The 138,167-nt window shown below is 38.3% G+C and overlaps 4 protein-coding genes and 1 long non-coding RNA gene across 7 annotated transcripts; 3 read left to right on the top strand and 2 right to left on the bottom strand.

Annotated features, from left to right (window-relative positions):
- The first annotated feature begins 24,016 nt into the window (after window positions 1-24,016).
- On the top strand, window positions 24,017-28,973 carry LOC137253592 (myb-like protein F). Of its 2 annotated transcripts, XM_067790845.1 has the most exons (4): window positions 24,017-25,977; window positions 27,886-28,058; window positions 28,128-28,279; window positions 28,486-28,973. In XM_067790845.1, exons 1-3 carry the CDS (start codon window positions 24,354-24,356, stop codon window positions 28,251-28,253), a joined length of 1,923 nt encoding a protein of 640 aa, XP_067646946.1. In that variant the 5' UTR covers window positions 24,017-24,353; the 3' UTR covers window positions 28,254-28,279; window positions 28,486-28,973. The 2 variants fall into 2 exon arrangements, with proteins under 2 accessions (XP_067646946.1, XP_067646936.1); XM_067790835.1 differs by lacking the exon at window positions 28,486-28,973 and having other exon boundaries at window positions 28,128-28,453.
- Window positions 28,974-31,662: 2,689 nt separating this feature from the next.
- On the bottom strand, window positions 31,663-33,294 carry LOC137253603 (serine-rich adhesin for platelets). The gene is made up of 3 exons (XM_067790857.1): window positions 33,036-33,294; window positions 32,549-32,968; window positions 31,663-32,479 (listed from the first exon to the last, which is right to left on the bottom strand). The coding sequence occupies exons 1-3, from the start codon at window positions 33,175-33,177 to the stop codon at window positions 31,788-31,790; spliced, it is 1,254 nt and encodes a 417-aa protein (XP_067646958.1). The 5' UTR covers window positions 33,178-33,294; the 3' UTR covers window positions 31,663-31,787.
- A 7,068-nt stretch (window positions 33,295-40,362) lies between these two features.
- On the top strand, window positions 40,363-137,827 carry slmb (beta-transducin repeat containing E3 ubiquitin protein ligase slmb). The gene is made up of 8 exons (XM_067790821.1): window positions 40,363-41,143; window positions 75,929-76,151; window positions 112,436-112,707; window positions 116,602-116,781; window positions 116,848-117,302; window positions 117,377-117,566; window positions 131,816-131,936; window positions 137,543-137,827. The coding sequence occupies exons 1-8, from the start codon at window positions 41,087-41,089 to the stop codon at window positions 137,566-137,568; spliced, it is 1,524 nt and encodes a 507-aa protein (XP_067646922.1). The 5' UTR covers window positions 40,363-41,086; the 3' UTR covers window positions 137,569-137,827.
- On the top strand, window positions 42,929-45,694 carry LOC137240491 (uncharacterized). The gene is made up of 3 exons (XR_010949755.1): window positions 42,929-44,573; window positions 44,643-44,762; window positions 44,816-45,694. It is a non-coding gene; the product is annotated as an uncharacterized lncRNA (long non-coding RNA).
- LOC137253582 (uncharacterized) lies at window positions 119,230-126,235 on the bottom strand. Of its 2 annotated transcripts, XR_010953840.1 has the most exons (3): window positions 126,172-126,235; window positions 119,342-126,088; window positions 119,230-119,258 (listed from the first exon to the last, which is right to left on the bottom strand). XR_010953840.1 is itself a non-coding variant. In XM_067790806.1 (2 exons), exon 2 carries the CDS (start codon window positions 125,488-125,490, stop codon window positions 124,288-124,290), a length of 1,203 nt encoding a protein of 400 aa, XP_067646907.1. In that variant the 5' UTR covers window positions 125,491-126,088; window positions 126,172-126,235; the 3' UTR covers window positions 119,230-124,287. The 2 variants fall into 2 exon arrangements, 1 of the variants encoding a protein (XP_067646907.1); XM_067790806.1 differs by having other exon boundaries at window positions 119,230-126,088.
- Window positions 137,828-138,167: the final 340 nt, after the last annotated feature.

Here is a 138,167-nt window from a genome sequence, read left to right as displayed (position 1 = left end):
GCTGTTTTAAGAGAAGCTCGGCCCAAATCTCTTCCAAGTATTTATTAGGTATTTATTTTTGTATGCAAGAAAATCGGAAACACCCTGCGGAAAAAAACATTTTCGTACACAATTCATGGAAGCTTTTGCAAAATCTAACGAATATAAACAAGAAAATAATTGATAAAAGTGTTGGCATCTGTGAATATTGTAACGAATTTAGTGCAATTCCGCTTATTTGCAACCTTCTACTAACGTTCGAATCACTAAACTGTTGAATAAATAACTCCATTATTCAATAATACAAAATGGCCTTTATTAAAATACTTCTCAATAACACTTATACTTCGCAACTCATAGCTTGCTTAAATCAAACTGATTGATGTATTGATGTGCATACAAGTCACTGCTTAGCATCGGCTTAGAGATGAGAGTATCCTTAATGTTGCTAATATTCGTCACACTGCCCTCCACCTAAGTCTGATCGTCCCGATCAGACAAATCTCTCGATCTAAACGCTGCCAGCCTTTCCAAATGAACCTCTTTCATCTTAGTTCGTGGTTTGCCAATGGTTTGTATGCGGCACACTACATCGTTGATCCGTTTTACAACTTTGTATGGGCCTTCCCAATTACACTGCAATTTCGGGCAGAAACCTTTTTTTCGTTGTGAGTTGTATAACAGTGTATCTCTCTAAACTCTTCTTCCAAGACACCAGTGGAATTCTTGACATTTCTCTCCGCATCGGCATCTATCCCAAGCTTCAAATCAGCTGGCAGTCGAAGGTCATTGCCAAAAATTACCTTTGCGGGGGTTTGGTCCGTTGTCTCATGGACTGCCGATCGGTAAGCCATCAAGAATAATGATATTGGGGTATCCCACTCCTTATGGTACTGAAACGTTCCACCATACCATCGGACTGAGGATGCAATGCAGTCGTCCGTGTTTTTCGAATGTCCAACTTCTTACACATTTCTTGGAACACAGGTGATTCAAAATTCCTGCCTTGGTCAGAACGTGACTTCATTGGTACACCATACCTTGCAACCCAATCGTTTGTAACCACTTCTGCTACTGTTTCCGCTTCTTGGTTTGGGATTGGGTATACCTCTGGCCATTTACTGAAATAATCCATAACCACCAGTACGTATTTGTTTTCGCGGTTGCTAGTAGGAAATGGACCTGCGACATCCATTGCGATCCTTTCAAATGGTGCACCCGAAATATACTACTTCATCTGGCCATGACTTCGTGTTTTGGGCTCTTTCGCTCTGCTGCAAACCTCTCAGCTGGCAATCCACTCGGTACCGACTGACGGCAACCAACCCAATAGAATCTCTGCTTAATTTTCTCGAGCGTCTTCGTGATTCCAAGATGACCTCCAGTTGGACCATTATGCAGCTCGCTGAGCACGTCAGGAATCCTCTTTCTGGGAACAACTATCAGTTTCTTCTTGCATTGACCATCCTCACTCTCCCATACTCGATGCAAGCAACCTGATATCAATTCTAAACTGTTCCACTGTGCCCAATATGACTTCGCAATGGGTCTCTTTGCTGACATCTCTCTGTTTGGTCTTTCGTTTCGTTCGAGCCCTTGCATAACATGTGACAGATCTGTATCTTCTAGCTGACACTTTCTTAGTTGTTCCTTGTCCCATTCATCCGTACACGTTATATTATTATTAGCCGGACATCTATAATGTCTTCTTTAGCCTCGGTCTTTGAACAGTGCTTGCATTCCAAACTACATGGTCTTCGTGACATTGCATCAGCATTTCCATGGGTACTACCTTTTCGATGCTCAATGGAAAAGTCATAGCTTTGTAGTCGCTCGATCCGCCGTGCCAATTGTCCTTCCGGATTACGGAACTGCAGAAGCTATTTCAACGCTGCGTGATCTGTCCTGGCGCGGAATCGCTGACTGTAGAGGTATTTGTAAAAATGTTTAATGCACTCTACCAATGCCAACAGCTCTCTCCATGTAACGCAGTAGTTCTTCTCTGGTTTTCCAATTGAACGGCTGTAATATGCAACTACCTTCTCCTGTCCATCGACCAGTTGTGATAAAACGCCTCCTATAGCATATCCACTCGCATCTGTATCTAGAATAAATGTTGCTCCTGGAATCGGATATGCCAACATTGGGGCAGTGCACAAACGCTCCTTCAATGTTTGGAAAGTCACTTCTTGCTCCTTCTTCCATTCAAAAGCTTTATTTTTTCTTGTATGGGCTACGCTGGAAAAGTTTGGTACAAATCGGCGGTAATATGTGCACAGCCCAAAGAAACTTCTCAATTCATGCAGGTTCAGTGGTCTTAGCCAATCCTTTACTGCCTCTATTCATTCGCAGTACAGATGCCTTCTGTCGTTACCTTGTGACCCAAATAATTTACTTCCTTTTTAAACAGCAAACACTTTTTGGGACTTAGTTTCAGACCAACGCCAGCTATTCTCTGGAAAACTTCCTCTAAGTTTTTAAGATGTTCATCAAAGTTCTTGCCCAATACGATGATTTCGTCCAGGTACACCAGCATGTTTTCCAATGTAGTCCTTTCAATACCTGATCCATGAGTCTCTCGAAAGTAGCTGGTACATTACATAGTCCAAAGGACATTACTGTAAATTGCCAAAGACCATCTCCGACGATGAAGGCTGTTTTCTCTTTGTCTTCCGCCCTCACCTCCACTTGCCAGTAGCCACTTTTCAAGTGCAGAGTGGAAAACTATTTCGTACCAGAGAGCGAGTCCAGAGTGTCGTCAATTCTTGGCAATGGGTAGCTACCCCTTTTCGTAACGCCATTCAAATTCCGGTAGTCCACGCAAAACCTCATTTTTCCATCCTTCTTCTTTACAAGTACTACCGGTGAGCTCCATGGACTAGCTGATGGTTCGATGACGCCGCTGTCGCTCATTTCCTGTATGTTTTGACTCACAACTTCCCGCTTCGCCAGTGGAACACTACGTGGAGCTTGACGGATCGGCCTCGCATCTCCAGTGCCAATTTGATGGTTCACAACGTTTGTATGGCCTGGTTTGGAACCATCCTGGTCAAGTATGTTCGTGTACTTTAGGAGCAGTTGTTTTGCCTTCCCTGATAGGCTTCCTCTATCCCCTCCGTCCATGCCGTGATGGCATTTGAAAGATCAGTATTACTAGATGAAACGTGTTCATGGAGCTGTTCACAGTTAATAACTACTTCAGCCTCTTGGCATCTTCCCAAAATAGCTCCTTTGGTCAGTTTGAGTGGTGACTTGAACTCATTGAGTAGTCGTACCGGAATACGTCCATCTTATTTTGTCATAGCCAGGGTTTTTCCTACAAGTATGTTCGGTGCTGATTTGTTTGCTGCTTCGACAACCCACTATTTGTTTGTCTCACAATCTCCATCAACCTTTGCCCAGATGACTGCTTCGGATTTTGGTCGTATTTGCTGACTCTCTTCCACCAGCACTCGTTTACTGCTGTAGCCTCTCTCGTAGCCAAAATTAAGTGGCACATCCATGTTCTTATATCGCAACGTCTTGCTTTGCATATCGATCTTGATGCATTGGTCGATTAAGAAGTCCACTCCAATTATGATTTCATCAACAATCTCTGCCACTATAAAATTGTGTAGTACCGTGACGTTCCCAATTGCTACTTCACATGCTACTTCTCCAATGACCTGGGTGTCCTCTCCCGTGGCTGTACGTAATCTTGCTCCAAGCAATGGTCTTATCTTCTTGTTGACTAAATCTGATCGAAAGATGGAATGGGATACACCCGTATCTACAGTCAGTAAACGTTGCTTTCCATCCACATGTCCTCCGACAGTAAGATTGCTTGACCTTCTTCCAATTTGCGAGATAGAGATTATGGGGCATTCAATTGAGGGAGCCGGCTGACGCCCCTTGCGGCTGACTCGCTTTAGTTTAACGATTGAGTGGATTTGGAGATTTGCTCATCTCATTCAGCTCTGCGTTTACGTCCACCCACATTGTTGGAACTATTAGGACCGGTGCTGCAATGACGTGCAATGTGGCCTGGGTTGCCGCACTTGAAACATTTCATAAATCCAGAGTTTTTCTGTAGTGATCCCTTCAGTGCTTCCAAAATTGTGTTCACCCAATCTGGCCTTTCTACTTCCACACGATGGGCTTTGTACGCTGGCTTACTCAAAAGTGAGGCAGTTTCCTGAGTCAGTGCATGGGATACCGTTTCAGCAAATGTTGGCTTTGGGTTCGCATACGTAGCTCGTTCATCCCGTATTCTATTTATAAAACTCTGGATTTTTACCCTCTCGGCGTATTCCACGGGTGCGTCGGCATTTGCTAGATGGGCCAGCCTTTCGACATCCGATGCGAACTCCTGCAAAGGGGAGCGTGCTTTCCGTAAGGTCATTGAATCCGCCTCGGCTCGTTTCATTCCCGCCGGTAGAATTCCAGAAATTCGGCCCCACTTCCCGGCGGAGGCCGCAAGTTTAGCGAGAGAACGTGACCTTATAAGACAACTCGATCCCGGCGACCCCCAAATAAGGGATATAAACCAACGCATCAGATTGCTTGTGGATGAACACAAGCGGGCGAAATGGGAGGAGCACCTAAGCGGTTGTAACCTCTCTGCCGGTGTAGGTAAACTTTGGTCCACTGTAAAGTCCCTATCGAATCCGTCTAGGCACAATGACAAAGTTTCCATCGCCTTTGGCGGCAAAGTGCTGTCGGATGCGAAAAAATGCCCGACCGCTTTTTGCCGACAATACATAACGCATTCTACGGTCGACAAAAATAGACGGAGGGCCAACAGACACGCACGTAAACATAAGTTCAGCACGTCACCAATTACCATCACCGCCAAAGAGGTTGAGGATGCCATCGGTCATGGTAAACCAACCAAAGCAGTGGGCCCAGACGGCATAGCCATGCCGATGCTTAAAAGCCTAGGGAAAGAGGGTTTCAAATATTTAGCACATGTCTTCAACCTGTCTCTTTCCACCTTTGTCATACCCGAAAAATGGAAAATGGCCAAGCCTGGGAAACCAGCTAACATAGAGTCATATCGCCCGATATCTCTCCTATCTCCAGTAGCCAAGACGCTTGAAGCCATATTGCTCCCCCACTTCAAAGCAAATTTGCAGCTAGCCTGTCATCAGCATGGCTTTAGAAAACTCCATAGCACCACCACCGCGCTAAATGCCATTAGCACCCAAATAAATTGTGGTTTAAATCAGAAGCCCCACCATAGAACAGTACTCGTAGCGCTAGACCTATCAAAAGCTTTTGATACGGTCAACCACGGCACGTTACTGCAAGACTTGGAAGGGTCTACCCTTCCCCCATGTCTTAAAAGGTGGACCGCAAATTATCTGTGTGGTCGGCAGGCATCGGCGCAATTCAGAAACCAAATATCAAAGCCAAGAAGAATTAAACAAGGGTTGCCTCAGGGTGGTGTCCTATTCCCACTTTTGTTTAATTTTTACATATCAAAACTACCCTCGCCACCAGAAGGAGTTACTATCGTTTCTTACGCCGATGACTGCACAATAATGGCCACAGGCCCGGGCCCAAAGATCGATAAGCTTTGCTACAAAATAAACGGCTACCTCCCTGATCTCTCCAGTTTTTTCGCCTCGCGAAACCTGGCATTATCACCGACTAAATCATCCGCGACCCTATTTACAACCTGGATGTCCCAAATGTCGACCATTTTGAACATCCACGTCGATGGCACTACGCTACCGACTGTCCTACACCCCAAAATCTTGGGTGTGACGTTTTATCAGGATCTACATTTTGGTGAGCATGCAGCCGCAATTGTTCTGAAAATCCAGAGTCGTAATAAAATCCTCAAATCCCTTGCTGGCAGTTCTTGGGGAAAAGACAAAGAAACGCTCATTACCACATACAAAGCAATTGGCCAGCCGTTTGCGTGCTACGCGTCCCCTATATGGTCACCAAGCCTAAAAACTACCCACTGGAAGAAGCTACAGGCCTGCCAAAATACTGCGCTCAGAACCGCCACGCGCTGTCTTCTTATGTCCCCAGAACACCATCTACATAATGAGGCAAGAATACTCCCCATCAGGGAGAGAAATGAGTTGCTAACCAAACAGTTCCTGTTGAATACCCAGAAACCTGGGCATCCCAACAGACATCTGATTGATGAACCAGCACCGCCTAGGGACTTAAGGAGTTGTTGTTGTTGTTGTTGTAGCAATGCTCGCCCCACCTAATAGCCGCGACCGATCACAAATTGTCATCAATATCCTCTAACGGGAGCCCAAGGAAACTTGCCGTTTCAACAGGGGTGGACCATAAGGAAAGGGGTGTTAGAGGCGTTGGTTCCACATTACAATTGAAGAGATGGTTGGTGTCATGTGGGGACACATTGCAAGCGGGGCATACATTTTGTATGTCAGGGTTGATTCTGGATAGGTAAGAGTTTAACCTGTTACAGTATCCAGAACGAAGTTGAGCAAGAGTGACACGCATTTCCCTGGGGAGTATGCGTTCCTCTTCCGCGAGTTCTGGATATTTTTCTTCAAGTACTGGATTCACCGGGCAATTCGCGACATAAAGGTCCGACGCCTGTCTATGGAGTTCACCAAGGACCTGCTTGTGTTTTTCGCTTCATACGGCTGGGTTCTCAGGTGCCGTATTTCCTCAAAATGCTTACGGAGATGACTGCTTAGGCTCCTAGGCGGTGCTGGTTCGTCAATCAGATGTCTGTTGGGATGCCCAGGTTTCTGGGTATTCAACAGGAACTGTTTGGTTAGCAACTCATTTCTCTCCCTGATGGGGAGTATTCTCGCCTCATTATGCAGGTGGTGTTCTGGGGACATAAGAAGACAGCCCGTGGCGATTCTGAGAGCAGTATTTTGGCAGGCCTGTAGTTTCTTCCAGTGGGTAGTTTTTAGGCTTGGCGACCATATGGGTGACGCGTAGCACGTAATCGGCTGGCTAATTGCTTTGTATGTAGTCATGAGCGTTTCTTTATCTTTTCCCCAAGTACTGCCAACGAGGGATTTGAGGATTTTGTTACGGCTCTGAATTCTCGGAACAATTGCGGCTGCGTGCTCACCAAAATGTAGATCCTGATCAAACGTCACACCCAAGATTTTGGAAATTGTCGACATTTGGGACGTCCATGTTGTAAGCAAGGTCGCGGAAGATTTAGTCGGTGATAATGCCAGGTTTCGCGAGGCGAAAAAACTGGAGAGATCAGGGAGGTAGCCGTTTATTTTATTGCATAGCGCATCGATCTTTGGGCCTGGGCCTGTGGCCATTATTGTGCAGTCATCGGCGTAGGAAACGATTGTGACTCCTTCCGGTGGTGAAGGTAGCTTAGATATGTAGAAATTAAACAAAAGTGGGGATAGGACACCACCCTGTGGCACCCCCTGTTTAATTCTCCTTGGTTTTGATGTTTCGTTTCTAAGTTGCACCGAAGCCTGCCGACCACCCAGATAATTTGCGGTCCACCTTTTAAGACATGGGGGAAGGGTAGACCCTTCCAGGTCCTGCAGTAACGAGCTATGGTTGGCCGTATCAAAAGCTTTTGATAGGTCTAGCGCTACGAGTACTGTTCTATGGTGGGGGTATTGATTTAAACCGCAATTTATCTGGGTGCTAATGGCATTCAGCGCGGTGGTAGTGCTATGGAGTTTTCTGAAGCCAAGCTGATGAGGGGCTAGCTGCAAATTTGCTTGGAAATAAGGGAGCAGAATGGCTTCAAGCGTCTTTGCCACTGGCGATAGGAGAGATATCGGACGATACGACTCACCTATGTTAGCTGGTTTCCCAGGCTTTAGTAGCGGGACCACCTTGGCCATTTTCCATTTCTCAGGTATGACAAAGGTGGAAAGAGACAGATTGAAGACATGTGCTAAATATTTGAACCCCTCTTTCCCTAGGTTTTTAAGCATCGGCATGGCTATGCCGTCTGGGCCCACTGCTTTGGATGGTTTAGTACGACCAATGGCGTCCTCAACCTCTTTAGCGGTGACGGTGATTGGTGACGCGCTGAATTTGTGTTTATGTGCGCGTCTATTGGCTCTCCGTCTATCTTTGTCGACCGTAGGATGTATTATATATTGTCGGCAGAAAGCGCTCGCGCATTTCTCGCGTCCGACAGTACTTTGTCGCCAAAGGCGATGGAAACTTTGTCTTTGTGCTTAGTCGGATGCGATAGGGACTTTACGGTGGACCAAAGTTTACCCACACCGGTAGAGAGATTACAACCTCTTAGGTGCTCCTCCCATTTCGCCCGTTTGTGTTCATCTACAAGCAATCTGATGCGTTGGTTTATATCCCTTATTTGGGGGTCGCCTGGGTCAAGCTGTCTTATAAGGTCACGTTCTCTCGCTAAGTTTGCGGCCTCCGCCGGGAAGTGGGGCCGGATTTCGGGAATTCTCCCGGCGGGAATGAAATGTGCCGAGGCGGATTTAATGACCTTACGGAAGGCACGCTCTCCTTGGCGGGCATCAGTCGGGATAGGGAGGGCAGCTAGGCGGCTGTCTGTAAAGGATTTATATTCTTCCCACTTTCCTTTTTTGAAGTTTATGAAAGTGCGTTTTTCAGTGACGATGAAGTCGGCGTTACGCTCAAGCGAAATAAGTATGGCAGGTGGTCGGATACCAATGTTACCATCGGCTGCCAGTTGACGCAGTTTACGAGTTCTGCACTCACGATTGAGATATCTGGCGAGCTGTGACAGCTTCCTACCATAACTGTGGGGGCGTCTCCGTTTATTGTGCAGAACGTCGTTTCTTCTATTTGATCCGCCAACATCTCACCCCTACTGTCCGCCCGCAAGTTTGAATGCCATAGATCATGATGGGCATTGAAATCGCCTAAGATAATGCGATTGTTGCCAGTGAGTAAGGCCCTGATATTAGGGCGGTACCCACTGGGGCAACAGGTGGCAGGAGGGATGTAGATGTTGATGTTGTTGTTGTTGTTGTAGCGATTAGGTTACTCCCCGAAGGCTTTGGGGAGTGTTATCGATGTGATGGTCCTTTGTCGGATACAGATCCGATACGCTCCGGTAACAGCACCATTAAGGTGCTGGCCCGACCATCTCGGGAACGATTTATATGGCCACATTAAACCTTCAGGCCATCCCTCCCTCCCCACCCCCAAGTTCCATGAGGAGCTTGGGGTCGCCAGAGCCTCGTCTGTTAGTGAAACGGGATTCGCCGCTCGAAGGTGAGGTTGACAATTGGGTTGGAGAAGCTATATATTGCGCTACACAACCCCTTGAATCCCTGTAGATGTTGATGATTTCTAGGTTTGCATCGCCTGACCGGACAGATAGGCCTTGACGTTCTAAGACATTGTCCCTGCGGTCGATGCCAGGATCAAATATACAATATTGCACAGAGTGGTGTATGATAAACGCGAGACCGCCTCCATTTCCGCTTTCGCGGTCTTTTCTGTGGACGTTATACCCAGAGCAGGTCTGCAATGCAGATCTTGCTGTGAGTTTAGTCTCTTGAATCGCAGCAATACGGATGTTGTGCCGCTTCATGAAATCGACTATCTCCGTAATCTTCCCAGTTAGTCCATTACAGTTAAACTGCAGAATTCTGAAGTGCATAAGGGGAGACGTCGCCACTCTGGGGGTAAGTGACGGGTGACTACGCCTGGGTTGGGGAAGGCCAGGACGCAATTGCTGTTGTGGCCCTAGGACTGGGCGTCCTTGGGCAAGCATTGGGGTACCCGGATGATTTGGGTTTGCGGCCTGGCAACATGGCGCGATGAAACCCGTCGGGGGGTTGCCGTCGCGAAGACCAGAACATCTAGGGAAGTGGCACCACCCAAGGCAGGAGCTGCATTGAGCGGATGTCGCAAACATATATATTCTGTGCTGGCAAACGGTGCAAACGGAGGTAGGGACTAAGAGTCTGTTTCCCTGACCTACACGATTGCTGCCGGAAAAGAGGGGAGGAGAAGACGGGGGCAGGGGCTGCTGCTCAGCATTGCTTCCGACTCTACAACGAAGATTGTAGTTATGGGACGCCCTTGGGCGTGAACAGCAAGGAGCCACAAAAGATTTATAAAAGTTACGTAGACGTCGGGTTTTGGGATCAAGCCCAGAACAACCTGTCCGATGCAACCATCCCTTGCACGAGACACACTGAACAGAGTATGACCGTCCTAAAAAGATTCTTTTCCGGCAGATGCAGCAAAACCATTTCTCAGGACCAGGGTCAGGGGACGGACCCGGATTGGATTCGATGCCTTCCCGGAGTAAGAGAATATGGAGCAGTCCTGCTGCAAGGAGCTGCTGGGAGGATGACAATATGTGGGAGGGACGAAACAAATTAGATGGGGTCACACTGAAATGACAGTCCTTGGTCGGGAAAAATCCCGAGTCGCTCCGGTACATAGAACCGGCTGCCTTGGGAAGCGGACTTAAGGAGTCATCTCCGTAAACATTTTGAGGAAATACGGCACCTGAGAACTCAGCTATATGAAGCAAAAAAAACACAAGCAGGTCCTTGGTGAACTCCACAAACAGGCGTCGTATCTTTATGGCGGGAATTGCCCGGTGAATCCAGTACTCGGGGAAAAGTACTCAAAACTTGCGGAAGAGGAACTCCCCAGGGAAACGCGAGTCACTCTGGCTCAACTTCGTTCTGGATACTGTAACAGGTTAAACTCTTACATATCCAGAATCAACCCCGACATACAAAATGTATGCCCCGCTTGCAATGTGTCCCCACATGACACCAACCATCTATTTAATTGTAATGTGGAACCAACGCCTCTAACACTCCTTTCATTATGGCCCACCCCTGTCGAAAAGCAAGTTTCCTTGGACTCCCGTTAGAGGATATTGATGACAATTTGTGATCGGTCGCAGCTATTAGATGGGACGAAACATTGCTACAACAACAACTCCTGCAAAGTCTCATTCGATTTTTGGTAACGGTTTTGCAACTCAATTTGGTATATCTGTTTCCTGTGCTCGCTTCCGTATCGCCTCTCTAGAGCGGTCATCAATGTTTCATAGTTGTTCCGTTCGTACTCTGGAATTGTCTGTAAGATTTCAGCTGCAAGCCCTTTCAATGCCACGAACAGTGCAGCAACTTTATCTTCAGCATTCCAGTTCTTCACTGCTGCGGTCTTCTCGAACTGTAGCTTAAAGACTTGAAAAGGAACAGAACCGTCAAAAGATGGAGTTTTTACCTTCGTATTACTCACTGAAGCAGCCGGACGATTAAGTTGCAACTCCTGGATACGTCCTCTCAAAGCATCCACCTCGGCCTCGATTTTTTCCTCAAACTGCAGTATTTTCTCGTCCATACGCGCTTCCAATTGTGCAGAGATCTGCGATGATACCTGTGCTGAAATTTTTGCGGACATTTCGGATATTCGTGCGTCTTGTGCTTCAATTTTAGATGGTATTTCTGACGACATCTCTGAGATACGTGTCTCCTGTGATTCCAGTTGGGATGCCATATATGTCTTTTGCTCTTCCAGTTGGGATGCCATATATGTATTCTGCTCTTCCAGTTGTAATGACATATTAGTGGATATTTGTGACGACATTTCTGAAATGCATGCCTACTGCGCTTCCATCTTGGATGTTAAACGTGTCTCCTGCGATTCCAGCTGAGATGCCACTGTCGATGTTTGAGCAGTTATTGCAGCCAATATCATGTTCAAGTCTGGTAACTGTCTGCGATGTTTAGTTTTTCTCTTCAATTTTTGTTGTTGATTCTTCCACATCAGGATAAAAGACATGCTCGTTCACATTAATTCCTTCCAATTCCATTGCCTCTCGTAGTCGTGCCTGAAGTTCGAGTTTATTGCCGGCTGTATTCAATCGGCTCTCCAACTCCTTCTTCAGTTGCTGGATCTTCAATTCTCTCCACTTTGCCATGTCCAAGTATTCGCAATCTTCGGAATTTATTCAACAATTCCTCTTCTGACACCAATTGTAACGAATTTAGTGCAATTCCGCTTATTTGCAACCTTCTACTAACGTTCGAATCACTAAACTGTTGAATAAATAACTCCACTATTCAATAATGCAAAATGGCCTTTATTAAAGTACTTCTCAATAACACTTATACCTCGCAACTCATAGCTTGCTTAAATCAAACTGATTGATTTATTGATGTGCATACAAGTCACTGCTTAGCATCGGCTTAGAGATGAAAGTATCCCTTAGTGTTGCTAATATTCGTCACAATATATATGTATGTATTTGAAAAAAAGGTGGGAACGAGCTTCTTGACAGGCTTCGGTCTTACATAGACTTTGTTGTCCTTTCATTTTTACTTATAAATGTTCGAAAAAGTATAAGTTAGAAGTTCGAAAAAACAAATGGTTTGCCCCCATATGCCAGCACGACGAGATAGTAGACCGATGGGGCTGATTCGTTCAACACGGCGTCTACAGACCACAACCACAATAAAGCGAAGCTTGGCCAAACCCGTAACGAAGCATTGGCTACTTCATTACTTTGAACGCGGCAGCCACAAAAATAAATTATAGCAAACAATAGCGAAAAATTAAGAAAAAAATATTAATATTGTAACGAATTTTAAAGATCTTGTAATTATGCACCTTCTACTAACGTTCGAATCGCTTAACCGTTGAATAAATAACTCCAATATTTAGTATTGCAAAATGGTCTTTATTAGACAAATTTGGGAGTGTACAATTATACTTCAATATCACGCACTTCACAAAAGCGTGTTTAAATCAAACTGATTAGACATTCCTCAGCTTGCGCTGGTTTTATACTCTCTGTTGCTTCGTCCGCATATTTCTCCTAAGGTCTAGACGTTTCACCTTCTAGAACTGTTGTATTTCCTGCTTGGTGATTGAGCTATATGCATATGTATGTATGTGTGAGTAACAACTTCGGCTGATGGCTATATGTGTGTGTGTGTGATATCTCTTCACTTCGAGCTGCTAGTTATGTGTGTGCATGTACATAAGTTTGGCTGCTTACTGTATTTTTTGTTGTGATTATTTACTAACAGCGTAGTGATGCTAATATTCGTCACAATGTTTAAAAAAACGCCCAAAAGAATGATTTTAGCTTTTATTATCTGGCTTTTACTTCTATTTTAGTTGTTATTGACAAAATAAAAAGGACTAACTGTAGCTACCCAATAATGTAATTAGGTTTAATCTGGCTACGACGACATTCCCGATTGATTGTCGTCCTGGTCTGTCGCGTCGAAAATAATGCTCAGAAGAGCATGTGTAAAATAATTTTACAAATTACTACCGAAATGTTTGATTTTTTAAGCTGTTTGTTGATTTTTTAGAGAGTTTACAGATCATCGACTATGAAGTTATTTTAAATCATCCCTATGAGAACTTTTAAAAAGGTGGTTGGCGTTGGGCGTGGACTCTACATATGATGGTCATGCATACATTGGGTATGCCAATACTGGTAGAAAATCTAGTTCCTGCCAAGAGGATAAATATAATATGAGACGTCACTCGTTACTTTGTAAAATGTTTTCGTTATGGTAGTCGTAGGTTTTTTTTTTGGCGAGATGTGCATAAATGTCTTCTATACATTTTCGTGTTCGCAACTAGTAGCAGACTGGTGGCTTTTATTATATTTATCCTCTTTGGTTCCTGTATATAAAGCTGTAAGTCAAACTTTTTGGAAACTGCTGAAAATTCGGAAAAAAATTTTTTAAGTGTCGCAATTTGATAAAATAAAAACGACACTGCTATTTTTCTTTTAGCTGATGTATGTATATAGTGGTTTTAAAAAAATTTATTTTGATAATAAAGTATCTTAAATAAAAAAATAAAACAACGATTTTTTAATGATGTGTATAGTGTTTAATTTTATTTTCTACGAATTTTTGAACAGAATTCTAACAGCAGTTTCGAAGGAATGGGTGAGTTTTTAGAGGTTAGATGGATACTCATTTCAGCATTATACAATAGGTACAGTGGATACATAAAAGACGGAAGTGCTGCAGTTGCAACAATAGCTGTGTTTTTTTTTACATCTATAGACGTTTTCGCTTAAACTTTATATGGACTGCTAAGCGTCAAGCTTTAAATACACCTCTAAAATTGCTGCGCATAAAATTAGTACTACTAAATTTCAATACGCATTATACTCAAATGTAACTAAAATATGTGTATATGTTTCACCTCAACACTAATTCTATGTTTCACCTCAGCTAAAAATCGTGAAAATTTCATAAAAATGATGAAAACGCAAAAAATTACAAACATATTCCACAAAAAATAAGTATCTTAGTCATAACGTATCCAAAACAATGAAGAAAATCTAAAAAAAGTTATTAAATTCACCAACTCAACCAATTGATTGGCTATGGCGTTAAGCTGGAGACATTGGTGCTTTATCGGTAACCGTATCGGTAAACTTTTAACAGCTGATTCGACCAACCTTATGAGAATCAATGCAATCGATTATTGGTGCCGCTAAAGTCGTAACCGTATCGTGGCCAACCAATTGGGTTTTGGTTTACCGTCGTAACGATAAACAGCTGATTACGTTAGGGATACGGATACAGCGATACGACATACGGCACCAATGACTCCGGCTTTAGCGTTATGGTATGGCACCATTAATCGATTACATTCCTTTCCATAATGTTGATTAATGCTGCCATACCATAATACTATTTTCACACAGGCGGCTTATTGAATAATAAAGGCAGTTTTCTACATTAAGACGCTTATTGAGCTCAATCTTCCCTACAAAATTCGAATCTATAATTATTTCATTAGTAGCTAATCGAATGCCTAATGAAGTCAAAAGCACAATGCAACTCTGTTGGCCGCGTTCCGCTTCTTAGTTTTTGGTGTGTTCAGTGCTTAAAAATGTCATTTGTCAAAGTAAAAGTCATTGTCTGCATGGCGGAACGATATAAGGTGGCCGCATCGAATAACTGATTATAACCTTTTTTATTTGATTTGATACATCAACTACCGGCGCAGTACGATTTTGACATTTGTCCATCGAATATACAAGTACATGGAATTTTTTTTGTTTGTAGGTATGTCACCATGCTGCCACCTTGTATCGTTCCGCCATGATTGTCTGTCATATAGCATTGTCATTTTATTCGCTTGACATTTCATCCCTCATACTAATCGAGCAGTTACTTCTGTGTGAAAGCAAAAAATTTACGATTTCATTAGAAGGTGAAATGAGATCATTAAGTTTCTGTGTGAAAAGAGTATAACGCTAACGCCATAGCCAATCAATTGTTTTTTGGTTTCTCGCCATATCCATAACCTAAAAATATTTGAGTTGGTGAATTTAATAACTTTTTTTAGATTTTCTCCATTGTTTTGGATACGTTATGAATAAGATACTTATTTTTTGTGGAATATGTTTGTAATTTTTTGCTTTTTCATCATTTTTATGAAATTTTCACGATTTTTAGGTTAAGGCACCATTAATCGATCACATTGAGATGGTTATGGATATGGGTATGGTTACGACTATGGCGTTAGGGTTAAAGCTGGAGACATTGGTGCTTTATCGGTATCCGTATCGGTAACCTTTTAACAGCTGATTCGACCAACCTTATGAGAATCAGTGCAATCGATTATTGGTGCCGCTAAGATCGTAACCGTATCGTAGCCAACCAATTGGGTTTTGGTTTACCGTCGTAACGATAAACAGCTGATTACGTTAGGGATACGACTACAGCGATACGACAAACGGCACCAATGACTCCAGCTTTAGGAAGTTTAATTTTTTTTTTAATGGTGCCATACCATAATGCTAACGCCATAACGATACCATGGCCAACCAATTGGTTTTTGGTTTATCGCCATATCCATAACCTAAAAATATTTCAGTTGGTAAATTTAGGCTGGGTGCGAGTTAGTCTAAATTCTAGGTACCTAAACTAATATTCCAATGGAAATTTCCAGCACTGCTACAATTTAGGTAAAAAGCTGTCAAAAGTATGCGAGTACATTTGACAATCTAAATTGTTTAAGCTTGGAAATTAATACAAAAATTTTCACTTTGAAACTGTTGTTGTATTTACAATCTGCAGGTATGCATGCTTTAAATGGGCATGGACTAAGAAGGGTTCATAGTAGGAGTTCCCAAGATTGCAATAAATGAAATTGCATCTGATAAATTTGTAGGGCCATTTTCGCCGACCGTATTGGATCACATCTTAAGGGGATCTGCCTCTATCCAGGGTAAAATGAAACAGCTAACATTAAGCATGTCACTATTTACCCGTTATTGGCCAGTAAGTGACCATTTCTGAAAAATTTGTGCAGACTTTGGCCTACATTCCTTGCCATCATCGTGTGGCGATTTGGTTTCACTGCAAAAACTCAACTAATTGGCACCGTATTTACCAATCGATCGCCACACATACCACATCACTGACCATCGCGGCCTTGGCTATATGCTAACTACTATATTTGTATGCAGATGCGCATTTCACAGAAAATTTAAAAGTGAAAAACAAAATTGAAGAAAAATGAAAAATTTTGTTTATCTTTAAAACTTGACTTTTCAATTTAGGTTGAAAAGTATGCTCGAAAAAATTCAAATTTTTTCTTTTGCACTGCCTTGCCGACGGTTTCCAGTGATTTAGGTTTTTTGTGTATTTAGGTAGCAATTTAGGCAAACTCGCACACAGCCTCTGGCCGCAGAGAGCCGAGCCCCTGGGACAGTTCGCGTTTACGGGCTCCCCTAAAAAATAAACTCAATCCAGTAAAAAAAAATAACATAACATACATAAAATATTCAATTCACATTGTCAGTTTTATTTCATATAAAATAAGATTTACTGGAGCACTTACATAAATGAAATGTAAGATTTCATTTTTTGATTTGCTTACATTAACTTTATCTAAATATGTACATTTTAAGAGTTTGAATCAGCCAAGGAAAACCTTCCGTGCTTTTTGGTCTGAGAATATGGAAATTACCGATTCAAAACTAATGCTGCGATATGTCGAAATAAAATGTGATTTTAAGTTAGTTGAAGCATTTTTGACAGATAGCGCTTATAAAATTGTGTCAAAAACGTTTATCTAACTTAAAATCACATTTTAATTCGACTATGACTATGCCCCATAGTATTTGATTGGATGCTTATGATTTTAGTTTAGTGATTTTAAATTTTTAAACAATTTTTTGTAGCAACAAAATATGTATGTATCGATGAAATCCTAGTTAGAGTACTGTCAATACTGCTTTGCCTTGCCGGGCCCCAGGGCAATTGCCCTGGCTGGCTCCCCCCCCCCCCCCCCTCTCCACGGCCCTGCACAGCCTTAAAAACTTTTTGTAGATTTTATTCATTGTTTCGGGTACGCTATGACTAAGAGACTTTTTTGTGGAATATGTGTAATTTTTTGCGTTTTCATTTTTAAGAAATTTTCACGATTTTTAGGTTAAGGCACCATTAATCGATCACATTGGAGATGGTTATGGATATGGGTATGGTTACGACTATGGCTTTAGGGTTAAAGGCCAAATTAGACTTCCTTAACCCTAACGCCATAGTCGTAACCATACCCATATCCATATCCATCTCCAATGTGTTCGATTAATGGTGCCTTAACCTAAAAATCGTAAAAATTTAATAAAAATGAAGAAAACGCAAAAAATTACAAACATATTCCACAAAAAATAAGTCTCTTAGTCAAAACGTATTCAAAACAATAAATAAAATATATAAACAGCCCTATTGTAAACGAAAATTCAGTGCGAGTTTTTTCCCTTCTCCCATTCCTCGTATTCTAAATAAAAATTCCTTGTGAGTTTTTTCACTTCTCCCTTTCCTCCTATTCTGAACAATGTTCGAAAAAGCGGAAACCGGTTATAGGAGAAAAGTAGGTATTACGAATGTGAGGGAGAGGGAGATTTCTCTGCCATTTCATAGGAGCTTTTTCACTAGTTAAATTAAAGGGAATGCATCAAAATAGTTAAAGGAAATTGGTTCTTTTAAGAAAAAACACTTATTTGTACAAATTTGTGCTAAAATATGTATTTACATTCTACAACAACAACAACAACCACAATATTCATTATTTTAACTCGGAAAAGTATATCATAAGCAACGGAAGAGCTCTTTGTATATTTGATGCAGCCATCCAGCCATCCAGAAATTGCGCAAGGATTTTTTAAGAAGGCTTAAGGCGAAAGGCGAACTAAACTCGTCTTGGCAGCCAGAAAATTGCTTTGCAGAATGAATGCATGCAACTCCGGTGGATTTGTGTTATCCCGCCGTCTTCTTCTTCTTATGCTCCTCTGTTGATGTTGCTGTGGCAACAATTCATTACTTATTCCAGTGAATACCACATGAAATGCAATAATGTGCATTGTTTATACCTTATTTCTTAATTTCAAACAAATTCGCAACAATAATTAAACTTTTCAATTTTTTAAACAAAATAAGAAATGCGCAACGAAATTTCAATTGTCAAAACAGCTGACTAGATACCATAGATAGACTATTACCATACTTTTACTTAATGAATATTGTGGTAGAATGTACATATTTTAGCACCCATTTGTACAAATAAGTGTTATTTCTTAAAAGAACAAATTTCTTTTAACTACTTTGATGAATTCCCTTTAATTTAACAAGTGAAAAAACTAAGAAATGGCAAAGAAATCTCCCTCTCACTTATATTCATAATACCTACTTTTCTCCCATAACCGGTTTTCGCTTTTTCGAACATTGTTCAGAATAGGAAGAATGGGAGAAGGGAAAAAACTCGCACGGAATTTTTGTTTAGAATTGGGCTGAGTATTTTTGCGCAGGAAACTTCTACATTTGGAGATCAAAACCAAACCCGCGCAAAACACTCATCCGCAGTTTTTTTTGTGGATACAACAAAATCGTCAAAATTACAACAATTACATGAATATTTTCACTTTTGTTTGCAAATATCTCTAGAAGGAAATACAATTTTCAATTTCCGCTTCGTAATCCTGGGTCCAAAGCGCGTATTTGAAAACCGCGTATTTTTTGACGAGTTTTAAGGCGGTGACACAATGACATTTTTCATATAGATGCCTTTAACACAAGCTTATGCATTCCAATAACCTCGCCACAATCAACCAAGATGTTGCGTTTGTAAATATGAAGGAACTTCAGACTTGGCAATTGAAGTTTACTACGCCTTGCCCATTCACATACAAAATTTCGCGAAGCACTGTTGTAAGCATTCTCTCTATACAACAAAAATACTTGCAAACATATTTTGTGTCGTATTCGATTGTTATATTGCAGTTTTTAATTGTGAAAAATGTTACAAAATTTACCAACCAGTGGGAAAAATAATTTCACTTGCAAAGTGTGCCAACACCCTTAGCCAAAGCAAATGTCAAATTCTTCTTCTTATGCTTTTCTTGCAACAAAATTTGGAAGTTGGCTACTTTTCAATATCAGATGGCGCTAGTGTCGCTCAAACTACCATTCTCCATAAAAATACAGGCAATCTACTCATAATGCATAAGCATGGGTTAAACTCATCTATATGAAAAACTGCGGAAATAGTGTGTTATATGTCTTGTTGTCAAATATGTGTGTGAACACATATTTACAACACCCCTTTTACTAGTCCCAATGTGTACGCCCTAGCTAGCTCAGTATTTCGGGTCGGGGTTTTTAACCCAAGGTACACATTGAGATAGGGCGCATATAACATAGTCGTTCTAAGTCTGCGTTCACTTGAACTTACCGTTAGGAAGCCCACCCTACCTTGGACTGCTCCTTTTTATCGTACTATACTTACGCGATCCCCTTGGTGTCATTCCAATCCTGAATGTTCACCTACACTTCCCTTCTTCTCAAGAAATATTCAATTTATACCAACATTACGTTCACGTTCAAAGCAAAGACAGACAGATTTATTAATAACAATATCTCGATTCAATAAGCTACTACACATTCATAGTATTTTTCCCTTTTGGCTGTCTTGGAGCTCCCTCACCAAAGAAACAGAGACCCTACGCCCTTCGGTTGGCGATCTGCCTAACAAAACAAAACTTCTAGGCTGCCTGAATCCTACCTGAAAGAGCTCTTTAAGTTTGGGTCAGGGAACCTACGCTCGGTGTTTCTCGCCGCTTGTGTCAAATAACGGGCTAGTTGGTTTGGAGGGAGAGGCCCATGAGCTTACAAGGAGTCATACATTAAAATACAAATACATTAAAATTCTTTTTCTTGGTATCTCGACAGCTCTACGTGATCTCTTAACTAATCATCGAATACAAATCATTACAGTCTTCCTGTATAGGATTCTTCTCTGCCTACATCGGTGCAGTAACCGCAAATTTTAAATTATAATTCTTTTATATAAATTCATACAATTGGTAATTTTAATATATAAACTACGTCACCACTATCGGGCCGCCCTTGTGATATTCTCACTAATGCCTTAAGTCGTTCGTAATTTTTCTGCATACTTTTAGGCACCAAATGCATTTTATGGTGGTCGATATTCGTCCGCTACCGCGTGATGGGAATACTATCCTCCCCCAGCAAAATTTTGCGTGCACAATTAGATTTTATAAATGACTTACTCTGGTATATTTTGTGATGTGGTTTGCGTGCCCTGCCGTAGATTTCGGTGGGTTTTACCTTCTCGCTTGTACCTTGCAGATCTTGCTGAATTTTCTTTAGTTACCTTGATGCATTGGTTGCGGTTTGGTTCGGATGATAGAGTGATTACTTACTTGATGGTGTTGGGTACCTCCTCCAGGTGTCACAAGTGGTCAGCTGCAACTCTTCCAGGCTCGATTGGTATGATGCACTTTTGCAGTAATGATATTCGCGTTGGCTAGCTATTGCACTAAATGAGATTGGCGTGGCTAGCTGTTGCACTAAATGATATTCGCGCAGGCTTAAACTTTGCTTTATAATTGAATGAACTAAGTTTGCGCCGCGTATAATTTACTTTTGCGGAGTTACGGATATTTTATCTCAAATTTCTTTTTTTTTCGCGCCTGCTACAATTTCTTTTGACGGAATTTATCTCCTTTTTATACGGAGCACATCCCTGTGCTTTCTTGGTCAACCAATCAATCCCTATTTTTCCGCCGTTAGCGCTTTTATACTATCTCTCTCCGAATCACTTCCATTCTCTCTCAATTTCGCACAGTGCGCATGATTCAACTTCATTTTTGGCGCGAAACATATTTCCTTTTCTTTCACTCATTCACGCAATGCGGATCATCGTATGCTTTTCAGTATATTTATCCCCCTTTTTCCACACTCAAACTCTCCACTTTATTTTTCGTCTGGCAACCCCTTCCTACAACTACTCTTATGTAATTTGCTTTATTCTGAATTTCTTCACCGTTACCAAATCGCTGCCAGATGTAGGTGTATATATTTGTTTATATTGTAAAATATTCGAAACTAATTGTTTTATTTTATTTCTTTTGGGGTGCTGGAGTGGGACAAGGATAGTGCGTGGCTGGTCAACGTGGGGAACCCCCATGACCCTGACAAGTGCAGAATACATACATTTGTCAAAAAATAAAAAATATAAAATCGGACTTTATAGAGATTTTTATGCTGATTCCAACGGTTTATTTCTTTTTTGATCAAAATGAAAGGTTTGGGGGTAATTCCATGTCAAAAGGCGAAATTATGAATTTTTCAAATCAAAATATCTCCGAAACTAGTGGATGGATTTCAAAAATTAAAAAATCGAAAAATAACTTATAAAAATACCTTTCATCTGATGTATATATCTTTAACTTTTCTAGTCTTTATTTACCAAAAATTTGAAAAAGCTCTTTTTTGGTGGAAATTTTTTAAATTTTATTTTTTTCAAAAAAGGCTTAACTAAAACTATCTAAAACTATTCTTATCTATTCCTATATTAAATACAGCTTCCTTTTAACCTAGTTAAATTAGTCTACAAATTTTAAACATATATATTAAATTAGCTTTCTTATAACCTAGTGTACTTAGTCTACAAATTATTATTAAAAATAGCCCTTAGCCGATCCAAAACCGGCTACGCCATGCACAGTAATTCCGCGTAGAACACCCTTAGCCGATCTAACACCGGCTGCGGAAGCACAGTAATTCTGCGTAGAACACCTTTCTGCATAGGCGGCCTTCGGCCGCGCTTATAAAAAATAACCCTGGGCTACGCCATGCACAGTAATTCTGCGTAGAACATCTTTAAAAAAATTACACTTAACCGATCCGACACCGCGACCAACTTCATTTCATGGCACTCTGCACATAAATATGTACCTTCATAAGGCATCAAACCACACCTGAAGAGCTGCTAGTGCATCTCTTGTTAATGGACCACTTTCGTTACAACCGAAGATTTAAAAAATTTTTAATAAGTTTAAGTTATCCATGTTATCATGCACAATTAAATTCCACTTTTGATAATAACGGGCTTTTTACAGTTATTAAAAGCTTTATTCTAGAGTTGCCAAGAAAATACATAACAATAAACATAAGAGTTATAAGGTAATATCAGCTCGTTCACGAATGCAAAATTTTAAATAGTTTACCTTTGACGTATATTTTAGCAATAAAAAATTAGCAATGTTATACATTATGTGTTTTTGCATTTAATTAATACAATGCATAAACGCATACCTACATAAATAACATCATATATATACCTACATCGATAAAAATAATTGAACTCATATAACACCTTCTTTGTTTTTCGCCCCTAAGTAATCAAGTTATACCTTCTAATATAAATATATATATACCAAACTAAAAGTAATGAAATTATCTTCAACACGATAGTATTAAATTATTTTGTCAATAACACATTTTTTCGAATTATTCGATTTATGATAAGTTAGCAATCATTTTCCCATAAAAACATAATTTTATTATAGAAATTTCTTCTAAATATCGATGTTTTATATATCGAACAAAACCTTGTTTTATTAACTATCTAAAGACGTTACAATTTTCAAGATTGACTCAATAGTTTCAAATATATTTTGTTTTAAAAAAATGTTAAATTTACCTTTTGACGTGAAATTACCCCCATAGTTATATTTGCACCAAAAAAAAGTATACGGTTGAACTACCATAAACACCACTACCGATACCAAAGAGGATAAATACAATAAGAGCCGTCACTCGTTATTTTGTGGCGAGTATCTCACTGGAAATTGAAAAAGTTGATGCCGAATGTTTTCTGAGAGGGACATTTTTAATTGTCTCGCATTTATCCATGCCGTGTAGGCCCCTTGTGCAACTGTGATTTTTGGAAAGAGAATTAAATAAATTAATTAAATACAGTCGAAAAATAAACACAAATACCCCACGAAAATGTACAGAAGATATTTATAAATATCTCTCCCAAAAAAAAAGTAGCGACTACCTCTCAGTATACATCGAGTAAATGCCAAAAAAATAACGAGTGACGGCTCTTATTGTATTTGTCCTCTTTGCCGATACTCATATACATTTTTTTAATTTGACAAATATATGTATTCTGCACTTAAGCCAAAACTGCTTATGTGTCGGAGCTATTAGTATATGTGAGCTAAAGTAAAGAATTGCCATACACACAGAACCATTGTGAATGATAACTAAGTGTGATATCTTATCTGTCAACTGCCTGACGGGATGTTCAATATGGCTACCATTGTGAATGATAACTAAGTGTGTTATCTTATCTGTCAACTGCCTGCAGGATGTTCAATATGGCTACTTTTTAGAGTTTTGACAGGGTGTTCAATATGGCGGCGCCTATCTTCAGCGGGTGATAGAAAGAGATACAGAATGAGACGGCGATAGTCAAATACAAATCAGGCATGGCGCAACGATACAAGGTGGCAGCATGGAACAGCTGATTATGAACTTTTTTTATTTGATTTGATACATCAACTTCCGGTGCCGTACGATTTTGACATTTGTCCATCGAATTTACAAAAACAAAGTACATGGAATTTTTATTTATGTTTGTAGGTATATCACCATGCTGCCACCTTGTATCATTCCGATATGAAATCAGGTGATCCAATCACTTTGGAATTATGACGTCTATGCAGAAGATATCACAGTTACAATTCACTATCCAAAACTTTTCCTGCCGAAAAACTTGTGCCCTCTGAAATTCCGCCTTTTAAAAATCATCAGTAAAATATGTACTAGTCAACCCTGAGCTAGTCATCTGACAAGCTGTCAAAGACTTCTCAATGTTTTTAATTGTATTCAGCAGTGCTAGCAAATTTTTTTATCTTCCTGAGGAAAACAGATTTTACTTATTTGCTTTGAGTTTTGATAACTGGGGAAATTTAATCTTCTAAAGCAAAGGGTGTGCAATGTTCGTCTAATGTTTAACTGGAAATGCAACATCTTACGTGAAAATAAAGGATGCATGACTAGTACCGTAGTAAATTTTTGTTAAACATTTTTTGCAGTCAAAGTACTTATTCGTGGAAAATGTCCAATACGAACTACATAGACAGGGTTCCCGTCAAAATATCAGAAAAATTCAAGCCACCACCAAAATTATATCAGCTTCCTCAAGTTATTGCAAACAGATTACAACTGCCCGTCGAACATTATGATGCATCGCCACATTATGATTATGATTTCCAATTGGAACGCAAAGTGCTTGCCAAAATACCTGAGTGGCGTCGTATGCGACAGCAGGATCGTGAAGCACGTCGCGAACGCAAAGAACGCCGTGAACAAGAACATTTATTTCAAATAGAAGCAAAAAATAAAGAAATGCTTGGAGCTGTAACTTATCCCAGCACTGATGATCTATCTAGTTCTGATAACGATTCTGTAAGCTGCGATAAGGAAGACATTCAAAACAAAGATACAACTACGGAAAGGAAGGAAATTGCAGAAGAGGCGGGGGTATTGTTATCTAAAGTCAATAGTTTTCACACCATACTGCAGCCAACCATTATCTCTGCCAGTAACAACGACAAATTCCGATTCCTAAATAATGCAGCACCATTGAACTTGCAATCACATAACGCCAATAAGAATGGTACCATGGCGAGCGTTGTAAAAGATGTCAATGCATTTAATTATAGAGATTTTGAGGAAGACACATCATCACCTTTTGATACTATTGAATTAAAAACAATTAACGATTTAGATATATTAGCACAGGTGCTGCATAACACCCAATTACCCATGAAATTGCAAAACGACGAACACGTGGGCAAAGTCGCTGTTGTCGAAGAAGATACATATAAAATCGAGCTAAAACCCAAAGATAATAATACTCATAATAATGAATTGACGAATGAGGAAAAAAATTCGTCCGTAGATCATCTAAAATCATTGCATCAAAAAAAGGACAACAAAACAATGGATGTAAATAAACTAGCAACTTTAAAAAATACTGAAATAGCAATACAAAAAGTTGAATTTGAAAATTTAGGCCAACAAGTGGCAGAATTGTGCAATGAATGCATTCCAAATATTACTAATAATAGTATAACAGGTACTAAATATTTAACTTGCACCGCTAGTAACATACCAACAGCCTGTACATCAATAGCAGCATCTGCATATGCAGCACTCCCCAATCAACAAACTATACAATGCTATCAAATGCCTTACAATTCGTCAATGTCCAATGTTATTGGTGAAAAGCAGCAACACTATGCCAACTTCAATGTTCATCACACAAGGCAAGGCGGCGGTACTACAGCGACATATGAAAATCATAATTATCTGCACCAAAGAACCAATTTCAACGAAAATATTCCAGCATATTGTAGTCCTAGACATTTGCAATATCATAATACGTCAACAATCGCAGCAATGAACTCTGCGTATGCATGTAATAACGCTAATAACTATGGAAATCCTACGGATTTAAGCAGCAGCAGTGCAGAACCAACAAACCTGCCCAATGAACAAAATAAATTGATCACTCCAAATAATTGTAATGAAATAGACGTAAAGTCAAAGAGTGTACCGGATATTTTGCGTGAATTGAGTGCTGAGGTGCGTAATTCGGAAATCCGTAGGTCGCGGTACTACAGCTTTAGTTCAGAAGAAGAAAAGCAAAGTGCGATTAATCACGTGGTAGATGAAGGTATGTATCTGATTGCTATTTTTATTTTTAGAGATCTTTATTTTGATCTTTATCTTAAAATATATCTTTAACGACAATAGTTTGAATTTCTTTGTTTTGTTGATTTTTCGAAAGGGTGGATAAATGATGTATATTGGAACGATTTTCCGTCATCCCTTGTTGTTGTTGTTGTTGTAGCAATGCTCGCCCCACCTAATAGCCGCGACCGATCACAAATTGTCATCAATATCCTCTAACGGGAGTCCAAGGAAACTTGCCGTTTCAACAGGGGTGGACCATAAGGAAAGGGGTGTTAGAGGCGTTGGTTCCACATTACAATTAAAGAGATGGTTGGTGTCATGTGGGGACACATTGCAAGCAGGGCATACATTTTGTATGTCGGGGTTGATTCTGGATAGGTAAGAGTTTAACCTGTTACAGTATCCAGAACGAAGTTGAGCAAGAGGGACACGCGTTTCCCTGGGGAGTATGCGTTCCTCTTCTGCGAGTTCTGGATATTTTTCTTCAAGTACTGGATTCACCGGGCAATTCCCGACATAAAGGTCCGACGCCTGTCTATGGAGTTCACCAAGGACCTGCTTGTGTTTTTCCGCTTCATACGGCTGGGTTCTCAGGTGCCGTATTTCCTCAAAATGCTTACGGAGATGACTCCTTAGGCCCCTAGGCGGTGCTGGTTCGTCAATCAGATGTCTGTTGGGATGCCCAGGTTTCTGGGTATTCAACAGAAACTGTTTGGTCAGCATCTCATTTCTCTCCCTGATGGGGAGTATTCTCGCCTCATTATGCAGATGGTGTTCTGGGGACATAAGAAGACAGCCCGTGGCGATTCTGAGAGCAGTATTTTGGCAGACCTGTAGTTTCTTCCAGTGGGTGGTTTTTAGGCTTGGCGACCATATGGGTGACGCGTAGCACGTAATCGGCTGGCTAATTGCTTTGTATGTGGTCAAGAGCGTTTCTTTATCTTTTCCCCAGGTACTGCCAGCAAGGGATTTGAGGATTTTATTACGGCTCTGAATTCTTGGAACAATTGTCAAATTTGGTTTCGAGACAAAACGCACTCCATCGGGTTAGGTGGTCGAAATATACCCGCGGTAGATATGCCTGTCGTAAGAGGCGACTAAACACCTAATTCAAGGTGCTGTGCAGCGCAACCCTTCAGGTTGCCAGCGCAATATATAGCTTCTCCAAGCCCAATTGTCAACCTCACCTATCCGCGGAGAATCCTGTTTCACTAACAGACGAGGCTCTGGCGACCCCAAGCTCCTCATGGAACTTGATGGTGGGGAGGGAGGGATGGCCTGAAGGTTTAACGTGGCCATATAAATCGTTCCCGAGATAGTCCGGCTAGCACCTTAATGGTGCTGTGTTACCGGAGCGTACAGGATCTGTATCCGGCAAACGACCATCACATCGATCACTCCCCAAAGCCTTCGGGGAGTAACCTTATGGCTACAACAACAAATCGGTTTAGGCGTTGTGCCATCATCAGAGTCGATTTTCGCTCTGCCCTGTGGTTGTCGTTTGTTCTGTATTTATAGTTCGTAGGTACATGAACAGGTATTGTCAAAATTGATGCTTGTGTTTATTGTATACTGTGTGCTCATTCAGAACCGAGTGTGGGTTTTACTGATCAATTTGTGTAGCTGACTGAGGCAGGTAAAAGTCCGTAATTTTAGTCGTTTGACCTTCTATCTTTAACGACAATAGTTCGACTTAAGTCAGCTTCGGCAGAAAGCCACATAATATATGGATTTCTCTTGTACAGGATTCAAATCATATCACCCTTTCAGGTGCCTTTTTCCACCAACACTTGAGCATCCGTGGTTCCAGGCTAATTTAACAGAGATCTTAAGACTTGTGTTTAAAAAAAAGGACGCAAGAAAGTCATGTTTTTTTTTTTCTCTACAGATGTTACGCCTAAGCAGTCGCCAACTAAAGTACCAAACACGACGAAAGAAACAAATTATTATGCGAAATTGCCTCGACCTGCGCAACGTTTAGTTAAAAAAATAAGTTCAATGGGATTTCCGTTGGAGCGTGTTGCGAAAATTTCACAAATTTTTGGTATCGATGATAAGAAGGTTTGTGCCAAACTCATATTTAATGTATAAAAATCGAGGCATTGACACATTCCTTTAATTTCTTACCAGATCATTGAGCATTTAATACCATTAAGTGAACTGATGGATTTGGGTTTTGATGAATCGAAAATCTCAGAAGCGCTCATACAATTTGATAACAATAAGGAGAAGGCTTTGGAATATCTTATATCATAATTGCTTGTGGTCGCTAATTGGAACTAGTTGGGTATATGTAGTATATGTAGGCGCTTGGTTTTCTTAGCATAGCATGTATTATTTTTATTAAAGTAATAACCATATAGTATATATATAAATGCATAATTTATTTATTTATATTTTTTTGCATAAATAATATGAAATGCAGATGATTTCACTATCATGCTTTTTAATCTTTACATATGAAATTATTTTTCTTTGTTCCCTTAAGCATTGATGTGTGTGTGTAAAAGCAAGGTACAACTGGTATGATGAAAAGTGACTACCATAAATGCAGATTAGAAAAACTACAGCTAAAAGCTTTGTATTTCGTATTGTAACGAATGTTAGCAGCACTGAGCGATGCTATCGTATCTAGGCCGATGCTAAGCAGTGACGTGAATTCACATCCATAGATCAATCATTATGTATCTACATAAACGAAACAATAATTGCGTCTACACATATGTACCATGTACGTATACGAGCAGCGGAGAGTCAATGCACAAACACATACATATATCTGAGATACTCCTGAAAGTATGCAATGAGAAAAGCTATAAAATTGTGCAATTGTAGATACAGCTGAGAAGTTTGAGAGCTGATGGACTAGTAGATTCTGGAAGCGCCTAGAAGATGCGAACGTTGAAAGCAAAGAGTATAAAAAGCAACAAGTGTAGAGGCGCTGGAATTCAGTTTCATCATAGTATCAACATACATATTAATCGTTTCAGTTAATATACTATGTGTATTTGCCGACAATGAGATCAATGACTTTCATTTAGCACAATCTCAAGTTCTTTTGAATTCCTTTGTTGGTCCCAGCAAACAATGAGCCTTTTTAAAGATAATTTCATATATATATATATGTATGTATATACGTACATGTAATATTCCGTGTGATTTGTGTATATTTTTGCCATATAGTTTAGGGCAACCATATACATTAGGGTGGGTAGATTTGTATGGACGAAAGTTAACCAATATCGCGCCATTGATTGTTCGATAGGATTTGGGCTCAGGAAAAAAAGTTCCACTATGCATACCCAAAAAAATAATTTTCGAGCCTGCGAAGTTTAATTTTTGACTTTTTTCGCTTTGATTTTTTAAGGTATTTTTCAAAAAACTGTTATCGCCAACGGTTTTAGCGGACAGGGTATACATATGAAAATTTTTTAGTAGATCATGAAAAAAACCTTAAAAATCAAAGTCGAAAAAATATTAAAAAAATGAAATTTCTCAGGCTCGAAAATTATTATTATTATTTTTTTTTTGAGATTGGATATAATGGCTGGAACTTTTGATTCCACTGCCAGGTAATTCTTAAAACTTGAAAATAATTCCAAAATATAATTTTATAATTAGTTCTTGGCAAAAATTCCAATCTTGATATGTTTCGAATAATCTTGCAAAATTAAAAATGTTCTTGTGTTCTTATATTAATTATAGTAATAGTTCTTGACAAAAATTCCAAGCTTGATATTCTTCTTGTAAATCTTCTTCCTTGTTTTAATATCCAGTGCAAGTTGGCCATTTAATTTTTTTAAATTATATCAGCCCAATTCTAAACGAAAATTCCGTGCGAGTTTTTTCCCTTCTCCCATTCCTCGTATTCTAAATAAAAATTCCTTGAGAGTTTTTTACTTCTCCTTTTCCTCGTATTCTGATCAATGTTCGAAAAAGAGGAAACCGGTTATGGGAGAAAAGTAGGTATTATGAATGTGAGGGAGAGGGAGATTTCTTTGCCATTTCATAGGAGTTTTTTCACTTTCTTAAATTGAAGGGAATGCATCAAAATAGTTAAAGGAAATTGGTTCTTTTAAGAAAGAACACTTATTTGTACAAATTTGCGCTAAAATATGTATTTACATTCTACCACAATATTCTCACTGTTAATACAACAACAACAGCAACCACAATATTCTTTATTTTAAGTCGAAAAGTATATCATAAGCAACGGAAGAGCTCTTTGTATATTTGATTGCGCAAGGATTTTTTAAGAAGGCTTAATTAGATTTTGGCATATGGTGAAAGGCGAACTCAACTCGACGTGGCCGCCAGAAAATTGCTTTGCAGAATGAAAGCAGGTAACTCCGGCGGATTTGTGTTAATCCGCCGTCTTCTTTTTATGATCCTCTGTTGATGTTGCTGTGGCACCAATTCATTACTCATTTCAGTGTATACCACATGAAATGCAATAATGTGCATTGTTTATACCTTATTTCTTAATTTCAAACAAATTCGCAACAATAATTAAACTTTTCAATTTTTTAAACAAAATAAGAAATGCGCAACGAAATTTCAATTGACAAAACAGCTAACTTCGAAAATTCGAAATTCCTATTCCCCAATTTTTCTTCTCCCTAGGAGAAAAGAATTGGAGGAATTTTTCCGCGGGAATAAAAAAATCCGCGAGAACAAAATTCCGCGAGAATATTTAGAATTGGTCTGTATGTATATATATATGATATTTAATTATTTAAACAAAAAAAAATTATTTTTTTTGTGTATGCGTAGTGGAACTTTTTTTCTTGAGCCCAAATCCTATCGAAAAACGATGGCGCGATATCGGTTAATAAATCGACCTAGTCTAATATACATATCTATAAATATCAATTTAAGAAGATATATACATGTCACAGAATTCAGAGTTTATCTACTCGCCGAGAAGGGTTCATAAAAGCGATGCTCCAAAGAGATGATTAATCCAACAATTATGACACATCTCCACTCTCACTTTCAACCTCTTGTTTTCTTTCACAATAGCTGCGAAAATATCTCAAAAAAATGAACTGGCTAGACTGCTGAACTTTATACTGGATCTAACAAACATCTATACCGGAATAAAAGCGGCTTGTGAAGGATAATATGTGCGGTAATTTTTTAGTACTTTCCGAACAGATATTGATTGCATAACGAATATTCCATTTTCTTTGAGTATGTTGTTTTTCCATTGTTTATCCAACCGCCTTCCAACGTTAGAGAAAAAAGCATGCGGTTATTCAACTAATTTAAACTCCGAACGTTTGTTATGTTAGAATTGATACTAAATGAACTAGATAATTTTTATTTATTTTATTTTATTTATAATAATATACTTTACAGATTTATTAGGTATGGCATAAATATTTAGTCTAGTTCAATTTAATATCAAGTGGGTCGTAACAAGCGTTCAGAATTAAGATTAGTTAAGTAGTTGTTCAGAAGCTGCATCCAATCAAAGAGCTTATTTGTTATTAAAACTAAAGCATAAAATATCAGCAATAGCTACGTCTGGATTGGAAAGAACTCTCATAGCCTTTAAAAAAATGCTTTTTTGTGCGATCATACAAAATCAAAACAAAAAGGGAAACTAAAAATATAAAATCCATATATACATACATATAAATTTCTTTTCAATAAAGCTCTATTTTCGTATTTAATATAACTGTGGTTGCAAGCAAAAATCGCCTAAGACCTATCCTTTTACATGGACTTAGACGATTATTGCTTATGACCACAGATATGTAAATATATTTGTAAGTATTTATGTCATTAGTTCATTCCTCCCATTAAAAGGTTAACAGCATTCTCAATACTACCACTTGCTATAGTTAAATATGCTATATTATCTTCATAATTGAGTAAACCCATTTGTGCCATAGTACGTAATTGGCTGGCATATTGATGTGAACGATATTCAGGTGGAAGGTCAGCATCACTTGTGTTGTCACCTGTTCCATTATCTGCTGCCAATGATGAACTTTCTGTTGTATCCATTTGTTGTTGCTGTGTATCTGTGATGCCTGTTGCAGTACTTGTACTACTACGAGAATTGTTTACTTGATTATGACGTTGGCTCAATGATTCCAATGCTCGTTGGAGTTCTGTACGAAACATTGCTGAAAAACGCTCACCACTTGCTGAATTTGCAAGAGGTGTAGAAGTGGTACTAGCAGCTGTGGCAGTAGTAGTAGCAGCAGCAACAGACGCCGTTTCTGATGTTGCATCAGTCGCCGAACCTGGTGTTGTTATTGCATCGCTATTTCTTTGTGCAATATTTGAAAGTGAGTTTACTGAACCGACATCAATACGTGCGAGTGCAGCTTGTAGTTGTTGACGGCTTATCATGCGTATGCGTCCGTTCTCAGATTGTGCACCCGATTCCGTACGTTCATTGCTTGTGGTGGCGCCCATTGAATTTTCCTCTTCTGAGGAATTTGTTGAATCAGTTGCCGGCTCAGATACTATATAAAATAAAAAAATAGTTGCGTATATACGTAGATAAGGATATTGATTTTTTTTATCATATTTACGTGTGGTAGATGTGCTTCTAGCCAATTCCTTTTTAATCGTATCTACCATAAATGGTGCAGCTTCACATATTATAGGGTAGGTTTCCGATATACTTTTCACAACTTGTGGGTGATGCAAAGTATTGAATAGCACTGAATCTCTTATAAGTGCTTGTGCGCCTAAATTACGCCGGAACTCTGGATATTCAGCTAATATTTTTTGTAATATATTTACTCGTGAATTGACGTTTATTTGTGTGTGGGCGATTACATTGAAAAGTTCATGTATGCGACTTATATTTGCAGCACTGCTTACATCTGCTGGTGGTACGTATAGTGAATTTTGCTTTGTCTTACTAAAACAATGAACTGTGGCGTTCGGGCGTAGAGTTTCCAATAATTTGCTTTCATCCTTGAGTGCAAGACCATTGAAGATTATTTCTAAATAATTCAATTGTTTGTGTTACAACAAATAACTCGAATCGTCTGTTTTTCATTATGTACATACCCAATTTGGTTGCATCGTATTGCAATTTTCTTGCAATTTCTTCTTTCAAAAAATGCACACTATGCTCAAAGTCGACATCATCCAATGGCAGAAACTCGTTTGGTTTGTCTTGCAAATGAATGCCAGCAAAGATAGAAGGCATTTTATTTGTGTAATACAAGCGTAAAATGTCTTTTAAAATTTATCTTCTTTGCCAAACGCAGCTGATGTTAAAAACTGATTTAGTGGAAATAAAAACAAGATTTATTTTTAGGCATAACCATTGTAAATTTTACCAAGTAGCGCAACTAACAGCTGATCGGTGAAAATTCGCACATTCACACGCACAGTTCTCGACTCACTTTCAAAAAAAAACTTTAGATAATTTAATTCAAATTTTAAAGTGAGATAATCCTTGCCAATTAATGTATTCAGAATATATATGGCGTTCTTGTTTTTATTAAAACAATAGTTTTATTTATATTAAAGCTTTTATCATTTTTTTTTTTTAACTTTGAAAAAACTCCGAACACCATTCCTTCATTATATGACATTCGACTGCCTAGTCCACTGCCTTCCACTCTATTCGCAACATAACCTTTACTTAAGCTGCCAAACTATATAGTAAACAATGGGCATAACCATCATCGTTTTGCATTATACGTCAAAATTTTGCATGTCACTTTTTGACAGCTGGGATCAGCGTTCCCATATATATTTTTTCCAAGTCGTCAAACGCCTCCCAAAAAATCGTCATATCTATGGCAACAACCAAAGTCGAGTTAAGACGAAATGGGTTATTACCAAGGGCCGTACGATGAGATCGCCGGTTTCATTCAACAATATTATCTTTAAAAGCGCTTTCCTGAAAATTGTCGTTGGTTGCTATTTCTTGTGGCCACATATATGTATGTAACATATAAAAGCTTTTTAATTCATTTAGTTTTATTTTATAAATGACAAAAACGTCTTAAAAGATAAATTTTGTATTACACATAAAAGGCACTTGTTTTCAGTCTATTTCATTTCGTAGTTTAACATTTTCTCGTTTCATTTCTTAGCTTAACATTTCTATATATCAAAATGATCTGGGCGAAGAAAGAAATTCATTTAGCCATGTCCGTTCGTCCGTCCGTCCGTCCACCGTAAACACGACAACTTGAGAAAATTTGAGGTATCTTGATGAAATTTGGTATGTACGTTCCTGGGCACTCATCTCAGATCGCTATTTAAAATGAACGAAATCGGGCTATAACCACGCCCACTTTTTCGATATCGAAAATTTCGAAAAAACGAAAAACTGCGATAATTCATTACCAAGGACGGCTAAAGCGATGAAACTTGTTAGGTGGGTTGACTTTATGACGCAAAATAGAAAATTAGTAAAATCGTGGACAATGGGCGTGGCACCGCCGAAATAAGGTAATTAAAAAGTTTTGCAAGCTATGTGTGCTAAATAAAAATTAGCAAAATCGGATAACGAACACGCCAACTATTTAAAAAAATAGGTTTAAAAGTCAAATTACAACAACAAATTGAATATCTTTACAGTATATAAGTAAATTATGTCAACATTCAACTCCAGTAATGATACGGTGCAACAAAATACAAAAAGAAAAGAAAATTTCAAAATGGGCGTGGTTCCGCCATTTTTCATTTAATTTGTCTAGAATACTTTTGATGCCATAAGTCGAACAAAAATTTACCAATCCTTGTGAAATTTGGTAAGGGCATAGCTTCAATGACGATAACGGTTTTCTGTGGAAATGGGCGAAATCGGTTGAAGCCACGCCCAGTTTTTATACACAGTCGACCGCCTGTCCTTCCGCTTGGCCGTTAATACGATAACTTGACCAAAAATCGATATATCTTTACTACACTTAGTTCACGTACTTATCTGAACTCACTTTATCTTAGTATTAAAAATGGGCGAAATCCGAATATGACCACGCCCACTTTTCCGATATCGAAAATTTTGAAAAATTAAAAAAATGCCATAATTACATACCAAATACGAAAAAAAGGATGAAACATGGTGATTGGATTGGTTTTTTGACGCAAAATATAACTTTAGAAAAAACTTTGTAAAATGGGTGTGACATCTACCATATTAAGTAGAAGAAGATGAAAAAGTTCTGCAGGGCGAAATTCAAATCCCGACAGATGATGTTCTGGGTCACCCTGGTCCGATATCTCGAAATGCCTTCACATATACAACTAAGGTTCACTCCCTTTTAAAACCCTCTTTAATACCTTTAATTTGATGCCCATATCGTACAAACACATTATAGAGTCACCCCTGGTCCACCTTTATGGCGATATCTCGAAAATGCGTCCACCTCCCACTCAGCATTTCGGCGAATAAATTTTGAATTTCCCTACATATCAATACAATTTGATTACTCTTTCAGACTAAATAATGATTTATCATACAATTGAACAAAAGATATAATCAAATATGAACACTTTTGATGATCAGAAACTGAAAATCATTTTTCGATCACTTTTGGAATCATTTTTGAAGTCCTTTGATGATTAAATTTTAATGTTTTATAAAATCAACAAAAAGAACATTCAAATATGCTTACCTTTCGATAAACAAAAACTGAATATAGTTTTTCAATCACGTTTGGAATCATAATTGAATCAAATATGTTTGCTTTAGGTGATCAAAAATTTATAATCATTTTTAATTCAGCTTTTGAATCTTTTAGGAATATATCTGTTGACTGAATAATGAATTTTATACTTGTTTATATTTTACTTTTCATTAAAAATCTTGTTTTTTTTACATACACATATTTTTTAAATCATGAAGCTAAGAAAAAATTTATAAAAATTGTATTATTTATGCAAAAGATATTCTTCAAGACAAAAAATAATGTAATGCTGCTCGTGACCGAAGATTTCCCCAACCATTTCTCCACCTTCGGCTTCCCAGAAAATACATAATGATTGGACAATACAAAGGTTGTGAGCTATTTGAACCCCAGGTAAGTGAAATTATCTTGATATATGTACCTGGATATGTGTTTAACATCCCGTATCGTATCCATATTTTAAGGTGCAGATGATAATGCTGATGTTGCATGTTCTAGTCGCAGGTGTATATCGGTCAAGTTGGTTTGCGAGTTACCTGTGGTTCGAATAGCTCATTTCCGCATGCTTTATTCCCCTGACAAAATAAGATTATTATGTAGTATCTTATTTTGAATGAGATATGAAGAATAAATGCATGATAATCGCATTCAAAAATGATTTAAAAATCTCAACCAAAACGATTGAAATATGTTCACGAATATGATCAGAAAATGACTGTGAAAACCAGTCAAATATTACTCTAAAACAATTAAAGCTCAATTTTACAATGATATCAAATATGAATAAAAAGCGTTTCGAAATAGGAATCATAAATGATTATTCACGAATAATCACATTTAAGGTACATTTTTCTTCCAACGATACCTTAATTTTCGAACAGAAAATGCTTTTAAATTTGAACGTTTTTAATCATCTTGTGGTATGATATATAAATATTTTTTGATCAAAATTTTCAAAAAATGCTGGCTGGGCTATAGAACTAAGGCCCACTCCCTTTTAAAATACTCAACACCTTTCATTTGATACCCATATCGTACAAACACATTATAGAATCACCCCTGGTCCACCTTTATGGCGACCTGTAGAACTATGGTCCACTCCCTTTTAAAATACTCTTTATTACCTTCCATTTGATACCAATGTCGTACAGACAGATTTCAGGGTTACTCTAGGTTCATTTTCCTACATGGTTATCTTCTCTTATTTTGTCTCCAAAGCTCTCACCTGAGTATGTAATGTTCGTTTACACCCGAACTTAGCCTTCCTTACTTGTTTAGTATGTTTAAATTTATTTTAGAAAAATTCATTCTACATTCGCTGATGGGTATAACAAGCACCTTGCATCTGCAACGAAGCCAGCTCGTTTGGTAGTAGAAATAGTTTTCCAAAAAACTTCTGGGGAACCTTAGAAATGTATTCAAAATATGTCTTAAATTCTAAGAACTTCAATTACCTATAACAGCTATCAAATGGCACATCACTGTGAATCGAACTAAAGCCCCCATTACAGATACTTAGCATAGACTTGACTTGACTTGGCGTAAACTTGGCAACTTAGCCACGATTATACTCCACTTGACGCATAAAATCTGGCATCATAATCAGCGTTGAAATTTATTTTTAAATAAATGTCAATTTGTATGACAAAATGTCAAAATGAAATGGAAACAAACAAATGGCATCTCAAAATGTAAACGTCACTTAGAACTTACATAGAAAATCAAAATTCAACAGACTTCTAAGTCAAGTTAAGTTTTGAGTAATCAGTAACATGCAATGTTCATTTAACAGAACTGTAAGTGACAGTTCGCAAAGCAAGTCAAGTCTATGTTAAGTATCAGTAATGGAGCCTTAAGTGTGATATCTTATCTGTCAACTGCCTGACAGAATGTTCAATATGGCTACTTTTTAGCGTTTTGACAGCGTGCTCAATATGGCGGCGCATAGGGCGGGCTATCTTCAGAGGGTGATAGAAAGAGATACAGAATGAGACAGCGATAGTCAATAACAAATCAGGTGATCCAATCACTTTGGAATTTTGACGTCTATGCAGAAGATATTGCAGTTAGTTTGATTCACAATGCTGCACAGAGTCACAAATCACACACAGAAGATTGCGCATTCACGAGTTCAAAATTGCTTCGTTCTGCGTATCTACGTCACAGTTGACTGCTTGAGCGAATAAAAGAAAGAGAGAAAAAACAAGAGCTAAAGGAAAATTACGTAAAAATTGCCCGTAAAAAACAGCTGACCTTTTGTTTACATGCGCAATCTTCTGTGTGTGATTTGTGTCACATAGTTCTAAGCCTATCGATAGTCGACGTTTGATAGATATCGTCGTATTTATGTTTTGTGATTTGCGTGTTAAAGTGCCCATTAAACTTCCTTAAAGCCAAATTAAACTTCCTTAACCCTAACGCCATAGTCGTAACCATACCCATATCCATAAACATCTCAATGTGATCGATTAATGGTGCCTTAACCTAAAAATCGTGAAAATTTCATAAAAATTATGAAAACGGAAAAAATTACAAACATATTCCACAAAAAATAAGTATCTTAGTCATAACGTATCCAAAACAATGAAGAAAATCTAAAAAAAAGTTATTAAATTCACCAACTCAAATATTTTTAGGTTATGGATATGGCGAGAAACCAAAAACCAATTGAATGGCTATGGCGTTAGCGTTATGGTATGGCACCATTAATCGATTACATTCCTTTCCATAAGGTAGGTTCGATCAGCTGATTTATATGGTTATGGCTTTATGGTTATAAGTCACCATTAATTCGCCATTTAAACCTAACGCCATAGCCGTAACCATACCCATATCCATAACCATCTCCAATGTGCTCGATTAATGGTGCCTTAACCGAAAATCGTGAAAATTTCATAAAAATGAAGAAAACGCAAAAAATTACAAATATATTTCACACAAAATAAGTCTCTTAGTCATAACGTATCCAAAATAATGAATAAATACAAAAAAAATTAATGTAATCGATTAATGGTGCCATACCATAACGCGAACGCCATAACCATACCATAGCCAACCAATTGGTTTTTGGTTTCTCGCCATATGCATAACCTAAAAATATTTGAGTTGGTGAATTTAATAACTTTTTGTAGATTTTATTCATTATTTTGGATACGTTATGACTAAAGGCTCCATTACTGATACTTAGCATAGACTTGACTTGGCTTGCGAACTGTCACTTACAGTTCTGTTAATTTAACATTGCATGTTACTGATTACTCAAAACTTAACTTGACTTAGAAGTCTGTTGAATTTTGATTTTCTATGTAAGTTCTAAGTGACGTTTACATTTTGAGATGCCATTTGTTTGTTTCCATTTCATTTTGAAATTTTGTCATACAATTGACATTTATTTAAAAATAAATTTCAACGCTGATTATGATGCCAGGTTGTATGCGCCAAGTGGAGTATAATCGTGGCTAAGTGGCCAAGTTTACGCCAAGTCAAGTCAAGTCTATGCTAAATATCAGTAATGGGGGCTTAAGAGACTTATTTTATGTGGAACATGTTTGTAATTTTTTGCGTTTCTTCATTTTTATGAAATTTTCACGATTTTTATGTTAAGGCACCATTAATCGATCACATTGGAGATGGTCATGGATATGGGTATGGTTACGACTACGGCGTTAGGGTTAAAGCCGGAGTCATTGGTGCCGTATGTCGTATCGCTGTATCCGTATCCCTAACGTAATCAGCTGTTTATCGTTACGACGGTAAACCAAAACCCAATTGGTTGGCTACGATACGGTTACGACCTTAGCGGCACCAATAAGCGCCAAATACACGACACGAACATTTGCGCGAACATTGCGCAATCTTGTTCGCAGCTTTGGCCATACACCATACGAACTTTTGGCCGAACATTAGTTCTCTTTCAGACAGCGATGAATATGGACAACAATTGTGCTGCAGCAATATTGCTTGCTGTGGCAATTAAGCGTAAAAAAGAGAGAAGATCGCAAAAAAAGAATTTGGTGCAAAGAATGGTTTAAAAAACGAGCAGTTCTTGGACAAAGTGAGCTTATTAAAGAACTGGAATTCACGTCACAAAATGATTTTAAAAATTACGTTCGTATGAGCAAGGCAACATTTGACCAACTTTTACAAAAAATTTTGTCACTCATAACGAAACGGGATACAATAATGAGAGAAGCGATTCCTCCTCATCACCGCCTTGCTTTAACTTTTCGCTTTCTAGCTTTGAAGACTTAAAATTTTTGACAGCAATTGCACCCCAAACTACTTATTTTTTTTATAACTGTATCCTTTGTGGCATCAAATACAAATACAATAATTATTCTTTTTAATTCTGTTACAATAATCTTTGCTTTTTACTTGCCACAATGATGGCAAAGATTTATACATTTCAATAAATTCACTCAGAAATTTTTTATTGTCCATTTTACTTTTCCGCGCACGTCTGTTCCGTTCAGAAATTACTACGATTATGAGCTATTTCGCCATACACGCACGAACAGTTCGCGCAAATGTTCGCCAAAAATTAAAATATTTTGATTTTTGGCGAACATTTGCGCGAACTAGCAAACACCACCATACACGACAGAAAAGGTCGCAGAAACATGACATAACGGGAATGTTCGCGTCGTGTATTTGGCGCTTAAGGTGATATAGGAATCCATAGTGAATAGGATAATTGTTATATTGTGAATACGATTTTACTTTTAGACGTGAAGTCGGCTGCAGTTGTTTTCGATAATTTTTCAGTCGTGCCGTTTTTCCGTACATTCGTTGCTATTGCTGTGCTGGGTTGTAGGGAAATTCATGGAATTTAATTTCTATTTGTGAAAAACTCATATTTTTATACTCTCTGCTTGGCGATAAAATTAAAAGAAATGTGATTAATGATGGATTTGTGTGCTTTACCTTGACTCATTTTACATTGGAAACCTAAAAATTCAAGCAAGTTTTTTTTTTGTTTTTTTTTTTTTAAATGACTTGTGATTGGGCAAGTGTGAAAGAGCAAACAGCGTTGTTCGATTCTTCTAAACGTAATTTTTTTCCTTTAACACTGCATCAATCAACAAAGAAGTCGAGCGAATACACAGCATTGTTGGACAGTGTATAAGTTGGCAACGCGACGTATTTTGTTCGTAAATAGAAGCGAGATAAAAATATTTTGTCTATGAAATGTGCGCAAGTTTGTAATTTTGTGAAACTTTTAATTTGGATTTTGTGAACGAATGGATTTTCACTGTGATCGGTGGAATTGGATTATCTGTCCTCGTTGTAACCCTGCCTGTTAAAGCTTTTCTTTATAGTAAAGAGCAAGAGGAGGGATAAATTTTACGACCGTGTGTTTGTGCGCCGTACGTGTGTTATGCTAATAAATAAAAATAAAGTAATTTAAGAAAAAATAACCCACAAGATATATTCAACAAATAAGAATATCGAAGAAAATTTTCATAGCAGAAAATGATTAAAATGGAGACTGACAAAATTATGGACGAGACCAACTCCAATTCACAAGCGGTAAGTTGGATTTATTATTTGCAACAGTTTTCCGCTGGTCAGATTTTCTTTTTAATCCTAATTATGGTAATTTCTCGTCGATGAAGTGGTCAAAAGCAACATTTGCAATGTTTAGAGGAATATTCTTCAAACCATTTTTTTAGGATGTGTCTTGACATCGGTACTTTATTAACACTTAACGCAAATTTTTTTGAATTTGTATTAGCAATTATAGCTTTACAGCTATTCTGCTTTTTTAGCCCTATTGCCAAACTCACTTGTACTCTTCCGTTCTTGTTGCAAGTATGAATGCATACGTATACATGTTTATCTGGTGATGCTCTCGGAAGTATCATCGAAAAGGTTCAAAGTTGGTTATACACAATTGTTTCTCTATTTCCAGCATACACATGGCTTTTTTCAACACTAAATTTAAAATTTCATATAGAACTGGAAGTTTCAACGTGACCGAATGAAATCCTTGGCTTGGTGGAATTGTCTAGATCGTTAGCAATTTATAGCTTATTCAACCCAATTGTCCACCCCACCCACCCGCGGCGAATCCTGGATCTTTAGCAGCCGACACTGGCGATGCCAATTTTTTCATGGATCTAGAGGTGGGAAAGGCGGGATGGCCTAGAAGGTTTAATGTGGTAATACCAACTGTTCCCGAGATGGTCGGACTAGTACCTTGTTGTTGTTGTAGCAGTGCTTCGCCCCACCTAACAGCCGCGACCGATCACAAATTGTCATCAATATCTTCTAACGGGAGTCCAAGGAAACTTGCTGTTTCAACAGGGGTGGACCATAAGGAAAGGGGTGTTAGAGGCGTTGGTTCCACATTACAATTAAAGAGATGGTTGGTGTCATGTTGTTGTTGTAGCAATGCTCGCCCCACCTAATAGCCGCGACCGATCAAAAATTGTCATCAATATCCTCTAACGGGAGTCCAAGGAAACTTGCCGTTTCAACAGGGGTGGACCATAAGGAAAGGGGTGTTAGAGGCGTTGGTTCAACATTACAATTAAAGAGATGGTTGGTGTCATGTGGGGACACATTGCAAGCAGGGCATACATTTTGTATGTCGGGGTTGATTCTGGATAGGTAAGAGTTTAACCTGTTACAGTATCCAGAACGAAGTTGAGCAAGAGTGACACGCGTTTCCCTGGGGAGTATGCGTTCCTCTTCTGCGAGTTCTGGATATTTTTCTTCAAGTACTGGATTCACCGGGCAATTCCCGACATAAAGGTCCGACGCCTGTCTATGGAGTTCACCAAGGACCTGCTTGTGTTTTACCGCTTGTTGTTGTTGTTGTTGTTGTAGCGATAAGGTTACTCCCCGAAGGCTTTGGGGAGTGTTATCGATGTGATGGTCCTTTTCCGGATACAGATCCGGTACGCTCCGGTAACACAGCACCATTAAGGTGCTAGCCCGACCATATCGGGAACGATTTATATGGCCACATTAAACCTTCAGGCCATCCCTCCCTCCCCACCCCCAAGTTCCATGAGGAGCTTGGGTCGCCAGAGCCTCGTCGGTTAGTGAAACGGGATTCGCCGCGGATAGGTAAGGTTGACAATTGGGTTTGGAGAAGCTATATATTGCGCTGGCAACCTGAAGAGTTGCGCTACACAGCCCCTTGAATCTGGTATTTTAGTCGCCTCTTACGACAGGCATACCTACCGCGGTTATATTCTGACCCCCTAACCCGCTGGGGATGTTTTACCGCTTCATACGGCTGGGTTCTCAGGTGCCGTATTTCCTCAAAATGCTTACGGAGATGACTCCTTAGGCCCCTAGGCGGTGCTGGTTCGTCAATCAGATGTCTGTTGGGATGCCCAGGTTTCTGGGTATTCAACAGAAACTGTTTGGTCAGCATCTCATTTCTCTCCCTGATGGGGAGTGTCATGTGGGGACAGATTGCAAGCGGGGCATACATTTTGTAGGTCGGGGTTGATTCTGGGTAGGTAAGAGTTTGACCTGTTACAGTATCCAGAACGAAGTTGAGCAAGAGTGACACGCGTTTCCCTGGGGAGTATGCGTTCCTCTTCCCAGAGTTGTGGAAACTTTTCTTTAAGTACTGGATCCACTCGGCTATTCCCGGCATAAAGATCCGACGCCTGTATATGGAGTTCACCAAGGACCTGCTTGTGTTTTTTCGCTTCATACGGCTGGGTTCTCAGGTGCCGTATTTCCTCAAAATGTTTACGGAGATGACTCCTTAAGCCCCAAACAACACCAACAACTCACCTTCGTTAGCCGGTTTCTCAGGCTTGGAAACGGGCGTCAGATAGCTTACTCCCCCAGCGCCAAGGTGTATTGACATTGGGTCTATTTATATAAAGGGTTTGTGGGGGTCTTGATAACAGGTCACACGAGTTTCTCAAATAATAAGTTGGTGAATGAATGATTGGTACGGGGGTACCCAAATTTCAGGGAAATCGCAACATAAATTAATTTTGTTTAGAATATTTCGGGCCCTGGTTCATTGCCCGGAAACATAAGAGAGAAAACGGACCAAGCTGTGAATCTAGAGCATCCACAATTCCCCTTGAACATACATACAATTATTCATTAAAATCAGTCAAGTTTTTTAGGAGTAGTTCAGTTCAGTTACACACGTGCATATGATATACATATATGTATTATGTACCGAAGGTATGACAGGAACAATGGAGATACCATTACCTACAAACTCACAAATTTAGCATAACGCCTTAGTGCCAAAAGCGTGGGAGATGATTAACTGTGTAACATAGTCCTTGGACAAGGTACAAGGACATACCTCGAATTGTGGGTGGAAATGCAAATATCCCGATTTAAAAAACAGTAAGGCACAGAAGAATATCTGATCACGAAACTTTTCAAACAAGGAGGCATCATTTTTTACGCAAACTTTTAAATATAAAGAAGCTTTTGACATTGACAAATGTAGCTGGCCGCTATGCCTTAATTAAACTTCACTTCAAACGTTATGCTGTTTTCACATAGCAACCATCCTTTTATAGCGGAGGAAAGAAAAGAAGACGCCCTTCTTTAGCAAGAGGATATTCATTGATATCACGACTCTACAAAAAAAAAATTTTGTTCTTTGTCCTAAAGTATATTTCATGATTTTCTGTTTTATTATAGACAAAAATGAAAAGAAAATAAATTTTTTCAGTATAAAGTTTGCTTTCGTAATAGTTATAGAACAATACTCATAACGCTAGAGGTGTTTTGTACAAATCTAGAATAACCCAAAATGTCGCCACGAAAGTGTAAATATGAAGCTGATGCTATTTGTTATATATGTACATATGTGGGCAATTTATTAAAGTTCGAGATGTAAAATATGAATTAAATACATCTCTCATCCTCTGTGAAGCCTACGAAGCATATTTTGGCTTTCCTGTTTGGAATCAAGACAAGACATGGGCTCCACGTAGTTATTGTAAAAGATGTTTGGAAGGTAACCGAATTTTATTTAAATAATAAATTAAATAAAGTAGAAATATTGATTTCTCTTTCTATATTTTAGGTTGGTATCGAGGTGAGAAAAGATCTATGAAATTTGCATCACCAAGAATCTGGCGAGAACCAAAAGGCCTCTTTAAAGACTCCTACCTTTGCATTGTGAATCCGAGTAAAAGACGTAAAGGTAAAAATGCAAAACCTATCCAATATCTAATCATGAATCTTCTTCTGTTCCAGTCGTACACGATCTGACATGACCAGTACCATAGCCACCGAAAAAATTATAGCAGTGAAGTGGATAATCTCTTAGTTCTTATAAAAGCAATGCCGATAAGGAGTTTTTACCGACACCAGAACAACCAAAACATCATTTTATCACTACTGAAGATTTTAGTGATATGATTAGAGATTTAAATTTACCAAAAATTAAAGCAGACCTTTTTTTTAGGCTCTTCTTCGAACAACGTTATCAAGGCCAATATAATGAAAACATGATGGGAGACTATATTTGGGGTTTATTGAGGAATAGTACCTATGAACATAAAAGAAAAATTAAAAGTGTACACTTTTAAATAATTTCCCATTTTTTTGTAAGTTATTTTGATATTAAAACTAAAAAAATAAAAATATTTATTTGAATTGTTTCATTTTGTTTTACTTTAAAACCACAGATTTTGAAAAATTTCGTTCAAGCGGTATCCTAAATAGGAAAGCAAACTTTTTCATGCCATATATTTTTTTTTTCGTCAAATTACGACCTAGAGAATTGAAATTTAATGCTTTGAAGTCAAGGTCAAATTTTGTGTTGACCCGGGTATTCATTGTGCTTTCCAAATGCCTTCAGTCACCACTCATAAGAAAAATCTTATGAAATAATGAAAAAGTGTGACCCGAAAAGTCACCCACATCAACCGGAGAAAGTTTTTATACGCGAACTAACTTACTTTTTCAATTCAGGTTTGGTTTCCTCCAAAAGCGGTGCCGCTATGTTACGATCGCTAAACGGTATACTCACCAGCGTCACCGCTTTGTTGGAAACTTCGAACGGTTACGGCAGACGATTCGCAAAATTTAATTTTGCAATTTTCGGTTTTTTTTTTAGTTTTTTTACTATTTTATTTAAATAAACGTACAAGCAAAAATTTTAATTCAAAAATTTTCTTTTGTTTTATAAATAATTCAAATTCTTTGACAAAATGTTCACCGCTTTGACAATAGCGGTGGCAAAAAACGGTGATGAACGAGTTTCTACGGCGCTATATCACGTTGCGTTGAACTTCACCGTCTTCTTAGTTTCCACATAATTACTTTTACTCTGCAACATTTTTGACAACATATTCTACCGCTATATAGCGGCACCGCTTGCGAGGAAGCCAAGCCTTTACTATCGCATTTCCTTTGAGGAATTTATTGGGAAATTCGAAAGTACTTATTCCATTCCTTGTTATGTTATTGAAAGAAATTTCGATTACATTTTCCATTCCTTTCGAAAGTACTGGGAAAGATATTACAATTGAGCAACAGTCGCCGACTATCATTCAAAGCGATCAGACGTGTATTAGTTATCACTACTGTGCTAAGTACCGCTATTCTATTTACTTTTCAATTCTTTTGTTGTGTCATTCTTACACGATTTGCACGTGTATAATTTCGAGTAACCAAATTTAACAAAATTAAAATTATATAGCTATTTTGCCAACATGCCGTGACCTACGGATAGGCCACCAAATCGATTTTCCGCTTTGGCGGATCTCGATGATAATCCAGTAAAAAAGAAAAAAAAAAACAAACAGTAAACAATTTGATTTTCCACTACTACCCCACAAAGCTACCACCCAGCAAACACAGTTTCTAACGTTAGAGAAATATTGTAATTTTACATTAGAATTCTAATGTAGTTATCTAATGCATTTCGATTCGAAAACTAGGTTAGAGAACTAGGTTAGAATTCGACTGTTAAACGATTCGAATAACACTAGAAATGTCACAGTTATCGATGTCAATGTCATTGTCACAGTTATCGATTATTTGCACGACATGATCACTCATCCTTAGTGTTATACAAACAAAAGCTATCATCCGGTGGCAAAATCCTGAGCATGTAAATGCAACAACAACGATTTGAGCCAGATAAATCCAGATAGAAGTCTGGTTCAATTTGTGAGCCAGATAATTTGTTAATTACTTCGGCGACATCTGCCTATCACGAAAATTTCACGACATCTGCTTCTCAAGTCTCTCAATGATCCAGAGCATTCCCGTGAGAATTGAGCGTGAGCCGGAGCTGTAAAACTTACTGAAAGACGGCAAATATAAAAATAGTGAAAAGCTGTGTGAAAATATTATAATTTGCGAAATAAGTTTTTTTTTTATTTATAATAATAAATACTAGTAAGTGAAAATTAAAAAAGGAAGGCGAGCAGATTATTGAATTGCTACTTGAATGGCATGAAGAACACGCTTCCTCATCCGTACCTCAAACCAACGCTGAGCTCAATCTTTAAGTACGGTTTTAATTTAGTATAATAGAAAGTCTTTGATATATGTTCATTCTTAATGCATAAGCTTATAACCAAATAAAAGTATTTGATATAATGAAACAATGAAAATTCCGCTGATTTTAAATAATTGAACTTAATTGCGCATCACTTCAAAATTCTCATTAGAAACTCATTAACCTTCTACCTTAGAGAAATACATTAGAATTCGATTCGTCTTCTAATCGTTTTCTAACCTAAATGTTTGTTGGGCCCAACCAATAACCCCAAGTTTATCCTAATATCATCTGCTGATAATAATACCAGTCTTTCACAATTAAGCCCATTCGCGATCCAAAAGTGGGTTGAATCTATTTTCACGGATGTAGAATCGATCTCGCAGATTACGGACGGCAACCTCCTAATCCTAGCACGCAATACTAAAGTCGCCGAAAAGTTCTTAAAAGCTAAAACCCTCCTAAATATATGTCCAATCAACGCAAAACTTCACGACACTTTAAACTCTGTCAAGGGTGTAATATACGCTCCTTGCTTGAAACAAGTGCCAGAAGAAGAAATCGTAAACGAGACGAAAAGCCAAAATGTCACCGGTGTATATAAATTTTCGCGCCTAATTGAAGGCAAACCCACCATCACCGGACTAATGGTCCTCACATTTGATCTTTTCCCTCTACCAGAATCCGTTGATATCGCCTGATATAAAGTAAAAGTACAACCTTATATACCTAATCCCATGCGTTGCAAAAAATGCCAACTACTTGGACATACCCAAAAACGGTGTATAAAGGACCCAATGTGTAATGGGTGCAACCTCCCACCCAATTCGCCGGAAAAATGTACAAGAACGCTTTGCGCCAATTGCTCTAGTGACCACCAATCATCAGACAGGAAGTGTCCCGAATATATCAAAGCCAAAGAGGTTCTCAAAATATTAACGCTAGAGAAGTGCAGCATCGGAGAAGCACGCCGAATGTACAAGGAAAGACTCCTTTTCCAACAACAAGCAGCCTCATACGCTAACATGACCAAAACCAATCCTCCTAAAAAATCCAACACAACAACCCATCCTCCTCAAAAAACCAACGCAACGTCCAATCCTATCCAAAAAACTAACTCCTCATCCATTTCAGACACAAATACTAACCCACCACCTTCACAAAATATATACACTACTAAACCAATATCAACTCAAGTAGAAAAACCTCCATCCAACAAAACAAAAACAACCGAAAACAATAACATAACCACCACAGAATCAAATAAATCTACCTCATTCTCCACCCCAATTTCCACCACCCCAGAGCCGCACAGCTCGGTCAATTTAACAACCCCAGATTCCTTATCCCAACAATCTCCAAATATATCCCATTTTCCCAATTTACCCAAAAATTACTAAAAACCAATGACTATTTTGTCAATATTTCTAAAGACATAGATGACTCTATGGACTCTTCCTAGGAAGATCCATAGAAAAAGCTTTATTCTAAACAGCAAACACACCTCATATATCTCTATATATCCTGTCGTTTTTGTAAACCCTTGTTTACAAAAATCGTATAGTCTAATTTTTTTTCTTCACTTATGGACTTTAATATTCTTCAATGGAATATGAAAGGTTTCATAAATAACTACTCAGAACTTCAAATACTTCTCAAACACTACAATCCCTACATCATACCAATCCAAGAAACCCCAGAAACCCACTTTAGCAATAATTTCACTCAAATACTCCCTAAAGGATACCAAGGCTACTTTACTAACGCCGTCTCAAATACCCAGTCAAAACAAGGTAGTAGCATTCTAATCAAAGACTATACCTCACAAACGAATAAATATTAACACCCAACTTCAGGTGGTTGCCGTCGAGGTTGAACTGAATATTAAGTTCACTATTTTGACCTTCTACATACCACCAAATGAAACCTTTAATAGCAGAGACCTAAGAAACATTTTTTCGGCTATTAATACTCCTATCATTGTTTTAGGAGACTTCAACAGTTGGAGTAACTTATGGGGATCTAGTGTGATCAATCACCGAGGAAGACTTGTTGAAAATTCAGTTACACAATGCAACCTATGCGTTTTGAATGATGGTAGCGCAACTCACTTTTCCACCCACGCCACTTTTACACATATAGACATTTCACTCTGTTCACCCTCCCTTCTTCCAATAATCTCCTGGCAAACGACCGACAATCTGTACAATAGCGACCACTTCCCAATCATCTTGAAAATTTACTTTAACACAAATAGACCAAGCAGAACTAAATATCCTCCGAAACTCTTACTAAATCTCGCCGACTGGGACACCTTTGCAAGATTGGTAGACCTAGAGCTAGAAATTAGAACTCCTACAGCCGCGACTAATCACGATGCAGCAAACTTCGCTAAAGCTATTCGAGTAGCCGCAAACCAATCTATCCCACAAGCTCGAAATACTAAAAGACATAATGTGGCCTGGTGGAGCAGGGACCTAGCAGAACTAAGATCAAAAAAAAAATAAAAAAATTACGATTTCAAAAATAATCCCACTACTCAAAATCTAGTTCTTTAAAAAAAAAAGCAATGTAAAATTCCATAAAGAAATGAAAATTCAAAAGAAAAATAGCTTTAGGCAGTTCACCGAATCTATTAACCCTAACTCTTCCATCACGTCAATATGGAGCAATATTAATATGCTCGACAACAAAAAACAGCGAAACCTCCAATAGCGTTGAAAACCAACAATATAACCACAACTGATCCTAATACCATTGCAAATATATTTGCCTCCGAATGGTCCGACTACCGTCCCGTCTATTATTACTTTACAATCAAATTTTTGACTGCGGTGTAATTCCACAAAGCTGGAAAACAGCCACAATACTTCCCATCCCTAAACCTAATAAAAAACAACTCTCAACTAGCGGATATCGACCGATCTCACTATTTTCCTGCCTTTCAAAGACTCTGGAACGAATAGTAGCTAATCGTATATCATGGTTTACGGAAACCCTACATCTTGTTGATTCTTCCCAAGTAGCATTCAAGCGACCAAATAGAGGATGTACAGACGCTCTACTTCATATAGAACACTACGTGTGCAAAGCACTATCTGCCCGTCATCACGCAACTATTTTTTCGGTTGACTTCGAAAAAGCGTTTGATCGAATTGGTTCACATGTTCACATGTTGGTTCAATTGCCTGCATAACTGGGGCATTGGCCCAAAAATATATCAGTTTGTCAAATCCTTTTTATCAAATAGACAAGAAGAGGCTCAAACTAATAACCCTCCGTGGGCGATCCAAAAAACATCATGCGGCCATCAGCTTGTACAGATGCAAAAAACATAACACACCACCTAGCATATATTTACAACTCTTACAAGAACGGAAAGCTTACTACGAAGAAAATGATTGGAAATTCTTATACACAGATGGGTCAAAAACCGTAGACAAACCAGCCAGCTACTCTGTCGTAGACACTAACGGTTACGTACTGAGGGTACAAAACCTAACAGATATTGCTTCAACTTTCACCGCTGAAGCCGTAGCCATACAGCATGCTATACTTATAGCAATAGAAGAAAACACCAAAACTATCATATGCACCGATAGCCTGTCGGTTTTGAAAGCAGTCCTTAAACCAACAATCTCGTCAAAAACAATTTAGATGATCAGAGATAACCTTATTGATAACAGCGAAACACTTAGACTTCTAGGACATGTAAATATTTCAGGCAATGAAGCAGCAGACACCGCGGCTAAATCAGCTAGCAACTTGCCTGTAACGGCAGAAAAAAATGATATGCGACGGTTCATTCTACACCGTCTACGACAAGAAGATAAAGAAAAATGGAATAGCTACAACCACCAACACTATAAATCAATTAACCAAGAACTGGTATCTCCAACCTATCCTCCAAACATATCGAAAAAGCAAATTGAAATCTATTCCCGCATTCGCCTTGGGCATACAAGATGTACGCATGAGTATCTGATCGCAGGGGAGCCTGCACCAACATGCGCACTCTGCCAAAATACATTAACCTTGTAACATATTTTCTCCGACTGTACCATACTACAAGCAACAAGAAACATCTATCTAAAGAAAAATTGGATAACCATTCTAAAAAATCCCACAAACGACAACCTAAACGCAATATACAATTTCATCAAAGCTATTAAAGCAACAATATAGCGAACCAACTCAAAAAACCCCTTTTAATTACATATATTTAAGTTATAATATATAGCCGATAGCCCTGGAAGCTAGTGCTCACTAGTCTATTTAACTAGTTAATTTATTCAATTATGTTAATAAATCATAATAATAATAATAATACAATTGAGCAAAGTATTTATTTATTTTTTTTTTCAATTACAAACACAATTTTTTTTAATTGAGCCTCAAAAATACTAATACCGTTTTCACACAGAAACTTAATCGAATCACAATTCTGTTTAATGAAATAATTAAGTTTCCCTTTTCATACGGGGCTTTTGGCTTCATTAAGCGAACATCTGTCAGCAGCCCCAAAAAATAGTTAAAATGGAAAGCAGCCGTTTCCTTCTTAACTATAAATACAATCAAAATAAAATGCATGCGCAAGTAGCCATAGATGTTACACCTAACCAAATATGTGCCTATTTTCGAAAAGGCCATATTACCTTTTGCAACAAATGTAGCAAAAATTAAATTTTGAATTTTTTCGTGTTTTTCTATTTTTCGTAATTTTCGGAAATAATTTATTTTTCATTGTCATTTGTTACATTGACAATGAAATTTGAAGCACCAAGCTAAACCGACTGGATTTTTCACTCGATTATACTATGTTCAAACAGAAAAATAAATTGAGGAAATTTCGATTTGAATTGAGCGCTGTTCATACAACTCGATTTAGCTTACACAATAGTAATGTGATAGCTGGTTGGCTCATCGCTACAGCAAGAACATACCTTTGTTCAGACTGTCAAAATGAACACGCACATTATTAGGCGAATGAAATGGAATGAAAACATAAAACTTTGAAATTTTTGTGTGTTGTAAGAAAATGTGTTCAATTTTTTGGTTTCATTTTGATTTTGCCATCTTCTTTTGACAATCCCTACTCCAGTGAAATGAAAGACATAAAATCAGCTGATGAGATGAGCCAACCATACAGTTCAGCCATGCGTAACTGACGTTTAAGTATACTCAATAAACACACTTTACAATGTTGCATTTGCAGTTTGAAACAATTTATTACGCAATTTTTTTTAAATTGGCAATTTATTATTACAATTTATTATATGACAAATTGCGTAATAAATTGCCCAAATAGTATAAATTGCCAATTTGGTGTGTGTTTGAACCTAGTATTAGGCATTCAATAAAGCAATAATGGATCATTAAGAATTTGTATTTTGTATGGAGGATTGAGTTCCATTAGGGCTTTATTCATTCATTCATTCATTTGCAACATCTTTTAAAGTACAACAAAAAACAAAATTGTAATGAACTATATCAAGAACAATAGACAGAGGTGTAAATCTTAATATATAAAAAACACGTGTCACACAATTGAGGCCAATGGACTCCTAAACTACTGAACCGATTTTGAATTTGTTTTGCACCCCGTGTGTAGTTTGATCTAACTTGAAATATAGGATAGGTGACTGGGTGACTAGGGTCTCGAGATATAGGCCAAAACGTGGACCCGGGTACCCCTAGAGTGTGCTTATAGAATATGGATATCAAATGAAAGATGTTGATGAGTGCTTTAGTAGAGGGTAATTTTCATACCCCTGGGTGACTAGGCTCTCGAGATATAGGCCAAAATGTGGACCCGGGTATCCCTAGAGTGTGTTTATAGAATATGGATATCAAATGAAAGCTGTTTATGAGTACTTTAGTAGAGAGTAATTTTCATACCCCTGGGTGACTACGGTCTCAAGATATAGGCCAAAACGTGGACCCGGGTACCCCTAGAGTGTGTTTATAGCATATGGATATCAAATGAAAGCTGTTGATTAGTGCTTTAGTAGAGGGTTATTTTCATACCCCTGGGTGACTCGGGTCTCGAGATGTAGGCCAAAACGTGGACCTGGTACCCCTAGAATGTGTGTATGGAATATGGATATCAAATGAAAGCTGTTGATGAGTGCTTTAGTGAAGGGTAATTTTCATACCCCTGGGTGACTAGGGTCTCGAGATATAGGCCAAAACGTGGACCCGGGTTCCCCAAGAATGTGTTTATAGAATATGGATATCAAATGAAAGCTGTGGATGAGTGCTTTAGCAGAGGGTAATTTTCATACCCCTGGGTGATTAGGGTCTCGAGATATAGGCCAAAACGTGGGCCAAAGAATGCCTACACAGTGTTTATACAATATGGATATCAAATGAAAGCTGTTGATGAGTGCTTTAGTACAGAGTAATATATTATCCAGAGACGGACTAGGACTGGGATTAGGACTAGGACTGGGACTGAGACTCGGAATGGGACTGGGACTGAGACTGGAATAAAGTACATACCACCTTCTGGGAGAGGCAATAAAGGATGCAGAAGAATGAGAAGAAATTGAGAGAAGAGAAAAGAGAAAAGAGAGAAGGAGATTGAGAAAGAGATAGAATGAGACGAAGATGGTGATAGATGAAGTGAAAAAGACGGAGGGAGGAGTGAATAAAAGGATTAGGAAAAAGGGAAGAGGGTGGAGGGCAGAGTCAGACGGAAAAAGCTTATTAAAATGTATGCAGATTGGCCAAATTTAGGGCAGGACAACGTCTGCCGGGTCTTCTAGTATATTAATAAAAATGTGTAAATAATATTAACACCAATAGTAATAATAATAATAATAATAATAATAATAATAATAATAATAATAATAATAATAATAATAATAATAAGGTGGAGGCTGAGCTCAGGGCTCCACCGGGGTCACAAGGTGGTGGATCGCGAACGGCCTCTAGTAGGTTAGCTGCGAATAACCAATAAGCAGTCCCCGACCAAGAGCGACCATAGGGGAGGGCGTGGCGCAAAAGGCCACACATACCCAATGAATCTTGGTGGCAGGGCGAATGGATGCCGCCCTAAAACTTCAATAAGCATCCTCAGGATCGAGCCCAGTAAGATCCTGACGGCCACAACTGGAAAATGTTAAGGAAAAGATTGCTATGGGCTGGCGTGGACGGTATTCTACCATCTTAGTAGCCGAGGGTGACACCTCGTCGAAACGGCTGGTGGGCTAATATCGTCTTCGTCTCCGTCTCGTTAAAACCTTTGCAGGTCTCCAAGTACGTTCGAAGCCACGTCACCATTGAGTTGGCGGTGCAGGCTCAGTTGAGATGACTCCTGACTTTCGCCGGATTCTGGCTCTGAACACAGACTCTCATAAGGACCTGTGTCAACCCTCGCGTGGCCTCCCTGCACATGCAAAGATAACCACGGGAATCTAAAACGGCGACTGCACATCGGGCGGAGATAGCGGCTTGAAGCGGAGACCCAACTCAAAAGAAATGAGCCAAACAATTGAAATGCGTAAAAGTAACGATGTTAGTGATAGCGGCGTAACCGCTTTTCAAAGGAGCAGCAAGGTGCTCCGATCGCCGGTGTTAAAAGCCGCTACCAATGCGACAATATCACCAGCAGAGAAACAAGGTGGCGGGTCAGCAATGGCCAGGGATACCCCACGACGAACGCAAGGGGGGACAAAAGCTAGGGAAAACAGTAGGAAAGTAGATGCCACCCCATCTACCCCTGGACAGCAAGGTGACGGCAATGACGGGCGGGAAGCCTCCGTATGCGGTGCAACACCGGGGAGGACAAGTCAAGTTGACCTCCTCGAGTATGCAAGAGTTGTGCTGCGCAGCATGCAGGCTGCTGCGGCCAAACAGAAAAATGTGTCGGTGGACGGCATGGCACAACTTGAAGAGGCACTGAGTCGCATGCGCTCTTTATTAGAGGGTAAAAGCGCAGAGTACACCGAACCGGAAGCGACTCGTGGGAACAAAAGAGCACGAACGAACTCTGGCTCGCAACCGGGGGCCTCGGAGGCCAAGAAAAAGTGCGATGAGGGTGCTGCGAAGACAATCTCGGGAGCTCTGTGAAGTTGGCACCTACTTGGTCGAATAATTAAAAAAACCATATCTCATTCGTTTGTCCACCGTTTGTCCATGTTTGTCCAGGAAAAATTTTCGTTTGTCCACCTTTTGTTAAAAAGTTATTTCAAACAAAAAAATCCCGTGTGAAGTTGGCACCTCCATTTACGAGTAATTAAAAAAAAACAAATGCCATTCGTTTGTCCATCGTTTGTCCACGTTTGTCCAGGAAAAATTTTCGTTTGTCCACCTTTTGTTAAAAAGTTATAACAAAAACATTTTTTTTCGAAAAAACCCAAAATTTTTTGTTTAGCTTTATTGTGCTAAATCGTATGTCCGTCGTTTGCCCATCGTTTGTCCATGTTTGTCCAGGAAACATTTTCGTTTGTCCACCTTTTGTTAAAAAGTTATTTCAAAAAAACAAAAATCGTGTGTGAAGTTGGCACCTCCATTTACAAGTAATTAAAAAAACCAAATGCCATTCGTTTGTCCATCGTTTGTCCACGATTGTACAGGAAAAATTTTCGTTTGTCCACCTTTTGTTAAAAAGTTATTTCAAAAAAACAAAAATCGTGTGTGAAGTTGGCACCTCCATTTACAAGTTATTAAAAAAACCAAATGCCATTCGTTTGTCCATCGTTTGTCCACGATTGTCCAGGAAAAATTTTCGTTTGTCCACCTTTTGTTAAAAAGTTATTTCAAAAAAACAAAAATCGTGTGTGAAGTTGGCACCTCCATTTACGAGAAATTAAAAAAACCAAATGCCATTCGTTTGTCCACGTTTGTCCAGGAAAAATTTTCGTTTGTCCATCTTCTGTTAAAAAGTTATAACAAAAATATTTTTTTTTTTTGAAAAAACCCAAAAAAATTTTTGTTTCGCTTTATTGTGCTAAATCGTATGTCCGTCGTTTGTCCATCGTTTGTCCCTGTTTGTCCAGGAGAAATTTTCGTTTGTCCACCTTTTGTTAAAAAGTTATTTCAAAAAAACAAAAATCATGTGTGAAGTTGGCTCCTCCATTTACGAGCAATTAAAAAAACCAAATGCCATTCGTTTGTCCATCGTTTGTCCACGTTTGTCCAGGAAACATTTTCGTTTGTTCACCTTTTGTTAAAAAGTTATAACAAAAACATTTTTTTTTTCGAAAAAACCCAAAAAAATTTTTGTTTCGCTTTATTGTGCTAAATCGTATGTCCGTCGTTTGCCCATCGTTTGTCCATGTTTGTCCAGGAGAAATTTTCGTTTGTCCACCTTTTGTTAAAAAGTTATTTCAAAAAAACAAAAATCGTGTGTGAAGTTGGCACCTCCATTTACGAGTAATTGAAAAAACCAAATGCCATTCGTTTGTCCAGGAAAAATTTTCGTTTGTTCACCTTTTGTTAAAAAGTTATAACAAAAATATTTTTTTTTGAAAAAACCCAAAAAAATTTTTGTTTCGCTTTATTGTGCTAAATCGTATGTCCGTCGTTTGCCCATCGTTTGTCCATGTTTGTCCAGGAGAAATTTTCGTTTGTCCACCTTTTGTTAAAAAAGTTATTTAAAAAAAAAAAACAAAACTCGTGTGTGAAGTTGGCACCTCCATTTACGAGTAATTAAAAAAACCAAATGCTATTCGTTTGTCCTCGATTGTCCAGGAAAAATTTTCGTTTGTCCACCTCGTGTTAAAAAGTTATAACAAAAAAATTTTTTTTTCGAAAAACCCCAAAAGTTTTTTTCGCTTTTTGTGTCCGTCGTTTGCCCATCGTTTGTCAATATATTTGTCTACGAAAGATTTCCTATTGTCCACCTTTTGTTAAAAAATTATAACAAAATCATTTTTTTCGAAAAAAATCTAAACAATTGCTGCTCATGAAATTATGTGTAAATTTATTTGCGGCATTTAGTCTTTTTAGTTTTTTGTACTAACTCTGCATGTGTTAAAACAAGTAAGTAAGGCTAAGTTCGGACGGACCCGACCATTATATGCCAGCTGTGATCTACATGTTACACAGGATTTATTAATTTGCCACCTATGGCGTTAGAAGTATTATGGAAAAAATTGGAAATGCGTACGATTTTTGTTTGTCTAAGAACAAGTTTTGCTTATTAACCTATTGTTTACAATCTGTAAACTAATAATAATAAGAAATATAAAAAATGTGGCTTATATAGGGCAATTTTCTATCCTTAGTCTATATTGTCCTACTTTTTGATTTATTATTATACATACATACCACTTTTGTATTTTAATTTTTTTATTATTTCAAAGAAAAATTAAAAAAAAAAAAATTGGCGCCTTTATATGCGAGTAATTAAAAGGACCAAATGCCATTCGTTTGTCCATCGTTTGTCCACGTTTGTCCAGGAAAAATTATAACTTTTAACAGAAGGTGGACAAACGAAAATTTTTCCTGGACAAACGATGGACAAACGAATGACATTTAGTCCTTTTAATTACTCGCATATAAAGGCGCCAATTTTTTTTTTAATTTTTCTTTGAAATAATTAAAATACAAAAGTAGTATGTATGTATAATAATAAATCAAAAAGGGGGACAATATAGACTAAGGATAGCGCATCTACTGGGCTGTGAAATCTTCGAATATCTGAAAGCTAGGAACAACATTTGTCAACTTATCATGTATAAGGAGCCTAGTTACCTATATGATAAGCTAATATTACCCAGGTCTGCTCGAATCAACGACCTAATAGTACCAACTTATAACTATCTAACATCTGGACGGCTATTCTTTGTCAATGCCATTCGCCTATGGAACTCTATTCCAGTATCCGTACGTAGTAGTCTAAATAAAAGCAACTTTAAAAATGTTCTTTATGCTCATTTTAGTTGAAACCATTATACTTCTTGAGTTTTCGCCATCAATATGTATGAGTGTATACAATGTTTTGTTATTGAATTTAATTATTTTTTTATTTTTTTTTTTTAAATTACGATAATTCTCTATGTTTGATGTGATTATTTAACCTACATAACCCTCTGTTATGACTTTTGTTCTTTTTTACATTGCGATTTATCTTTTTGTTGTACTATAAAAGATCCTAGATCTTATTGTACTAATACTATTTTTGCAATAAATGAAATGATGATGATGATGATGATAGAAAATTGCCTTATATAAGACACATTTTTTATATTTCTTATTATTATTAGTTTACAGATTGTAAACAATAGGTTAATAAGCAAAACTTGTTCTTAGAAAAACAAAAATCGTACGCATTTTAAATTTTTTCCATAATACTTCTAACGCCATAGGTGGCAAATTAATAAATCCTGTGTAACATGTAGATCACAGCTGGCATATAATGTTCGGGTCCGTCCGAACTTAGCCTTCCTTACTTGTTTTAACACATGCAGAGTTAGTACAAAAAACCAGCACGACGCAATTTGAAGTTTCCGGGAAAAATGATATTCGAGAGTTAGAAGAGCGAGCCGAATTTTATAACACGTTATGTTAGCAAATGTTTGTCATATATTTCCACATAAAAAAAGACTAAATGCCGCAAATAAATTTACACATAATTTCATGAGCAGCAATTGTTTAAATTTTTTTTCGAAAAAAATGATTTTGTTATAATTTTTTAACAAAAGGTGGACAATAGGAAATCTTTCGTAGACAAATATATTGACAAACGATGGGCAAACGACGGACACAAAAAGCGAAAAAACTTTTGGGGTTTTTGGAAAAAAAAATATTTTTGTTATAACTTTTTAACACGAGGTGGACAAACGAAAATTTTTCCTGGACAAACGATGGACAAACGAATGGCAATTGGTTTTTTTTAATTGCTCGTAAATGGAGGTGCCAACTTCACACATGATTTTTGTTTTTTTGAAATAACTTTTTAACAAAAGGTGGACAAACGAAAATTTCTCCTGGACAAACATGGACAAACGATGGGCAAACGACGGGCATACGATTTAGCACAATAAAGCGAAACAAAAAATTTGTTGGGTTTTTTCGAAGAAAAATGTTTTTGTTATAACTTTTTAACGATTTTTGTTTTTTTGAAATACCTTTTTAACAAAAGGTGGACAAACGAAAATGTTTCCTGGACAAACATGGACAAACGATGGGCAAACGAATGGCATTTGGTTTTTTTAATTACTTGTAAATGGAGGTGCCAACTTCACACACGATTTTTGTTTTTTTGAAATAACTTTTTAACAAAAGGTGGACAAACGAAAATGTTTCCTGGACAAACATGGACAAACGATGGACAAACGAATGGCATTTGGTTTTTTTAATTGCTCGTAAATGGAGGTGCCAACTTCACGCACGATTTTTGTTTTTTTGAAATAACTTTTTAACAAAAGGTGGACAAACGAAAATGTTTCCTGGACAAACATGGACAAACGATGGGCAAACGAATGGCATTTGGTTTTTTTAATTACTTGTAAATGGAGGTGCCAACTTCACACACGATTTTTGTTTTTTTGAAATAACTTTTTAACAAAAGGTGGACAAACGAAAATGTTTCCTGGACAATCGTGGACAAACGATGGACAAACGAATGGCATTTGGTTTTTTTAATTACTTGTAAATGGAGGTGCCAACTTCACACACGATTTTTGTTTTTTTGAAATAACTTTTTAACAAAAGGTGGACAAACGAAAATGTTTCCTGGACAAACATGGACAAACGATGGGCAAACGACGGACATACGATTTAGCACAATAAAGCGAAACAAAAAATTTTTTGGGTTTTTTCGAAGAAAAATGTTTTTGTTATAACTTTTTAACGATTTTTGTTTTTTTGAAATACCTTTTTAACAAAAGGTGGACAAACGAAAATGTTTCCTGGACAAACATGGACAAACGATGGGCAAACGAATGGCATTTGGTTTTTTTAATTACTTGTAAATGGAGGTGCCAACTTCACACACGATTTTTGTTTTTTTGAAATAACTTTTTAACAAAAGGTGGACAAACGAAAATGTTTCCTGGACAAACATGGACAAACGATGGGCAAACGAATGGCATTTGGTTTTTTTAATTACTTGTAAATGGAGGTGCCAACTTCACACACGATTTTTGTTTTTTTGAAATAACTTTTTAACAAAAGGTGGACAAACGAAAATTTTTCCTGGACAAACGTGGACAAACGATGGACAAACGAATGGCATTTGGTTTTTTTAATTACTCGTAAATGGAGGTGCCAACTTCACACGGGATTTTTTTTTTTTGAAATAACGTTTTAACAAAAGGTGGACAAACGAAAATTTTTCCTGGACAAACGTGGACAAACGATGGACAAACGAATGGCATTTAGTTTTTTTAAATACTCGCAAATGGAGGTGCCAACTTCACACACGATTTTTTTTTTTCGAAATAACTTTTTAACAAAAGGTGAACAAACGAAAATTTTTCCTGGACAAACATGGACAAACGGTGGACAAACGAATGAGATATGGTTTTTTTTAATTATTCGACCAAGCAGGTGTCAACTTCACAGAGCTAATCTCGGGCGAGGCCTGGACGACCGTAAGGAACCGGAAAGCCAAACCACGCCCTGAGAAAGAACAAAGGACACCACCTGGGCAAGCCAAGAAGGCAAAAAGAAAAGGCAAGCCCAGAAACAGACGGGCCGCAACTTTCGTAGTTAGACCAGCCCAAGGAAAGAAATACGCCGAAGTCGTAGGAGCCATCCGGGGCGAGCGTCGGCCTGAAGATACTGGGACCAACATACGCTCCGACCGGAAAACCAAATCCTGGAGTGTACTTATCGAAACTGCACGTTGCGGCGATAAATCAGCGTTCATCCAAGCGATAGGAAGCGCTGTTGGAGAAGCGGGCGAAACGGATAGAGGTGCTGGGCATGGACTGTCTGGCAACCGCCGAAGAAGTTGCCCAGGCTGTTAGGAAAGCTTCTGGCGGGGAAATGACGGGACAGGTCCGTGTGTCTATTTTCTCGGCAAACCAGCGTGAACAGAAGATGGCAGTCATTGAAGTGGACGAAGCTGTTGGCGTCCTTTTACTAGCCAAGGGCAAGATCTGTATCGGCTGGCTGCGATGCAGGCTTAGACAAAGGGTAGACGTGAAGCGATGCTTCGGGTGTCTAGGCTACGGACACCAAAAAGCAGACTGCAAAGGCCCTGATAGAAGCAGTGCTTGCTGGAAGTGCGGACAGAGTGGCCACCAGGCCTCGGCCTGCACGGAAACTCCAAAGTGCTTCTTATGCCAGTCAGAGAAGGTCGACCACCTTCCCGGGTCTGGAGCATGCAGCGCCTTCAGGGAGGCACTCGCTGCCGCAAAGTCCAAACAGGCGCGCAAGTGACCAGGTTCATCCAAGGCAACCTGAACCGAAGCAGGTTAGCCGATAGTCTGCTGGACCAACTGGTTCTTGAAAACAGAGCCAGCTATGCCATCATCAGCGAACCTTATAGAGTCAGGAGTGACTGGCACGTAGACTTAACAGGTGCTGCTGCTATCTGGATCCTAGACGCTGGCACCCACGTACGAAGCCGTGTTGTCGGAAACGGCTACGTACGCGTAACAGTGGCGCACACCACACTAGTGAGCTGCTACCTGTCCCCAAAAGATCCAATTCAAGGGTTTAAAGATAAGCTAGAACTACTCGAAAACGATTTGTGTGATGAAACCGGTAACGTGGTCGTCACTGGAGATTTCAATGCTAGGGCTGTTGAGTGGGGAATTCCTCAGACTAACTCCAGAGGAAGGCTAGTGCTAGAAATGGCTATCCGACTTGGATTGGTCATTCTGAATACCGGCACGACCCCGACATATCGGCGACCAGGCTTTGGACACTCTATCCCCGATAATTCATTAGTATCGGAAAACCTGCTGTCAAAGGCGGCTGGATGGAGGGTGATGGAGGATCTCACGGGTAGTGACCATAACTACATCACCTTCCATCTTAATGACTCAGGGCAAAGTCGGACAGGGAGACCACCCCGTATGAAAACAAAATGGGACGCCTCTAAGGTTGACGCTGCAAAGTTCTCTGCTGTTGTACAAGCGAGCGCACGACAGATAGTCGACAGTGCCGAAGCGGCGAACGCTACGGTAGAAGCCACCATGCGTTGCCTGAACAACGCATGTAAGATCTCAATGCCACGAAAAGGGCCTAGGAGAGGTAAAAAACAAGTGCACTGGTGGAGTAGCGAAATCGCCGAACTACGCAGGGTATGCCACAGAAAGCGAAGGCTGGCAACCCGCGCACGCAGCAGGCCTGACGCGCTAGAGCATGCGGAGGCATACAAAAGAGCAAAAAAGGTCCTCTGTGCCGCCATAAAGCAAAGCAAACTTGATAGCTGGAAAAAGCTTTGCAAAGAAGTTGATCGTGATCCTTGGGGACAAGGGTATAAAATAGTAATGGGGAAATTCCGCCCACCGAACTAAAGGATGGATGAGGGAAAGATGCGAAGTATAGTAGATGCTCTGTTCCTCACTCGCACAAGCAGAGAGGGTGACCACGTCACCCACGAAGGCCACGTCGTGCAGCCCTTCAGTGAATGTGAGCTAAAAGCGGCCCTACACAGAATGAAGCCCGGTAAAGCGCCAGGACCGGATGGGATACCAGCTGAAGCAATAAGACTGGCTGCTAAGAGCAGTCCTGAGTTACTGTTGCACATGTATAACAAATGCCTGGAAGCCAGGATCTTTCCTACAAGGTGGAAGGCAGCGCACCTCGTGCTAATCCCGAAAGGCAAGGGAGACCCGAACTCCCCGTCGTCTTTTCGACCATTATGCATGCTCGACTCGGTCGGGAAAATGATGGAAAGCCTCCTTAAACAACGGCTGATAGCAGCCATTGACGATGGAAGTGGTCTGTCCCATCGGCAGCATGGGTTCCGGAAAGGTAACTTCACAATAGATGCCATAGCCGAGGTTATAAATGCGGTAAGGAAAGCCGAAACCGCGTGCCACCAAGCTAGGCCGGTTGTCTTACTGGTCACGCTGGACGTCAAAAATGCCTTTAATTCCGTCAGGTGGGACGCTATGCTCGATGCGCTGAAACACTCTTTCAAGGTACCTCCTTATCTACTAGCCATATTAGGGGACTACCTAAAAGATCGCTGGCTCACGTACGAAACAAATCAAGGTCAGAGAAAGGTGAGGATAACAGGCGGAGCAGCCCAGGGATCGGTGTTAGGTCCCGACCTCTGGAAAGCTTCGTATGACAGCCTCCTTCGTTTGCACATGCCAGAAAGTGCTTTGCTTGTCGCTTTCGCAGACGACGTGGCTGCCGTAATTACAGCACGGAACTGCGAACTGGCGCAGCTTAAATTAAACCAAGTAATGCGCAGTGTAAATAGATGGATGAGTGACCATGGACTTCAGCTCGCGACAGCGAAAACTGAGATCGTAATCCTCACGAAGAGACGAATTCCGACCATTACGAATATGATGGTTGGAAAACAACAAGTACAAACACGCAGCTCCACGAAATACCTTGGAGTGAGGCTAGATAGCAAACTAACCTTCTCGGAACACTTTCAAGGAGCCTGTGAGAAAGCTGCACGGACCATAGGATACTTAAGCCGATTAATGGCAAACACAGGCGGGTCAAGGCCATGTATAAGAAAGCTGCTTCCGCTTCGGATTCTATACTCTTGTACGGTGCAGAAATTTGGGCGGATGCAATGAAATTCCGAAAGTATCGAGCAGCTATTACTTCTGTCCAACGCAGAGGGGCGCTACGAATTGCCTCAGCTTACCGCACGGTATCCGCAGACGCAGTTCTTGTTATTGCGGGAACCATACCGATACATCTTCTCGCTGAGGAGAGGAAATCAATTTACCACCTCCGAGGAGAAGTACGTAGAGATGTTGCTGCCGCGCAGGCGCGAAAAGATTCTATCCGACGCTGGCAACAGCAATGGAGCTGCAGCACTGCAGGCAAGTGGACCAGGGAACTGATTCACGATCTGGAGCCACGGTTAGAACGGCCACATGGAGAGGTCGACTTCTACCTGACACAGTTTTTAAGTGGCCACGGAATACCTCCACAGGATGGGCAAGGTTGAAAATCCGAACTGCTTATACTGTGGGCTCATAGACGACGTACGCCACACCTTTTTCGAATGCGATCACTTCGCACAGCAACGAAGAAGAATGGAAGTAACACTAGGCGACCTATCCCCGGGCAGTGTCATCCATAAAATGACCTGCGGAAATGACAGATGGGACATGGTCAGCAGATATGCAAGGAATATCCTCCTCGCTAAACGGCAAGATGGTTGCTTAGCCCAATAACGTGAGAGTAGCCAAAGAGCTCACGTAGCGCGCTTCCGTGCCCGAAGTTATGCTAAACGCGGTCCCAGGTGCGGAAAATGCGCGGGCCGTGGGAGGTTAGGTTTTAGTGGGTAGCCCATGAAGAAAAAGAAGGGGAGTCCTACACTCAGTCCTACTACAGAGAGTAGCACCAAGGCTTAACAACCCGGTTAGTGCATAAAGCATTTCCTCCTTCCACGTAACAAAAAAAAAAAATAATAATAATAATAATAATGATAATAATAATAATAATAATAATAATAATAATAACATTAGTAATAACAATAGTAATAATACTTATAAGGCATCATTAATAACCTATAGATGGTCGGTCAGAATTTAAGTCCGAATTTGCGAAATAAGAAAATAAGATTTGCTTGAAATTACTTTTGTTTAGCTTACCCCTAAATGAGGCAGGTATGGAATTCCAGGGTCTTACAGTGTTGACAAACAACAACCTCGCAGATGCTGTGAAATTAATGGTAGGGACAATTAAATCACTGGAACGCTCAGACCTCGTGAAAACAAGTTTGTCAAACAGGTAAGAGGAAGACCTACAAGACATAAGACGAAACAGAAAAATACAGCTTCTGGCTTTACCGTACTGGAAAGCATCACATCCCAAAAGTTTACATACACATTACACATACATTTTGTGGGCAGATTGTGAATCCAACTTATTATAGACTAATTCGGAGTATGAAATTATAGGTAGCAGTAGTTGAATAGCGATTCTCCGCCTAATGAGTAAGGGTGTAAAAGCATCAGTCAGCCGCAGACTTCTTAAGGAGGCATACACTTTACATACAACTGACTTTGTGTGATCAGCACAAGATAAGTTAGAACTAACCACGAAGCCAAGGTTAGTAATTTTACTAACAACCTGCAAAGGCATCATGTTCAAGTACAGCGGGGCAAGGTAACACTTTGCAACCTCTTTTTTGCAATAGGCAGGACAAAAATTTATTGGGATTAAGGCGCAGACTATTGCTTACAGCCCAGTTCGCAATCGACACCAGATCAGTATTAAACTTTTGAGCAAAGGTATCCATATTATCAAAGGAATCTGATAAATACAGCTGAATATCATCAGCATAGGCATGAAGACTTAAATAGCTGCAAGACGAAAATATGTCGTTAATAAACAGGCTAAAGAGAAGACGGCCAAGTATTGAGCCTTGTGGAGCACCAGAAGAAAGTACTTCTAGTCCAGAGATATCAGTACTGGTCATTACTCTTTGACACAAACCAGTAAGGTAACTTCGCATAAGCTTGACTGAGTTTTCACCAAACCCAAATTACCTACCTAGCTTTGAACAGAGTAATAAATGATTAACAGAATCAAAGGTTTTTGTAAAGTCAAGTAGACAAAGCAGGGTTAGCTGATTTTTATCAAATGGCACGCGAATATCATCCATGAGTTTTAACATGACAGTGGAGCAACTTCGCCCAGCCCTGAAACCAGATTGGTAAGGGGAAACCAAATCATTATTATGGGTATGTAGGTTAACGCGGGTTAAGGTACCAATAGTAAATGGCAGTACAATATTAATAAATTTGATTGGTATACCATCCTTACCAGTAGCATTACATTTAATTTTGAGAACTGATCTAATCACATCACACTCGGATACAGAGTAGAGGATGTAGAAAACTTGACCAATTATTTCATTAAGCCTCTATGTGGAATTGGCATAAATTACTTTTGATATTTTTTTGTGGAATTGAAATGTAATCAATTCCTTTGCTGTGCAGACCAGGAATTGATTACTTTTTCCAGTTACTGAGGAATGTAATGGAATTGAATGTACCTAGCTCTGTTTGTATTACTCCATTCGTCATTCTCTTGAAACTAGATATGTTTTGCCTTGTACACTGCTTACACAACCGACATCGGTTCCGATATCGACTCCGTTTCCGATAAACCAAATTTGTAAGGTATAATTTCGGTTCTGGTTCCGTTAAACCCCCTTCCGTTACATCGCTATGCTTACATATTTTGTGTGAGTTTAAAGCCATTTAAGTGAAAACGCGTTTGCATTGAATATTTTTTATTGCAGCGAAAATGTTGATCGCTTTGAAATTTTTATTAGCGTTCAATTGTTTAGGTGTAATAGTTGGGGTTATCACTATGTTTAATGTTTGTATGTATAAGTAAGTAAGTTTGTGCATAACATGCTTTAAAATTTAAGTTTTTGATATTATGTAATTAGCAAACATTTGCTTTTAAAACACAACTACACGCGCAATGACTCGCTCTCATTGTTTGTTGGAAGCTTATAAATAGTGCATGAATAAATATATAAAAGTTAAAAATTGTTTTCGCTTAAAATACATATATCTATGTCGTTCGTCGATATAATACATACAAAAATTTTTTATAAGTTTCGTACGTATCGAACACTTAAAATTTTTGCCTACCAATTTTATTTTAATGTATTGGAGTTGGAGTGGAGGACTGGATACGTCCTTTCCAATCTCCAAAAACATTGACTGATCCATTTGCCAGTTGTTATGCTGATCGGAATTTAATTGTTTTCCGACATAATATACATACATATATTCAGGGGCGGAAACTATTATTCCTTTTATAATATAATTCCTTGCAAAACTATTAATTTTGGACTTTTAATATATTTGGATCAAGATAAAAATTATTTTCGGATTTTTATTACCTGAGTCCGATAGAACTAGTTAAACTCGGACTTTTAAAAATAAAAGCCCGGAAATAAAAGTTAAATCCTTTTCGGATTTTTATTACCTGAGTCCGATAGAAATTATTTTCGGATTTTTATTACCTGAGTCCGATAGAACTAGTTAAACTCGGACTTTTAAAAATAAAAGTCCGGAAATAAAAGTTAAATCCGTACTTTTATTTTTTAAGGCCAAAATAAGAGTCCGGCTTGATAACAAAGAAACGGGTTATCCGAACTAAAATCTTTTTTTTGTTTGGGATAAGCCGTTTCTTTGTTATCAAGCCAGACTTTTATTTTGGCCTTAAAAAATAAAAGTCCGGATTTAATTTTTATTTCCGGACTTTTATTTTAAAAAAATTTTTGACCCGGACTTTTTCGACTCCGAAAAAAAAAATTATTATTTTCCGTCCCTGCATATATTTAACACGTCACGTTCACTGGCAGTGTATCACCGGTAATTACAACAAAAAACTACCCCCAGTTGCCATTGTATCACCGGTGATACACGCCTAGGCCCCTATAATTTAGGGGCTAGGGCCTTAACCGAAGGAGTTTTAAGAAAGATGCAAATTTATTTTAAAAGAAAAAATAGCTTAGTCCATAGCAAAACACAAAGTTTAAAAGTTTTAGACACTGTATTTGACGACTGAGCGTTATCTGCGAAGTGAATGAATTTTAGCAAGATCTGGAACCGGTTGCGAGTCATAACGTCTGGGACGAATTGATTTTTGAACAAGGTAGTTGCTTTCCAATAGTCCTCCATTGAAGGATATTTGACCATACAATCAGTGTCCTTCCACTGATTCATCCTACTGTTGCTGCGAGTACTGATCCCACGTATTTGATTGTTAGCATTTTTATTTGTCTCTTCAACAATATCCAAGATTTAATCCGTCAAAAACTTTCTATAATATTGAAATGGCGAACAGGCATCATGTTGCGAGGTATGGTGTAGATTGAAGCATTCCTCAAAAGTTATCAAAGTCTCTCCGGTGGCAGGCAAATTCCATTCTGTCGTAGTTCCAGTCTGACGTTTATCTGCGATATTATTAAAATTGGTAGCACACATATGATTATCTTGTTGAATACTGTCATCACTCGATGTATCACTGCTGGAATCTGGGATGTACGATTCCTCATCTGGGCTAAAATCTTCCCCACTGTCACTGGAATTTTCTGATTCCAACACCTCGCGTATTTGCTCGGAATTCATAACCACACAATTTCTCTTTGGCTCTTCTCTGAATACTTGTAACTGCTCGCTATGAACTCTAGTCTTACACTGATTAACATTTTCGCAATGTGATCACCGGTGATACACATTGTAAAAAAAAAAATAATAGTTTAAAATAAACACCAAGTGTTCACCGCTGATCATAGCATAAAAACATGCTTAAACGCGCCGGGAGCATGACTTTTATGCGTGGTAAAATAATCCCCGTTGTAATTCAAAGCGCAACATATATATTTTTGCTTGGCAACTGGGAGTAGTTTTTTGTTGTGATCACCGGTGATACACTGGCAGTCAACGTGTTAATAATATATATACATATTTTATAATATAATTTTGCTCACTATGTATGCTTCTGTAATTTATTCTGTAATCCGTAATTATATTTAATCTGATTAATTTTTAAATTTGTAGACTAATAAATAAAAAAATAAATAAAATAAATAAATAAATTAAGACTATAATACTTAACTCTTGGAGTAGGGCAGGATTGGAAACACATTCCTTCAAACCTCCCAATAAGTTGACTTTAAGACTAGTCCTTTGGAACTGCAGATTTCTGTGCTGTTCGGAAACTCCTGCGAAAGCCTAAAATCAGTAATAATATTATTTAAAAAAAAAAATTATTTATTCACTGTAGTATTTTAAATTTTAGACTTAACAAGTAAGGGTGTCTAATTTCGGGTGTAACCGAACATTATATACTCAGCGTGAATTTCAATTGTATAGTTCATTTCAGATAAATTACTTTTTCGAATTTTGTTACAAGGGATTTATTTTTTTGAGGCTCTAGAAATGTTGTGTAATGCTTGATCGGAATAGGGGTGTGGCACCGCACATTAAAAAAATGTGTGCCAATTTCCTCTTACAGTAAAACTTGGTAAGTGAAATATCATTGATACAAAACTATATTTCGCTAAGATATAGCTTATTATTCTAGTCTAAGACCCTTTTAAACATCCTTTGTATATAAAAGTGGGCGTGGTCTTTAGCCGATCCCGTCCATTTTTCTAGAAATATTTACTAGAAATAGATCCGTTAATTTTTCTTCGAGTTATGGCTCCCGTATGGCGGCCACCGTGGTGTGATGGCAACGTGCTCACCGTATGCCCTGGGTTCGCACCCCAGGCAAAGCAACATCAAAAATTTTAGAAATAAGGTTTTTAAATTAGAAGAAAATTTTTCTAAGCGGGGTCGCCCCTCGGCAGTGTTTGGCAAGCGCTCCGGGTGTATTTCTGCCATGAAAAGCTCTCAGTGAAAACTCATCTGCCTTGCAGATGCCGTTCGGAGTCGGCATAAAACATGTAGGTCCCGTCCGGCCAATTTGTAGGGAAAATCAAGAGGAGCACGATGCAAATTGGAAGAGAAGCTCGGCCTTAGATCTCTTCGGAGGTTATCGCGCCTTACATTTTTTTTATTTTATGGCTCCCGAAACAGAAAATTGCTTGGTAAAAAAGGGCGTTGCCACGCCCATTTTCAAAAATTAAAATTTTTTTTTGCTATAATTCCACTTGAGAAATGAAACACCATTGACTCACGCTCATTTTCAATACCAATCTATTCTGGGTCCAAATAAACCCACATACCGAATTTGGTGCAGATATCTCAATATTTGATTAAGTTATCGTGTTAACGGACGGGCAGACGAATGGACAGATATGGCTTAATCTAACTTTTTTTCGATACTGATGATTTTGATATCTGGAAGTCTATATCTATCTCGATTTCTTTATACCTGTACAACCAACCGTTCTCCAATCAAAGTTAATATACTCTGTGTGCAAAGCATTTTCCAAAATTTTTGCAAATTTTTATTTCTGGTCATAAGTTTAACCCACATATCAAGTTTCATCACTTTATCGGTATTTGGTAATGAATTATCGCATTTATACATTACATGGAAACTTTCGATATTGAAAAAGTGGGCGTGAACATCTTTCGATTTCGTCCATTTTCAATACAAATCTATTCTGCGTGCTGATAGGGCAGAATGCTAAATTTTCGAAATTTATTCTGTTAACGGTCGGATGTACGGATGGATGGATATGGCTCAATCTAATTTTCTTTGATACTGATAATTATGATATAAGGAAGTCTATATCTATCTTGTTGTTGTTGTTGTTGTAGCAGTGCTTTGCCACATCCAGGGTTGGACAAGAGAGATAAGGTTGTTAGAGGCGTTGGTTCCACATTGCAATTAAAAAGATGGTGAGTGTCATCTGTGGACACATAACACGCGGAACATACATTGGGTTTGTCGGGTTTTTTTCTGGATAAGTAAGAGTTTAACCTATTACAGTATCCAGATCGAAGTTGAGCTAGAGTGACGCGCGCCTCCCTGGAGAGGTTGCTTTTTGTGGATGTCTCTGAGGACCGTTTCATGCTCCTTTTCTTCATACGGCTGAGTTCTTAAATCCCGAATTTCTTCATAATGACTTCTTATGTTTCTGGGAGGCAGGGCCCCTTCAATCAGATGTCTGTTGGGATGCCCAAGTTTCTGGGTATTCAGCAACAACTGTTTGTCTCTATCTATCTCGATTATACAAAATTATAATACCCTTGTGTGCAAATACGTTAGACTGGGTTTGTCCACAAAAAAAAAAAAAACGGAAAGTGAAAATCCGCCTCAAAATTTGAAACTTATGTTGAGAGATTTTCGAAAGTTTATTTTATATTTTTTTTATCTTTCGAAATACAACTGAAATTGTTGTTTTTTTTTTATTGTAACAAAGGCGAATCTATTCCAAAGCGAATTCGACCAATCGCAGTGCAGAAGAATGTCAAGAAAATCAAGAAAATATTCTTTGATTTCGATTAACTGACATGTTGTAGTCAAGGCGAATTCAGTATCAGGTGCTGTTATCCCAACAGCTGATTGCTTCTTCTTGATTGTTTTCCATACAATGCCTTGTACTACAATGTGTCAGTTAATCGAAATCAATGAAAATTTGATTGTGACTTCACATTCTTCTGTACGGCGAATTGGTTGAATTCGCTTTGCCACCACCTGGTATGGATTCACCTTGGTTGTAACTTGGCAATTTGACATCCGATTTATAGAAATAATGTCATTAATTTGGTCTTGGACAGCGGCATATTTGTTTTTAATGTCTTTTTGATAAACGGGTATATTAAATTTTGGCAAAACAATAAATTTTGGCGAAGAATAAAAAAGACTTGCTTCGCGCCAAGATTGAAAAAATAAATACAATACGCGATTTACCTGCGAAGAAATTTAGGCCGAGCTTTTCTTTCAATTTGCGTCGTGCCTCTTTTTTAATTTTTTTCTTACGAATTGGCGGGGCGGGACTTTTCAATGACAAGCTTTTCATGGCAGAAGTACACTCGGCTTACCAAACCATTGCCGAGGGAAGACTCAGCTACGAAAAGCTTAATTGGAAAAAAATTTTTCAAAATTTTTGATGTTGCTTTGCCCGGGACTTAAACTCAGGATCTTAGATTTTGTAGGCCGAGCAACCCGATTAGCTGAACTTATCATGTGGAAATGGCTTCATAGCTCAAAATGACATTAAAAGCAAATATGCAGCTTTCAGACACCAAAATAATGACATATCAATTCTAAAAAATGGTATGTCAAATCAAATTACAAAAAAAAAAAACAATTTCGACTGTATTTCGAAGGATCAGAATAAATTAAAAAAGTAAAAGGAATAAAATTATACGGGCAATCAACAACACTTCTTGATAGAAAAATTTACAAAATTTCTGTTTAAAAAATGTACTACTTGCATTAGGGTGGTCCTCAAAACTGAAACGAACTCGCTACACAACCTCTTGAATCCCCACATATATTTAAATCTGCCAAAATTTTTATTTATATACGAGCCGGACCCGTGCGCATCTTGCGCAACCAATAGAAAAGTCTCTTATCAAATATCAACAGAAATCAGATGTTCTATCAATCAGCTTGCGCTGCCATCTGGCGTATGTTAGAAACTACCGGTAATGCAGTGCAATTATTCACAATAGTGCCATAGTACAAATAAATTTCTTTGTGTGCTCACAATCGTTTATTTTTAACAAATTATTTTAATAAAATATAGCTAAACAAAAGCACTACGACCAAAATTGTCCAAAGCTCGCTAATAGCCCGAATCTCCATCCTTACAACCAAAACTTTATAGATTTGGATTCCAAATAAGAGCGAAGAAGGGACCCGTACATAAAAACAGCAATTAGAAATAATATATATGGTACAAAAATATAATAAATATTTAAATAATTTACCTGCTTTCTCATTCGAACCAAAGGTTGATGTGCATGGTGGAATCACCAGGTGAAGTAAATAAAAAAAGACAGAAGATGTACGCTATCTGAAACGGTAGGGATGTATTTTCAACGGTCAAAGGAGGGTAAAATTTTTAACCGCTTTTGAAAAAATAGGAGTAGCATATAATATGTCAGGGGTTAGACTAGCCCCGCGGCAGTCGACCTAGAACCAAAAGGTGCTGATCCGAAACTACAATCAATAACTGTAACATTCCGCTCATCTTAGTGGTCTGATTTTTAAGGCAAAACAACAACAGTGAGCTAAAATTGTTTGTAACTATATTTAGAATAATATTGTTTTAGCGAAGTTTTAACATAAATAAGGTATAATACGACAGTTTTGGTGTTCTTGTTCTAGAAATTACAAAACCATTCCTCGAAAGTCTGGCTGTAATATTTTAGCACGGCCTTACTAACGGAAGCCAACACCAAAGATACCCAAATGATGTAATTAAATCCAGTAAAGGTCCATCGATATTCATCTAATAAATCCAGTAAAGGTCCATCGATATTTTTCGATATTCATCTAAGTGTGAAAAAAGTTCGAAAAGTGGAATATGTTACTCCTGAAAAATGTAAAAAAAACACTTTTTGAAAATTTTTAAGATAGCCAAATGACAGAACAAAGAAGAATTTAGAGCAAGACAATTGACGGCTTACTTCACCTGGTTATTCCACCATGGTTTCTGCCTTTTTTTATGAAAACAAAATCAAAATAAAATAAAAATTATGAGAGCGCTGTGGGAATTTTAATATCTTTTTAAATGTCATTTTTCTCTCACCTGTTTTACCATAAACGAATGACCCAAGATCTGGCCATAGATGAATGGATTCGCGATTCTTTTTTTTCGAGAGAGCGCTGTCAAAATGCACATTTTTTCTAACATTGCCACTCCAAACAAAAATGAATAGATCTGAATATGGGGATTTTTACATACATTTCGGCGATTTTATAGTTTCAATCTTTAATAAAATGATTGTCGAAAAATATTCATTTCTTTAAACTTATTTTACAATAATACGACTAGTTAGAGCTAAATATAAACAAATCCAAGTAAAATTGACATTTTAATTAAATTAATTAGCCAAATATTGTAACGCATTTAACTCACATTGAAAAACAAATATTCTTTTGAAATTTGAGTAAATCGGACCTAGGATATAATAGCTAACATCATTTAGTGGATAGGGCTTATCTTACATGTCTGAGGGTCCAAGTTCTGTGATGAAAATGGACTGGTTGCATCGGGACTTCATATTTGCAAAACCTGTTTTTAGACATAACTTTTGAATGGGAACTAATAATTACCCCCCGCCTTCGAACTAATAATATTTACACTAAAACAAGTATTTTTATCTGTTCTCCCATAATTTTTGAACTCATTTCTACAGTTGTAGGTCAAACTAAAGTTTACCGAAATTTTTGGCCCGTTTTTCGTTTAAGCTGGCACATTTTTTGTTCTGGCACCCGCTTCAGCTGGCGCGAGGGATTTATCTGTGATTGTTGCCAGCACAAATTTGAGTTAAATCCCTCGTGAGAGTGCAAAAACGGAGAGAGTTTCGTATCAAGATCCAAAGATTCTGGCATTCCGGAATTGTTCTATTTGTAATCGAAATTGAAAAAAAAAGTTTGATGACGTAGCGCTTTTGAAGTTTTTCGATTTATTACATTTCTCTCATATTTCGCTACCAGTGTTCGGAGTATTTAAAACTATTACCTGAGTAAACAACTACGCCGGAGTAAAAATTAAATTTTCGGAGTATATTTTTTCTTCCTTTTTGAAAGCGGGCGAACAACTAACATCAAATTGATTGGTGGCGTGGCAATCCCTTCGATTGTGTTTTTACCATGAAATGTTTCTCAGCAAAAAAGTTATCTTCCTTATCAGATGCACATGGTGTCGGCCTAAAACGTGAAGAATGACTAATTAATGCTCCCATAAGCCCACCACATTCTGGAAGAAAAGTGGGCTCTATCTCCCCGGATATTTATCGCGAAAAAATATTATTATTATTATTTTCGGTTTACTATACATATTTCATGCTCTTTTAATGACAGAAGATTTCAAGACCAGGGCAAATTCCTGTAAGAACGATAGTGGCGACCTGGTAACTGACGTACAGAGTGTGGGGGAAGACGAACCGATACCCCGATAGCCGTTGATGAAAACCACGCTCCGGCATCCAACTATGGCGAAGTGAGAATGGCAATATCACGGCTAAAAAATCACAAGGTGCCAAGTAATGACGGGATACCCGCCGGGCTGTTCAAACATGGAGGCGAAGAGTTGGTATAAGATAAAGAAGCAAAAAAGTGGGTCTTGCAGTAAATGTGGACAAGACGAAGTACTAGCTGTCATCGTGGCCTTTGTAGCCACGTCACTGTTGACGGATATAAATTCGAGACTGAGAAGGATTTCGTCTATTTGGGAAGCAGCATTAAAAGCAAAAACAATGTCGGCCTAGAAATCAAACGGAGAATAACTCTTGCCAACAGATGCTTCTTTAGGCAAAGTTCTCTCTCGACGAACAAAATTCTCGCTCTACAAGTCACTCATCATACCTGTCCTGATGTATGGCTCGGAATCATGGAAGGTGTCGAGAGAAGATGAGGTGGCTCTTGGTGTATTCGGGAGAAAAGTTCTCCGGAAGATTTATAGTCCTATCCGTGATGTCGACGGCGAGTATTGAATGAGGTATAATGATGAGCAATATGAGCTTTTCGCAGATATGACGATAGTGCAGCGCATAAAAACAGAAAGCTTCGCTAGCTAGGTCATGTTATGCGGATGAACGAATGCGCTCCGGCAGTTTGTAAACAGAGGAAAGAGAAGACCTAAGACACGAACAATGAATTCGCATCAGCTTTCCATACGTATGCAATTACAAGCAAAGATATTAGGTAGTAGTATTATTTAGTTTTCAACTCGACCCAAATAAACCTTTGAGATAAAAAATGTTATTTAAGGTAAAAGCGGAGTAAAATACTCCGATTGAAATAAAGTCTCAACACTGCGTCAGCACTGATTTTCTAATGCGAGATCTGTTTATTGGTTCATGGGTTTTACCTTCTAATATTTGTCCATGGTTGATGTTTGCTGCATTAATTTCTAATTATTTGACTTTTTTTTAATTTTACTCTTTTGCTTTTCTTGTCTATTTTACATTTTCAATCGTCATTTTTGGACTTACAAAAATCTTATTTGGAAACCATGGAAATTGTTATTGTTCAACGAATCTTTTACTTTAATTTGCTGCGGCATCCATTACTTATCGAATAAAAATCCGCATACAATAACAACAACAATTACATGTATATGTGTATTTACAACATGAACACAGTTCACATCAACAATGCTGTATGATCCCGTCCGTAAGAAAGAATCATCGCAAATATTTCAAAATGAACGCGAGACCTGCTTAACCTACTTCTCGCAATGGAACGAAGCGGATCAGGTTGAATTCGTAGAGCAATTACTCGCGCGCATGTGCCACTATCAACATGGACATATAAATGCGTTCCTCAAACCGATGTTGCAGCGTGACTTTATCACATTATTGCCGAGTAAGTTTACATACAATCTCATATATATATATATATATATATATATATATGTATATAGAAATATTACAACTCATTAAAACTTGTTATTGTAAGGGCCTCAATAGATTCGTAAACCATGAAAACCTAGTAAGCTTATGAGTATGAAAAATTGTTTGTTTATGATGTTTTCGCAAAAATTGCGCTGTTGAGTGAATTGACCTATAGATATAAACAAATTTTTTTTTATTAATTAACTTTTGTTTTGTTATAGTAAGTGTTAGAAATTTGCATATAAAGTCATTCAAATGATATATTCATCACTTACAAACTAACCCTGTCTGTCAACCCTAAAGCTGTCAAATTTCAAAATCATATGTTTATCTTGAACGGTTTAATTCGGCTGTGGGAAAAAAGCGAAAACAAATGTCATTCGAAATTATGCAAAAGAAGAAGCATAATCTTGTGGACAAGAATGTAATTTACGAAATCATACTACCGAAATCGTGTACCGTGTAGACATAGTATTATACATTGTTTCAAACTGCAAATGCAACCTTGTAAAGTGTGTTTATTGAGTAGATTTAAACGTCAGTTTTACGCATGGGTCCACTATATGGTTGGCTCATCTCATCAGCTGATTTTATTTTTTTTTATTTCACTGGAGTAGGGATTGTCAAAAGAAGATGGCAAACTCAAAATGAAACCAAAACATTAAACACATTTTCTTACAACACAAAAATTTCAAAGTTTTATGTTTTCATTCCATTTCGTTCACCTAATACCAACACGCACATTTTGACAGTCTGAGCAAAGGTATGTTGTTGCTGTGGAGATGAGCCAACCAGCTATCAAATTTCTATTGTGTAAGCTTAATTGAGTTGTATGAACACCACTCAATTTAAATCGAAATTGCCTCAATTTATTTTTTTGTTTGAACATAGTATAAGGGTCATTGCGGCCATATTAAATCGTTTCTGACATGGTCGGGCTTGTATCTTATTGGCTGTTGTTACCGGGTGCGAATGCGGCAAAGAACAATCCCCAAAATCTTCGGGGAGTGTCTTTATCGCTGCAACAACAACGGGACGGAGTTGTAGAGTACTGGCATAATGAAAAATGAACAGCAATAGCAACACTAGCATAACGGGTGCGATGTGTATTTCACTTGCTGATGCACTTAGTGGGAATACCCCTCTTCACTATTTTAATAGAGAAAGAGGCTACACTGCACTAAGACTTCAAAATGACTCTGTGCTAAAGACTTCACAGGGCATATTAAAGTAATAAGAAAATTCATAGAAAATCCCGTATTGCAATGGCACTTATGCTCAAAATCTAACGGAATTTTGAGGTGTCCATTGTGGAAAGAACCCTTTCCGAAACAGGGAACCCATATACTGACCATGGCTCAGAGGTTTGAATCACGAATGGATTAAAACGTGTTAAAGGAACAAGTAAAGGTGTCTAAGTTCGGGTGTAACCGAACATTATATACTCAGCGTGAGCTTCAATTGCACATTTCATTTCAGATAAATTACTTTTCTACATAACACGTGGCACCGCCCGTTTAAAAAAAATGTCTCCCCATTTCCTCTTACTATAAAGCTTGATAAGTGCAATATCATTGATTCAAAACTATTTTTTGATAAGTTATAGCTTATTATTCTAGTCTACGACCCTTTTAAACCTTTTAAACTTGTTTTATATCTAAGTTGCCGTGGTCTTTAACCGATCCCGTCCATTTTTACTAGAAATATTTTCTGCTATAAGGACAATTTGCGTACCCAATTTTATTACGACCCGTTAATTTTTCTTCGAGTTATGGCTCCCGAAACAGAAAATTGCTTAGTCATAAAAGGGGCAGTGTCACACCCATTTTCAAACATTTTAGTGTTTTCCAATTTAATGATATAATTCAATTTAAAAAGTAAAATTCTATTGATACAAAGCTCTTTTTCGCTAAGATACAGCTTATTATTTTCGTCTACGACCCATTTAAAAATCTTTCATATAAAAGTGGGCGCGGTCTTTAACCGATCACGTCCATTTTTACTAGAAATATTTTCTGCTGTAAGGAAAATTTGTGTACCCAATTTTATTACGACCCGTTAATTTTTCTTCGAGTTATGGCTCCCGAAACATAGAAAATTAGCTAGTCATAAAAGGGGCGGTGCCACGCCCACTTTTTAAAAATATTTATTGTTATAAATCCACTTGCGAAATGAAATACCATTGATATAAAGCTTTTTTTTGCAAATATATAGCTTATTTTATTCGTCCAAGACCCTTTTAAAACTCTTTTATATAAAAGTGGGCGTGGTCCTTAACCGATTTCGTTAATTTTTCTTCAAAGCGTTCCTTATAGCAAAGGCAACCTCTGCCGAATTTTGTTACGATAGGTTTAAAGATTTTTGATTTATGATTAATAATATTTGTAAAATTGATTTTATCACAAGTGTGCGGTGCCATGCCCATTTAAAAATTTTTTTCAAATTTTTATCAAGAGTCTCAATATCAGTCCACACGTCAAATTTCAACATTCTAGGTGTATTATTTACAAAATAATCAGGTTTTTTGTGTTTTCCAAAATGTTATATATATGAAAAGTGGACGTGGTTATCATCCGATTCCGCTCATTTTCACTACCAATCTATTCTGGGTCCATATAAGCTCGTGTACCAAATTTGGTGAAGATATCTCAATATTTACTCAAGTTATCGTGTTAACGGACAGACGGACGGACGGACGGACATGGCTCAATCAATTTTTTTCGACACTGGTGATTTTGATATATGGAAGTCTATATCTATCTCGATTCCTTTCTACCTGTACAACCAACCGTTTTCCAATCAAAGTTAATATACTCTGTGTGCAAAGCACGCTGCGTATAAAAATGAGTGCTTGTATCTATCAAGAAACCGATGCCAGTTGTATGCTACCCTATTATCTCTCAGGCAGAAATCAATGCAAGCTAGTGGATGAATGTATTGGAATCCTAATTGATGTGGGAGCCAAAAGCAAGGTTTTGTTAGGATGTACCAAGCAGGGTGCTATAATAGCATTCTATGGTACAAAGCGCTTCTGTGGACTCACAAAGGCACACACTAGGAATACCATAAGTAACTGGGAAACAAATAGTTCAGATGGCACTATATTGCACAGGCAGGTCATATTGATTATACTTTCAGCAACGAGAGTATCAGCCGAATTCATTTATCTCAGCAGAGAGGGCCTAAGAACTCTCACTGTATACTATTAGTGATGGGACTTTTACAAAAAGTATCGATAACGGTACTTATTTAATATACTAGGAACAATGTATCGATGCTAGTACTTATACTCAGTAAAAGGTTAAACTCTGTAAGAGCTTAAACTTAAGCTAGCCCAATCCACGATATTTTTTTAAAAACAAGTGTAATAAATTCAATTAACTCGTATTAAATAAGCGTTAAATATTGTAGAGTTAAGTACTCTCTCGTTTTTTGATTATGCTGTAAAGGTTGGGCTAGCTTAAGAAATCTTAGGTATTTTTATACAAGTTTTGTATAATGTTTGTTAAATATACTACAATACAGTCGGAAAGTATTATAAGAAGATAAAGAAGATGTTGATGTTGATTAAAATAGCCTCAGAATTGTATTTTTCCAGATTGAAAATGGTCGAGCGAACGGAAATATCCGTCGAAATACGAGTCCAAATCATTATTTTACAAAAACTATCGAAAAATAGCCAAAATTTTGAAAATATCTCAGTGTTCAGTTCATATGGCCATTAGAAGATATCGGGAAACTGGACAAAATACCAACAGAAAACGATCTGGTCAACCAAGAAAGACAAAGAATCGACAACAAAATATATGCAGTAAGTAAGGCCAATCGACGGAAATCTGCATCATAAATTCGTGCTGAAACCAATGACTTGGATTCACCAATATCGCTCACGACAGTCAAAGGCCGGCTCAAAGAAAAAGGTATGATTGGACGCATTGCTGTCAGAAAGCCACTTCTACGGCCAGTAAATAAACAGAAGAGACTTAAAAGTTCGCTCAAGAACATATTGACTGGACGATTGATCAGTGGAAACCATTTTTATGGTCAGACGAATCAAAATTCGAACTTTTCGGTTCCCATAGGCGTTAATATGTTCGCAGAAACGTCAATAAAAGATTCAAAGCAGATTGCATTGCGCCAACTATGAAACATGGCGGTGGCTCAGTGATGGTTTGGGGCTGTTTCAGCTACGCTCGCGTTGGTCAACTAAAAAAATTTAAGGAATTATGAAAAAAGAGCAGTATCACAGTATACTACAACGCCATGATATACCATCTCGCATTAATTTGATTGGTCGTGGAGTCATTTACCTACAACATAACGATCCGAAACATACATAAAAGCTTTGCACTTCTTATTTAGCACGAAAAAAAGTCGCAGGTGACCTTGATACAAGGGAGTGGCCACCAAAACTCCCCGATTTAAATCCCATCGAGCTATTGTGGGAAGGTTTTGATCGACGTGTGAGAGATCTAAAGCCAACAAGCCTTCCTGACCTCTGGGATTGTTTGAACGAAGCGTGGAATAATATTCCACATCAAACACTTCAAAAACTCATCGAAAGAATGCCAAAATTGTGCGCTCCAGTCATCAAAGCAAAAGGTGGCAAATTTCAAGAAAATCGCTTAAAGTAACATATTCACTGTTTTCTTATAAATTTTGATGGAACTTCCAGTAAAATTCATTAAAATGTCTTCGGATCAAAGAACTACGTTGAATGTACAAAACTACTGCGAATATGTGAATAATATTTTAATATGTAAATGATACGATAAACTGACAAAAACAACTTTTCCATCTTGTTCTAATACTTTCCGACAGTGCTGTAATATTTTTTTAATCTTAATCTTAGGCCCGGTTTTTCAGTAGTTGGTTAAGCTAAGCGTAAACTAAGTTTGCTTAAACTCTAGTCAAATTTAAACTTCAGTTAAACTACTGAGCAGTTTTTCAGTCACAGTTTAAGGCCACCTTTGGGGTATGTTTTTTTGTTCGGCAACATTAGTTTTTTTTATTATCTAGATAATTTCTACATACGGCAACAGCTGGATTTTGTTTACCCAACAATCATGGAAAACAAATTCTCCAGCGAAATATATATCTATTTCCGGAAGTGATATCCAACATCATTATTTAATTACGAGCCTGACCCGTGCGCATCTTGCGCAACCAATATAAAGTCTTATCAAATATGAACAAAAATGAGCTGTTCTATTAACTTACAGCTTGCGCTGCCACCTAGCATGTAATAGCAACTGCCGTCAATCAATTAAAACTTACTGTTTGCGCTGCCATCTAGCGTACAATAGCAAATGCACAAATAGCTAGCCAATAAAATATAGCTAAACAAAAGCACTGCGACCAAAATTGCCCAAATCACGCTAATAGCCCGAATCTCCATCTTTACAACCAAAACTTTATAGATCTGGATTCCAAATAAGAGCGAAAAAGGGACCCGTACATAAAAACAGCAATTTGAAATAATATATATGATTCTTAAACTAGATAGTTCTCTAGTTGATATGCAACTTCATTCTCCAATCAATCTAACCTTTGAGAAATTTTGTAAAATTAAAAGATTTCGAGTTAGATCTCTAACGTTATTAATATTTTGCTATTAATATCCAACTTTAACGTTATTAATATTTTCCAATTAATATCCAACTTTCAAGAGATTTTGAGAAATGCACAGCTCTCAAATGAATATTCAACACATTTATCCAGTTGATATCCTACATTGGATATCGAATTTAGGTGGAGTTGAAAAAAAATCTTCAAAGTGGTACCACCAAAACCAACAGCTGTTTATTGTGGGAAATAAACACCTGGTGGATAGCAGTAATGAAGCGTAATTTATCAAAAATAATAAATTTATCTAAGCGGAGTCGCCTCTCGGCAGTGTTTGGCAAGCACTCTGAGTGTATTTCTGTTATGAAAAGCTCTCAGTGAAAACCCATCTGCCTTGCAGATGCCCTTCGGAGTCAGCATAAAACAAGTATGTCCCGTCCTGCAAATTTGTAGGAAAAATTAAAAGGTGTACGGCGCAAATTGGAATAGCAGCTCGGCCTAAAATCTCTTCGGAGGTTATCGGGCCTCACATTTATTTATTTTTTAAATATATATTGTAACGAATTTAGGGAAATTCCGCTTATTTGCAACCTTCTGCTAACGTTGGAATCGCTAAATTGTCGAATAAATAACTCCCATATTCAGTAATGCAAAATGGTCCTTTAATAGGCTACTTTGAGGGTACTTCACAATAACTCTTACTTCACAACTAATTGCGTGTTTAAATCAAACTGATTACCGATTACTGAGCTTGCGCTGCTTTTAAACTCTCCGTCGTTTCATTCGCATATTTCTACTAAAGTCTAGACGTTTCGCCTTCTGCTATATCTCCTGCTTGGTAATTGAGCTACATATATGCGTGTGCATGTGTGAGAACCAACTTGGGCTGATGACTACATGTGTTTGTGAGTATCTCTCTTCGTTGCCTTGTGTGTATGTATGTGTATAAATGATGATTGATGCGTTCATGTATATACGAGTGGCTGCTTCATGTTTTTTTATTGTTGCGTGATTATTTATTTAGTATCAGCTTAGTGATGCTAATATTCGCCACATTTTATTTTCGTCAAAATACTGTAGTATGGAATCTTACATTTTTTGAGTCCAGTTAGAGAACCACAAGTTTTTTTTAAAAAATTACCCATTTTGCTGAGTACGCTGTGATTCTCGAGTTGAGCCGCTGTTTCGAAACAACTCTTGAGATTTTAGAAGTATGTCTAGTTATCAACATGAGCTCTAATGGCACTCAAGCCCAAATGCTTGTTGGGTATATTCGCCCTATTTCGCACGAACGCAAATAACTGATAGGTTAACTAGAGTTTAACCCTGCCAGATCGGCCACTTAAGCTCAGCTTAAACGTCAGTTAAAGTAGACTGAAAAACTGCAGAATAAGTTTAAGCGTAGTTTAACTGACAAAATGAGTTGAACTTGTACTTGAACTGAGAGTATCATCATATGCTCATAGTATATGTACATTAGGGCGGGTCAAATTTTATGGAGAAAAATGGGGAAAAAAAACTTCAGGTGCACATCCAGTTTCTGAATATATGGGTCATACTGAGTAATATTTTTTACTAATTTACAACGTCCTACGTCCTATATCGCTTCTTCTGGTCTTAACATCTACTTTCAAAATATTTCCGGTTTAAGAACTAAATCCCACATTGTCAACTCTTTCAGCGCACAAATGGATTTTGATATTATTGTCATAGCCGAGACGTGGTTAAACTCTGATTTTTTCGATGGTGAATTCTTCGATTTAAACGCCTACGATGTCTTCCGTAAAGACCGATATCCTGCTAAGACTGGCTCTCGCAGAGGTGGAGGCGTTCTTATCGCTGTGAAACGCAAGTACCGTGCCTGCTTAATAACTCTATTAAATGCTGAATCTTTGATTGACCAGCGATGTGTCTGTCTAAAAGGCTCTTCAGATCCGGATCGCTCTATATCGTAGCTTCATACATTCCTCCTAGTAGTGATTTTGAACTTTATAAAATACATGCTGACAATATCACATCGCTTGTCGAAAACAATGTATTAGATAATAACTTATGTATTTGAGGTGATTTTAACTTGAGTAACGTCCGCTGGACTGATAGTGCTTGTAACTCTTGTCGCATGCTATCTAATGTAACAGCCTCTCACGAGAATTATCTTATAGATTGTATTTTAAGTGTTAATTTGAAGCAAATCAATTTATTTTTTAACGAGCTAGGCAAAATCTTAGATCTCATATTTGTGACTGATAATATTAACTACGTTATTTCTGAGTGCATGTCGCCAATGAGTCAATGTGATAAACACCATAGGCCATAACTCTAAGCGTTGAGTCTTATAAATACCTTCCGACTTCTAAATACTAATGATAAAATTATTTAAAAATATCATACCTGTGATTTTGTGAATCTCAATAGTTTATTATTGGATGTCAACTGGACTGCTCTAATAGCAAATTCAAGTATCGATGAGTGCTTTTCCAACTTCAAGGCTTTTATGCATGAGTTCTGTATGAATAATATATCCATTAAAAAGAAGCGACCACATAGTATTCCATGGTACACAAAAGAATTAAAAAAGCTTAAAAACCTAAGAAACAAATTTCACAAACGTTTTCTGCTCACTAATAATATACATTTTTATTATAAATATAAACACTTTGTTGTCGAGTTCAATCGCCTAGATAAATATCTGTACAATAAATTCATTCGCGGCGCCGAGTGGAGTATTAAAAGTAATCCGAAATATTTTTGGACGTTTATCAAATCAAAAAGATCACGCTCTTTTATTCCAAAGTCAGTGTTTCTTGATCATCAGTTCGCTGATGGGCCCAATGATGTAGCTAATCTGTTTGCTACCTTTTTTAAATCTAATTTTACTACTGAAAATGATGTCCCCTCATCAAGCTTTTTTTCAAATTTCTCACACCTTAATTTTGGGCCTCCTACCCTATCTTCAGAAGACATTGCCAAAGGGCTTGCCACACTTAAGCCGTCTTCTCAAACCGATGCTAATCGCCTGTCGGCACTCCTTTTAAAAAAATGCGCTGCTCTAATTGCACCATTGAAAATTATGTTCAATAAATCTCTTGATTCAGGAACATTCATTAATGATTGGAAAGTTGCTCACATAGTCCCAGTCTTAAAATCAGGTAAGAAAAACGATGTTCGCAATTATAGACCTATCTCAAAGCTCTCTACCATTTCTAAACTTTTTGAGTACATTGTAAAAGATAAACTGTATTTTGCAACCAAATCTCTTATTTGCCAAAATCAACACGGGTTTGTGTCTGGGCGATCCACAGCCACGAATTTAGCTGTATTTGTAGATTATTGTCATACTGCTTTCTCAGCTGGATTCCAGGTTGATTGCGTATATACCGATTTCTCGAAGGCCTTTGACAAAGTTTGTCACAGAGTACTACTTGGAAAGCTTGCTCATATGGGTTTCCATTCCTGCTTTTTGAAATGGATACAATCATACCTCTCTAATAGACGCTGTGTTGTTACTATCGATGGTGTTTTGTCAGAACCTTTCATTGCTTCATCCGGTGTCCCGCAAGGAAGCGTTCTAGGCCCTCTACTATGTGTTATTTTCATCAACGACATAAGTAGTTGCTTTTGTATGCAGATGATCTCAAAATTTTCGCGGTAGTCAGGAATACTTCTGATGAAGCTAAGTTTCAACGTGATATTGACGCTGTTCATTCGTTGTGTCTACGTTATAGACTCCCTTTAAATATTAAAAAATGCTTTAAGATGACGTTTGCTAAAATTTTGAATGTTCGTATTACGAACTATAGCATTCGAACACTTTCCTGCACAATGTCACTGAAGTAAAAGATCTAGGGTTATCTTTGATCCGAAGTTGAACTTTAATAATCATGTTGACTTCATCATTGCAAAGACCTACTCAGTACTTGGTTTTATCCATCGGAATTCCACTCGCGTCTTGAGTACGCAGTTTTCATATGGAGGCCCTATAGCCAAGTTTCTATTAAAAGAATAGAACGTATTCAAAAGGTGTTTCTTAAATTCGCTTTAAGACCCTTAAAATTCGACGATCCTGTCCCTTCGTATGCTTCGCTTCTCATGCTTATTGACCTTCAATCTTTGGATAGTCGTAGGTCTATGTTGTCGATGACTTTTATACTCAATATTATTCAAAGGATCCTTGATTGCCCTTCTCTCATGGAAAGGATTACTTTTAATGTTCCTAGGCGTAACCTCCGAGTCACTAACCCTTTTTACTGCAAAAAGGTTAAAACTAATTTCTTCAGCAATGCTCCTCTTGCAAGATCTATGCGAGAATTTAATATTTTGTCTCAAACAATCGTCATTGATTTTTCAATAACCACTGAAGCTTTCGTAAATCTTTTTCGCTCATTATCTATAGATATTTAAACTTCCTTTAAATGCTTAGCATATTAATTTCTTAAGTTTAGTATGTAACATACTTGTATTCTTTAGACAAAAATGTATGTACTTGTTGTTAGTAGTCTGTAAGAAACTTTGTTTCATTGACGGTATTACAATAAATATGAATATAAATATTGTCCATGGGACCATAGGTTAGAAATGAATTTCTAGCCCCCTAATTTTGTTAGAAAATTTTATATCCCAATCCGAATAGCGGCTCTCACAAATAAAAAACATGAAAATAAGTGTCAAATTCTGACTCGGATTGGGATATACAATTTTCTAACAAAATTAGGGAGGCTCGAAATTCATTTCAGACCTATGGTCCCATGGACAATATTACTCAGTATGACCTATAGATTTAGAAACTGGATGCGCCTTTTCAACAATAAATTTGACCCGCTCTAATGTACATATATCGCTGGCTTAGATTGCAAACCTGCTAACCGACTTTAATATTATAACGTTAATTTACCTTGTGTGTAGTCAATATTTGATGTTACTGTTATCCCCGGATGATGTGTTACTTACTTAATTGGCGCTTAACCGTCTAAACGGTTATGGTCGTCCAACAAGGCGCCCCCTTCGCTCCGCCAACCGGCGCCAATTGGTCACACCAAGGGAGTTTAAATCGTTTTCCACCTGGTCCTTCCAACGGAGTGGGGGCCGCCCTCTACATATGCTTCGATAGGCGGGTTCCGATAGAAACACTTTCTTGGCCGGAGCATCATCTTTCATTCGCATAACATGGCCTAGCCAGCGCAGCCGCTGCGTTTTAATTCGCTGGACTATGTGGATGTCTGCGTAGACCTCGTAGAGCTCATCATTAAATCTTCTTCGGTACTCACCATCGCCAACGTGTAGTGGTCCATAAATCTTTCGAAGAACTTTTCTCTCGAACACTCCCAAAGCCGCTTCATCTGTTGTTGACATGGTCCATGCCTCTGCCCCATATAGCAGGATGATCTATTAGCTTCTGCTGTAATAAACTGCATCAAAAAATCATTTTTGGAAAAATTGGTACTTAGCAGGTGTGCACTTTAATCGCGTTTTTTTCTGGAAAAAGTGTCGCCCTGTTGGCTTATTCCTTGCTCTGTTGTTGTTATTGTGTTAACGATAAAGACAAAGAGTGTTATCGATGTTGATGGATTTGGTACGTTCCGTTAACAAATCACCATTAAGGTACTAGCCCGACCATCTTGGAAACGATTAATATGACCACACAAAACCTTCTAGGCCATCCCGCTCTCCACCCCCTAGTTCCATGAGGAAGTTATAAAGCTTTGTATTGCGCTTATCAACCCCTTTGAATTCCTTGTACTCGTGAGTTTGCGTGTAGTTTTCAATAGTTTCTATTGAATAAGAAAAGGGGTCGCAATGCCTATAAATAGAGCCATTTTGCAAAACGCCAGGTGACGTAATTCAAAAGTTAGAATCTACGAATGCAACATGAGGGTAACATTTTTTCCCAGAAAAGAAAACGCCATAAGCCGACGATATGTGTATACATTAGGCCGGGTCGATTTGTGGGGAGGAAAAAAAATCGCCCATTGCTCTGTGAAAATCATATTCTAGGGATCAAAATAAAAAACTTTGCCGAAGGAACCATACCTCTAAAACGAATTCTGATGTCCCCCCTTTGGGTCGTAGGGAAAATTTTGAAAAATCCCACTTTGAAATGCCTATGTTGTTTCTTTTTGGAGTTTATTTTTCTCTTTAGAAATTTATTTAGTCAGAACATATGTAAATGAAAAAATTAATTTAACTTAGTAATAGAAAAGAAATTAAAAAAAATTATTAGAAATTAGCGTTTTTACAACCCCTTTTTAAAACCAAGGCATCACTGTAATGCATTTGCATGTCGTAAACATAGTTGTGTGGGTTTTTTATTCAACCGTTTTAAAAAATGAAGGTATCACTGTGACACAATTGCAGATCGTAAAATTGCTTGTGTTGTTTTTTTTAAGCCACCACAAGACACAGCAGGTAGAATTGAAATTGCCCCTACCCAAAAGTTCGACCCAAAGGGGGGACATCAGAATTCGTTTTAGAGGTATGGTTCCTTCGGAAAAGTTTCTTATTTTGATCCCTAGAATACGATTTTCACAGAGCAATGAGCGATTTTAAAATCGACCCGCCCTAGTATACATATATGCGCATAAAAGCCTTTACTTAATTACTCTACGCTGAGCTTAAAATGTATCTTTACTTCCTCCATTAATTTTGCACTATATATACATACATATATACATGAATATATAACCAGGTAGTTATTGTTTTTTCTTTTTTAACAATGAACGATTCCCATGCATAAAAAATGGTTACACATTGCGTATAATGCCCGCGTCACAATTACCTTTTTCATATATGTAGATGCGTTCAACGCAATCTTATGCTTTCCAGCAGGGATGCACCTTAACGTTAAGCTAATCGTTTATCAAAAAATTTCCACCGTTTCCGTTGAAACACTTCGAAATATTATCGATAAAGAAATTATCAAGATAAATTGTATCTCGTTTTTAACCGAAACGAAAAGCTTTAAAAACGTTAACGAAAACGTGATACTTTATGTTTGAATTGTGCTGGCAATGCTATAGCCATGGTGAAGCCGTAAGGTGGCAACAACGAGCGCACATACACACACAAACTCTATGTAATTTGTTTGTGTAATTCGTTGGTGGTAATGTCAAAAATACTCTGAGAAATGTTCGTACTGTCAAAATTCATGAGAAAAGTTGCAATCAGCTTGGATAATGCTTTCACCTTTAATGACTCCGCCATCAATCAGCTTTGCCAGCATAGTTTGAAATTAATAATCAACATAAACGATTTGATTTCGTTTTGATATGGCAGAAAACGAAACGAAATCATTTCGTTAATTTGACGATCTTAACGTTAATAAACGAAACGAAATGACTTCGTTTCGTTAATTAACGTTGATTATCGTAACGAAATGATATCGTTTCGTTGGTTAAGCATGCCTGCTTTCCAGTAACATCGCTACAATCAAATGTTGCGTTTCTAAATGCATATAATTGTTTAGAATGTCCTTACTTACGGAAACACCAAAGATACCCAAATGAATAATCTCTGTAATTAAATCGAGTAAGGGTCCGTCGATATTCACCTACTCCTTTATGTGAAAAAAAGTACTAAACTATTATATTTTACTCCTGAAAAATGCAAAACCCAACATTTTTTCGGGGACAACATTGGTGAAAATGTTTCAGATAGCCGAATGACAGAACAAAGAAGAATTTAGAGCGAAACATTTGACGGCTTACTTCACCTGGGCCCGTATTACGAGTTGCGATCCGTGATCGAAACTCATTTTTAAATCACCATAGCTCTGAAATGGTGGATAGGATTAATGGCATATGCGAACTAGCGACAGATAGGCATCGTAAGATCCATAACTTATTACAATTTTGAGAAATTGTTTCACAGTTGCATGGCTATCGCTTGATTTAAAATGATCTTCAGTCACTGATCGTAACACGTAATACGGGCCTTGGTTATTCCACCATGTTAATGAACTCGGTTAGTTTACACACTTACATCAGTAATAAAATCGTATTAGGAGGAAGGGCGAAAAAAAATTTAAGAAAAAAAAAAAATACAAAAAAGAAGTAAGGAAGGCTATGTTCGGGTGTAACCGAACATTACATACTCAGCTGAGAGCTTTGAAGACAAAATAAGAGAAAATCGCCATGTAGGAAAATTAACCTAGGGGAACCCTGGAATGTGTTTGTATGACATTGGTATCAAATGGAAGGTAATAAAGAATATTTTAAAAGGAAGTGGACGCCTTTTCGAGAAATCGCCATAAAGGTGGACCAGGGGTTACTCTAGAATGTGTTTGTACGATATGGGTATCAAATTAAAGGTATTAATGAGGGTTTTAAAAGGGAGTGAACCTTAGTTGTATATGTGAAGGAGTTTTCGAGATATCGGACCAGGGTGGCGAAGGACTTCCATCTGTCGGCTACCGCTAATTTATTTATATATGTAATACCACGAACAGTATTCCTGTCATGATTCCAAGGGCTTTGGATTTCGCTCTGCAGAAATTTTTCATTTTCTTTTACTTAATATGGTAGATGTCACACCCATTTTACAAAGTTTTTTCTAAAGTTATATTTTGCGTCAAAAAACCAATCCAATCACAATGTTTCATCCCTTTTTTCGTATTTGGTATAGAATTATGGAATTTTTTCATTTTTCGAAATTTTCGATATCGAAAAAATGGGCGAGGTCATAGTCGGATTTCGCCCATTTATAATACCAAGATAAAGTGAGTTCAGATAAGTTCGATTTTTGGTCAAGTTATCGTGTTAACGGCCGAGCGGAAGGACAGACGGTCGACTGTGTATAAAAACTGGGCGTGACTTCAACCGATTTCTCCCATTTGCACAGAAAACAGTTATCGGCATAGAAGCTATGCCTTTACCAAATTTCACAAGGATTGGTAACTTTTGTTCGACTTATGGTGTTGTCGCAATACTATTAATCCCCAAATGTAAAAATGAAATACAACCCTGCACAAATTTGAGTATTCTTATTCGAATTTTCTATTTGATCAAATAATAAAATGTATGTTCAAATCCTCTCAATTTATATGTCAACTTCCAATACTTGCAATTAATCTTTATATACTTACAATACATGTACCAACACATAAATGAAATTCAAATTATACATATGTATCAACTGAAACGAACATTCTATGAAACGAAATGTCCATTCGCGGAAAAATTTCATAGAAGAGAACATCAAATTTCTTTAACACGCACACGGAAATCAAATTGAATAAATTGATCAATAACTTTTTATTTGGTTAGTTTTCTTTGTGGGCATTTTTGTCTACATTTGTTTAAAGAAATTTGTTCTCTATATCGCGTATTAAAATTTAAATGTTTACGAGATTACAAAAAAGGAAAATTACAAAAAGCCAGGAGTCATTGAGTGACAAGTCGCAGTACGATTCATCAAGCGAGATGGAAGAACAGCAAGCTGACCAGTCAGGAGGTGCGGAGAATTTAGCGGGTGCTTCAGTCGTTGCCATTGCCAGTGACCAAATCGCATTGTTGGTTTCTAGCATTGCGTCATTGCAAGCATGTGTAGAAGCGCTGCGAAGTGATGCAATTGGTAACAGGCAAGAAATCGGAGTCAGCTTTGTCAACGCTGCAACTCCCGAAACCATGAAGTCGCCAACGCAAACGTCAACGTATATGCAAGCGCAGTCAGCGCAAAATCAGTCACAAATGCCAGCGTATATGCAAGCGCAGTCAGCGCAAAATCAGTCACAAATGCCAGCGTATATGCAAGCGCAGTCAGCGCAAAATCAGTCACAAATGCCAGCGTATATGCAAGCGCAGTCAGCGCAAAATCAGTCACAAATGCCAGCGTATATACAAGCGCAGTCAGCGCAAAATCAGTCACAAATGCCAGCGTATATGCAAGCGCAGTCAGCGCAAAATCAGTCACAAATGCCAGCGTATATGCAAGCGCAGTCAGCGCAAAATCAGTCACAAATGCCAGCGTATATGCAAGCGCAGTCAGCGCAAAATCAGTCACAAATGCCAGCGTCTATGCAAGCGCAGTCAGCGCAAAATCAATCGCAAATGTCAACGTCAAGTCATGCGCATTTATTATCGCAAAATCAGCCGTCAATACAACAACAAGAAAGAATTCAGCCGACACCATCATCAATACATATGCCGCTAACGCCAGCGCAAACGCCTACCATGAACAGCGCCGCCTTAACTTTCATGGATAATTCTGCCGTCAAGCTATTTCCATTGCCAAATTTCGATGGCAATCCAGAAGATTGGCCTTTGTTTTTGGCCAATTATAATGATACAACAAATGAATTCCATTATAGCAACAGGCAGAACCTAATGCGCCTTCACAAAGCGCTGCAAGGTGCTGCTAAGAGAGCCGTCACGTCGTTGCTTATCTACCCCGAAGATGTTCCACGGGTCATTCAGGAGTTGGAATTCAACTTCGGTCGTCCGGAATTACTAATTAAAGCACAACTGCAAAAAGTACAACGATTTCAGCCTATAAACGAGAATCACTTAGATCAAATATTGGATTTCTCGAATCGCGTCAGAAATATTATTGCCTTTTTTTAAATCAGCTAGGTGTTCACATCATTTAATGAACCCTACGCTACTCGAATGTTTAGTTGGGAAGTTACCGCCATCCAATGGAGCCAAAGAGCAGCAACTATTGTACCTTTTCCAACAGTGGAAAACTTTGGTGAGTGGTTAAGTGAAATAGCTAAAGTCGTTTCTTTATTGCCAGGAGTGTCAGATGTCTCGCTTCGGACTATTCAAGCCAACGTATCGCAGTCAACGTCGACTGCACAGTAACACGTCACAATGGATCTGCTACAAATTCTACACGCAGAGTCCTGTATAATAACGAGGTACAGTCTGAAACGAAAGGTACATGCATAAAGTGTGGACAGTCACACAGACTAGAAGATTGTCGTCAGTTTCTATCGGGTGATATAGCAACAAAATGGAGTTTTGTCAAAAACAACAGATTATGCTTTGGGTGTCTTCGTAAAGGGCATAGTCTGGGTAATTGTCGCCAACGTAAAGAATGTTCATATAATGGTTGTAAACGGATGCATCATAAGTTGTTGCATTTGGATGCATCTCAATTAGCTCCAACCCCTGAAGAAGTGCAACGTGTGTTAAATTGTCATGATGATAAACAATCAACGCTTTTTAAGATATTGCCAATAACATTGTCTGGGCCAAACGGAAGTATATCTGTATATGCAATGTTTGATGAGGGTTCATCTATCACTCTTTTAGAAGACCACATTAGGTCTACGTGGTCAAACCATACCTCTGACTGCAATGGTATGGTGAGAGTCAGGTTAAAGAAAATTCTAGAAAGGTTTCAGTCACAATCAAGGGTAGTTATGCCGAATATAATATTAAAAATGTTCACACGGTAAGGTCGCTTAATTTACCAATCCAGTCGTTTGAAAAAGAAAAGTTTGCTCACCTTCAGTCGTTGCCCGTAACAAGCTATTATAATGCCAAACCTATAGTTTTACTGGGTCTCGACAATAGTTATTTGGGTATTTCCAATAAAACGGTCGATGCAGGACCAAACAAGCCTATCGCAATAGCAACTCAGTTGGGGTGGGTAGTATATGGACCACTCAAGCAAAGCCAAGAAATGCATCCACGCGTGTTGCATGTCCACAAGAAACAGTCATTACAAGAGTTGCATAAACTGGTGAGTGAGTACTACTCAGTTGATAGTTTTGGTGTACGTAGCACTAACATTATATTGGAGTCCGATGACAATCGACGTGCCAGAGTGATTTTAGAAGAAACAACGAAAGAGTTGGATCAAAAATACGAAGTTGGATTGTTGTGGCGCAGTGATCACACAACACTTCCATTTAGTTTTGACATGGCATATCAGCGCTTGAGAAACCTAGAGTCGCGTATGTCAAAAGATAGTAATTTCAACACAAGATATAGAAGCGAAATTGAGAAGTATGTTCAAAAAGGGTATGCTAGGTTATTGTCGCGAGATGAGGTTGCACAAACAAGTCCAACCACATGGTATTTGCCACATTTTGGGGTAGTAAATCCACATAAGCCCAACAAGCTTCGAATTGTGTTTGACGCAGCCGCTGCCACATCCAATGTTTCACTTAATTCGGCTTTGCTCAAAGGGCCGGAACATGCACAGTCACTTATCGCCGTAATATACAAATTCCGTCAAGGCTCTGTAGCAGTAGCGGCCGATATACAAGAGATGTTTTCCCAAGTAGCCATAAGGGATGTCGATCAGAACTCACAGCGATTTTTGTGGCGTGATGGGGATTCGTCAGAGCCCGTTCGAGTATACGTAATGCAATCCATGATTTTCGGAGCCGTGTGCTCGCCATGCTGTGCAGAATATATTAAAAATTTAAACGCCAAGAAATATGAGTCTGTTATGCCACGAGGAGCCACCGTCGTTGTTAATAATATGTATGTCGACGATTTGGTAGTCAGTTTTGCGAACTCAGTCGAAGCTGAGGAAGTCGTAAGAGAAGTTATATATATCAACTCAGCAGCAGGTTTCAAATTGCGGAACTTCGTGTCAAATGACAAATCTTTACAAATCAAACTGGGGAGAGAAGGTGACACATCCGTAACATATGTTGATATGGAACATAAATCAGCTGCCGATAAAGTTTTGGGCATGTTTTGGAATACCCTTAACGACACCTTCGAATTCCACGTTAAATTTCACAAAATTTCACGTGATGTACTAAATTGCAAACGACCGCCTACGAAAAGAGAACTTCTCGGTATTGTTATGGCCATTTACGATCCGTTTGGATTTCTCCCAAATATAACAATATACATCAAACTTTTGCAACAGTCACTCTGGAGATATCAAATCGAATGGGATGAGCCACTGCCACAACAACTTAACATTAAATGGACGTCATGGTGGGAGTTTTTCCAAAAGGTATCGAGTTTCTCTGTCCCACGCTGCTATTCTGAAAGATTAATGTCAGCCAATGAGATTCAACTGCATGTGTTTGTCGACGCGAGTTTCAGCGCCTACGCAGCTGTAGCATATTGGCGAATAAAAACAGGTAGCAATGTGGATGTCGTCTTCGTCGCAGCTAAGTCAAGATGCGCTCCTGTAAAGGGTATGACAGTCCCTCGTTTGGAATTACAGGCGGCAGTTCTTGGAGGCCGTTTGCATAAATCCATAATTGAATGCCATGACGTAAACATTGATCGTGTTGTTTTCTGGAGTGATTCCAAAACTGTTTTACTCTGGATTAAGTCCACCACTAGAGAGTATAAACAGTTCGAAATTTTGTCCACCACTATGTCGTCTCAATGGAGGTGGTTGTCAACAGCGCTTAATGTAGCAGATGATGCCACTCGAGGTAAACTAGTACCACAGTTTGATCCAAATCACAGATGGCTAAGGGGTCCAGCGTTTCTACAATTGGAAGAAGAAGAATGGCCACAAGAAATAGCAGATTTCGTACCAAATGATTGTGCCGCAGAGGAGAAGAGGACCTGCCTAGTCCTGACATCGCCAAAGGATGAGTATATAATTAATTTTAAAAAATTTTCTTCTTATTTGAAGGTTCTCAGAGTCATGAGCTGGGTACAACGCTTCATTTCCAACGGCAGACACCGGTGCCGACGTATCGGAGAACTCAAAGCCTCAGAAATAGCAGAAGCAGAAAAAACACTGTGTCGCCGCGTACAGGAGGAATGTTTCGCCAGCGAATTCGCCGAACTACGCTCAAAACAAAACGTATCTAAGTCCAGTCACATATATGCATTAACGCCTTTCGTCGATGATGATGGTCTTCTAAAGGTTAATGGTAGAATCGACGCAGCATACTGCCTTCCTGTTTCAGCACGTCGCCCCATCATTTTGCCACAACATCACTATTTTACACGTTTAGTCGTCACATATTTGCATGAGAAATTTCACCCACGGATGAAGAGCCCATAACACCAAACCACTTTTTATTTGGTTGCCTAAATTCAACCCAAACGCCGACTAATGACGAAGAAAACGTTTGTTTGAGAAAACAATATCGAATAGCGCAAGCACTAAAAGACCGCCTTTGAAAAAGATGGACCTGCGAATATTATTGTGTCGTTCCAAATGGAGGGAACCAGTCGAGCCATTGAAGTGTGGCGATTTAGTAATAATATGCGACGCTAGTCTACCTCGTAGTCAATGGATAAAAGGGCGAATCAAAGAAGTAATAACAGCAAAAGATGGACAAGTGCGATCTGCAGTAGTCAAAACTAGTCACGGTGAGTTACGAAGACCAGCCAGCAAGCTAGCCGCTTTAAACGTTTGTGAATCTCCATAATGATTCACCTGGAGGTGGAATGTTGTCGCAATACTATTAATCCCCAAATGTAAAAATGAAATACAACCCTGCACAAATTTGAGTATTCTTATTCGAATTTTCTATTTGATCAAATAATAAAATGTATGTTCAAATCCTCTCAATTTATATGTCAACTTCCAATACTTGCAATTAATCTTTATATACTTACAATACATGTACCAACACATAAATGAAATTCAAATTATACATATGTATCAACTGAAACGAACATTCTATGAAACGAAATGTCCATTCGCGGAAAAATTTCATAGAAGAGAACATCAAATTTCTTTAACACGCACACGGAAATCAAATTGAATAAATTGATCAATAACTTTTTATTTGGTTAGTTTTCTTTGTGGGCATTTTTGTCTACATATGGCATTAAAAGTATTCTAGACAAATTAAATGAAAAAGGACGAACCCACGCCCATTCTGAAATTTTCTTTTATTATAATTTATTAAATTTTGATGAGCTCAAGGCAGTTTAAAAAAATTTTTTTCCGGTAAAATATATTCAATTGTTTCTTGAAGAGGACCGGTAAAACATATTCAATTGTTTCCTGAAGATGATCTCAGAATGAGATCGAAATATCGACCAAATAAAATTGGAAATACAACCATTTAAACTGTGTTTCAAAAATTTGTTTAAACTGCCTTGAGCTCATCAAAATTTAATAAATTATAATATTTGAAGATAAATTTTTTAAATATTTTTAAAATTTTCTTTTATTTTTGTATTTTTTTGCACCATATCATTACTGGAGTTGAATTTTGACATAATTTACTTATATTTAATTTGTTTGGATTAAAGTCGACACAGACACAATGCGGTCGACTACTAAGATATATAAAATATAAAATTAACGTTACAATTAAAAATAATTAAATTCAACCATACATATGAAAGAAAGTACAAAATATCAGGCCAGACGTGATAGTATTGAATTATGTAACTCGGAAAACGAACATTCAAAACTGATGCAGTTATACAACAACTTAGTGCGAACACCAGCTTCGCAGGGGATTATTTTTGGCAAAATTTTGCCGGCAAAGTGGTAAATAAAAAGGCACAAAGTGCCTGGACGTTCTACCAGGAACAGCACAATTTAGTCGACTAACGAGATCAGATGAGTCGATCTCGCCCATAATGAGCTTGTGAATGAACATTACCCCGAGTAAAGCTCTTCGATTTTCTAAAGTTGGCAGATTTATAAGGAGAAGCCTATTTCTATATGGTGGCAAATGCACACTAGAATCCCAGTTAAGACCACGTAGTGCAAATATAATGAATTGCTTCTGTACTGACTCAATACGCTTTATAAAGTTTTGATACCCTGGGCACCAGACACACGAACAATACTCTAAGATTGGTCGTACCAACGATGTGTAGAGGGTTTTAGTCAGATACGGATCATTAAACTCCTTAGCCCATCGCTTGACAAAACCGAGTATACCTGTTGCTTTGCTTACCATTGATGAAACATGCGTATTAAAAGTCAGTTTAGGATCAAAAAGAACGCCTAGATCACTTACGACAGATATACGCTCCAAAGGCGTGCTGTTTAACGTATACGATGTCAAACTTGGCTTCACTCGGTGAAATGTCATTAGTTTGCACTTCGAGCAATTCAAAACTAGTAAATTTGCAGTACACCAGCATTGAAATGAGTCCAAGTTTGCCTGAAGAAACTCCACACGGGAAGACTCCGAAGGCAAGTATGAGTAACAAAGTTTAACATCATCCGCATACATAAGAGTTCGGGAATGTATGCGAGTTTGTGGTAAGTCATTTATAAACAAGGTAAAAAGTAACGGACCCAAATGACTATCCTGAGGCACACCAGACGTTACATCAAACAACCTAGAAAGACTGTTTTTAAACAAAACTTGTTGAGTCCGATTCGCGAGATAGCTTTCGAGCCATGCAAGTAAATGCTTCGGAAATCCAAGTAAATAAAGTTTGTAAACTAAAAGCTCATGATTGACAGAGTCAAACGCTTTACTGAAGTCGGTATACATCACATCCGTTTGCCTATTGTTTAAAAATCCATCCATTACAAAAGAGGTAAACTCTAGCAAGTTGGTAGTAGTTGATCTACGCGGCATAAAACCATGCTGGCAGGGCGATAATATGGAGCTACAGATGTGTTGAAGTTGGCATGTAATTATTCGCTCAAATGTTTTAGGAATAGCTGAAAGCTTAGCTATACCTCTATAGTTCTCAATACTAGACCTACTACCTTTTTTGTGCAAAGGTATAATAAATGATTTCTTCCAAATCAATGGAAAAGTGGCAGATTCCACAGATAATTGGAATAATTTATGTATCGGCTCAGATAAGTTAACTGCACAGTATTTGAGTACACAACTAGGAACACCATCTGGACCCGGAGAAAAAATCGGTTTCAAACCGAGAAGGCTTTGAAGAACAGTATTCTTATCAATTACTGCATTAGGAATGCAATTAAAACTTTCCAAGTTGATATTAAATTTTTTGTCAAAATTTGACTTAAAATTATTTTTTTTTTAAAAAGTGGACGTGTTCGTTATCCGATTTTGCTAATTTTTATTTAGCACACATATAGTAATAGGAGTAACGTTCCTGCCAAATTTCATCATGATATCTTCCACGACTGCCAAATTACAGCTTGCAAAACTTTTAAATTACCTCCTTTTAAAAGTGTACGGTGCCACCACGCCCATTGTTCAAAATTTTACTAATTTTCTATTCTGCGTCATAAGGCCAACCCACCTACCATCATCACTTCATCCGTCCTTGGTAATGAATTATCACAGTTTTTCGAAATTTTCGATATCGAAAAAGTGGGCGTGGTTATAGTCCGATTTCGTTCATTTTAAATAGCGATCTGACCATACCAAATTTCATTAAGATTCCTCAAAATTTACTCAAGTTATCATGTTTACGGACGGACGGACGGACATGGCTAAATTAATTTCTTTTTTCACCCAGATCATTTTGATTGAAGTCTATACCTATCTCGATTAGTTTATGCCGTTACAGGGTACCGTTATGCGAACAAAATTAATATACTCTGTGAGCTCTGCTCAGCTGAGTATAATAAATTCGTGTCACTCAAAAAGTTTTGTAAAATTATATATTCAAATTTGGAATTTTTCATGAGCTTTTTTTAAAACTTATACAATTTTCCAAAAATATTTTTGAAATTAACCTACTTACATAGAGTCATATTCCGATTTTCGAGTTCAAGAAAATTTATCGCGTTCTATTTGAAAAGCTGTTTTAATTTTCCTAAATCGATAATTTTATTTCAATTGTTTATTTCAATGTAAAAAAAAATGAATTTAATATAATTAAAAAATTCAATTCGGATGCGAGAACATCAAAAACAAGTCGTACGATGTTGATACAAAATCGGTTCGAAATTTTTGTGTAAAACCTGTTAGTTTTCGTTCATCAATCTTTTTTGTTTTATTTAGCGAAAATAAAAAAATTAAAGGGAAGATAACTAAATTTTTATTTGCAGAGTTCAAAACCCAACGCAATAACTGACTTATTAGAAATTCCTAGATAAATGAGAAAAAGTGCAGTATTTAGGACACAAATTTCAAATGATACTTACGATCACGGTTGCCACTTTGGTCCATTTGGACCAAAAATGGTACACCATTTGGGCCGCTGCTCCCTTTTTTCATTTTTGGTCCTTTTTAGGCTGTAACCAAGATTTGGGTACCTTTTTTTTCACTGAGGTTAAGAAATGTACAACACCGTCCACAAAATTTTCAATTATAATATTAATAACGAAAATAATTGCTGTCATTGTTATAGCGCTTCACCTAGCAAATAGTTTAGAAAAGTGTTGGATCTTGAAGCAAACCAATTTTCATTAATTTTTGATGAAAAAAGCGGCCAATTAGAAAATCTTATTTCGGTGGCTACATATTCCGATCAATTACACAGGCCGACAGCATCTCAGACCCTAAAACCAGACTATATATTTTCGAAGGATTTTCATGCGATGAATCGAAATCTGGCCTCAAAATTGCTCTATCAGCTCTGGTTTTCGATATATCCTAACCTAAAAGGGCAAAAACACCGTGTTTGCCTATATTTGAGGTTATGTAGCCTTGCAGATGTTTTCTTTCACCAAAATTAAAGGATGGCATCTTTAAATACAAGTCTTCTTCTTTCAAATGGCGTTGAGTTTGCCCAAATATCATTTTAACTCCTAATTCACCAACCCCCACGTATCTCCTGTGGTGAGTTAGCACACTTATGGGGTGAGACAACATTTTAAGAAAAATAAGACTTGAAAATTAGTAATCGACTGTATCATATCAATGTTATCCCAATCGATTTTCAGGTGTAGGAAAATTTAGAAACATGAAAATTTCAAAATGCGATATCTCAGCGAAAAAAATTATATTTGAGCAAACTCAACGCCATTTGAAATAAGAAGACTTGTATTTAAAGATGCCATCCTTTCATTTTGGTGAAAGAAAACATCTGCAGGCTACATAACCTCAAATATGGGCAAAAACGGTGTTTTTTGCACTTTTGAGTTAGGATATCTCGAAAACCAGATTTGGATTCAGCGCATCATAAACCTTTGGAAATATATAGTTTGGTTTCTGGGTCTGAATGTTGGTTAAATTTTGTCGGCCTGTGTTATCAAACACTTTTCGGAGTTTGCCACTGATGAAGCTATCCTTGAATTGGAACTTTAGTTGATTTATCAAAGCAGAGAATAATTTGCTTTATATTAAGTGCACTTGCCACTCCCTAAATTTATGTTCAAGTTATGCGAGTCAGCATAACGATAAGTATTGAGAGTTTGTGGAGTAATATATCGACATGCCAAACAAAAAGTGCCCCTTCAAAAGTTTTTAAAACGAAATCCTTTGTAAAAATTTTGAAAGTGTTACTTTTTGTTTGGGATGTCGATGTTTAACTTTGCCTCTCACACAATGTTCATATTCATTTCATTTTGAATAATTTTACCTTCAATGATTATATTAAATACATAACTTAGAATACTAAGGCCCGGTTTTTTAGTAGTTGGTTAAGCTAAGCTTAAACTAAGTTTGCTTAAACTCTAGTCGAATTTAAACTCCAGGGGGCCTACTCTGTATTGCGATGCGAAAGAAAAAATACGCGAAATCGCAAAATCGGTACTCTGTATCTTGACATTCGCATGTATATTTTGACTTTCGCATTCACATTTTGCCCATTCGCAATTATTCTCCCTTTTCGCATTGCCGACACTCTGTAAAGCGAAAGCGAATGTCAAACAGCATTCATTTTCGCATTTTTCTTGCTACAAGTAATAGGCATTCGCATTGTTCAAATATGTAAGTATTAATTGATGATTTTATAAATTGATATCTTTATATTCATTTAAAAATATATAGGACAACTCAAAAAACAAAACAAACACAAAAGCAACAATTTGTAATCCTAGTGCACTTAAAATACATAAATAAATAACAATTAAATCGAAACCACTTTTTTATAAAGCAGTTCTATTTGAAATCATGTCATTTTTTATTTGTTCTCTGATACAACTAGCAATATTTCCCATTCTATGATTTTCCACGTTTTCTGTATTTATCACGTTCACTTCTTCCAGTTCAATTTCTGAACTGGGAGGATTTCTTCATTTAAATCAATCCTTTCTTCATTTAAATCGTTCCATAATGCTACAGAATCCTTTTTTTAATTTGTTCAACAAAAATTAATCGTTTGCCGAAATTGTAATCGCCTTGTTTCTTTTGTTCTCTTTCTTTGAGTTTGGTCAGTGATGCATACTCAAGCAAAAAATTAGCGAAAAATAAAAAAGCGACATTGTTAGCGATGCGATAGCGCTACAGAGTTCCAATTACCTTTCGCATCGCAATTTATTTTCGCATCGCACTGCCTTTCGCATCGCAATACAGAGTAGGCCCCCAGTTAAACTACTCGGCAGTTTTTCAGTCACAGTTAAAGGCCGGCTTTTGTGGTTGGCTTTTTTGTGTGGCAACATTGGTTTTTTACTATCTAGATAATTTATAGATACGGCAACCGCAAGATTTTGTTTACCCAACAAACATGGAAAAAAATTCTCCAGCGAAATATATATCTAGTTCCGGAGGGATATCCCACATCATTATTTAATTATTTTTAAACCAGATAGTTCTCGAATTGATAACTTCATTATCTAATCACTGCCAACCTTTGAGAAATTTTGTAAAATTAAGAGATTTTGAGAAATGTACAGTTCTCAAATATGTATATATTCAATACATTTCTCCAGTTGATATCCTACATTGGATATCCAGTTGAGGTGGAAAAAAAATCTCCAAAGTGGTACCACCAGAGCCAACAGCTGTTTATTGTGAGCAATAAATACCTGGTTGATAGCTGTAATGAAGAGTAATTAATCAAAAATAAATTATATTGTATTTTATTTTCGTGAAAATACTGTAGTATGGAATTTTACATTTGAGTCCAGTTAGAGAACCACAAGTTGGTAATTAAATTTGTTCAACTTAAGTAATAGCATATTTTGCTTTATAAAAAATTCCCTCCTTTGCTGAGTATGCTATGATTCTCGAGTTGAGCCACTGTTTCGAAACAACTCTTGAGATTTTAGAAGTATGCCTAGTTATCAACATGAGTTCTAATGGTACTCAAGCCCAAATGCTTGTTGGGTATATTCGACGGCATTTCGAATGAAAGCAAATCACCGATGGTTAACCAGAGTTTAACCCTGCGAGATCGGCCGCTTAGGCTCAGCTTAAACTTCAGCTAAAGTAGACTAAAAAACTGCAGAATAAGTTTAAGCGTAGTTTAACTGACAAACTGAGTTGAGCTTGTACTGAAAAACTGGGCCTAAGTATCTTAACTTTTTTTATTGGAAGTAAGGCACATATATTTTTTGAAAGCGATAACTTTACAAATGCTCAACGTAGATCTGATATAACGCTTTGTGTCAAATTATTCCCATTGGAGAGCAGAACCCCAGAAACTTTGATAATAACATTGTTATCTAATTTCTCGTACCTCGCTAAATGTGGTTAAAACTCCATTACTACACAGTTGAAACATTTCAGAATTTTCAATGGTTAACTTGGGGCCTGTGGCTGGATTCAATAAATTTGAGTTTTGAAATGTACATTTTTTTTTAAAACAAATAATACGTAAAAAAGTGTACATTTCAAAACTCGCACTTACTGAATCTAGGCCATAGGCGGGAAAATTGAAGCGTGAGGGTATTGGTAAACGGAAGAGTAAAGAATTTAATTTGCGTATCATAAAAAAAATTGGACCTCCAAGATATTGGTAACAATTTTTTTTAACTTTTAGGACTGATTTTATGATAAAATTGATACAACCGAGCTCTGGAGAAATTTAGTTTAAAAACAAGTAAGGAAGGCTAAGTTCGGGTGTAACCGAACATTACATACTCAGCTGTTCCCCCAGCGGGTTAGGGGGTCAGAATATACTCGCGGTAGTTATGCCTATCGTAAGAGGCGACTAAAATACTAAATAGATTCAAGAGCTTGTGTAGCGCAACCCTTTCAGGTTGCCAACGCAATATATATATTCTCCAAACCCAATTGTCAACCTCACCTATCCTTGGCGAATCCTGTTTCATTAACAGCTGAGGCTCTGGCGACCCCGAACTCCTCATGGATCTAGGGGGTGGGAGGACGGGTTGGTCAAGAAGATCGCATGTGGTCGTAACAAATCGTTCCCGAGATGGTCGGGCTTGGCACCGGAACATACCGGATTTGCATCCGGCAAAGGACCATCAATATCGATAACACTCCCCAAGACCTTCGGGGAGTGTCTTTATCGCTACAACAACAACAACGACACTCTCAGCAGCCAAATTACAGCTTGCAAAACTTTTAAATTACCTTCTTTTAAAACGGGCGGTGCCACGCCCACTTTTCAAACTTTTACAAATTTTCTATTCTGCGAGGTCAACCCACCTACCAAGTTTCATCGCTTTATCCGTCTTTGGCAATGAATTATCGCACTTTTTCAGTTTTTTGAAATTGTCGATATCGAAAAGTGGGCGTGGTTATAGTCCGATTTCGTGCATTTTAAATACCGATCTGAGATGTGTGCCCAGGAACTTACATACCAAATTTCATTAAGATACCTCAAAATTTACTCAAGTTATCGTGTTTACGGACAGACGGACGGACGGACGGGCGGAAGGACGGCCATGGCTAAATTAATTTCTTTTTTCGCCCAGATCACTTTGATATATAGAAGTCTATATCTATCTCGATTAGTTTATACCGTTACGGGGTACCGCTATGCGAACAAAATTAATATACTCTGAGAGATCTGCTCAGCTGAGTATAATAAGAATTTTATGAAAAAAAACTGCTCTAGTTTGGATTGCAGCACGGGATTTTCTCTAAGGTTTTCGTTGAAACATATATTTATGTTATTTAGGCTTTTTGTTAAAATGAAAGTGTGTGTGATATTGTACTTTTACCACTTATTACTAGATTTCGACACAGGTGTGAATTTCCGAATTGTTTGTAAACTAATTAAAGAATACAAAAATTTGGCCCATTTCTTTGAGATTAGGTCCCTTTTTTTTATGAATATTGGTCACAAACGAAAACATGGAGTGGTAATTGTGCTTACGATATTTGCCGTCATCCAGTGAGTTTTACAGCTCCGGTTCACGCTCAATTCTCACGGGAATGTTCTAGATCATTGAGAGACTTGAGAAGCAGATGTCGTGATATTTTCGCACACGTGAAATGTGATAGGCAGATGTCGCCGCTGTTTTTCATTTAACTCATACGGCGAAAGGCTAAGCAGCGACATCTATTTTTGAACAAGTAGGTTTATTAAATGCAGCGTTGCCAAACTAAAGACAAGTAATTAACAAATTATCTGGCTCGCAAATTGAACCAGACTTCTATCTGGATTTATCTGGCTCAAATCGTTGTTGTTGCATTTACATGCAAAATTATTTATCTGGCTCAGGCGTTTGCCACCGGATGATGGCTATTATAGCAGTTATGAAAGAATACACATTAGGGTGGGTTCATTTGTATGGAGTAGGTCATGATAAAACCTTAAAAATCAAAGTCTAAAAAAAGTAAAAAAAAAATGAAATTTCGCAGGCTCGAAAATTATTTTTTTGGGTATGCGTAGTGGAACTTTTTTTCCTGAGCCCAAATCCTATCGAAAAATCGATAGCGCGATATCGGTTAATATATCGACCCAGTCTAATACACATACATACATCCAAAATATTACATCTTTCAGACAAATAGATTTGAAATAATTATTGTCTCTTGGTCTAAAAAAAAATTATTAGTTGCGTTTTAGTTCGAAAAATTTTTGAATTATTGCGTTTTGGTTTGAAAGTTCCCTACAAGACATGTACATAAAAATTGTGACTCCTGATAGCACCTATGACTGTAGTGTTAATTGTTGCAGGGTTACCATGCTGCTACTTTTTTCTCAAACACAAATTAACATGGCTGCCTATCAAACAGCGTTGTATTCTACCGACGCCAAACTTGAGAAAACCTTAATTGAATTAAGTAAACAAAAGAAAAAACTGACTTGATAAACAAGTGCCAGGCTAAGTGCATCATATATTTATTTATTAAATTTTTCATTGTAAATTTATAAATGTGCAACATGATTTTGTTTATTCTGCTATTTTCACTTTACTGCTAATGATGTAATTTCAGTTCACTTTACTTTCGTCTGAATATCTAAATAACACATATTTATATATGTATGTGCTTACCCTGTAGTCAAAAAAACTACAGTAGTAACTCAATTCGTGCACATGCTCGGTACTTACACACCTCGATTCTTGTAACATACGAGGGTTGCCTTTTATATTTTGCGCCTCATAATGAAAACAGTATTGTATTGTTTTCTCCATCCAGGTCAATACCGTACACTTCTGCATTCGCTCGAACGAATTTTCAAAGCACTTTTGCCACTCAGAAGAGGCCACCTCTAAACGAGCTGTTTGAAGGCTTCTACAACTCCTTCAGGCGTTGAAAAACGTTTCCCTCGCTTTTTTTTTTTTTTTGATCGGGAATAAAAAGAAATCATTAGGTGCCAAATCAGGGCTGTAAGGCGGATGACCCATCAATTCGACCTTTTGAGTCCTCAAAAACTCTTGTGTGAATCGATATGTGAGAGCTCCCATTGTCTTGGTGAAGAATGCTTTTTCTTCGGCGGTTGGTTTTCCTTAATTCTATAAAAACTTTTGGCAAACAAATGGTTGTAAACCACTCAGAATTGACCGTTTTAAGTTTATCTGGTGGAACAGTTGCGACATGACCAGATTTTCCGAAAAAACAGGCAAACATTTGAGGTGTTTCTTGGGCGAACAACTTTTGTTGGATTAGGCTCGTCTTGGAACACCCATACAGTCGATTGCTGTTTTGTTTCCGGCTCATACATATATCCAAGATTCGTCAACTGTTACGATGTCATAGACGTGCTTTGATCCACCACGGCTAAATTTCTTCGACATTTCTTTACACCAATCGACACGAGTCCTTTTTTGGGCAATTGTTAAATTATGCGGTATCCAACGAGAACAAATCTTCTTTACGACCAAATGTTCATGCAATATTGAATGTATGCTGGTCCCACTAATGGTCAAGGATGCCTCTATCTCGCGATATGTCACATGACGTTCTTGTGTTATCAATTGACGCCCAGCATCGACTATTTCTGACACAACCACCATTTTTGGACGACCTTCACGAAATTCGTCCTGCAAGGATTGGCGGCCACGTAGAAACACGTTGTACCATTGTTTCACAGTGGCTAAGTGTGGTAATTCAACACCAAAAGTAGAAGTAAGTTGATTGATGCACTCCTGTCTCGATAATCCACATCGAAAATCGTAGTAAATCATTGCACGAAAATGTTCACGGGTTAATTCCATTTTTAGGCAATATGAATTTTTAAATTCCCTATAAATAAACACAAATAAAACTCGTAAGTGAAAACGCTATATGCAAGTTTATGCCAAAAAATACCAAACTTTACGATAAAAATATCTAATTACAGCTAATCACATGTAGTGTTGTCAAGGCGTAAAATATAAAATGCAACCCTCGTAGACCAAACGCAAAAAATTACAAACATATTCCACAAAAAATAAGTCTCTTAGTCATAACGTATCCAAAACAATGAATAAAATCGACAAAAAGTTATTAAATTCACCAACTCAAATATTTTTAGGTTATGGATATGGCGAGAAACCAAATACCAATTGGTTGGCTATACGTTTCGTTTGCGCGTGAAAAAAACGTCTATCCACGCTTAGATAATGGTTAGGAGACCCATCTAGCGGCAGTGGTTAAACAACTAGCTACAGCACAGGGTGTACTGAAAAGCGGAGACATAACCCTCTGTTGTATTTCTGTGTATAACATATAGCTGAATCAGTAGTGATAAGTAGTGGACGCGCATAGAATACATAGAATTAGTGCAGAGGGTGAAACACATATTTCAGTTACATCTGAGTATAATGCTTATTGAAATTTAGTAGTACTAATTTTATGCGTAGCAATTTCAGAGGTGTATGTAAAGTTTGTCGCTTAGCAGTCCATATATAGCTTAAGCGTAAACGTATATAGATTTGAAACACAGCTATTATGACGATCTAGAGACTTAAGGCTTGGTTTCCTCCAAAAGCGGTACCACTATGTTACGACCGCTAAAGAGTGGCCGGTATACTCGCCGTTTCTAGCGGCAACGCTTTGTTGGAAACTACGAACTGTTACGGCAGACGAGTTGCCAAAGTTAATTTTACATTTTTGCATGTTTTTGTTTTGCTTTTTTTATAATTTTTCTTTTAATAAACTCACAAAAAAAAATTCAATTCAAAAATGTTGTTTATTTTATAAATAATTTGAAATATTTGACAAAGTATTCACCGCTTTGACAATAGCGGCAGGAAAAGACGGTGATGAACGAGTTTCCACCGTCATGACGGCAGCGTTATTTGTTGCCCGGCGCTTAGTTTCCACATAATTACTTTTACATTGCAATATTTTTGACAACGTACTCTACCGTTATGTAACGGTCGCTATATGGTGGCACCGCTTTCGAGGAAACCAAGCCTTTAGAAGCAGCGTCATACTGAACAAGCGAGTTTGCACAAAACAAGCAAAAATTAAAAATTTTTTAGTTCAACATAAAGTATGTGAGTCTTTCTATATTTATGTATGAATATGAACGAATTAAACTTAAGCGTTTTAAATTTAAATACATATTAAAAATAATCAACTTATTTTTCAACCAAATTCTTTCATAAAATTGCGATTTATTTCACACGAAAAAAAAAACTTGGTACTTGCGACAACTTCAAAACTTGCACCGGGCCCGTTTTCCATTACATGCAAGAATCGAGTTACTACTGTAGTTGCAAACTATCCCACAACTAATATGAAGGCTAACCCCTAGAAAACACCCATTTTTCCATACAAGAAACTGGTTTTTTGATGTCCTAATTGATCAGAGATATACCAGTCTCGAACTAGTTCAAAATGCACAAAACAATTGTTTGAAGTCCGCCGCACCATAGGTTTTAAATACTCTGTAGGGAAAATCTCTAGTTCACAACTTGTGCGCTTCTAGTGCCTTCGGAACACTACTAGTTTTTTTTTTGTTTGTGTTTCGTGGAAGGAGGAAATGCTTTGTACACTGACCGGAATACAGGCATGCTTAACCAACGAACCGATATCATTTCGTTACGATAATTAACGTTAATAAACGAAACAAAGTCATTTCGTTTCGTTTATTAACGGTAAGAACGTCAAATTAACGAAATGATTTTGTTTCGTTTTCTGCCATATCAAAACGAAATCAAATCGTTTATGTTGATTATTAATTTCAAACTATGCTGGCAAAGCTGATTGATGGCGGAGTCATTAAAGGTGAAAGCATTAGCCAAGCTGATTCCAACTTTTCTCATGAATTTTGACAGTACGAACATTTCTCAGAGTATTTTTGACATTACGACCAACGAATTACACAAACAAATTACATGGAGTTTGTGTGTATGTCCACTCGCTGTTACCACCTTACGGCTTCACCATGGCTATAGCATTGCCAGCACAATTCAAATATAAAGTATCACGTTTTTGTTAACCTTTTTAACGTTAACGAAAGGTTTTCGTTTCGGTTAAAAACGAGATACAATTTATCTTGATAATTTCTTTATCGATAATATTTCGAAGTGTTTCAACGGAAACGGTGGAAATTTTTTGATAAACGATTAGCTTAACATTACGGTGCATCCCTGCCGGAATATTTAAGCCTCACTGCGAGACTCTCCGAGTGTAGGACTCCGTTCTTCCTCCGTCTTCTCGTTTACTGCTAAGTATATGCTTCACATATGTGCTAACGGTATCCCATCTGGCTCTTAGGCAGGTCATGTTATTGATGACACTGCCCGGGGATAGGTCGCCAAGTATCTCTTCTACCCTCCTTCGCTGATCGGAGAAGTGTCCGAATTCGATGCAGGTGTGGCGTGCATCGTCGTATTGTCTCCCAGTACATGCATCTCGGGCTATCAACCTTGGCCATTCTGTGCAGGTATTTGCGGAAGTAACCGTGTCCGATTAGAAACTGGCTCAGTTAAAAGTCTACCTCTCCGTGTGGTCGCTTCAACCATGGATGCAGTTCAGGGATTAGTTCTCACTAGTCCACTTTCCTACGGTGCTGTTGCTCCAATGTTCTTGCCAGCGTCGAATCGATTGTTCTCGAGCCTGCATGGCAACAGCAGCTCTACTCGCTTGCGTTTCGTTGTCGTATATTGCTTTTCTTTCTTCAGCGAGAAGATACATATTTGGTATATATAAGGTTCCCGCAACGACTAGGACAGCTTCAACCAAAACCGTACGGTAAGCCGAAGCTATTCGCCGCGACCCTCTGCGTTTGACCGAGGTGAGGACAATTCGGTTTTTCCGGTATTTCATTGCGTTCGCCCCGATTTCTGCACCGTATAAGAGTATAGAATCCGAAGCTGATGCAAGCAGCTTCCTTGTGCATGGCTTTGGACCACCTGTGTTTGCCATTAATCTACTCAAATTCGCTATTGTGCGCGCAGCTCTTTCGCAGGCTCCTCGTATGTGATCTGAGAAGGTGAGTTTGCTGTCTAACGTCACTCCCAGATATTTCGTTGAAGTGAGTGTTTCTATTGGCTGGTCCCCAAACGTCATATTACTGGTAGTGGGAATCCGTCTCTTTGGGTGGATTACGTTCTCCGTTATCACAGCTGCCACGTCGTCTGCAAAAGTAACGATGAAGGTGCTTTCTGGCATGTCCAATAGAAGAAGACCGTCGTAAGTTGTATTCCAGAGATCGGGGCCTAGTACCTAACCCTGGGCGGCTCCGTCTGTTATTTTTACCTTTTTTTTGGCCGTTAGTGGTTTGATACTTGTCTCTTAAGTAGTCGCTTAAAATTGCTAGCAAATATTGCGGTACCTTGAAAATGAGTCACTAACTAAGCAAACCTTTGTTAATACCCACGTCTGTACATATGTATGCTGCGACCCATTTACCATTGCAGTAAATAGTCCGTAACCATTTTAATGGATTACATACCGCCAATGTTATGTGACCCGTATAATTGTTTTGTATAACTGTTTGGCATATAAATTGGGTTATGAAAATTCGATAAAGTTAAAAGTTTCCGATAAGCATTTGAATGGCTGGCTAGAATAAGGTAGTAAGAGACAAAAACGTTTTTAACGACGCGTCTAAATAAGTTTGTTTACATTTTTATACTCAGCTGAGCAGAGCTGACAGAGTATATTAACTTTGTTCGCATAACGGTACCCCGTAACGGCATAAACTAATCGAGATAGATATAGACTTCTATATATCAAAATGATCTGGGCGAAAAAAAAATTCATTTAGCCATATCCGTCCGTCCGTCTGTCCGTAAACACGATAACTTGAGTAAATTTTGAGGTATCTTATTGAAATTTGATATGTAGGCTCCTGGGATGAGTCAGATCGCTATTTAAAATGAACGAAATCGGACTATAATCAAAATGGGCGTGGCTCCGCCCTTTTTCATTTAATTTGTCTAGAATACTTTTAATGCGAAATTTGGGCATAGCTTCTATGACGAAAAATGTTTTCTGTGAAAATGGGCGAAATCGGTTGAAGCCACGCCCAGTTTTTATACACAGTCGACCGTCTGTCCTCCCGCTCGGCTGTTAACACGATAACTTGGTAATAAAAATGGGCGAAATCCGGCTATTACCCGACCAAAAAAGGGATGAAAAATGGCGATTGGATTGGTTTTTTGACGCAAAATATAACTCTAGAAAAAACTTTGTAAAATGGGTGTGGCACCTACCATATTAAGTAGAAGAAAATGAAAAAGTTCTGCAGGGCGAAAATAAAAGCTCCTGAACTCATGGCAGGAATACTGTTCGTGGTATTACATATATAAATAAATTAGCGGTACCCGACAGATGATGTTCTGGGTCACTCAGGTCCATTTTTGGTCGATATCTCGAGAACGCCTTCACATATGCAACTAAGGGCCACTCCCTTTTAAAACCCTCATCAATACCTTTAATTTGATACCCATATCGTACCAACACATTCTAGAGTCACCCCTGGTCCACCTTTATGGCGATATCTCGAAAAGAACTAAGGATCACTCCCTTTTAAAATACTCTTTAATACCTTCCATTTGATATTCATGTCATACAAACACATTCCAGTGTTACCCTAGGTTCAATTTCCTACATGGTTATTTTCCCTTATTTTGTCTCCAAAGCTCTCAGCTGAGTATGTAATGTTCGGTTACACCCGAACTTAGCCTTCCTTACCTATTTGATTCAAATATATTTATTTTAAATGAAATGTGGATTAATATTGATGACGTTTTTGTTTTTATATTGCACCTTGGTTCTAATTTTTTAAATACGAGCCTGACCCGTGCGCATCTTGCGCAACCAATATAAACGTCTCTTATCAAATTTCAACAGAATCAGCTGTTCTATTAACTTACAGCTTGCGCTGCCGTCTAGCGTATAATACAGCTTGGCTTGCCATCTAGCGTACAATAGCAACAATAGTGCCATAGTGAAAATAGATTTCTTTGTGTGCTCACAATCGTTTATTTTTAACAAATTATTTTAATAAAATATAGCTAAACAAAAGCAATACTACCAAAATTGCCCAAAGCTCGCTAATAACCCGAACCTCCATCTTAAAACTAAAACTTTATTTATAGATTTGGATTCCAAATAAGAGCGAAAAAGGTTCCCGTACATAAAAACAGCAATTAAAAATATTATATGTGATTTTAATTAATAACTTTAATAATGAATTTCTTTTCTCCGTTTCTTAATTGCAGAAAAAGGTCTCGATCACATTGCCGAAAATATACTAACCTATTTGGATGCAGATTCGCTCAAGTCCGCCGAATTGGTTTGTAAAGAATGGTTACGTGTTATATCCGAAGGTATGCTTTGGAAAAAGCTTATCGAACGCAAAGTACGCACCGATTCATTATGGCGTGGCCTAGCCGAGCGTCGCGGTTGGATGCAATATCTTTTCAAGCCAAGACCTGGCACTACTCATAGACCACATTCATTTTATCGTGAACTCTATCCAACTATAATGAAGGTAGGCCTATTTTTATTTTTTATTTATCATTAATACCTTCCTGAGAATCTTCTGAACTTGGCGCATACCGAATTTTCTCTTTAAAAAACACATGAGATTGACTGAGCTATACAGAGGAAAATGGACTCGAGGGTCTGACCAATAGTTAATCGAGAGGGATGAAATTTTTAGATACATATATCGTTCTTATAACATTTCGTTCTGCTTAGTCCAAGTACGCAAATATATCGTGACGGATTAAAAAAAAACGAGCCGGACCCGTGCGCATCTTACGCAACCAATATAAAAGTCTTTTATCAAGTATCAACAGAAATGAGCTGTTCTATAAATCAATTAAAACTTACAGGCTTGCGCTGCCATCTGGCGTAGGATAGCAACTGTCGATAATGCAGTGAAAATATTCACAATAGTGCCATAGTACAAACAGATTTCTTTTTGTGCTCACAATCGTTTATTTTTAACAAATTATTTTAATAAAATATAGCTAAACAAAAGCACTACGACCACAATTGCCCAAAGCTCGCTAATAGCTCGAACCAACCAAAACTTTATTTATAGATTTGGATTCTAAATAAGAGCGAAAAAGGGACGCGTACATAAAAACAGCAATTAGAAATAATATATATGATAAACAAATGTAAGGCGCGATAACCTCCGAAGGGATTTTAGGCCGAGCTTGTCTTCCAATTTGCGTCGTGCTCCTTTTTTGTTTTGCCTACAAATTGACGGGACGGGACTTACTTGATTTATGCCGACTCCGAACGGCATCTACAAGGCAGATGAGTTTTCACTGAGAAGCTTTACATGGCAGAAATACAATCGGAGTGATTGCCAAACACTGACGAGGGGCGACCCCGCTTAGAAAATTTTTCTTCTAATTGAATAAACTTGTTTCAAAAATTTTGATGTTGCTTTGCCCGGGTCGTATCTTCGGTATGGTAGGCGGAGCACGCTACTATCACACCACGGCGGCCGCCATGACAGATTAGGCAGGGTTAAATAGGAACCCGTGTCATTCCGGTGCATAGACCCGATTGCCGTTTTCTGTCTCAGCGATGACGGGACCCCTATGTGGGATTGTGGTGCTAAATAATCGGGAGTCATTGACCACCCTGACTAGTTGATATAACTTGCGGTAGCGTTATCTCAATATAGTTGTAAAAAGCTGAGGGCAGCTTATACTAAATCAAGTTATTTATACAAGGAAATAGAGGTAAGTGGCTCCGAGAAGGGTGACCTTTGCTGATGATCTGGCAATCCTCGCGGAAGGTTTATTGCTAAAAACCCCGCCGGACCTGACTAGCTGCGAAGCTAAATAAATATGAGCTTGCTCTATACACGAGAAGGTACAAGATCCCCTTACCGTCTGCTGCTGTCGTGAGTTCATTGGTAAACGCTGCAGGTTCTCTCCTAGGGAGCTGCACTGACTGTATGATATGGTGGTCAAGCCAAAGCGTTTCTGTGGAGTGTTAGCTTGGTGGAGCGTACTGAACTTACTTACTTAATTGGCGCTTAACCGCTTAAATTGTTATGGCCGTCCGTTATGAAGGTTAATTGGCGCCAATTGGTCACACCCAAGAGAATCCGTTTTCCACCTGGTCCTTCCAACGGAGTGTGGGTCACCTTCTTTCTCTGCTTCCATAGGCGGGTTCCGATAAAAATACTTCCTTAACCGGGGCTTCATGTTTCATTCGCATTATATGGCCTAGCCAGCGTAGCCGCTGCGTTTTAATTCGCTGGACTATATTGACGTTTGCGTAAAGCTCGTACATCTCATCTCTAAATCTTCTTCGGTACTCGCCGTCGCCAACGCGTAGAGGTGCGTAAATTTTTCGAAGATCTTTTCTCTCGAACACTTCCAGAGCTGCTTAATCTGATGTCATGGTCCATGCTTCTGCATCATATAGCAGATCCAAAGTTGCCTTTATTGGCAAGAGCGCTTCTTCCTTGGATTTCATAGCTGATGTTGTTGTTTTTGTTAATGCTGGTTCGCAAATAAACGAAATCTTTTACTAAGCGTTCCAATTACTCTGGTTCCAATATCAAAAGACTGGGAACGAATGACACTGATTGAAATCAAAGACATCATTCGTACACCACCAACTCTGTCTTTGAATACAATGTTGAATATGCATCCGGTGGCCATTGTTGGGAGGGTGGCTGCAGCTGATGTTGTAATATGACTTCGAGACGCCGGATTTGGACTTGTGTAAAATGGGCACTTAGCATTATTACTAGCTTCGATTTCATACCCAGCAAGACAGAAGACTGTGCGCCAGTTAAAATTACGGCCAATATCTTCACAACTAATATACCCTCGAAGGAGGATTGGTGAACTTGTTTATGAATGGATCTAAGCTGCATGACAAAGTTGTGGGGGATGACTATTCCGTCCGCCACAAGTTTAAATGTCCGACGGCTGCAGCCGTCAAAGGTGTGTTGGACGGTATCCCTTTCAATACGTCATGTGTTACGAAACAGCACCTTTATTTTTTTAAATATAAGGGGATATACGGCTTTTATGCTGAAACCGTCAGGTGGGTGACGAGGTGCAATAATCTCGTGGATTTGTTCTCAGCTACCCTTCCATGTACATAGGATTTATTTTGCCTATCCAACCTTCCTGTGGAAATGTGAAGTAGCCCCCACATTCTAAGGTGGATGTACACGATGATAGTGCGACCCATCATAGTGTATGTAGTATTTGCGTGATCACCAAGAGCAACTCTGGCGAATATATAGAAATTACTGGCTAAGCTCCAACGCCTGGCTTGCGTTTGCATTGCGGAAGCCATGCGATCATACCCGACGGCGCCAATGGAGGTGCTGCTCGAGCCAACACCGCTAAACATATGGTGTTTTTTTTTTCTACATGAAAATGTCGCCTTCACACCAACCCTTCAAAAAGTTGTATTCTGTTGTAAAATCAGCTTAGCCTCAATAGAGAGCATCATTATCTTTTCTCAACAAGCTACCCCTAAAAATGGCCAAAAATGCAACATTACTTGCCCTCATTGCCATTGACGGTGCAGAAAACAGGGCTGTCAATTAGCTGATGAATCACACGAAGCTGAAGCGAATGCTATATATGTACGTATGTGTCGCATCATGCCTCACTCAAAAGCAATTTGCGTTCACAGTTGACAGCGAACAACCACACGAACTGCATTTTTTGTAAAAATGGTTACAATTTTTGCTCTTTTCAAGTCATGCAGGGTGGCACTGAACATTTTAAGCGGCTACAATTTCACAGGGCGAAGTGAGAAACTTAAAAATGTTTGCCGCTGAAAGTGGCGACATTTTCATGTACAAAAGAAATCACCAATAGTGATTACGCAGGCAGCCGGACGCATGCTGGTAAACATTGCTCTCTGAGAGAAACGAAGATATATCTCGCATTGTAGAGATAATAAACGAAAAAATTCCACTCATCCCAGCAAGGAGGTTAAGTTTGAAAGGCGCTTTAGCTCAGAAGCACTCCACTCATATGGTAACCGATGGCTCGAAAAACCAAAGGGCACCGGAGCGAGAATCCATACCACTCAACCATTTGCCGAGTATTTTTCAGGGCGAGGTTGTCGCCACATCTTTCTCAAATACGATGTCCTCGCGATAAGAAAACAAAGGATCCTTGGATCGCTAGAGTTAGAAGGTAGGCACATACACTCTCTAAAGCCGGGCACCATCCTGGATTTTCTCAGGGATATCGGCTTCGATGAGGTGCTGTGAAGAGAATGAGGGCATAATAGACCAATACGCCGTAGTGCATAACCTCACAACAAACTATCTATTTGCCAAAACGAAGTTATCATTTCAACTCAACCTAATGAATTCTCACTTAAAATACGCATATTTTTTAATCTTACTGCTCATTGTTACCTTCAATTTTTGCAGGATATTGATAGTATAGAGAGCAATTGGCGTAGTGGTCGTCATATGTTACGTCGCATTAATTGCCGTTCGGAGAATTCAAAAGGCGTATATTGTCTGCAGTATGACGATCAGAAAATCGTATCCGGTCTGCGTGATAATACAATTAAAATTTGGGATCGTACGGACTTGCAGTGTGTTAAGGTGTGTATTGGTCAATATACTTACAATATATCCAACGTTTTAATTTTTGCTCTTCATTCACTATAGACTTTAACTGGTCATACCGGTTCAGTTTTGTGTCTTCAATATGACGATAAGGTGATTATAAGCGGTTCATCAGATTCGACGGTACGAGTTTGGGATGTAAATACCGGCGAAATGGTTAATACATTGATACATCATTGTGAAGCTGTGCTACATTTACGTTTCAATAATGGCATGATGGTCACATGCTCAAAAGATCGTTCAATTGCTGTATGGGATATGACTTCACCCAGTGAGATCACATTGCGTCGTGTATTGGTTGGTCATCGTGCTGCTGTTAATGTTGTTGATTTTGATGAGAAATATATTGTATCGGCTAGCGGTGATCGCACCATTAAAGTATGGTCAACATCGAGCTGTGAATTTGTGCGCACATTAAATGGACATAAGCGTGGTATTGCATGTCTTCAATATCGTGATCGTTTGGTGGTTAGTGGCAGTTCAGATAACTCAATAAGGTCAGTTGATCCTTGGTTGTATAGATATGATTCAAAAAAATGATTGAGCATTTCATTGTTTGGTTCTTCATTAGACTATGGGATATTGAGTGCGGTGCTTGTCTGCGTGTGCTGGAAGGTCATGAAGAGCTGGTGCGTTGCATACGCTTCGATTCGAAGCGTATTGTCAGCGGCGCCTATGATGGTAAAATTAAAGTTTGGGACTTAGTGGCGGCGCTGGATCCGCGCGCACAAGCAAGTACTCTTTGTTTGAATACCTTGGTGGTAAGTAGTAAAAACCAACACTATTTAAATGTTTATGTTTTGTTAAAATGTAATTTCCTTCAAATTCGTCATGCATTTTTAAAGATAAGCTTCTGTAGCTGTATATTGAAGGTTGTATATAATAAGGGGTGAGAGCGCAATTTTGAAGGTGTTTTTACTTTTTCTGAGGACTAATGCAAACGTTTTAAAGACTAGAGTTGAGAGCATGCATTGAGTTGCATGGCTGGTTGATGTCCTCGTGGATGCAAATACTCTCATCGCCGCCATACAGAATTTACGACGATCACGGCAAAAGTACGAGCGATTTGGAGCCAGAGTGTTGGTTTTGTCGTGCGTAAAAGATCATGTTGTTGTTGTTGCAGCGATAAAGACACTCCACGAAGTTTTCCGGTAATTTCCGGTAACAAGCACCATTCGGGTACAAACCCTACCATCTCGGGAACCGTACCATTCTCTAGGCCACCGTGAGAAAATGCTTAGCTAAAAAGGGGCGGTGCACTAGAGGTTTACGCCGATCACTTTATCGGCGGCGGCGGCGTAGGCTATATTATATACGCCGGCGTACGCCGGTGTTCCTAGATTTAAAAGCTTGATTTTTCAATTTAAAAAAATAATATTTAGGAAAGGTTTTGTTTGTATGTATTTAGGGAAATCAACGTTTTGGCCATTTCGGAAATATCTGGGGGTTTTCCCTCAAAATCTCGCAGATCGTTCAAAATGTTTCAGGAGTAGCTCTTTGCGGAGGGATTGCCCTTCGTTCACATACTCAAAAGAGGCTTCGAACCTAACCCCGGCCTTTAGAATTGGTACTGCTGCGTCTGATGAAAAGAAATAGGATACATAAAATGGTCACACTTTTGTCGGTATATCTCGTGTAAAGAGTCGTTTCACCTGGGGTTAACTCCTAATAATCGTCGCGAACACAATTTCTTTAAATCATATGTGGCTCCTTGGCGGTCACGCACAAAGGCGACTAACGGTTTCTATTAATGGTCTATTAATACTCATGACTCTCGTGGCACAGGGCGCCTACAGTTTTTTCGAGCTACAATCGATCTGTTTGACTTGACAGTTTAAAATATATGTTGAAATGACTTATGCTGGTAAATGTTTACAATTTACAATGAAAGTGTAAACCATCCAAAAAATGTTGTAAGCGCGCAACCCCGGTATATCCTCAACTTAAGTATGAGGTAAGAATCATTTCAAAGGAGCGTTTTGCCCCTAGAACCAACTAAAGGATTTTGTATCACTGGTTTCGCTTATTCTTTCAGCCAATCGCAATATAAATAAAAAAAAATTAATCGGCACCTTTTTTGCGTAATTTGCGTTTTTCACAACTTGAGGACAATTTGAAAACATGTTCGCCTTGGGTCATTTTATTGAATTCATTGTTAATTTTTTTTTTGAAGAAAATATGCAAAGTGAGCATATAAATTTATTATATAACTTTTCTTTTAGTGTTTTGTTTTAACCCACGTTTGTTTTAGCCCACGTTAAGCTGCCTAAGCCTGTTTTTTTTTAAAACTTTTGGACGATTAGAAAGAATTAAATTTCGCAATTGGATTCTTATAACTGGCAGTGATGCGCATCCGTTGATACCCCTTTCGACCATATCGGACTGTCGTCGTGAAGTGGCGATGCAAAATAATAGGGTCAATCCTTTTGTTGGATTAAAGCCGCTATTTATTTCTATAAAGAAATGTACATATTTAACAAAGTCACACAAATAATAATGTCACAGAAAATATAAATTTAACCATTAAAATGCTTACCGCAGTTTTGCGCCCTTCTTCTTTGGCTTCACGACAGAAATGAAATTTAGTTTTAGGTGTCGCTAATCAAACAAAGAGGAATACGCAAAATAGCGATGAGCGGATATTAAAATACACATAACGATAAACATTAAAATCGAAAGTAATAAAACGATAACATTGATGGTACCCCACTAGGAATGGGCGTTTTGTCACATCCCCACCCCCGTGGAGCCCTCGGATTCACTAGACGCTACGTTCAAAACGGCCAGCTTCGATATTGGACGGCATAGCACTCCAGTGTTGGTTCTGACATCCGCTCTTCTCATCGCTCCATCTGCACCCCTATATACGCACTCGACCACGCCGCGGCACCACTGTCGCCTCGGCATATTCGGATCACAAATATATATATACCAGATCACCCACACTCAACTCTTTCGACGGTGCGCACCACTTAGCTCGCCTTGTCAAAGTAGGCAAATATTCAGTTATCCACCGTTTCCAGAATCTATCACGTAGCTTCCTCGATATTCGCCATTGCTTCCGCAAAGTGAACGCCTTGTCCTGCTCCCTTATACATGGTGTTTGCATCGCATTAGCTGATCCGAGCAGGAAATGGTTTAGAGTAAGTGGCTCCTCTTGATCGGCGGAGATTGGAAGATGCGTGAGTGGCCTTGAATTCACAATATTTTCCGCTTCTATGATTACACTTTGTAAGGTGTATTCGCGCGGAGCAACTTCTTTCAAGGTATGGCTTAGGACTCGTTTCACGCAACGTACCATGCGCTCCCATATGCCACCTTCGGATGGATTGTAAGGGCAATTAAAAACCAACTCAACACCTTTCGACCATTCACACGCTCGCAGTCGAACACCTCGTCGAATCGTTTCGCTTCTTGATCAGCGCCGACGAAATTCTTACCGTTGTCACTCCTCAACCTAACTGGTACACCGCGTCGATTGATGAAATTCCTGATGGCTAGGATACAAGCGTCAGTGTACAAATCGTAGGCAACCTCTAAATGTATCGCGCGGACTGTTTGGCATGTAAACAGGGCTATCCACCGCTTCTCAGTGCGTCGGCCGATAGTGACTTTTAGAGGACCAAAGTAGTCCAGGCCAGTGTAACTGCATGGCCGGACGTAGGGCGTCAATCTGTCCTCGTGAAGCGGGCCCATAATTGGCTGAACTGGATTGGAACGCGCGATCCTGCATTCCATACATGCGCTTATAACTCGTCATAAAACCTGCCTTATATTAACGATCCAATACTTGCGCCTTATTTCACCAATTGTTACTTTTATATTTTGATGCTTCATTTTACTGTGATGATACGCGACAATTAGCGCCGTAATGCGATGTTTCGGTGGTAGTATTATTGGATGTATGGCGTCGAGTGGTAACCAGCTGGCAGCTTGAATCCTACCACCCACCCTGATAAGTGAATTTTCATCCAAGTACGGCAACAGATTCCATAATGGACTCTCCTTTGACACCACATGTCCGTTTTGTAGCTGTTCCAACTCCACATCATATATGGAAGACTGCGCTTGACGGCAGAGGTAAACTTCAGCAGCATGTAGCTCTTTGGGTGATAATCCGTGATTACCACCATCAAAACTTCCATAACGGGTGCGTTGTACAAACTTAGACATCCAAGCCGTAGTTCTTTTTAACCTTATATATGAGGAAAAACGATTAAAATCAATGAAATTGTGGTTATTTGCAAAAAATATATGTCTCTTCTGAATTTCTTCTTCAGTTTCATCTTTTGAACTCACAGCAATAGGAGAACGTGGCCACGACTCGACGCTCATAAGCTAAAACTTTGGCCCTGAAAACCAGCGTGTTTTCGGTTCAATATCTATATCGCTCGTTCGACGCGTAGCTGCGTCATCTACGTTTTCGCTTGTAGGAAGCCATCTCCAATCGCTCGGGGAGGTTGCCGAAAGGATTTCCGCTATCCGGTGCGCTACAAATGGCTTATACTGCATATGCTTGGAATTTATCTAATTGACCACGGTAGTCGAGTCACTCCAAAAAACGTGCGAGGAGATAGCAAGCCGATGTTCGTCAAGGATCGTTTGGGACAGTCGAGTTCCGAGTACAGCTGCTTGGAGTTCGAGCCTAGGCACCGTCATTGGTTTCATGGGTGCGCATTTTGTTTTCGCGCATACAAACGAAACTTTGACAGTTCCGTCAACGGTGACATATCTCCAATAGCAAACAGCGGCAAATGCTTTCTCGCTAGCGTCGACAAACACATGTAACTCGAGGTGCTTTGGTTCACCTCCATTGAAATAAAAACGGTGTACTTTAACTGCGGCAGTTCTTCGAACTTCTTTCTGCCAACTTCTCCAAGCGGCGGTAATGTCATCAGGGAGCGGCTCGTCCCAGGTGATCTTGCGTCTCCAGACTTCACGCATTATAAGCTTAGCTCCAACTACAAGGTGGCTCAAAAACGCCAATGGATCAAAAATTTACATAACATAGCTAAGTACCTCTCGCTTCGTTGGGGGCCTGGTACCACTGATGACGTCAGCCCCTAACCGTGGGAACCGCAGCTCGTATCTGAAGGTATCGTCTTGAGGCTGCCAAAACATGCCCAGGACCTTTTCGGTTGATGGATTCTTTGCGTTAAAATAGCTGTTTCTCATCGTGTTCTCTTCGTCTTCGCTAGCTAACGCCTTTATAACAGCGACAGAATTTGAGATATATCCGCGCATATGGAAACCGGCTGCTTTATGTATTTGGGACACTTGTTTGGCCACACTGACTGCCTGCTCCACCAACTCGAAGCTATCAACAAAGTCATCAACATAATGGTACTTTACAATGGACTCCATCGCACGGGGAAAATGATCTGCATATTCCGAAGCGTTCAACGTCTTTACATATTGCGCTGCACATGGCGAACAGGCGGCACCGAAAATCATAACCTGCATCTCATATATGTCTGGTGGGCCCTTTTCATCATCTCTCCATAGGAATCTCTGCGAACATCTATCTTCAGGCCGAATGTAAATCTGATGAAACATCTCGGATATGTCTCCGCATACCCCAACTGATCCTATACGAAAGTTATATAACACGGAAAGCATCGGCTGATACTCCTGTGGCCCTTTAAGTAGTGGCGGGTAATTACACTATTTTTTGAGTGTTAACGCAGTAGCACAGGCACACTTTGCAGTGTTAACACATTGTGTTGACACAATTGTGTTATAACTGATTATTGAAAGTCGATTTGAGTGTAGGAACTATATCAGAGCACAGTACTGTGTTACTTACCTCTAACGCCACGTTTGACGCCATTTAGAAGAGTAAATCATGGCAACATTTATCTTCTTTCATACTCCAATTTTTCAAAGTCATATCTGAGTAAGTGCCCCTGTGGACACCATTTTTTTATGAAAAAATCAAAATAAAATAAAAATTATGAGAGCGCAGTGAGAATTTTAAAATATTTTTAAATGTCATTATCCTCTCACCGGTTTTATCTTGTAATATTTGTATAATGTGTATAAATATGTTTTGAGTGAAGTGTCATTGGAAAGCAATACAATCAACACACAAGCACAATGTACGATGTATGTATGTGCACTTACGATCTGACTGTCATTATCTGTGCTATAGAGCGTGTTACTGTGTTATGAGCATTTACCAGTTTGAGCGGCATTGCACAGTCAGCTTTGTGCCATCGAGTGTGCCACTGTGTTATAAATTAATCGATAAGTGTGCGTGTGCATGCCGCACATTACTGAGTGTTAACACAATAACACAGCACATTGCTGTGTTACTCAGCCTTACCTTTAAGTAAACATGAATTTAGTGATACCCCCTACAGATTCGGCGGCGTCAAATACAAGGCGGAGTTTCCCTGGCTTATTGGGATTCATCACCCCGAAATGGGGCAGGTACCAAAGTTTCGTGCATACCCTTTCTCAATGTAACGATGTATAATTTCTTTGTATGCTGTAGCAAAAACTTTATCTCTTTTAAATTTATGTTCGATACCGATCAATCTACTTGCGGCCATCTGATAACTGTCAGGCAACTTTACGTGGTCATTCTTCCACAAAAGTTCTGTCTGAAACTTCCCATTCACCCGAATCGTAGTTTCTCTAAGTATGCGTTCAGCGCGCTCATCATCACGACTTTTTAGTACTGGCGCAGGACGCACTCCAAAGCTATCAATTTCAAAATATTCTTCTACTAGTGTATGCAAATCACTCACCTTACTTACATGTAAGCACGCTGCGTTTGATGTGCTCCTTTGACTAGTAGGCCCAAAGACTACCCAGCCAAGTTCAGTGTTGGCTGCATATGGACCGCGATACTCCAGCGACATAGTGTTGGATGGTAACGTTGGAATACGGCATGGGCACGGTTGGCAAATTGCTGGTGGAGAGTCCACGCGAATCACTGTTATTCAAACTTTGCACTGGAAGATTAAGCTTCGGCAAAACATAAACACTGCGTAACCTATGACGCTTAGTCATTCCTTTTCCGCTAATGTCGAGATTGACTAATGTTGCTGCTTCACTGGCAGTCCTTCCTCCAAACCTTTGTATATTTAAATCGCATTCTTCTCCGCGTATACCAAGCTTCCCCAGAAGACTCTTGCCCATCATCGTAATGGAGGAGCCTTCATCCAACATTGCATAAGTATCAATTCTTTTATGAGGGCCATACAGCGTTACTGGCAAGACGCGGAATAATAACCCTTGTTGTTTAGGTGTATTGGAGGAGCAGCTTAGCATTGACTCTACGACTATGTTGGCGGCACCTACCAGCTGTTGTCCACGTTGAGATGTGACCGCGGTATTAGCGTTGCGGCTTGGCTCGTGCAAAAGTTTGTTGTGCTTGCGTTGACAACCACCGACCGTGCATATTGAGCGGCTACGGCAATCACGCGTCGAATGGTCATTCCTCAAACACGAAAAACACAACCGCTTATTCTTTACCTATGCCCATCTATCTGATACACTAGAGTCCAAAAACTTTTTGCACGTGTTGACTTTATGTTCGCCCTTGCATATTGGGCACTTGCCAGGGGGTTGGGAACCACTGGATGTGTTCTCCATGGTATGTAATACTACTCCACGTCGACTGTCACTTTGTTGTACAGTACACACCAAATTAGCTAAATCGCTGAGCCAGTTGCTAAAGTAGACAACAGTTGGATATGGTTTGATGGCGGCGGCGTATCTTGCCCAATCCATTCTTTTGCTGATAGGAAGCTTGCTGACTAGCTCCTCCAATAACGTTGGGTTTGAAAGATGCTGTGTACTATTAACGGATTGTAAAAAAAAAAACGATAAATTTTTGGCTTTGGTTGCAAAGGGAATAAGTTTTTCAATGGCAGACTCAGATATGGGACTAATTTCTTTAAGTTGTTGAAGTTGGCTTCGTATCAACCACTCCGGTCGACCAAATCTAAATTGTAGTTGCTCCATAACAGCACCTACGTTATCCGGGTGTATAAGCAGCAATTTGACTACTTCCCTAGCTGCTCCTTTCAAACATTTCAAAAGGCGTTGGTTATTTTCTAAATTGGTATAACCGTAGGCGGCAATTGACTGGTTAAAAGCATTTGAAAATAATGGCCAGTCTTCCGGCTGACCACTAAACTCAGGCAAGTCTTGAAGTTTACGCAAGGCATGGTAATTCGCACCAGTAACAAACGATTGCGGTGTGTGAAAACCATTTAAAAAATAATCCACATTTGTTGTTGTAGGAGGGTGACAAGGCAGTGCATTGAAAACGGTGTTCGGCTGGTTCCCGTTATTAAGGTTAGGCATTGTTGTTGTTGGCTGAGAGGCAGATGTGTACTGGTGCATTGGCAAAGCACCTGACGTAAATAACGGTTGGGAACCGCTGATACAATTTGGCTGCGCATATGGCACGATATTATGGATGCTACTCTGCGCGGGCACTACGGGTTGATATGGCGAACTAAGCTGGTTGTTTTTGTGCACTTGCGCTTGTGTTTCACGCAGCAAGTTTTCTAACGATTGTATTTTATTGAATAAAATACTCACCTGGTGTGTGGAAATAGGAAAGTTTTCATTTTCATATGATGTCTTACATGTGGCGGCTGTATTGAACGTATGTATGGGTGCATCTGGCATGGTTGTAGCTGACAAGGCGGCAGCTGTTGTGACCATTGATGTAGTTGTGGTACATGTTGAGATCGGCGTAGTGATCACTGTTGAGGCGGCAGCGGCAATAAATGTGGTATTTGCTGTAGCTGATTCAGCTGCATTGACATTGGCATATGGCGTTACTATAGGGGTGACATTCGTGGTATTGTAGCGGTTGAAGCTGCGGCGGCGTGGGCAGCTGGCATGACCACTGGTACTGCGGAGGCGTTAGCAGTGGTGGTCATCGGTTGAAATCCTGACGCTGTAGTGGCTTGAACAGCAGACATTGCCATAAGAGCTGCTATTGCATTGGAAGATGATGCATTCATATCGCTATTTATTGATTTCGGCGTTGACTCTTGCAGACGCGGGCTACGTCTCGGTGGAGTGCGATTCAGCATTTGTAATGCCCTTCCGTATATTCTCAATGTCAAAAATGTATAGCCGGCAATGGCTTAGCAAGCAGCCGTTATGTCCGCTATGTGAAAATTTACATGTACAAGAACAAGTACATACAAGAACAGTGCGACTTAATGCACTGCGAAATAAAGCTGTCGTCGTGAAGTGGCGATGAAAAAGAATAGGGTCAATTATTTTGTTGGATTAAAGCCGCTATTTATTTCTATAAAGAAATGTACATATTTAACAAAGTCACACAAGTAATAATGTCACAGAAAATATAAATTTAACCATTAAAATGCTTACCCCAGTTTTGCGCCCTTCTTTTTTGGCTTCGTGACAGAAATGAAATTTAGTTTTAGGTGTCGCTAATCAAACAAAGAGGAATACGCAAAATACCGATGAGCGGATATTAAAATAAACATAACGATAAACATTAAAATCAAAAGTAATAAAACAATAACATTGATGGCACCCCACTAGGAATGGGCGTTTTGTCACACGGACCAATTTTCGACATGAACAATAAATGGCTTAGACAGTCTTAACCCTTTCAGCCCCGCACCTGAACCGGCTATCAGAAATTTGTTTTCATCATTCCCGTGATTACTAGACCTAAATTAAGGAATTTTGAAAATTTTGGACTTCTGGAAATATCGGATCACTAGATATTGAAAGTTGCTTATAAGCAACTTTGGGCCGTTGAAGAAGTATTTCATGCCCTTAGAAATGAAAGCGAGTTTTTGAAATTCCTTTATTATTAAGAATATTTTTTGGTAGTATAATCACTTACTTATGATACGCTAGAAAACAATTTTTACTTGTATTACAACATAGGTGGATACCACATTTTTCACATTTTGATAAGGGTGTTCCTGTCTTACAAAGACGGCATCGACCTTTGTCTCCCCATACAATCCAATGTTTATTTCCATCATATCTCTTCGATTTCGGTGGATCATATGTAACTTTACGTCGTTTGGAACTAGAACTGGGTGCAAAAGGAGACGGAGGTGATGGTACCGAATCCATTTTCTCTAGTTCCACGTTATTTCCACTGAGCCTTCCTCTTTTCCTTTGTAAGGAGCTTGAAGAGGGCGGGGCAGCATTTAGCAACTCACTCGCTATTTCCATTTGAAGTTTTATAAGTGGCATATGCTTTGCATTAGGCTCTACCATTTTGAGGTGCTTGCGGTACAAAAGCCAGGAATTCGTAATTGCCGTTCCCAAACACCAGTAAAAGATTCGCATGTACCATTTAACAGATCGATGATTGACTTTATAAAGTTCCATAAGCATATCAGAGAGATCAACTCCCCCCATGTGCTTGGTGTATTCCGATACAATAGCTGGTCTTGGGGCATCTATAAATTGCTTGTCTTTTGCGCTCCAACGACGACATGTTCCAATTGGCTCATCTCCAACAAATGTAGATAACAACTGTACAGCTTTGTTTTCCAACCAGCGAACCGTAACAATTTCATGTTTTACTTCGCACTTCATATCGTAAGATCCTCTGCCAAGCTCTTCATCAGAAGACTCGTCCCAATCAAACTCCAGAGCTGCTTTTATATCTGCTTTAGAAAGTCCTTTGCGTGGCTTGTTCATACCTTCGATTTTAATGTTTTTGCTATCACCGTTGCCCGAAGTTGCTTACAAGCAACTTAAGAAAAGAAAAAATTATAGATTCCAACTATGCAACTTGCTTTTAAATATTTTAATGCTTACATTTTATTTCACCTTTTAGTGTTACAACTGCGTATTTAATTTTTTAATTAACTAATTATAAGTATTTTTAATAATTTTTTTTGTTTTGCACTAAAATTTCAGCACGCTCGATATGATCGAGTAAACTCCGAATAAAGCATCACCGTTACGCTAATCGCCACACAAATGACTCTTTTTTTGTTGGTTTGCTTTTCCAAGACCTGTAATTAACCAGCTCGATGCATGACTTGAAGAGTTAGTTTTGTTTGGTTCATATAAAACGGTACAAAAAGTCAAATTTGCATTTAAGCAACTTTGGGGTCGAAAGGGTTAAATGAGTAGAAAATATAGTAACGCGTCAGACGCCGCCGCCGCGCCGATATTTTTGACATTCGAAAAACGACGAAAATCGGCGGCGGCGGCGTACATATATCTCTACGGTGCACACCCATTACTAATTTCCTTTTATTTATACCTCTTCTTATTATACGTACACTTTAGAAGCAAAATAGCGTTGATAAAAAGTTGTTTTTAACACAGATAAGATCCCTTAAAAACCTTTTGTTTAAAACTACATTTTTCCAGACTCATTTCTTAAGACAAGGTTATAGCATATATCCACCTAGAGCTTTAACTGTTAAGATTTATCAAATCTCATATTTTAACCTGCACTGACTCCACTGTAGTTTTATTTGACATTTTATGTTTTCGTATTGAACAAACCGTTTTTCTAAAGATTTTGATGTTGCTTTTCCAGGCCTTGAACCCTGGGTTTTCAGTGTGGTAGGCTAGCACGCTACCATCACACTACAGGGGCCGTTTAGCTCTACTTTATTAACTAACAGTTATTAATGTCACCCTAAGAATACCAATGACGAAATGTAGATTTTTGATCGACTTATGGCGTTTCAAAAAAAATTGTTTTTCCGCTAAAAAAAGTTTTCCTAAACGGGGTCGCCCCTCGGCAGTTGGCAAGCACTCCAAGTTTATTTTTCCCAAAAAAGTTTGCCAGTGAAAATTCATCTGCCTTGCAGATGCCGCTTGGAATCACATAAAATGTGCAGCACTACGCGAATTGGAAGAGAAGCTGGGTCTAAGTCTCCTGGGAGGTAAATCGCGTCAAGTATTTTTTTAAACGGTTTTATTTAGTTTGAGTTGACAGGCCGGCTGCACGGCCGTTGTGAACGAATTTTGTAATTAAAATTTTAGTAACTTCCCGATAAGCTGCAAGCTTGAAACTTGGAATATAGTTCAGAACCCGATGACAATGCAATAATATAAAAAAAACTCCAATAGGTGGCGCATGGATCGAAGTATTTCAAAAAATCGTATTTGTGGTCCGATTTGGCTCATATTTGGAACACATAATACATACATGAATAGAAAGCGACATATGAAAAAAATCGCCGCCAGGTGGCGCAAAGATCGATATATTCAAAAACATCGTATTTGTGGTCCGATTAGGCTCATATTTGGAACACATATTACATACATGAATAGAAAGAGACCTATGAAGAAAAATCGCCGCGAGGTGGCGCAAGGATCGAGACATTCAAAAAAATTGTATTCGTGGTCCGATTTGGCTCATATTTGGAACACATAATACATACAAGAATAGAAAGAGAACTATGAAAAAAATCGCCGCTAGGTGGCGCAAGGATCGAGATATTAAAAAAAATCGTATTTGTGGTCCGATTTGGCTCATATTTGGAACACATAATACATACAAGAATAGAAAGCAACCTATGATGTCCGATTTGGCTCACATATGGAACAAATATTACATATAGTCCAGTAGAAGTGACATCAAAATATTTTGGAGTTCGAGGAGGGACAAGCATACATGGCGCAGAGTCGAGTAAAGTTTTTGGAAGGATTATGTATTGAGGCATTAGATTGTAACAAATTGTCAGGAAAGAGTCCCTGTAATAATGAGTCACTAAATAAACTAAATAGAATGAGAAATAATAGGCAATTAAATAAAGATTAAAAACTTGAAAATAAAATAATAAAAAAAATTTTGAAGTTAAAAGGTTTTTATTGAAAACAATACTTACATGAAGCAATAATAATACTAAAAGCTACAAAATAATTAGGTAGGTCCTAGGTACTAGCCATCACACTCCTCATCAATCTAGGGCGTTGATCAGACAATTAAATAAAAGCGTTGTACGCGTCAAATTTCTCAATACATAATCCTTTCAAAGACTTTACTCGACTCGGCGCCACTCATGCTTGTCCCTCCTCGAACTCCAAAGTACTTTGATTTCACTTCTACCGTACTGTATGTAATATTTGTTCCAAATATGAGCCAAATCCGAGCACAAATCCGACCACAAGTATCGATCCTTGCGCCACCTGGCGGCGATTTTTTTTTCATATGTCCCTTTCTATTCATGTATGTAATATGTGTTCCAAATATGACCCAAATCGGGCCACAAATACGATTTTTTTGAATATCTAGATCCTTGCGCCACCTAGCGGCGATTTTTTCACAGGTCTCTTTATGCATGGATTTATTATGTGTTCCAAATATAAGCCAAATCGGACCACAAATACGATTTTTTTGAATATCTTGATCCTTGCGCCACCTACAAAGAGATCTAAGGCCGAGCTTCTCTTCCAATTTGTATCGTGCTTCTCTTGATTTTCCCTACAAATTGGCCGGACGGGACCTACATATTTTATGCCGACTCCGAACGGCATCTGCAAGGCAGATGAGTTTTCACTGAGAGCTTTTCATGGCAGAAATACACTCGGAGCGCTTGCCAAACAGTGCCGAGGAGCGACCCCGCTTAGAAAAATGTTCTTCTAATTTGAAAAACCTTATTTCCAAAATTTTGATGTTGGTTTGCCCGGGGTGCGAACCCGGGGCATACGGTGTGGCAGACGGAGCTCGCACCATCACACCACGGTGGCCGTCTTGATCCTTGCGCCACCTAGCGGCGATTTTTTCATAGGTCGCTTTCTATTCATGTATGTATTATGTGTTCCAAATATGAGCCAAATTGGACCAAAAATACGATTTTTTTTAAATATCTGGAGCCTTGCGACACCTAGCGGCGATTTTTTTCATAAGTCGCTTTCTATGCATGTATGTAATATGTGTTCCATATATGAGCCAAGTCGGACCACAAATACGATTTTTTTGAATATGTTGATCCTTGCGCCACCTAGCGGAGTTTTTTCTTATTATTGTATTGTCATCGGGTTCTGAACTATATTCCAAGTTTCAAGCTTGTAGCTTATCGGGAAGTTACTTAAATTTTAATTACAAAATTCGTTCACAACGGCCGGCCGGCTCGCTACACAGAGTCAAGCTAAATAAAACCGTTTAAAAATATGTTATCTATTTTAGTCAATATGGGGTAGTCTTCAATAGGACCGATGAAATAATTCCCTGTATCATGTTCTGACCCTTTGGCTCAATCAAATGAATCAGACCAGAATAACCTGCATCACAATTATGGGATGTGATTATTCGTGTTCGAGTCCGCGACATAAAGTTTCATTTTCTAATCACATTTACACTAGATCCGATGCCAACCGTTCAGCATAGCCTAATACAGTTTCAATCATTTCAAAAAGAATAGTGGATTACATTTATTAATTGTTTTCCACAAACGATGGGCACCTGCTTTGTCAGCCATTTATTACTCCACACAATTAAGGGATGAGTTCAGCCTTTCCTTTGACCTGACAAGTGCATCGAGGCTTAGTAATAATAATTTTATTTGGACAGCTGCTGAAATGCAAATACTTTTGTGGCCCTTTATTAACGCCCTGAATTAAACATTGACCTATCTCGGCTGTCAGTTCGAAATAGTTCAGGGCACTTATTGTGGTATACGATCACGGATTAAAGACCAATTTCATGAAAAATATGAATCTGTCAAATTTTTATTTATTTTTAATTGTAATAAACTATGTATCTAATGAGTACGTATGGTCACTAGTAAACGTATGCCATTCAAAGGATTCACCGTTTCATAGCTATTGCGATGTGAAAAATTGATTTCAATCACGAATCGTATAACACAATACGGGTCCAGAATCTATTTCATTAACCGCTCTCAACAGTGAATTAATGCTGAGATAGGGCAAATTCGATACACATTTTGAGTTGGGGCGTTTGAGACCCCAACGGAGATAGGCTGATATTCTACACAGCATTCGATATATAATATTCCTTTTTATTTTAATTAAGAAACTTTTTACAAGCTAATTTTTTTTTGCTTTTCAGGAGCACACTGGACGTGTTTTCCGCTTGCAATTCGATGAATTCCAAATCGTCAGCAGCTCGCATGATGACACTATTCTTATATGGGATTTTTTAAATTTTCAACCTAATGAAAATGCATCACGTAAGTTAAACATATCTCCACTACCAAAGAGGATAAAAAAATAAGAGGGCGCATTGTAGAGTGGTGTGTATATGTAGGTGTATAACGGTTGCGAGAGAAATTCACCACACGTTTTGCCCCTGCTTCGTTTTCCCCATCTGGATTAAAAAATGCCTGGGCATTCGCGCATTTTTAGTGATGTAAATTGCACTGCGCCAGCGCCAATTCCGGTGCCAGCTCAATGGTAGCTCATTGACGCAATGACTCCAAGCAGGGGCCGAAACTGTTATTCCTTTTATAATATAATTCCTTGCAAAACTATTAATTTTGGACTTTTAATATATTTGGATCAATATAAAAATTATTTTCGGATCCATATAGCAATATCATGTCGAATCATGCATCCTTTTTATTTTTCGAACTTTTTCCATAAAAGTCCACATATAAAAGTAAAATCTGTATTTTTATTTTTTTAATCCGATAGATCTAATTAAACTCGGACTTTTAAAAATAAAAGTCCGGAAATAAAAGTTAAATCCGGACTTTTATTTCTTAAGGCCAAAATAAAAGTCCGGCTTGATAACAAAGAAACGGCTCATCCGAATAAATATTTTTTTTAAATTCGGATAAGCCGTTTCTTTGTTATCAAGCCGGACTTTTATTTTGGCCTTAAAAAATAAAAGTCCGGATTTAACTTTTATTTCCGGACTTTTATTTTTAAAAGTTCGAGTTTAACTAGTTCTATCGGACTAAAAAAATAAAAATACAGATTTTACTTTTATATGTGTGCTTTTATGGAAAAAGTTCAAAAAATAAAAAGGATGCATGATTCGACATGATATTGCTATAGAGATACCGGGGAACTCAAACATTTTCACCTAGGACAATTTTTTGACCAGAACTTTTTCGACTCCGAAAAAAAAATAATTATTGTTTTCCGTCCCTGACTCCAAGCGAATTTTCGAAGCTGCTCAGTAGTGAGTGCGTAGTACATTTTACTTGCACTATTGAGTGAAACGATTTTTCTGTGTCGAGAACCGAGTTTGGTGTTATTGGCGCTACTGAAAATGACGACACTGAGCTGATGACGATAGCGCTGGTAGTTCAGCTTTTGAATCAGAGAAATCAATAATGACCCATGGAAAATATTATGGCTTTGGCTATTATTGATTATGACTTTGACTATAACACAGCACTTCTCCATCTTGTGAGCAGACTTCCCTGATGATGCAACGCTGGTAAGTGAAGTTTTGGACAAAATAAGTGCTGCGGACATAACAACCAGAGTAATTTTTGAGTTTTATATTTTCTATTTAACTAGCAACCCGCACCTTGTTTCACACAGGTTGCAATGTTTAAAAATGGTAATTTTTTGTTGCATTTTGAATTAACGGTTCAGCTAAAAAACAAAGATAATGAATATCCTTTGCTTTATATATTATATCCTTTTTCTTTTCCTTTCCTTTCCCTTAATTTCCTTCTTTCCCTTCCTTCCTTTCTTTTTATTTCCTTTCCTATCCTTTAATTTCTCCTCCTTTCTTGTCCTCTTTTCTCCTATCCTTTCCTTTTTTTTCGTTTCCTTTAATTTTCTTTCATTTCCTGTCCTTTCGTTCGCTGTCCGGTCCTGTCTTCTGCCTTCTTTTCCTCCCCTGTAATTTCATCTCCTTTTATTTGCTTATTATCAAAAGCTCGGCTCAAAAACTTATTTAAATCGTAACAATAAATTATTATTAAAATATAAAACTGCATGGATGAAAGTTAAGGAAAAATTATCTTAATTAATTGTTGTGTACAAGCTGCAATACCTACCAAACCTTGGATCACACCCTCAACCAATGTGCAAAACATCGCAACTTAAAAATAACGCTTTTCAACATAGAAAACTTAAACAGCATCCTAAATACTAGGTGCCAGGAAAATATTGAAAAAATTGCAAAATTCATCAAAATCATAGACATGATTATTTAAAGAACTAAAATCTTAAAAAAAAAAAAAAAAAAAAATTTATCATCAAAATTGAACTGATGGCCTGAGTAGCCAAATGCTCTTTTAGTTAGTTCTGATATTCATACCAGTACCTAACCAATAATAATAATAATAATAATACTAATGATAATAAAAATAATAATAATAATAATAATAATTGTTTTCATTTCCTCTCCTTTCCTTTCTCTTCCCTTTCTCTTTTCCTTTCTTTCCCGTCCTTTCCTTTTCTTCTTTGCATTTCCTTTCCTATCCTTTCCTTTCGTTCGCTGTCCGGTACTGCTGCCTCCAAGAGAACTGCAAAAATCACATTTTCTTGATTTAATCAAACACTAAAACTTGCATTCACATTCAATCATGCGAATAAACTGATAGTTGAATAAACTCAGCATCTGTCTTTACTAGACTCCGTTAGCATGATTGGGATGAATGACCGAACAGGGGTGGCTTTCCGTAATTCGATAGTCGACACTCGTTAGCTCGATACTTTAAATCGACATCGAACGCCAGACGACACAGTTTTGTTTTACGTATTTCAACATTTTTCTCGTGTATCAAAAAGTGTTTCGAAAGTATATTGGAATCATCAAAATAATTTCATTAGGGAAAAGCGTTTGCTTGCTGACTCCTTAGCTTAAAATTATTCGTCAAATAATCGCAAAAACATTAAAAACTCTAGCTTACGAAAAGCAATTCGACACATAAGGTGCTATCGAACAGATTGTATCGAACGGTCGATACGACGCGACGAGATTTTGTGTTACGGAACGCAAAAACGATTATTTGATACTCGCTTTTGTTCGATATCGAATTACGGAAAGCCACCCCAGGTTTTGCGTACGATTTTATTGATCAAACGAAGGCAAGCGGAGAATAAAATCAAAGCACGAGAATTAGTATCGTTTAGTTCGGCAAACAAACAGAATCGTAAGCAATGTTTATATGTAGCTTGTCGCCGTGGAGTAAGGGCAGAAGAATCATGCAAATATTCAGACGCATGGAGTTTTCATATTTGCCTTTTCATTCCGATGAATGTAATCGCTGTTGAGGCAAACGATCAAACGCCTGAATTGATTATATTCACGCATGCAATAAATTGGTTGATTTTAAATCAATGTCGATTATGTTCGTTTAAGCAAGTTGGATCATGTTGCCGAATGTAATCGAACGTTGTTGTGTTCGATTTTTGCTGTTCTCTGCTGCGTCTCTTTCCTCCTTTTATTTCCTTCCCTTGCCTTTCCTGTCCTTTCCTTTCCTGTTCTTTCCTTTCCTTTTCTTTCCTTTTCTTTCCTTTTCGTTCAATTCTTCTCCTATACTTTCCTTTCTTTTGTTTTATTTGTCCTTTCGAAAAATTATACTAAATAATATGAAAATCGCACTGTATGGTACTTACCTTTGCAATAATATTGATAAAAAAATATTGATAAAAAAGCTCACTTTTTTTTGATTTTAAATAAAACAAAATAAATTATAAGCACAGCTTAAACAACTTACGTAAAAATTGTAATAAGAAAATTCGTGAAACTAACTGTTCTCTCTAAACTAACTCCTTTAGGGCTGCCATAAAAAAACATTAAAAATTGATACTCATTTAATTTGTATTTACGATCAGCATAAAAAATATATTGAAGACGCAATTGCTGTTGTGGCCCTGGGACTGGGCGTCCTTGGGCAAGCATTGGGGTACCCGGATGATTTGGGTTTGCGACCTGGCAACATGGCGCGATGAAACCCGTCGGGGGGTTGCCGTCGCGGAGACCAGAACATCTAGGAAAGTGGCACCACCCAAGGCAGGAGCTGCATTGGGCGGATGTCGCAAACCTATATATTCTGTGCTGGCAGACGGTGCAAACGGAGGTAGGGACTAAGAGTCTGTTTCCCTCACCTGCACAATTGCTTCCGGAAAAGAGGGGGGAGAAGGTAGTACTACGAAGGTAGTAGTTATGAGTGGTATCAGCTGTTTGAGTTGTTGGCGCCGTGGGGCGCGAGCAGCAGCGGGTACTTTTTGTGGCTTGCTGAGCAGCGGGGCTGCTGGAAGGTAGTGGGGGCGCTTAGGCGTAGACTACGGGACGCCCTTGGGCGTGAACAGCAAGGAGCCACAAAAGATTTATAAAAGTTACGTGGACGTCGGGTTTTCGGATCAAGCCCAGAACAACCTGTCCGATGAAACCATCCCTTGCACGAGACACACTGAACAGAGTATGACCGTCCTAAAAAGATTCTTTTCCGGCAGATGCAGCAAAATCATTTCTCAGGACCGGGGTCAGGGGACGGACCCGGATTGGATTCAATGCCTTCCCGGAGTAAGAGAGTATGGAGCAGTCCTGCTGCAAGGAGCTGCTGGGAGGATGACAATTTGTGGGAGGGACGCAACAAATTAAATGGGGTCACACTGAAATGACAGTCCTTGGTCGGGAAAAATCCCGAGTCGCTCCGGTACATAGAACCGACTGCCTTGGAAGCGAGATGTTTGCATTCTTAACCATTTATGTTGCTTTAATACATATGTACATATGTAAAGCTGATATGATATGAAAATACATATGTGCATGCGTCCATACATATAAATGTACTGCCGAAGTTAATTAACGCAGCGAATGCTATGTATGTACGTATGTGACGCATCATGTCTCACTCAAACCCAATTTGCGCGCACATTTGACAGCGAACAACCACACGCACGCATTTTTTGCTAAAGATGTTACTTTTGTTTAAATAAATTGGCTCATATAAGAAAGGAATGAAGTATTTTTTTCATGCAGAACGAAGGTAAATATTTCAAAGTTTTACTGCAAAATAAAATTTTTTAAATCCATCCATCCGTTTATGAGTTATAGCTGTGTAAACAAAAATGTTATGATTTTATACTATATTTTGGCAATTTGCCACGCTCCTATAATATATACCTTCAAATTGTATTGAAAATATCCATCTCTAGGTAAGCTTTCAAATGCAAAAAACCGTTTTAAAATCGGTGCATTCTGTGTGCAGTGATGTGCGTACAACGAGATTTAGCGCCTTTATTTTATAAGATTTATAGATGTACACTTAATATGGGTGTGTTTGAGCTGCCACATAATAACAGCAGAATTGCTAAAGTGCTGCTTAGTTGATGGAATGTAGCTAATTTCCCAGCGATCATCAATAGATTGTCAACATTTGATCCAACGAAAGCGCGAAATTGCCACATCTGATCAAATTATGCTGAAGAACGTCAAACTCTTTCATAAAAAGTAACACTGCTGCAACCACTACAGCTCGAACACACCCTATATCGAGGAAATAAGAAACAAATAGACAAATTAGCTTTTTTACAAATCGCTTGGTTGAGATTTTTAATTGTTGATTTATCTTAAACTGTTATTTCACTGTTTTTAGCCAACTTATTTTCATATAGGTGATTTTTCCAAAGGCAAAATAAATTACAGAGTATGACAGCCTTATAAAAGCAGCTATCTTAAGACGGACAGCATAGCAAAGGGTATGGTGACTTCCTACCACAAACGTTATACAATGTTCCACAGGTCTAAAATGCACCATCTTATATATTTTTTTTTTAAATTTTTGCCACTACTTCAATCTGATTCGTTTTTTTACAAAAATTTTGCTTATGTTTCATTAAAAATGATGTTCTTTTATTTCAGCTGCCCTCACACTAATGGAACATTAGCGCTCCGCTTTATTTACGAATTCAAATATTTATAATAACAGCAGCAACAACAACAACAACAATAAAAATGATGTATGATAAAATTACCGCTAAATTTTTTAGAAAATCCATATTTAATGAAAACACACCATCATACAAATAATAAGGAAAACATAGCAAAAATGTTAATTTGTGTTAAATTTAAATGAAACACAAAAGTACATAAGATAAAAACTGTAAACAATAACAAAAATGAAATCTGAATAAATTAGTATAAAAATAGTTTCGTCGTTTGCTTGCCGCAATTGCTGATCACCGAAACAAACAAAAAAATGATAAAAACACGAGGTATAATCATCATTGTTTACTGTATAGTTTGGCAGCTTAAATTGAGGTTATGTTGCGAATAGAGTGGAAGGCACTCGAATTCAGTGAAAGAAGGCACTCGAATGGAGTGGAATGAAGAACAGTAGGAAGAGCAGAGTTGCATTGGATTAATATACCTTCAATAATTGTATCAATATTAAAGATAAATTTAGAAAATTAAACACTTGAGTATAAGCAAACATTTTCTTTCAATTACTGCAATTAAGGTGTCCTAGATTCTATATTTTCCCAAA

The sequence above is a fragment of the Eurosta solidaginis genome, chromosome 1, assembly GCF_040869045.1.
Source record: "Eurosta solidaginis isolate ZX-2024a chromosome 1, ASM4086904v1, whole genome shotgun sequence".
Lineage (NCBI taxonomy): Eukaryota > Metazoa > Arthropoda > Insecta > Diptera > Tephritidae > Eurosta > Eurosta solidaginis.
The sequence above is the reverse complement of the archived record's forward strand: the minus strand, read 5'-3'. Positions and strand labels throughout refer to the sequence as shown.

Coding starts and splice junctions, on each gene's coding strand:
- LOC137253592 (XM_067790845.1), top strand. CDS start 24,354: ATGTCCAATACGAACTACATAGACAGGGTTCCCGTCAAAATATCAGAA. Junction 25,978..27,885: donor TAATCACGTGGTAGATGAAG/GTATGTATCTGA, acceptor TTTTCTCTACAG/ATGTTACGCCTAAGCAGTCG. Junction 28,059..28,127: donor TTGGTATCGATGATAAGAAG/GTTTGTGCCAAA, acceptor ATTTCTTACCAG/ATCATTGAGCATTTAATACC.
- LOC137253603 (XM_067790857.1), bottom strand. CDS start 33,177: ATGCCTTCTATCTTTGCTGGCATTCATTTGCAAGACAAACCAAACGAG. Junction 32,969..33,035: donor ATACGATGCAACCAAATTGG/GTATGTACATAA, acceptor TGAATTATTTAG/AAATAATCTTCAATGGTCTT. Junction 32,480..32,548: donor TAGAAGCACATCTACCACAC/GTAAATATGATA, acceptor TATTTTATATAG/TATCTGAGCCGGCAACTGAT.
- slmb (XM_067790821.1), top strand. CDS start 41,087: ATGATTAAAATGGAGACTGACAAAATTATGGACGAGACCAACTCCAAT. Junction 117,567..131,815: donor TTTGTTTGAATACCTTGGTG/GTAAGTAGTAAA, acceptor TTTGCTTTTCAG/GAGCACACTGGACGTGTTTT. Junction 131,937..137,542: donor ACCTAATGAAAATGCATCAC/GTAAGTTAAACA, acceptor CTTTTATTTCAG/CTGCCCTCACACTAATGGAA.
- LOC137253582 (XM_067790806.1), bottom strand. CDS start 125,490: ATGGTCACAACAGCTGCCGCCTTGTCAGCTACAACCATGCCAGATGCA.